The sequence below is a fragment of the Tyto alba genome, unplaced genomic scaffold, assembly GCF_018691265.1.
Source record: "Tyto alba isolate M040663 unplaced genomic scaffold, T.alba_DEE_v4.0 Super-Scaffold_22, whole genome shotgun sequence".
Classification (NCBI taxonomy): Eukaryota; Metazoa; Chordata; class Aves; order Strigiformes; family Tytonidae; genus Tyto; species Tyto alba.
In genome coordinates this window covers 29,802,203-29,946,381 of record NW_024881296.1, presented here as the reverse complement: position 1 = coordinate 29,946,381, position 144,179 = coordinate 29,802,203, and the positions used below count along the sequence as shown (strand labels likewise).

The window sequence follows — 144,179 nt, the reverse complement described above, 5'->3', positions numbered from 1 at the left end:
CACATGAGATCCAGGGTGGAATTTTAGCCTGGAATGGGCACCTGCCGATTCCCCGTAGGGAATGAGAGCAAAAGGCCTTTTTGCTTACTGCTTCTGATGGAGCCTTTGATCTGAGTCACCTACGTCTCGGGTGTGCAGCCCCACTGTCTGAAAGGCCATGGAGGACTGTCTCCTGTGAGAGGGGAACCACGCTGGAGCAGGAGAAGAATGCGAGGAGTCTTCCCCCTGAGGAGGAAGAAGCGGTGGGAGTGACTGCACCCCCCATTCCGTGCCCCCTGTGCCGCTGGGAGGGAATGGGGGAGCGAGCAGCTGCATGGTGCTCAGTTGCCCTCTGGGCTCAAACCACGACAGTGAGTTTGGTCTCTCGCTGCTTATAGACTATATCAAAAGGGCTCACATGGACCCTTATAAGGAGATTTTACTTTATCTTTGCTACACTTTGTATGCCAAAAACTGCATCTTGCCAAGCCTTATACATATGACCATAGGCACCCCTGAAAGCAGCTCACTCTCATGGCACCCATGAGGTTATTGGAAGGACTGCTGGCTCTGGGATCAGGACAGAAGAAATAAGGTGGCCATAAACTGACCAGCTAGCCAGTGGCCTCACAATTCAGAGTTTGGATTGGTTTAGATGACAGGGGATCTGCGTAATTAAAACTCCTGTGTTGTCATAACTATTTACCTGACCTTCGTACCAAAAGCCCGACAGGGTTTTGATATTGGTTCCCTTAAAGCTTACGATGCAGGAAAGTTCTGGTACAGATTTGGCCAGCAGGTTCCCATCCCGAGGTAGCTAAATTTCCCATGACTTCTGGCAAATCATGATCTTGGCTTCAATAGTTTCTTTTCAGGTTTTGAACACACTGTCTGAACAGACATGCTTTTACAAATTTACAGTGTCAGTATCTAGAAGTGTGACCATGTGAGAATCTGATCAGAACTGATCTGCTCTGCTCAGAAGCAAAACTTTACCTAGATCATTAAGTCACTGTTCCCTCAGTGCAGGACACAGTCAGGTGGTTTTAATGCTGTGAGACAGCAAATAAATTGGGATCATGTGCTTAGTTCAAAGTACTCCAGCTGACAGTGTCAGTCTTGCTTCCTCAACTAAATGCTGGAAGAAATGCTGCTGTATGGCTGCTGAGACAGCAAGCATGCTTTTAAAGCATGTTTTTTTTTTTTTCTTTAAACAAAGAACCATTTATTTATCTGCTAATAAATATTTATCTACTGATCATTCCAACAAAATCTGTTAACCTTCTAAGAAAAAAAAGACCTACGTTCTTTTGTGAAAGCCATATATATAGCCTTTTGTAGAGGCTTGTTGAGTACTTCAGGATAAACTTGCTAAGCAATAACCAAGAATTTGACGTCATTTATGATTTGCAGTGATTGCAGTTTCTGAACTCCCTTTGTGCTGCCCTATACCACACAGTTCTCACTTTCTGAATCCAAAAGTCAAAGTCTAGTGTGCCCTGTGTTGAGAAATAAAATTATTTTGGCATCAACTCTGGTACCTCCAGCTCTCAACTTTGCTGGGACTGGGAAACCAAAGAAATCTTATTTCCTCTTCTGTGAGGTCACCCTCAACCTAGAGTAATTGATTATGCAAATGTCTCCCCCCTCCCCAAACTATTTGACAGTATTTTCTTAGGAGCTTTTCCTAGGTCACTGAATTCTGGCCCTCCCAGGAAACTGTATGTAAAGTTCCTCTTATAAGCTGAGCATGCTCTGTGTTATAAATAATTTAGTTCTGATGAACGAGATCCTTCCTTGGGTCTTGTTAAGCTGAAGCCTAAATTAATTCATAAACAGTTCATACCCAGTTGTTCGGCACTGACATCATCGTTCACACTCCGTAGCTGTCCATTTTTACTCCCTAGTGTTGTCGTCCCTAACTTACTGGCAGAGAGTTGTTAACCCTTTTCAGCCCCTTTTTTGCTAGGCTAAACAGACCTATCTTTGGTGGACGTCTCCTGTGAGACTCTTCCTTCTCCTTTGCACCCCAGTCGTTCTTTGCACCTCTTCCAGCCCGAACGCTTGTTGAATATGGATAACTAGAACTGTGCACAATATTCCAATTTCCATTCACCTCCTGTCTGTAAGAGGTGAGTAACCTCAGGGGAGGTGAGGGATGGTGGTTTGAAACAGACAGAGCCTAGATTTCCAGTAAGTTATAAACTACAACAATCTTTAATGCTGGCTGTAAACTGCCACTGAAAGAAGTTCTAATAAGAAATGAAAGAGAGAATATCTTGTGTATAATAAAGATGCAATGTGTCCCATCAGTGTGTGAGCATCACTGAACTTTTTTACTTTTTTTTTTTTTTTTTAAATCAGACTTTTGGTGAAGGCTGCTTTGACTGCCCCGGGTCTAGTAGAGCTGCTCTTTCTCTCGCTTGGCAAGTTCCACCGGCACCAGTTTCTCCCTGCGCTGGCTCACCCAGCACAGGGGGGTCTTCACGTATTTCCTGGAGAGGCAGAAAGAAAAAAAAAAAAAAAAATAAAAAAAACCCAACAAAACAAAACAAAAAAAAAAAAAAAAAAAAAAAAAACAAACAAAAAAACAAACAAAACCACGAAGGTTTGCCACAGAACACAGCTGCCAGAGCTCCCTCCCCGCTACAGCCGCTGCCGCTGGGGGCACGGCTGCCCCCCGGGCCGGCTGAGTGCACCCCCGCTAAACCACCCAACACCCCGGGGGTGCCCCGGCGGCCCGCGGCGCTTCCCCGCCGGCCCGCGGGGGGGCGCCCCCGCCGCACGCTCCGACCGGGGCTCCCCCCCCCCCCCCTCCCCACGCAGCCCTGGCTACGGCTCACCCCCCGGTTCCAGTTTCCCCATCCCCAGCTCCGGCTCCCCCCTCCGACGCATCCCCAGCTCCGGCTCCCCCCATAGTCCAGCTCCTCCCCGCCCCCCCCATCCCCGGGTCCTGTTCCCCCCTCGCCAGATCCCCGGCTCCGGCTCCTCCCCACCCCGGCTCCGGTTCCCGCGTGGATTTATGTCTTTAAAGAGGCGGGAGGCGGGGGCAGCTCGGTCTGGACCGAACCCGCCGGTATCTCAGTCCGCGAAGCAGCGACCGCTGCGAGGGAGAGCCCGGGGGCTCCGGCAGCACGGTTAGCTCCGGGCTTTCTGCACTGGAATAATTGCTCTTAATTAGCCCATAAGCAATCTCCTTCAAGCCTGGATCAGTTGCAGCGTACCCTTTAGACAAAAATATTCTCTGGTAATACGGGATGACCCGTTGCACTGGGCTGTTCACACGTTAATTACTTCCGCTGCCAAAAAGTAGGTGTCTTATTTTCAGTCGGAATATTTCTACCTGTGCCTTCAAGCCTCTTCCTCCGGGTGCCATTTGCCTTGCCGGCAGCCCACAGGGAGAGACTGAAGGAGTCTGCCTCGCTCTGCCAAACCGGGGCTTGCGGATTAACTGGGGGTGCTGCCTCCCTGGAGCAGCTTGCACCAGCCGGGCTGAGGCCTGACTCTCACCCCAAGATCATCAGCCCTACAAGAATTCTGTCTGCTATATCGTTTCCCCTATAATTTTTTTTATCCTTTTATTCATTATGCTGATAACTTCTGAGATTAGTCCAAAAAAGCAAGTAGCTGCTGCAGAGCAGCTCTGAGCAGATCAGGAGAGTGCTGCATTTGAAAAAACAGGGCTGTTTAGTTTTTCCTATAATTTTCTATGACCTAAAACAACTGAAAAGAATGGGGCCAGTATCAAATTGATGGTGAAAATTGCCAGTTGATTTATGGTCAATGACACCTGCCTTTGGAGCCTGTAAGTAAACAGCATGTGTATCAACAGACTTTTTAATTCTGTTCTCCAAATTGATGTCCTACTTTTGTTGAACATACGTAATTTCAAGGGCCACTCTACCTCTGAGGGGTGAGAAAAGACAGGTAGAGTCAAAAGACACAAAACCAGTCAGAATGAAAGGAGCAGACACATGGCATTCACATCACCAACACTCTCTCTCCCTCTCATTGCTCTTCTACCCTCTTTACGTGGTGAGGTGGGGACACAAAACTCATGCTGGAAGAGCCTTTTCAGGGTATGAGCTCATAGAGTCTACAGAGGCACAGCACCAAAAAATGCCCATCTAGAGGAGCTATCAAAACTCACACGAAGCCCTGAAGTATTTGAGATAGGGGCTCTCTCTTTCCCTTTTTCTGCATGGAAGCCAAGACACACAGCTCTAAATGTGAGAATACATTTGCCCACCCCTCCAGGCACACGAGGCAGCAAAAGTGCTGGGGAGCCAGGCCTGGCTCCAGGCGTTCCTCACAGCAGTGCTGGAAACCAGCGTTCCTTTAGGGCCAGTCCTTCAGCACCAACAAAATGTTTGCTTGGCCACTGAGATCAACATGGACAAGCTCAAGCTTTGAGAGAATCTGATTTTTCCAGAAAAAAAAAAGCAGCATGGTTTCCTCTTTTTTTAGCATGCGACATTGAAAGGCTTTGTCCTGTGCGATGTGGTCATAGCCTTGCTCAGTACTTACTGTTTAGCTAGTTCCATGGATATTTGCTCCAAAGAGCATCCTTTCGTCTCTGGTATAAACACAATAACAAAAGCCAGGGCTGCTAGGCTCATTATTGTGTAAATGAAGCACACCCAGGACAAACCAATGAGCTCTACAAAGGAAAAAAAACATGTCTTTTAATTTTCAAATATTTTTTTTTTTTTCCTGTGGCTGCATTTTTCTAGGATACGTCCCCTATTGCACAGGAGATGTTAGAAAGAAGCTAAACTGTTATTCTTGGCTCATTTATTTATGCATGGCCATAATTTGAAAAAGAAGAGAGATTTTGCTTTTTCTGATACTCCTTATGAAAGAAAATTGATGAGCCCATACAGACGCATTTATCATGAGCCTACTGATTTACTATGTTTGTGGTCACTCTGGATGAAAACAGGGAGTAGCCACTGTTACTGGTTTGTGCATAGGCACCAGGGGTCACAAGTGCCTTGAATTTCCACCCATGCCTGGTTTTGTTGCATATTCTTTCATGGAGCAAAACCAAACATTTTTCACACTATTGCAGTTGTCTCCAGCTGATCCTCCCCACTTGCCAATTCCCAGCATTTACACTGCAGGTCATGGGTTCTGTGTCAGAAAGGGATCTAAGAGTGAACTCCTATTGGGGCCAGACAAGAATCACAGGATGGTTTGGGTTGTAAGGGACCTTAAAGACCATATATTTCCAACCCCCTTGCCAAGGGCAGGGACACCTTCCACTAGATCAGGTTACTCAAAGCCCCGTCCAACCTGGCCTTGAACCCTTCCAGGGAGGGGGCAGCCACAGCTGCTCTGGGCAACCTGCCCCAGTGTCTCACCACCCTCACAGAAAAGAATTTCTTCCGTATATCTAATCTAAATCTATCCACTGTCAGTTTAAAACCATTACCCCTCATCCTATCACTACACTCCCTGATAAAGAGTCCATCTTCATCTTTCCTGTAGCCCCCTTTATGTACTGGAAGGCCGCTGTAAGGTCTCCCCAGAGCCTCCTCTTCTCCAGGCTGAACAACCCCAACTCTCTCAGCCTGGCCTCATACGGGAGGTGCTCCAGCCCCCTGATCATCTTCCTGGCCTCCTCTGGGCTCTCTCCAACACTAGTGGTTTTCTGAGCCTACAGTCCAGGGGCAGGTAGGTCCCCAGGCTGACATGCACTCTGCAGCCCCTGGAAAATAAAACACCTACAAACCCAACAGGATGATGCAGCCCCCTTAGCCCTTTTCCCTGCTAAAACTAAGCCAAACAGTTGAGACGTTTACCAGTTGTGTCATGATCTAAAAATTGAAGCTGAAGCTGCTAATCCAGCTGGTATCTTCTGCATCAGACACCAAAGTGTAGGGGCTGCTGTCCACTGTGACTTCCACATGCATTCATGTGGAGTCAGAACTTCCAGTTCTGCCTTTTTGCCATAGACTAGGAACGCACATTTGCTTGTAGTTACACTTCCATAAATCCAGATTAGATCCAGCTAAACCAACAGAATAACTGCAGCTTTACGTACATTGATGAGACAAGAATAATGACTAGGTGTGCATTAACAAGTAATGCTGCCTGATAGGAGGGGACATTCAGGTGAAACAGTTGGTGCTGAGGACCTGAGATCTGCACTATTTATTTCTGGGGACATTTCCTTAGGAATAGCTCTAGTCTGGTCCAAGGACTGAGCAAATGTTGTCAGCTGGAGTGAGTTCACTGTGCATTTTCTAGTTTGGTGTTGTCCAAAAGCTTGTGTAGGTCAGGAGCACAGTTCTGCGTGAGTGGGTACAACTTGATGATATGCTTCTGAAGAAGACCCTTGATCTAACTAACGATCTAGTGTGGACACAATGAGTTTGACCTGCCATATATTTCCTAGTTTTAATCAAGATAATACTCAGGTGGTTTTCTCTCTCTCTATTTTTTTTTTTTTTAATAAAGAAAAGAAAACACCAGTGTGAAACCCATTTTAGACACAGATCACATTCATTTTACAATCTGTCTCAAAATGCATCTAACAAGATTAAAACCACCTCGACTTTTTGTGGTTGATTGCCTGCCTCCATTGGAGAGTAATGTAAAGTTAAAGGAAACTTAGAATTTCTGTTCCCTTATATATTTTGATTTTCAGCACATATTTTCCTCAGAATAAGACTGCAAACTAAAATTTGCAAAACTTCTTATGAAATTAAATTAGGAAAAAGCATTGGCCAATGCATGAATTTCAACATCAGCATTTAACATTTTCTGTTGTTTATCATCACATTGTAAGTTACTATATGGTAGTCTACTTTCTCACATTAAAACCTGAAACATTTTTGCCTTACAAAGACATCTTTTTCTAAAGGTAGTTTTCTCAAAGCTAAGATATTCCTGTGAAAAGGAATGACTTTGATGGGATTGTCTTTAAAATGTTTGATCAGAAAAGCTGTGGTCTGATCTAGAGCAGAACTTCCATTGACTTCAGAAGATGTGGGACTAAATACTAAATATTATGTATTTTCAACCACCTAAGACAATGGCGTTTTTAAGAACTAAGGTTCACAGCCTATGGAGTTGATGTGCAAGGTGCTCTGATGTCCAGCATCATGAGGCTGTAATTACTAGAACAAACTTAGAAAGATACAGTGGAAACAGGGAAGTTACACTAACAAACAACACCTAAAAAGACATCTGAATTTGGCTCCTGGAGCATCACGGCTACAATTTTATCAATATTGTTTGTATAGGAAAGATATATTTTGCCCAATAGAAGAAGAAGAATATCAACATGGAAGGACACAGAAATCTTACCAGTTACAGTCAAAAATGTCAAGGAGATGAGGAGATTTATACCCCAGTTCATGCTAGATGTCAAAGCCATGGCCCGTCCTCTGATCCCGCCAGGGAAAATTTCACTCAGGACCAGCCAGGACACTGAAATAGAAGAAGGAAAAAAAAAAAAAAAAAAAAAAAAAAAAAAAAGTTGTCTTCAAAAGGATGGCTTTCCATGCTGTAAATTTAGGTAGTCCATGAATTCAGGTGAGGCCACCTGAAAGAATAAAGTGATTTTCAGAGTTGTTAGGTTTGTGCAGGCCCAAACCCCAGAGGACCATCTGCACTCTGCAAGCAGCGTTGGCAGCAATCAGCACCACCCCGGGCATCCTCACTGCCCAGCGCCCGAGCGAGGGACCGGTGGCCCCAGTGGCCCCAGTGGGACTGGGGCAGCACCAGCACACATGGAACCAAGCGGGGAAGTGAGCTCTGACTGCACGTCTGTGTATGAAAGGAGCTCTGACTAAGTAACTCTCAAGTGACATAACACTAATAGAAGTGGGGCAGCAAACCAAAGTAATGCTCAGCCTCAGAGTGGCACTGTGTGTTTATGCCACCTTATAAATCAACATGCCACACTGATGCAGGTTTGCTATTCCAGCTCTCCACTCCACATAAGCAAGATTGCTGAGGTAATAATGAAGAGAGAGGGCCTGGTTTTTGGCGCCCTCATATCACACCACACCACAGGGGAACTAAACGCTGGTGTTGCTAGCCCACAAAAACAAATTCAAACATGAAGAGCTGTCTGTGTAACCACCTTGATAGCAAGAGATAAAAAAAAAAAAAAAAGACACCACATTTCTGTCTGTACTATTCCTGGTTATCAGAAAAACAAAAAACAAAACATAAAGAAAACCCTTCACCCTCCTTTTGTTCATAAGCAAGATGCATTAGCAAGAGGTTGCTGTGTGGAGAGGTTGTGGGATAGCAGACAACCAGCACACAAGCAGAGGGGTATACGTGGGTGGACTATGTCTTCAGATGTTTGGATATGGCCATTATAAATCACTCCTCTGTGATGTTGTTTCTGCAAAATGACAAATGAGAGTTTCCTCTCATTAACTTGCACTGGGCAGTCTTAAAGTTACATTTTAAAAATAGGCTCCTGGACGTGTTAGTGTGTGTCATGCTGCAATATCCCTTTGGATGCTTCTAGGATTCCTCTGTGACAGTACGGGTAAAGGTAGAAAAGAAAAAAGTGTTGTGGAAGGAGAATAGAAAGGACCAACTGAAAGGGGAGAGAAAAACCCTGAGCCTTGAGTCAACAGAGAAGATTCGAGCAAACTCTAGATTTATTTGTAACACAGATTTGAATTCAATAATGTTTTCTGGAGCTGGACCAGATATTTTTTTTTTGTAAGGAAAAATATAAAGAGCTTCAGTCCCACAGTGGAAGTGACTTGGCAGAGGGGTGGTTTTATTCTGGAGAATCAAGACCACACTGCATAACAACCTAACACTGTTGCACATAGTCAAGTGGCACACAGTCATAACACAGCCGCCATGCCTAACAGCAGCTGTAGAGGCTTTTTTCTTATTTCTCTGGCTTGGATCACAGCAAAGTTTAATACATTTGCTGCTGGCAAGACAAACATAGCTGGGAAAATAATTATACCCCAAGACTGGCACAGGGGATATTCATAGTCATGTTAAACAGGTGTGAATTCTTTCAAACCTGCTTTTTTGATGGGCATAAATCAACCTCCAGGAATAAACTTTTTCTGTGGGTACTTTGGTCTGTATTTGCTTCTTCTAGAATCTTCTTGTGTTCAGACAACTTGCAGTGGCTGCTCAGAGAAGCACTGAGCGAGGAGGATCGAGTCCCATGCGCTGACATGGCAGCCCCACCAGGCTGGGCCAGCCCTGAGCTAGATGCATTGATAGATACCATGCATTTTTCCAGGGACAGACTGGCCCTTTCAGGCTACCTAAAGTTTCTCTGAAGGTTTGAAACGTCTTGTTTTCCTGTTAAGAAACAAAAATACTCGAGGATCTGCATCAGCCACGACAGTGGTTAGCTGCTCTTATTTCAACCGGTTATTTAGTTCAGGCAGATCCCACCAACACACCAGATCTGTTTGTCATGTGTGCTAATAGTAGCTGCTTCCTCTGGCATGGCCCTGACCTCTGCTTAGCTGGAGAGGAGTGGATAGTCTTATTCCCCACTGAGAAAGAGCAGTTGTAGAAAGCTGACACTTATTACAGTCTGTTTATCCCTTTCCCCAAGCTGAGGCAGTGATAACGATCGATTCTTTGCTTTTAGCACCTCTCTGGGATTGTTTTTACTATTTGTACCTTTGCCAAAAAGCAGCAGCTGTTGTAGGTACTGAAGGGACATGGCTTTCTCTTGAGGAGCCAGTAACTAGGTTCAGGCTCCCATTCGTAATAACTGCTGCGACCTTGTGCGCTGTGTGCACGCAGCGCTGCAGAAATTTAACCTGCACGCTCCCAAAGTCACTGCAGAGTCAACTATGTGCTCAGTCTTCACCAGCCTAATCAGGGGCATTTTACAGGGGAAATCAGCCTATCCGTGAAAAGAGGATCCATATAACCCCCTCTTCCCCTCTCCATCTGCTGTGTCATCTAACATTATTTCAAAATAATGTTCTGATAGCTTTCAGTGTCTGCTCCAGCCACCCTTGGCTGGTGTTCATGGAACAGATGGGAAAAGAGCTGGAGCTCTGCAGGTCAGATGTGGGTAAGAGATGAGGCGAAGGGCTCGGCACGAGTCTCTGTGCTAGATTCAACAACTGAGGGATTTGTTCATGCAGGGGCTGCAGGTAATAACTCGCCTTTGCTGACCTGCAGTGCCTTATATGCTGACAGCAGTTAAGAAAAATTGTACAGTTGAATGGCCTTTTGTTATGGTGCAATCTAGAGAAAAGAACACCCATTTCAAATGCAGGAAAAAATAATGCATTGGATGAGGAAGCTTAACTGTTTCATTAAATATCACAGAAACTCAGTGCTCTGACATTCCTTGCCCAAGTACGAAGAGCAGAGAATTCAGGTATACAAACAACCCCTTGACCAGGATGGTGACATTCACCTCTAAACAAAGTCACAGGAGCTGTAAAGACAGAAAACAGAATAATAATGGAAGTTTTCAGCTGCTCCCACTAAGGCTGAATAAATTGCATAATGGAGCACAGTTCTGGGACTCCATTTTAGATACCATAGATGATGGTTTCTTTTAGCACTTTGCCTGATACTTAATGAGAGGAAAAAAAGCAAATCTTGCTTCAGTGCTGAGCAGGGGTAGTTCAAGATGTAACTGTCACAAAGATGCTCTGTTATACTGGCTATAGCATTTCAAATTCAATATTCTTGTAGAAATGGAAGAGCCAAGAGCCTACCGCATTTCATTTCAAAAGGAGAACAATATTAGAATAAGCCTTCTTTCTATAAAGAAATTAAAAGGACAGTAAGGGTAAATGCTTCAGTGTTATGAAGAATGTTTAAACTACCTGATTAGAGGCTTAAAATACATATACAGCCAAATAAAATAAAAATAAATAGTTCAGCACAGATGAACAACTGAATGAAGAAAGCTGCTAGAAATAGAAATATGCCTTCTGTAAACCTGTATGCTCTGTCCAAACAAAGAAAACACAGTATAATTGCTGAAAAGCTACTCACAATACCATCATCAGGCAGCCCAGTATTTTAAGAGTCTTCTGGCTGAGAAGACAAGAGGCCAGGGATGGAGGAGGTGACACATGCCAACGTTGAAGAAAATGTTCCATGGGGTTGCAGGAAGGGGTCACCCTGGTAAACTGCTGTCTGGAACTAGGGTAAAGCTAAACAATCTCAGCTGGAAGAAGGAAAGGAGGATAACTACAGTGTCTTGAGGAAAAGTTGTGTAGTTTTTGCTGAGGAAAGCCATGTCTCTTTGAAAGAGTGAACGAACATGGGGATTGAAACGAATGAGCTACTGTGCTTTTCAGTTTCAAAGAGCTTTGGTGAAGTGTCATGGGGTAGAAGAGAAGGTATTCATATAGATCAATAACTGTTTATAATTGGAAACAAAAATCAGGGTCTGTTTTCACAGTGGAAGGTGATTACTAGATCTGCTCAGTATACTTCCAGATCTCTCAGGAAAGGGAGGTGAACGGATGTGCAAAACTTACTGATGATACAAAATTATTCAAGGTAGTAAAAATGAAGAAGGATCATAAAGAATTGCAAAAGGATCTCTTTTGAAGTACTTTGAGTACTTTGAAAAAATGACCCATAAAATTCCTTATCAACACATGCAAAGTAACAGGGAGGGAGAAAACCAGCCACCAGCACCCACACCAGCATGCCAGCACTGCTCAGGGCAGAAGTGCTGGAGCCACCCTGGGCAGTTCAGGGACAGCATCAGCTCCCACGAGGCAGAGGTAGTGGATGCAAACAGAGGCTTGGCAATTATTAGGAAGGAAACACTGAATGTGCCACTGAGCATGTTGTTGTGCCTCGGCATTTGCCATGTTCCATGCAGGCTTGCTCAACTCAGAACTACGTGAGCCATGGAGAAAGGTGTGTAATGGGCTCTGCAAAGAACAAATAAACAGACGAGGACTCCAGCTCAGAGCTGAAGTGGAGATGAACAGATAAGAGGTTTTCTTTACATTTTTAAAGACACAAACCAAAACAACCCAAGTGAAATTACCAGAGACAGCAGTTAGGCAAGGCGAGAGGATGTGCTTTTTCAGACAATGTGTATTTCAGCTGTGGAAGTCACTTTCATAAGATGCTTCAGATGTGAAAAGTATTAGTGGGTTAAAATGATTAAATGCTGGGTGTTAAAACATTATTTCTCTGTATGTGTGGAAAAAGATCCATCAAGAACTATTGTGCACCATAGTACAAATAAATCCCCAACATTTTTCTTGAAGTTCCCTAAACTACAGATAGGCAGAAGGACACACTGTGCATGCTGCATGGGCCTTTTCTTATGTTTTTTTCCCTCAGCCTCTGCTACTGGCTATTGTTGGAGGCAGGGTAACAGATTGATCGAGTGGCCGTTTTGTTTGAAGCCACCTGGCCAACTTAATGAGCTTTATATTTGGGCCATAAGCAAAGAGATGTCTCAAACCCTCGTGTGATTACTTTCTTACTTTACAGCTATGCAGTAAATAAAAATAATTTTTAAAAAATTAACAGACTTACATCAGAGAAGCAGAAAAATCTGAGAATACCTGAGAAATACTATAAAATTGAGGGTACTGAACATTCAAGTGAGGTACATGAATGAAAAATGTCCTCGTTTTGACCTTATTCCTGCCAGGAGGCAGAAGTAAATTGGAAGCTGCTCAGCAGCTCTCATTAATGAAATATTAGATTCTCTTGGTATTCATTTTCTGCTTAGCATTTTTTCCTTTCCTATACCTGTATTGTGTGAGATCAAGTTCTTTACGGTGAGATTTAGAAAGCAGCCATTGCAATACTCAAAAGAATTCAAGTTTCTGAGGTATAAACTCTGGAAAGGGATTAAGTGGATTTACAGCTTAGGAGGGAAGTAGGCAGAAGTATGTAAGACTTTGAAAGGAAGGACTGGGTTGTTAGCAACACGAGGTCCAAGGGAAGATAAGAAAGGGATTATCCCACCAGTAATGCAGGCAGACCATCTAAGAACACATAACAAATGATCAGTGTTGGGAAAGGATGCAGGCAAACCACTGTAAAGCTGCCATGGGAGGAAGGAAGTCAAAGGACCTGGCTAATGACTAGCTTTGCCAAGACCATGTTTTTTTTCCAGGCTTATGACTCTCCACAGGTTTTTCATTTACCTGGTTTCTGGCTCTGCTGGGCTTTAACACAAATAACCAGACGGCCAAATACTTCTCACAAAAGGCCAGCTTCAGCACTGGTTTGCCTTGATTTCAAAGGACAAGTGACAGGGGATGGCACAAGCCTTGGTGGTGTGCACGGTGATGAGGTGTGTACCCGTGAGGGCACACCACACTGGGGCAGACCTGGGATTTGTGGCAGGGGGGACCTGCTGCTGTAATGCACCAGCACTGTCCTGGCACTGGTCCCAGCACCCACACAGTGCAATCCCCGCAGAGGCTTTCTCAGCAGCTCCTGTGAAGGAGATCGGGGGGGCTGGTAAAACTGAGGGATGCTTAGACTGGAAAGAAGAGAGGATGAGAAGGAGTTTGTCCTTTTCTAAAGCAGGTAGAAGAGATATGACGCATGAAAAGTGGACTGAAACTCTGTCCACAGTTTTGTGCAAGAGGCCAAAGCAGACAATCATCACTGGTGCTAAAAATCAATGACTCTGCTTAATGAGAGCCATTTGTCTCTCTGGCTATACCCCATATATGAGACTGAAGTGGCTGCTCACAATTAATAACTGATTATATTGCTTTGGAGAGTGTGTAAACTGCCAGCAGAGTGCCAACCTGCCAAGGGTCAAGTCAAACCCTGTATGCACACGTTAAAATGAGTGGAATTGTTCTATTGCTGAGAGATAGGGGAGTCAGGAGAAGCCTCAGCTAATCTCATGCCTCTGGCTGCATCCTGATCTCTGCGGGCAAAGGCAATATGTGTATCATTCTACTGTTTCTGACTCTCCGAGCAGCTTTATGACTACTGATTGCAAGATACCTGATAACCATTGAGGATCCAAAAGGAGCTGATGTGGTAAATCTTAAATTATTTTTCTTTTCTTCTGGTATACTACCTTTCTGTTTTTAATGGTTAATCCTTTAGGTCAACTCCTTGAAGTAACATATGTTAGGACAAGTGGGATTTAATCCTTTTATCTCTGAGGCTGTATCAGAGTACATAAAAATTTATGTTCAGTGTTTGTACTATTTGCATCACTATCTAATAGACAGGCTGAACACTCACGTGTGCTTTTTTAAGGAAGCTTGCCGTGGACCATGGAAATTGCTCTTCACTCACGTCTCCTCCAGTTTACGTTAGAGCAGCAGGAGGTTTTGGGGGGAAGAGACCAATGCATTACCTCCTTCCCCTGTTTTCTGGGCCGCTTGAGAAGGAGGGCAGTAAGATGTACTTCACCTCTGATTTTCCCCAGCCATCCTTCTTCCCCTAACTTTCTCACCACTGTGAGCCTGCATTTTAACACTTTTTTAATTTTTTCTACTATTGGGCTTTTCATGTCCATGAACTTGGGAAAAATTTAATGTCTGGGGTGGGTTTTCCCATTTCATGCAAGCTGTTCAATACATCCTTAAATCTATTTTCAGTGATCTTCAATTGCCATCCATTTTCATCTTGAAAGAATAGTCACAAACAAGAACAACTTTCTTACAGTGATTCCCATCTGAAGGATTATTGGGCAAGAAGTGATAGATGTATAAGGACCTAGGAATGGTAGAATTGTCTTGGTTAATGTGATTTGCGATCCGTCTTGCCCAGTAACAGTACCCAGCAGAAAATATATCAGTAGGATGCATTATAGCTTTACTATAGGCAGGTACATAATAGTCTGTACCTCTTTTCAGGTCCCCTAATAGAAGTTGCTTTGAACTGATGTATAAGATGACAATTCTGTTAGCAACTGGATTTCACAGCCACTGTCTCTCTCTCATCCTTTCTTATATCGACACTCAAACTGTCCAATCAAGACAGAACAACTTGCAGGGCAAGCAGAAAGGAAGGAAGAGAGAGAAAAAGAAAAAAATAAAACAAACTTTCAAGGGAGAATGTGCTTATTATAATAAATCACATACTGCCATCCAAAAAAAAAAGGCCTTTTAATTAAAACATTCAATGTGTATTCCTGTTTGTAGATGTTTATTTGTTCAGAATATTGAATCCAGGATAATCCTCTGAGGCATTTGCAGAGGAATGACTGCAGAAGCCAGAGGCTCTAATTCACGAGGAAGTTGTGTGTGAATTAGTTCAGATTATCACATATTTCACTTCTAGAAAGTATAGAAAGGAGAAATTACCCAGCTGGATGGAGTAAATGAACCCGTTTTTCCAGTATCCAAGGGCTAATGTTGGTCCTTGAGGGGGTGCACAAGAGAAAAGAGCTGTTCGGCACAGCAATTAGGGACAATTTAAGCCTTTGCTCTTGCAAAATAGAGATTTGTGCATATGCTTTACAAAACTCCCAGTGGAAAGGATAAGCAACCTTTTACAACAGTGACTTATGTAGTAAGAGGCCTTCAGTGATCCATTTTTTAAAGTCCCTCACTGGTGACTGCGGCTCATGCTTTGCTTCGGTTGCTGCTGGAGGGAGGCGGACAGGAGGAAGGTGTGAAGGCTCTGGGTCCACCAGCCACTAAGAGTCTTTTAGTTCTCCTTTCATAACAGTTTTCTGCTTTTAGGGTTGGTTTTCAAAGGCAACAGAAGCTGGGTGCCCTCCTGTGTCCCCTTTCTCTGATAACATCTTCCTGGCTTTCCTCCCAGAGCTCAGTGTGACACAGAAACCGAGATGCCATGGGGAGAAACAGCCTCCCGACTTCATGTCCTGCCTTGCCATCAGGCTGTGCTCTCTGCACTTTGGCTGCCAGTCTGCACCTTCCTCAGCAGTGCCAGTAAGTTATGTGATCACATATTTTTACCTTTCTGCAATAATTATTTTCTCATATTTTATAATACCTGTTTTAGTTTGGTGAGTGAAATAAAATCCTGGTTTTCCACTTAAAGCCCTAGTTTTTGCACAAAGCTGGCCCAAGATCAGCTTGCCTCTAAAAAATTACTCCCAGCTCTCTCTCCCAAAGGAAAATGACATATGCCCTATAAACTTTTTCACAGATTTCAGTGTTACAATGCTTTTTCTCTCCCAGAGCATGGTCAAGGAAGCGAATGTAAAATCTTCCATTGTTTTTCATATGATTATCAAAGGTCACTATTTACTGAATGCTTTAATGCAAGACTTGACCTACAAAGTAATAAGGGCAAATTTGACTAATGATAGACAGCCTTGATTATCATACGAAAGCTTGTAGGAGATGGAATGCTAGACTCACTTGACAATGCACCACTTTACCGAAGATAATGTCCCTGCGGAACAAAAGAGGATTGTTAGGCCCAATTACTAATTAGAATCACAGCAATATTCATTGTCTAGAATTTTTAATAAAGTCGGTCTGAAGGTAAAATACTTCATTTTGGCCAACGATTACTAACCTGAGTCAAACTTTAAAACTATGCCTAATTTTAAACACATACATTCCTCCTCAGCAGTGCCTTTGTGTCTATAGGTTTATTAACATACAACTATTAGTAGAGAGATATGTATATAATCCAGAGCACCAATATCAGAATATTGACTCAAATCACTGTTTAAGTGGAGCACAGTACACCAAAACATGGGTAGTCCCCTACCTTTTCTATGTAGTTCTTGGAGGGGCAAATTTTGTGCTCAGCAACAGCAGATTGACCCACCATCACTGCAGAGACACAGGGGCATGGTGGTGTCACTCCCTCTTTTCACAGTACCAAGGGCTCTGTCTTTCAGAAGGCAAAGCCCTTGGCCTGACCTGCCACAGCTTTCCCTCATTCACACACTTAAAAGTAAAGTTATGAACAGGAACACAGATGGCAGTGAAAATGTCATCCCGGATTTCAGGTGTGCACCTCAAAGTTCAGTCTTGGGGTTGAACAAGGCTATTCTGCTCTTTGCAGAATTGTGTCCTAACATAATTAAGGAGAAGCTCCCACTGACTGTCATGTCTCATTACTACAAAAGCATTTTTTTTCCATATTATGAGCTTTTTTACATCTAAAAAAGCCTCCTAAACTTGTAGGTTCTATCAAGTTAGATGGGATTAACCTGTTTGGCTGGTGTGTTAGTGAACATCTCCTGCAACTTGAAATCCTGTAATTCATCATCCAACTATCCATAAATACCTTAACTTGGCTTGCACTTCACTACTACCAGTCAGCCGGTGAGAAGGCAAACTGATTCCTGGGTTAGCTAACATGTTAACAAGGGGCTTCAGATAAAGCTCCTCTGGGGCAAGGAAGTAGGAAGAAGCAAGCAATTCACAATCCTTGATTTATTTTTCATTTTGGCACACCGTGTCTTTCTACTGCAGCTAGGTAGTATAGACACAGTGTGAAATAAAGGCCACAAGGCACCATCTTCATAGCACAGGAATAATGAACTTAGATAAATACTAGGAGTGTCATATTCAAACCGCATGGATGCATGCATTAAAAGATCATTCAGTACAAATGAACAGTGCTAGGAATCTTGTAATAAAATAAATAATCAAAGATAATTTTTTAATTAACTAAAATAAGACTTTCTGTACTGATCCTCAGTGCAACATGCACATTTCCAAGGTTTATTATCCTGGTTCAGATCCAACAAAGCATTTAAGCACTTGCTTATTTTTGAGCACTTGATTCAACCCCCACCACTAGCTCCTTTTCCAGAGTAAACCACAAAACAACATAAAATTGATGCTGCTCATTTCTGTGAAATTTAAGGCCAGGCCACAGCTGCTCTGCAAAATGTAGAAGCTCAAAAATAAAACATTGCAAACAAATGTCATGCAAGGCAATGGTGAGAATGAATGCCTGTTAACATCAAATTCATGTGCACTATAAATTAATGCAATAACCACGTTTTGTAAAAGCCTGAAATATTGCTCTAACATCAAAGATATTGATGTGAATTCTAGACACCCCTTCCTTTTAACAGTGTTTTTCAAGCTAGTGCAAGGCCATACAGTTTACAATATTTCAAAACACAGGAACAACCAATTAAATCCATGGAGGGTCAGAATTTCCACACTGACAGTGTTCTTTCCCACAAGATTTTCTGATTTTAGGTAGAGCACTTGGTGGCCAAGATTAAGTCCGAGAGCATTTTGGGGCAGAGAAAAAGCAGTCCTATGCAATCTGTACCATAAGGGTGGCGGGATGTATGACCTCCATAATTGAGTCACTGGGCTGCTTCAGTGTTATATGTGAAATCAGCTGTTCTGGGTTTTGTTACAGATGCATTTAGTGACTGAGGTAAAAGACCGAAAAGGTTCTGCATTTAACTGTGCTAATGAATCATGCTTTAACTCAGGTAGCCAGTTAATCTAAGAATCACAGAGGGAAAGTCAAGGAGATTAAATTTGTCTCCAGTGTAACTCTGGACTTTAGGAGAATGTTCCAGCTCTGAGCTTTGGCTTGCTTAATCCAATAAAATACAGACCAACCACCACAGATCACATAAGGCTGCATAAGAAGGACAGTGATGGATTAAAAAAGGGACTTACTTCCTTTCTCACCCCCATGGATTTCACTTTTCTTGTGAACCCTTGTGCTTTCTTCCATCCTCCTTGATCCTTCTTGCCTGATCCTGCTTCCATCTTCCCCACTGTCCCCAACATGGGTTTAAAACTGCATTTAAATTACTTCAACAACTCACAATAAGACTTAGACAAAACAAGTGGTTTTCTACATGGGAATGGAATGGAATGGAATGGAATGGAATGGAATGGAATAGAATAGAATAGAATAGAATAGAATAGAATAGAATAGAATAGAATAGAATAGAATAGAATAGAATAGAATAGAATAGAATAGAATAGAATAGAATAGAATAGAATAGAATAATAGTTCAGTTGGAAAGGACCTGCAGCAATCATATAGTCCTAAAGCATGTTATAAGTGGAATGTTATCACACAGTCTAATTTAGCTTCCTGATCACCCTAAAATCCCTCTATAGCTAGTGAGGAAAGGAGGGCTGCACCAAAGGAGAGGTCAGAGAGCAGGAGTCTGAATGCCACCCTTAGGTGGGGAGAATATTTCCCTTTGTGGATTATCTGAGGAATCTGGCTCTCACATCAGTTAAATTCCCAAACATGTTGAAGCATCTGTTCCATTTTAGGTATAAATTAACTCAGTTTTAAAGCATCCATTCAAACTGATATAAATTTAACTCCAATACAGTCAATATGGCAAATCTGCCCAGGTTTAAATTAAAAATGGACATGTCTCATCCCAAACTAATCTTTCATCTGTAAAAAATTGCTCCTAAGATTTGCCCTCACTAGGGACTTGTCTTCACTGACTTCCCTGTGTAGGTTTTGTTCCTCACAGGGCCGATGACCCACACAGAGAGATCCCACAGCAGAGAGATGGTGCATCGCAGCAGGGCTTGCTGGAGAGCGTAGTCACTGCCCCTTCTTGGAGGACCCAGGCTGGGGACACAAAGCTGCAATCCCAGGTCCCTCATGTGGGAGGAATTTCACCAGTGTGAAGCTAGTAACCCAAGGACAGTCTGAGAAGGCTTCCCATGGGTATTTAATTTCACTATTTAACAGGTTTTAATCAATGCCGAAGTACTGCCAGTCCTACAAGCACCCTCTCATTGGAACTGTGCAGCAGTGGGACTGTAACAGCTATTTGGAAAAAGCAAGATTTGCAGTAAGTTCTAAATATCTCCTCCAAGACCCTATTATTCACTTATTTGTTGACCACAAATATGTGTAAATCTTTTTTAGCTTTTTTATCTACATGGATGGCTATATGTGGTATTTTTTGTGCCAAGCCCTGAAACCCAGAAGACATTTCTCCAGCTGCAGACACTGATCTGCCTTGGGTGTGTTCTGGCCACAGCTATGTGCGTGCAAAGCAGGATCTGAGTGCTTGGGGCCAGGGCATCCCTGCGACTCTGAGAAGTCCCCTGGAAGAGGAGCCTGTGATGGCCTCCAAGAGAAGAGCTCCAAGAGTTTGGCTCTTGGCTTTGGAGAGCTGCACAAAGCTGTCACCTCTTCTAGGACATGCAGTAATAGAACATCTTCAGTCCCAGTTTGGCAGAGACATAAATACCTTTGAACTTTATGCATCTAAATGGTTTTGAGGATGGTTCATGTAATGAAACTGACTCTCAGTTCCACTTGTAGGTATTTTTGTTGATTTCCATCCATACACTCAGCAGGAACTGCTGTGACATCAGTGGAGTTGATGTGATTTGCACCAGCAGATTATGCTGATGTTCACTGGTCAACTGCCTAAATGCCTTTGCACTTATACAGAAACATGTTTAAAGAACTGACAGAGGAAGAAGAGATCTTTTGTTCAAGGCACCAATGCCTTACATGCAGTCCAAATGCACATATTCAACATCCCCCTCTCAAAAAGTGTTCCTCACTCCACAGCAAAATATCCCTGTTGATGTGCATGGATCCTCTTGAATCACACTCCCACAATATGTGTAAAAAGGTGCTGCCCAAGTCCTGTTTTGTTCACCTGCTTGTTATTGTCTAGAACAAATTTAGACTGGGAAAAGAGATGCTGTCAGGTCCAGACTGAATTTGCATTACTTGCTTCTCAGCCTAGGACTTGTTGGAGCCCCTCTGATTTTTGTCTGATAAAGAGGATTGCCTCCAGACCACACTGCATCCCTGTGTTAATGTGTATGGTGCTACTGTGTCTCAGCTACTTACTGGTGAGATCACCCAGTGAGACCTCCTCACTCAGGAGGTATATAAGACATGGAGGGAAGTTGTCCCTATTCAGTCTTTCATCCTAAGTGGTGCAAAAGGTGATGAGCAGAGCAGAGAAGCAGATCTTTAGTAATGGGTGCCATCTGACATCTGAATCTGAATGCTGTTCATCAGGTCCGTGAGGAAAGCAGCAGGGCTCTGGGCATCCCCTCTTTTTCAGAAAGGCTAGAGCTGCCCTATGATTGTTTACCAAGAGAACTCTCTTGCACATGCTCCATCCATCCCCAAGAGTTGCACATTTACAACCTTATTTTGGTAAATATGTCTGATATTCCAGGAGTTTGGCTTTCCTGGTTCCAGCATATCAACATGTTGTACCACACAACAGTGCTGAGTCAAGGAAGTGACACCACTTGATAAGAAAGGACCACTATTTTTTGCCCCTCAAGTGGTTTGAACAGATCATCTAGCAAATTAGATGCTCTGCAATTATTTCAGTTAACTCTGTGTCATTTAGTAAGTGGTCGTGCATGGTCATGGCCCTGACTAGAATTTCTCTGTGTGTCCTTTGTGTTAAATTAATTTCCAGGGTCACTCTGAGCTTCTAGCTGGGGTGACAAATTGGTGATCTACTTCCACACTGCACTCATTCATCTGCACTCCCTGCACAGCAGCATTTCTGAAAGGCTCAGATTTCTCCTGTCTCCCTTCTCCACGTACAGCAGGCTCGAATGCCTCTCCTTGCAAACATTAATTGAAAACAATTAAGAGCCCCTCTCTCACTCTTCATCCTTCATGTGGCAGCCAGAGAGAGTTTTCTCTTGGGATCTGCAGGCTTCTTTCCCTGGTGAGAACAGCTGATTCTCGTTTGACCTTTCTGACATACAGACAAAGGTAACTCAAAACAAGGATGGGTGTTAAGTAAGTCCCTTTAGCTAATAACTGCCTTGAAACGCCTCTGCAAACACCCCTGGAGAGACAGCATGGGCTGTTCTGCATCGTGATGCAACAGTGATTTGTTGCACCTACAAAACGTCCTCACAATTGTGTGAAATTGAGTGTGAAGAAGCAGTTGAATCGCAGTTCATCAAACATAATTAATCTGAAACAGCAGCAGAAATAGTCCTTTTATCTTGCCTAAAGGTTGATGATATAGATAGAGCACCCCAGAATCAAAAAAGTGACTAAGCAGATGCTTGCTACTCTGTGAATTCTTTTATAATGCAAAAATGGCTTTTATCTCTCAGTGTCTAGTTTTGAGTGCTAATCACTGTGCTGCCAGGGTGCTTTGATAAATGGCAATAAATATATTTAACATATGTTTAGTTTATTAAAAAAATCTATCTACTTCATGTAATTTGGAGACAAAAGAGAAAAAATACAACATTTATAAAGGTCTGTTATGCAAATTTGGACTGTAACTAGCTCTTTGATCAGAATCCCCAACAAGGAAGGGGAAAAAAAAAAGAAAAAAAAAAAAAAAAGGACAAAGAAACTTAAAAAAAAAAAAAAAAAAAAAAAAAAAAGATGATAGACCTTCAGGTTGCATGATCTGTGCTGTGAAGAGTGTCTCATTTTCCTAATGATGCTACATAGACTCTCCCTTATCCCCACAGAACTTGATGAAGCATGGGCTCAAAAAAGTGAGTAAAATACATAAAGGGAAACAGAGCAAGGGAAATAGAGCAAAATAAAGGGAAAAGAGCAAGATCCAGCAAACAGACACACCGCCAGCACCACCTTCACCTTAGCCAGCAGGATGGGCTGACATTGCGCAGAGTATGAGATTTTTGCATTGAAAATATAGTGGTGTGGGGGTTACAGTGCTTCTGTCCCCAGATGCCTGAGTATCACCTGGCCACAGCAGCCAGTGGGTGCAGCCTCGATGCCCCCTCCTGTTACAGAGTAGATAATGACTAATGGTCTGGTCCAGACCACAGAGCAGATTTAGAGATGAATAACATAAACATGTGAAAATTGCTTACTTTATATAACCAGAGGGGCTCGGGTATTTTCTTTACACTAAGAAAGACACACTGATGATAAGAAAGCTAGGCTTTTAAAATACATTCAAGGATTTGGACTCTAAGCAGCAGATGTTGAAGGCTGCATATGAGACACAAATCATAGCCTTGCGTCCCAACCCAGACTGTTTAACCACAATAGATCCTTTGCAGATTCCAACAGTCTTTTGATTCTCTGACCCTTGCATTTTCTATACACTGTCAATTTTAACTGAATAGTGTACTTTTAAAGGCATGGAAATGTCTGGAAAGTACCTGTAATCTCTCCTAGACCTGGCTTTCACTCGCTACACAAGTACATATGTCAATTTAAATTGCCTCACCATGGTTTTATCGTACATGATTGCAACATGAGGGAGTTGAGATGGCGCCTGTTCTTTCCATTTGCTGTTTGAGAACATTTGTGCTCTTAGTCAAGAAAGAGGTCAGAAAAAAAGCACAGGCCTCAAAAACTTCTCAAATTAGCCTGGCAAACACACCTCAGTTTCTGTAGCCCTCAAGTAGGTAGATGTCATTATCATTAACTTCACATTAGTCCAATTCAAATGACCACGAACCCATTTACAGCCAGGTCAACAGTAAAGCAGCTTTCAACAGGAGACCAAGATTGAATGTGTCCCCCTGCCTTGAGGATCATTAAATGTTTGTTTGAAACACTGAAGTAAAAGCTCAGGTAACATTTTCTTTTCAGGGCTTCACCCCTGGATTTGAAACTATGTCATCGAAAGCAGAATCCAGCCCCAAGATGATCTGCGAGGGAGGGAACAATGCTGCAATAACAGTCAAGCTCGCTGCCCTGGCAATGAATGCTTATCTCACACTGCTCTCCCAGTGAGTAATGTTTAAAATAAATAAATACTGCAGGGGAGTTGCTGTTAGTGCAATTGTTGGGTTGTATTCTCGTGGCAAGCTTTTTATCATAATAGTGCAGCAGGAGTACAGTGTGTTTGCAAGGCAAGTATGAGCCAGGGCACAAAAGCACATAGAGTCTGTTAATAAATAATGGACTCTGTGCATGAGGGCTTTACAGTGTGTCTTTAAAAAGTCAACCCCCTTCAAAGTACAATAATATGCAAGTGCTATTGAAAAAAAAAAAAAATCAAACCAAAACAAAATGGAGATATTTAATTCCTAGGCGCTGGGAATGGCAGACATCTCCTCTGGAGAGAGTGCAAACCATACAAGTGTGATGGCAGCTGCAGCAGTACCTCGGTTATACAGTGATGTGCCTTTGTGTTCCCCTATTTGTGCTCAGTTTGCTCATGAACTATGATACCTTGAAAGTCTTTCCTATATCTGAAGACTATTATATAGTCAGGGGCCTACTTCCTCAGCAGGACTCAGGCATGCTGGCATTTCATGGATTTGATGGTGTCATACCATACAGAGGTCTAAAACTTATCATTATCTTGGCTTTACGAGTTAGCAGAAGTAAATGCCTACATCTTAACCTTTCCAGTGTAAGGACACAACAGAGTAGGAAGAGGAAAGATAGCCAGGGGCCCCATAATTTTGCTGTACAAAGCTCACAGCAGTTCTTAACTTCACTGAAGAGGAACAGTTAATTTCACTGAATTGAAGGGAGATTAGGCCGTTGACTTTAATGGGTGGGACCTCTTTCTAAAATATACATCCCTGGCCCATCAGGACAATCTATGACAATATAAGCACATATTAGCAGAAAACACTGCTTTGCACAACTTGAGAACTGCCTGATACCAAGCTGGGCGTGTCAACCCAGCACTTAATCCACCTGTAAGTAAATCATTGCAAAGAGTAAGAAAAATTAAACACTTACTTGGTCCAAGACCTATGGAAAATGCAGCAACATAAACAAGCAGGCTGGCCAGCGAGAGCCATTTCAGGACAACAGGAACCTCCCCACTTTCCATGTGAGACCCTGTTGTGCTTTTGCCTCCTGCCAGGGCAGTCCCGTTCAGTTCTCCTGTCCTGACATCTGGGCTTTTCTGTGCACGAGAAGACAATCTTTCTGATGAAGCCATACTAGAAAAGAGGTCCTTGAGACTCCCATTAATGACACCAGTGAGGTTTCTCGGTCTCTGGAGAAAGAAATCCTCTGGAGATTGGCTTCTACAGACACTGGTGAGATTCATATGTATGTTACGGTTCACTAAGCCCATACTGACCAGCGATACTGCCATAACAGAAGAGCCAATACACAGAAAAGTTTTACTTCCAACTTGATCCACAAAAATCGTGGCTGGGACTGTGCTGACCACTTTAACCACTCCAACTCCAGTAGAAGCCAAGCTGGCAGCTTCATTGCTCTGGAACCCAACTGACTTCAGAACGGTTGATGCATAAAATAAAATGTTGGGTTGCCCAGTTGTTTGCACAAAAAAGACTAGGGTGAGTCCTACCAACATTCGGGCCCTCATGTTGTTTTTTGAACGAAACAGGTCCAAGAAATGATACTGATGTTCATCTTTCAGAGAAGACTTGATCACGGCAAGTTCTTTAGTAGCATCTGATGTTTCCCGTAGCTTCTCCAGTACCTTTCTTGCAGCTTCATCGTTATTTTTCATTACAAGAAACCGAGGACTTGGAGGAAGGAAATACATGGCAATAGCCTGCAAAGCACCTAAGGGAATCACAAGGCCAAACATGTACTTCCAGCCATGAGATATGCTGGCAAACGCATAATTTGAAATATAGGCTAAGAGAATGCCTATCACAATCATGAGTTCATTTAATGATACGAGGAGGCCTCTTCTGTGCTGTGGGGCAATCTCAGCAATATACACACATGTTGCAATTGATGATAATGAGATAGAAATACCTATGGCAATCCGTCCCACAATAAGTATCCCATATGATTCATAGGGCAGTAAAATCAGACTCCCCAACACAAGCAAAGAAGATGCAATAATAATAGCAAGTCTCCTTCCAAATCGGTCTATCAGGAATCCACCAGTAAGTGATGCAAATAAGGCCCCAAAAAGCAGGGAACTTACAATGATTTCTTGCTCCTTGCAAGACAGTGCTAATATGCTGCTCATCTGAAGAAGAGCTCCAGAGATAAGGCCCAACTCATAACCCATCAGAAGTCCACTTACAGCAGCAACAGCAGAAGATAGAAAAGTAAATGATCCACAGCCTGAAAAAAATAGAAGAAACACAAAAACTTGAAAGTGTGACTTCTGCAACATTCATAATAACTTTATTTGATATACCAGCCCAAAAAATCTTCTTGTAAATTTTAGGCAAAGCAGTTAGGTGCATACAAACCCAGCAGCAGTAGTAGGCTTTCAAAAAGCTAATTTTGAAAAGAAAAAAATAATTAAATATTGTAAAATTCATATAAAACCCTCTTTAATTTTAATGCTTTTGAGTTCATTATCTTCCTGATCAGAGGTCAATAAGATCTTGATTGTGCCCTAAATAATTAAACCTTTTGTCTCAGAATATTATTGCAAAAGGCCACACTGACAATACAACCTTCTGGTAAGAAAGCAATTTTTGCTTTGAGGCATTCTCAGTGTTTTTCCTGTACTACATTGAGGATCTTGTCCACCTAATTAAGGCATCATGGGCAAGGAAAGCAGCAATTTCCCAGCCAAATTGCTTTAACCTTGACTTGATTAAGTATCAAGTTAAGTTTTCCCTCACCAGTTACTAATTCCTTTGCTTCACCTGAGGATGCCATGAAGGCTGCTGGTACCAGTGTTTTTATTTTGCCAAATGGAAATTTACCCACTGAACACGAGGCTGCTCCAGATATCTGGGCTATTCTACAGAAACCACTCTTTGAGGTACAAATTCATGAACTTTCTGGGTTTTGCTCGTCACTAATCTCAGATTCTTCACAATATCATGATCAAATATTTCACATAGTTTATGACAGCCACAATGTCAGGAATAAAAAAGAGATGGTGAAAACATAAACCAAATGGAGATTATATGCCTTTGAATGTCCACTTTAAAACAAACTCATTTTATACAACTGCGATTCATTGTTTATTGTTACAAGATAGATTTGACTGATCCTATTCTGCTAACTGTGAAGCTTTTTGCACCCTAAACCTTGAGGAATATATCAGTTTGTTATTGTTGGTCTTGTTCTTTATCCCAGCACGATTTTCCTCTCATCATGATGTTGGCTGCCACACAACTAGGAAAAGAGTAAATTGACTTCTGATTTTCCAGTTAGTTGGACAGATAGGACGTGTCTGAGGAGAGGTAGTTTTTGCAACATAACGGAGTCCGTATTTCAGTTAATTCTCCTGGAACAAGTTCTTTCCAGCTTGGCTGGAAAGTGGTATATAGTCTAATTGAAAATGATACGTAGACTTTGTTTATTTTTAGCTTATTTTTCTAAAGCATTAAGGCTCTTTGATCACACTGACTGCCTGGAGTTCCTTGCCAGTAACTTTTGAGCATGTTGGCAAGGATGAGTCCCATTTTATGGAGAATATTACATTTCTAAAGCAAATCATGAGAAGCGAGAAGGAGAGCAGCCCTAACAGTATGTCTGCACTACTAAAATAAACATTGTCAGAGCCCAGTGTCCAGACCCTGACACATGACCATGTATCCTACTAAATTGCTGGCACGGTCCCTGGCATGGTCGTGCCCCGAGCCACTTTGTGCTCTCCTAACCATTCCCAGGGTCAGCTTGGTTCTTGGCCTGAGCCCACCATCACACCCTGCAGCCACTCCGCAAAGGCCGGCTTATTTTGAAGGGTAGCAGAGCATAACTGTGTGAACATAAGCTGTGCTTCCAGGGTCAGGGGAGATGTGTAAACCCGTTAAGTCTACTAGGAGAAGTACCGCCCGTCTGCTCTCCTACCTGGCTCTGGGTTCGCTGCCTTTGAGCCAAGCCGAAGCCAAGCGGCGGCAGCCCCCGGCTACTGAGTGCACCCAGCAGCTTCAGCCCACTCTGCCTCTGGGCTCGGGTGGCTGGAAAACCAGAGACAGACAAGAGATGGGCGAAAACCACATGGTTTTGTTATGATGGGCCGTAAGGCCATGGGGGAAACGGGGGTATTGTGAGAAGTGTTTCCGAAGGTGGGGGTGGATGGTATATTTATTGTGATGGAGGTGGGGCAGCTTGAAGAAAATCTCAGAAACAAATTTTTGAAATGCTCCTGTGAAGGAATGATTTTTTTTTAGATTGTTGTCATCCATGTCTGTATTATGTCTAAAGCTTTTACTTCCTTTATGTGTGTAGTATCCGAGATCATTGTACTTATTTTAAACTGAGGTTAGTGCAAGGGTTAGGGCAAGGACCTGCTGTACTTACTTCACACACTGAACATCGCTTCAGTGAAAGTATTACTAACTCCAGTTAAGCTGCTTTGTGCTACGTGTGCTCCATCCTCCAATGCATGCATACAATATACGTTTTATCATTGCAAAACCTAATTCCTCCCTGCCCTTTTTACTTTTGACTTGTCTGTTTGCTGTATAGATCTGGAAAATAGACCCATCCAATGAGTCCTGGATGGAAATCAGGACTGGTAACAACAGTGTTGTGCTGAATGAATGAGCTTGGGTATCAGAAGCTACACTGCTAATTTGATCACAGTACTCTGCCCAAACTAACGCTCAGTGCTGATATTTGTGCTTTCTTGGATATCTCTGTATTTTATGTCACTGAGCCATGTAGATTTAACCTAAGATTTTGCTTTAATTTTTATATTATGAAGCCAAAAGAGACCATTGTGGTCATCCAGTCTGATATTCATGAATATCACAACATAACCCTTCAGACATGTTTAAATGACATTTTATTTAAAATAGGCCATTTAAAATATTCGGCTTTGATTTAAAAATTGCTAGTGGTTGAAAGCCAATGACTTTAAGTCATAAATTGTCCCAGTGGTTAATTGCTTTCACTGAAAATTATTTCTGGACTTAATTTCTGCAACTTCAGATTCAGCCATCACATTTCTCCATTTGATTGCACATAGCTGTGTTCACTAAATACAAAATTATATCCTGTCATCGAGTCATCCCACAGACCTCTCCTTGATAAGCTACTTAGCCTGTGAAGCTTTGCAAGTTTACCAGTCCCTTAAGTATTCAAAGCCCTGCTCTCTGAACTGTATCCAGATTATCAACTTCTCCCATAAATTGTGAGCTGGACCTAGTGCTCCTGCAGTGCTTGCACAGTGGAATATAGGAACTTGATATAATTGTCCCACTCCTGGTGGACATTTTGCCTCTACTCATCTAAGGATTGTCACAGATGTGTACAAGAGCTCATCTTCTGCTGGTTATCCTCCAGGACAAGCAACTTCTTTTCTGACTGTGTTCTTTCCAAGTCACTGCATTTCCTTTAAATATGGCCTTCCTTCCTGCATCCTAGCTAGGAATGCAAACTTAAGATTTGTCTGTATTAAAACACATAGGATGGGTTCAACTTACCTAACTGAGAAATCTACAGCATCTCCAGATTTCTTCTGTAACCACTTGTGAAAAATAGGTACTTCTACATGTCTGAAGTAGGTCAGATGCCTATTTCTTTCCATTGCCTATAAAAGGAATCTGTGTGGCTTGCTCAGATGCAGATGTCTAAAGTTAGCTGAGAGGAACTCCAGACAGCACATTCACTCACAGTCAGCAGGCCAAGCTATCTGAATTGCATTCAGCCAGTGACATATTCCATTTATTAATCACCCATCACTTTTATCACCCACAAGTGATTCATTATTATCTTCTTCCAGGCAATTGAGACAAAAATGTTAAATAACAGAGGGACAAAATCTGAGTTTAAAGCTCTCCAACAGAAACTGAGCAGTGTAGGCACTGTCTCCTACTGATACTTTCAGGTCACTGTCCTGCATGGCTTTTAATTCTTTATATGTGTGACTGTCAGTTTTGTAAGGTTCCAGTTTCTGATTCAGAAATGACAGTACCAGGTCAAATATCTTGATGGAGTCCAGCATCAGCATTGTGCTTTACAATCCCAACTGTGCTCTCCTCAGCCTGTGGTCCTCAGATCAGAGCAACCGAGGTGATTATTTATTTTTAACTAGAGAGGCTGTACGGGCTGGGTGTGGAGCTTGGACACCTGGGAAGTTGCTAGGGAAGCACTCAAGCTCATATATTTATTGCTTTTTCAAGTACAGCAGCTTGATGGAAGTCTTAATGTTTCTTTGGTTTGTTTTTACTGGGTCAACTGGTATCCTCGTTCATGTGTCCAGTGACACATGCCCACAGTCATACAGAAATAGCGAAGGGCTGTAACTAAAGCAGACCCCTGAACGAAGAGCAGATTCTGATATGTTGCAGAGGGAGACACACTGCATTAGCAGCAGCAGACTCAGAAGTTAACTCGGTGCCTCTTGTCCCTCACAGGCACTATTCTGCTGAGAGACATCCTTATATCACTATAAGGTTTTGTTGTAACTGGTATACATAAGACTTGCCTGCTCAGAACTGCCTGCTGAGTTAAACCCTGAAATCTCTGCTCGGTTTTCCTTCATGGTCTTCCTCCCGATAAAATTCCCTCTGACTTCAGCATATGTTTTGCTTTAGCATATCCAGATAAAGCATGTTGCAGTAGTTGTACTGACAATCCTTTTAAGTGTCACTTTTAATGATGTTGCTGGCAGTTCTTAGGCATTCCTATTTTTATAAAAAGCTTCTCAAAATTTATATTCCTCTTATTTTTATGAGATGCCTGCAAAATACATGGCAGTGTGCAGCCCAGGGGAATAAAATATTTTAATGATGACTTCCAGAGAAATTTCTCCTGCCTGCAACAGGCACCATGGTTAACGAGTGTGTGGCTAGTATATGACAAGTGATTGGAAAGTCTATTCTCTATTTTCTCCATGTAAACAGAATGGTTTCTCACAACTGTTACTCAGGTCAAAAGCAGCACTGCTTGGAAAACAAACTTATCTTTAAGAACATTTACTGGAAATGTTTATGCTTGGTTCCTGAAAAGGAGACCAAACACAGTTGTAATATAGCACAGTGTACTGTTGATGAGGCTGGATGGGGCCAAGAAGTAAGGGTGTGCCCCTTTACTTAATTTCAAACACCTATTTGGGAAAATACAGTCCTTCCAAAGGCAAAATATTTGGTCTGTGCATGTATTTTATAGGTATTACAGATAAATGATCTGTGTCAAGAGGGATCTGCAAGCAGGCTGAGCTGGGAAACACCCTTCTTCCCCCTGCTTCATGTGTAGAAGAGGTCTGGGAAAGGTGCCTCAGAGCACCTTACAGTTCATCTTGGCAGTATCATGTTCCACATTAGTCCAGAGAGTGAGATTTCTGTGATGTAGTTTTTCTTTCCTTTCTCCCAAGAGAGCATGTGGTGCTCATACAGAAAACTAGTGGGATAGAGTGGAGGGGATTACTTCTTTATGTGACCTGTGCAAATACATCTATTTTGATAGGCTGGGACTTGACAGTCTCTTCCAACATGCTGCTTTCTTCTGTTGACTTTGATTTAATCTGAGGTGAGAAATATCTCAATTTAGGAGAGAAGGAATGTATTTTCCTGGAAGGTCAAATATCTGTTCTTCAAATCTTTGGGGATTCTTTGATCTATTTAGACATTTGGAAGGTAAAATCAAGCTCTGTAAACCCTTGGTTATTAATCACAGGTTAGAAAGTCATGATGAGTTGAGTGCACTGCTTAGATATGAATCCACAGCATGGGATCTCTTTTTCAATAGAACAAGGTATCTACTTTTATCCATGATAAATTTTAAAACTACAACATCTGTATCTGAAAATTTTAAGCTATCTGTAATAACACATTTCTTCTCCATCTGAGTGCTGCCTGACATACAAAAAGTTTGCCTTTACAGGGAAACAGTGTCTAAAATTCCCCAAATGGTCTTTAGATGGTCATTTTGCTAACGTGTGCGATGTGTAGATCACATGGTATTGTAGGATAAATATTTAATGATGTGTTGGGAATTGCGGCATAATTAAATAATGGGTTTGCTTCTTGTAAAAGGTGATTATCTCATTTTCATGCCATCATGATCTTTGCTGCACTGTCACAGTCACTTTCTCTGCTTTGACCAGTTGTCTGGTTGTCTGGTGTAAAGAGATATACGTTAACCTGTTGATCTATTGTAACACCTGAGGCTTCCTTAGATCCAGTAGCTGCTCAGTAGGTTCATTTTTCCTATTAGATAGGATACCTCTGATCTAACTCCATCTAGAAGTCTGGCATGGGATCTCAGTTACCCAACAAGACCCTATGGGATGAAACAAATGGTGGCTTTGGGACAAAGTTATGTTGCAAGCAGAGCTGGAAAATCTCAGAAAATAATAAATTTACTCAAAAACAGTGTCAGGGCCATGTGGAATCATGATCATTTGACAAATGTGACTCCTCCCACCCAAGCGTGAAAAGCAAAACTAAAACAAATGTTTTGTAAATTGAACTTTTGTAAATGAAAAGAAGGCAGAAGGAAGCTAAAGTATTGCACTTTTTCACAGAACTAAGTTCCTGTGATAGTGGAAAACATTGTATACTTTGTACAGCGTAAGCCTGATGAATGTATTGTGTGAGTAATGCTTGAATTTCACGAACACAATCCCCCTGGCACTGATGAAAACACAGGGAACACAGATCCTGGACAGACCCACCCTGGCCATCTCTCCAACTCTCTTAGTGCTCTGCCATGTATTTTCATTATGTCAACAGGCACCTTGGCCCTTCATTACATTAAATGGGATTCTTTTTTTTTTTTTCTTTTCAGTAAGAATCAACAAGTTCTTTTAATCCCTAGCTAGGTAATTATAAATTCCTCAGGTTACTGGTTTCATTTCCAAGGGTAAGGCCGAGTGTGTAATTTGCACATACTCTTCTAACCATAGACCTTGTGCTGCAGTAACTTTGCTGTCTATTATAACCGCTGTGCTTCCCTTTGATAACACTATCCTATAAGCATCTGCATTGCTCCCCCCATATCCTAAGGTAATGTTAAATATATCTGCACACCGACTGGCTTTCTGTTCTTGATTAACCTCTGCTTCCAGATATCAGTAGATGTTTCTGGACTGATCACTATTACACTCCAGCAAAGCATCTGTGCCAGTGGTGTCTGAACATTTACGAGTTAGTCAGTCCATTCATTTTTAAGTGAACAAAACCTGCTTGGGACATAGTAATTTCTGGCTTACAACCATGCTTTCCTGTTTGGGTACAGCTGTCTTGTGGGTGAGAAATGTCTTGATTGTGGGTCATTTTCCCCTTGATCTTATGACCACTGAAAGAGGCTTAAGACGAAAAAACATGCTGTAACTTAGAAAAACTGGCTGGGCAAGGCAGCAAAGGTGAAGAGCTATGAAATTCAGCTTTAGCACTCAAAAATCTTTTGCAGAAGAAATTCTGCAGTTGATTTATCAGAGCGTCAGCACAGAAACCCTGTTTGTCCTTGAAATGCTAGGGGAAAAAGGAGAGGAGGGAATCCCCGTCCCCTGACGCTGTAGGTTCGCCCTGCACGAGCAGGTGCGGTGCTTGCCTGGCCTCCCTCCACCCCAGCGAAGTGGGCTCAGTTGCTCCCAAGCATGCAAGGACCGGAGCACCGGTGTTATCTTAGACGGTAGCAGCTTCTCCAATTTTTCAGGTGACTGATCTTCATAAAGGAAAAGGATTTGCAGGACAGACAGCACATGCACAAACAGTAGGATCAAAGCCTTTTGAGAAAAGTATCACGTAAGCCTTCATTCAAAATCCAAGCCAGCATTTCCCTTCCTTGCTCCCATTTTCCCCTCTCGCACTTTTAGCAATTGAGACAGCGCGCCCTGAGAGCCCCTTGGCTTTGTGGGGCTGTTTTCCCCCAGCCCTGAGCATCAGCGATGCGGGCACGCTGCTGCGGGCTGAGCGCTGGCATTCTGCTCCTCCGTTTTACCTGCTGCAGCCGGGAGCTTGCGGAGGTGGCGGCGGCTGCTCCGGCTGCTCTCCTCATCCTCCCCTGCTCCCATCGTCGGGCTCTGCTGGCCGAGGTCCTCCGTGCTCTGCCCAGGTACCATTGCCACCCCCTTTGCACCTTGGGGCAGGAGCACTTCACAGGGCAGCGATCCTTCCCCAGCCGCCAAGGGCAGCGCAGGTCCTTTTCCTCATGGCAACAAGTCGCTGGAGCTGGCTGAAACCAAACGCAAACCACAAAGTGGTTTGTGAACAACTTTGTCACTATTTCAGAAGGCTTTGCCCTTTGCAGTGACACAGGCTGTTGCTATTCTTGGGAGCCTATTGCAGGCGAGGGGAGGGCCGTCTGTCGGAAGTATTGCTCTTGCCGTTTAACAAATAGTTGGAGACATCAGACATCCAGGCACAGCTCGATGCACATTCCTTACCCATTAGCTTAAAGGGTCTCTCTCTCCCTCTCTTTTCCTCCTCTCTCTGGTGCTCCTATGCACAGGTTTTTAACAGAGAAGGCACACTGAAGGGGAGGATTTGAAGTGTTTGCTGCGCCAGCTAAAGTTAGGGCACTGGGCACACACACATGGCATTGTTTCATTCTTGAAAATCATGAGCAAGTTGTGGTGAGAAATAGCGGAGAGGAAAAAAGTCTGTGATGGTAGGAGTCAGGATTTGTCACGGCATAGATGCGTGTGCTATTTCACAAGCAAATGAAAGGCAAACGACCCACTCTTTCATGACAATTATTTGTGGGAAAACTGGCTGTCTCAGTTGGGAGCTGCTAGGAGTCCACTCCATCCCTCCTAGCTTTGGTGGGAGCAGTGGCCAGAGGCTGGACCCCAGCAGCAGGGAAAGCTACAGCAGGTACAGGCGAGCTGCCCAGAGGGGCTGCCTTGTCCTGGTCCTGGTCCTGGTCCTGGTCCTGGTCCTGGTGTGGGAACCTCTGAATGCCCTCAGCAGACCCGCTGGCCTCAGTGAGGCAAGCTGTCTAAGCTATCCCCAGGGGGAATTGACATTCTGTAATTTGGCAGTGCTGCAGGCTTCTTGTTTGTGCTCTTTTTCTCTTTCATTACTTTCTGTTTTGTCTTGGTTGGTTTTGTTTTAATACACTAATGCCTGCAGATAGTGTAGGAGGGAAGGCAGAGGTGGAAAGTTGGTAGCTTTTGCAACATTTCCAGGAAGGAAAATTCCTAAACATTTTTTCCTGAAGTACAGCAGGCATGATACACCCTTTATTGGTGTTTGCTTGACAAGAAAATCTGACAAAAGACACTGTAACTACCCTGTCTGACAGCTGCCTCACAGTCAGCTTCAGAAGCTGGAGTGCCAGGGGCACCGGTTCCAGTGGGGAGTTTGGTTTTGGCAGTGCCTTTGGCGTGGAGTTAAGTAAGTCAGCCTAGCTCTGCTCTCATGTGTAACATATTTTCCATGTAAAATGTCTACCTGTCAGGCAGTACAGGACACTATCAGGGCTGTTAACAATTTGTTGCCACATCCCGAGAGGTGGTGTTTCCTCATGGGGTATGTGCAAAAAGTAATGTTGACTTTTAAAGAAATTATTCTGATATTTTGGGGAAAAAATGAGAGGATGTTTAGGCTGGGGAAGGAGAGGAAATTTTTTTAAATATTACACACAGCTGTGACAAGATTCCTCTGTTATAATGTGGTGTGTAACTGACCACCTCTAACAGCCCACACCTCAACTAACTCACAGCTCAGCTCAAGTGCCTGCCCTCTGGAAACTCAGCCAACTCCATAGCTGAACACTTGTTCCCACCTCCCCCGTGCTTTTATATGTAGTGTTCCTGGAGAAGTCAGAGAGCTGCTGAGATGCCTGTGGCATCTCACCGGGGAGCAAAGCTGTGTTCCCAGATGTGTGGCCCTTGAAGATGCTCTGGAGTTCGCTCCTCCTGCCCAGACCCGCTGCCTGTGGAGGGCTGACCCTAAGGCAGTGACCCCGCTGCCTGCTGAGGAGCCGAGAGAAAAAGAGAGTTCAGTCCAGTCTTCAGCTGAATAGCCGGTTCAGCTTCACAGAGAACTGACGAGAGGCTCTACGGGCTTGCGGCAAGGTCTGGCAGAAAGGGGAGATGTCTTTAAGGGGGAATTCCTGGCGGGAAGTGAGGCATCCTGAACAGCCCAAACTGATGATGGACTTCCTCCATCCTGTGCTGTCTTTGCACCAGGATTATTCATATATTCTCAATTGTTAAATTTGTACACGTGGAGTTACGGAACATTCCATTTAGAAAATCTGTCCCATCCTTAGGTGATCAGATATACAAGAATTGACTACTTAATTTTACTATTAGCTTTTACCATCCAGCTGACAGGAGGCTGCTTTGCTGAAATAGGGACTGCTGTGTGAAATTATCGAGACAAGCTTGCAGCACAGCACTGGTAGGACTGGAAGTAGCCATCACTCCTTCCTGCATTTGTGAAGAATTCATGCAGCCTTTCTTCATCCCCTCGTTCCACCAGTTCCACCCAAAACTGATTCTGCAAATCTCTATGGAGGCAGCCTGGGCAGGTGTCTCCACTCCTGTCACACTGGTAGAGTGTCCTTCTTCAGCTGTGAGCTGAATTGGACTCATCAGGTATAGGATATTACTAATTTTGATGGAAGTAAGAGTTGTAATGCAGCTGTAGCCCTTTCTGTTCAAAACCTCCCCTCTAAATGCAGTCCTCCAACTAAATACACTGATTATGTATACCTGCTGGCACTTGTATACTTTGGGAAGAACTTAAAAGCTTGTTAGGAGCTGCACCTTCCTCCAAACAAGAAGCATACTACCCCCAGGAGTAATAAAAAGAAAAAACTGTTTTCCATCGAGTTCCCACATCTTGCAATGAACAGATTTAAAGTGATAAACGTTAATCCAATACAACAGTGAATTTCAATCTTTTTTTGTAATTAGGAAAAATAAAAGATATTTTAGAAAAAGAGTGGGATTTCTTTTAACTGTTTTAAATGTAGAGTTCAGTGCTACCTACATTCCCCGCAGAAGCCAGAGCCTAGACTAATTTTTAAATGTTTACCTAGTTGTTTACTCAGAAATCCATCAGACTAATCTTCTGAAAATGAAGGTCAAAAAAATCCATTTTTCCTCCCTAGTTCTGCCTTTATTTCACAGTATCTATGCCAGCTCCAGCACAGCAATGGCATAACTTTGCACCCTGTGGTAACCTCAGGAGGAACCTAGCTTTCATAGATGGTAAAGCAGCCAGTACACAGCACAAACCATAATGGCCAGATAAAAAATGAAGGAATACATCGTTATTCTGGGGGTTTGTGTTCGGGCTGCCCAAAGGACAGTGCACCCTTCATGCGCTGGGCTGCGGGTGCTGCAGAGGTGCCAGGGTGCTTCCTGGGCTTCGAGCTGCTCCCTAAGTTACACCCCATGCCAAAAACACTGTATCAGGGTGATAAGGTCTTAGGGAAAAATGTTCCCAGTAAGTGGATATGTGAAGTATTTTATCCTGAGATCTGCTGCTTGGCATGGCATCAGTATGAGGAATGTTTTGCAGCACCATTGGTAGCCAGCTGATAGTGAAAAGCCGCAGCTCAGCAGGTGCAAGAATCAGTTTTCACAGTTGTGGCTGAAAACCTGAGGCACCAGTGTTATTGGTGTTAACTGGCATTAACTGGTGTCCCAGAAAAGCAAGAAACTGGGAAAAAAATGGTTCCAGCCAATGAAAGCAAACAGAGGGAGGGAAAGCAAACAGCCTGTGCTGGTTCTGCAGCCAAGGCAGTTGTAAAGGGATCTCATGAAACGCAGCGACTGTGAAACCCTTGCTGGTGGCCACAGGGTCCTGCTCCCACAGCCCTGTACCCGCTCCGTTTCCCAGAAAAAATAAACAGGGAAGCAAACAAGCAAAACTCCAGTACAACAGACAAGAACAGGATAAGGAGGAAGAAAAAGGAGTGTGCTTCACCACTTTTCCATGCTCTGTTCTTTTCTTCTTACTGCCTTGCCTGCGGATGCTGTTAACAACTTCTTGGCTCGAGCTGTGCACCCCAGAGCGAGGGGTGTCAGTCAGAGCAGGGGCAGGGGGGCTGCCGGGGGGTGCGAGGTGGGAAAGGATCGTGCCTGCTCTGAGGCTCGCACTGCCGCCTGGGAAAGGAGTCCCGCTGGAACCAGGGGGGTGGGGAGAAATGTTCCAGAAGGCAAAAAAATCCCAAGCGCCGGGGTAGACAAACAACTTAATGACGCTCTGAAGAGTATGAGCCCCAGCTCCACAACTGTGCCTTTTGAGGCTGAGTCACGTGCCTTAGGAGAAAGAAGAGTGGAAAAGATAAAAAAGCCAAAAGCAGGAGAGGGTCAGGAGACGAGCCAGGGGTATGAGTGTAACACTGTCATGAGATTCCTGTTGGTTTTGTCCATGTGCAGTTGGCAAGAAATCATCTCTTCTGATATTTTCCCCAATTCCTTGCTTTCAAAACTGACCAAACAGTTTATAATCATAGGTATGATTAAGCTAGAAAAAGAAGAGAAGATATTCACATTAAATTGCTGAGTAATCAGCCTGCAAAATCTGTGAGGCTGAGGTGGGCATTTCTTCTAAAATCTGATCATGATTGTATTTGTCTGCATTTCCAATGATCTAATAACTCAAATTATGGACTGTGGAGAGACAGGGAAGTTGGCATTAAGCCAATATGAATGAGTCAAGAGCTGAGGGGCTTTCTAAATCAGTTTTCTTAGGCCATTTTTATCAGGGTTGGAGTAAAGAAGGTGATCTTATTTCCCTGTAGATTTTATGGCTCTCAGAAAGAAGATAGTGGAAGTCTCCCAATTAATTTATTCTAAAATATGTAAATAAAGTTTTTCAGCGAAACTACGGAGAGGATTTTCTTGACATATCAGATGAAGTTAAGCTGCCTGCATCTGTGATCACTGAGCTTTGCCCTCAGAACTAACAGTTTGCCATTTGCAGAATAGGTTCATAAAATAGCCAGCACAGGACAACATGAGGGAGGCTGGGAGGATGACAGAAGGAAAGAAACATGGAAAGAAAAGAAAGAAATAGAGCAAAAAACCCCAGAAAAATGTACCATTTATTCCAGAAAAAAAGTACCAATCTAAAAAAGTGCGAGTAGCCTTTCCCATTAGTGTTGACGCATTGACACCCACACGCAAGGGGGAAAATGTGCCAAAATTCCAGTCACAGAGCAATGAAAACTAGATTAAAAAGAGAGAGCTGTCTCAAGGAAGTGAAATGATCCATCCTTGAGGAACTGTGAATATAAAGAAGATAATTGTTATTACTGCTGTGAAGCAAATGAATTGTAATTTCAGTCAGCTTTGCAAAGATGCTTTTTATAAATGTAAGCTAAATTTAATAAATGCAATATTTAGGATATGCCATTTGTATCTTTCTGTGAATGAATAAACTCTAAACACATCAATAAATGGATAGTACTAAGTAAATAAATAATATAGTCTGATGTCATGTAGCAAATTAGTGACAAAACTGAGAACACAAGTTTCTTCATTCTGAGTCCTGTGGTTTCTAAGTCATTCCCTTTGTGTTTTGCTGTTACTCTTTGAGAGGCACTGATTTATAGCAATGTGTTTTTATCTGACTTTAAAAAAAAAAGTCTTTTAGAAAAGTTCTTGACCTCTTTTGATAGAACAAATAATAGATACAGTCCAGAGCTCATCACACTTCACAAGTCCCTCCAGGGCCTGAAAAACACCTGCTGATTCACTGTACAACTATTTATTCCTACTGCTTTTTTGTTAGCATCTTCTTTAAAAGCACAGTGTGGCCAGGGTCAGCAACTTTAAGAGTTATGTTTTGGCAAAAACTTAAAATCAAACTGAAGGTAAGAATTGGAGGTTGGAAAGAACAATACAAAAAGAATTGAGCTGAGAAAACAAAACAAAAACTCTGTTTTACTTCAGGTTTCTACTTTCCTGGCAGTGTATCCTTTCCATCAAATAAAAGGAAAGGTCTTCCAGGTTCTGGGTAACCTGAAGGGCCACTTGTAATAGTTACTGAATAACATGACTGTGGCTTGTCATCACACACTTCTCTTTCCTGTTTGCTTCAGATATTTCTCACATACCTTTTTTTAACAAACCATATAAAAACAGCAGCCCTATATATTTGAAGGAAAGTTGTCCACCTGAAATAAAATTGGGAGATAGTGATAAATGAATGTCAGCAAGTTTAGTAAAAATGCCCGTACAAATTTTATCCATGAAATTATTTTGTGGGAAGTGGCAAACCAGTTTCTCTACTCAGTCTGAAATTTTATGGGCTTGGTTTCTTTCTTGCCTTCTTTTGATATAACATTCTGGAATCAGTGGAGAAAACCCAGTATGAAACAATGAGAGGTGTATCAGAGCTACATTTCAAATGTCTTTATTAGGATCCAGGACACTGCTTTGTGTGATCCAAGTTGTTTCAACCAGCTACTTCACTGGCAGAGGTTGAACTCAGAGGAAGCATCTCAGAAAGATGGAGGGGGGGGAACAGCGAGTGCGTGACCCTGATTTCCCTCCTTGCTTCCACCATATGTGTGTTGTCACCCCTATGGTGCAGCACCAGCCCCGGTGCAAGGTGAGCAGTCCCGGTGCAAGGGCTGGGCCTGGAACACCCCATTAGTAATGTCACCTACTGCCTGAAATCAGGAAGTTTTCAGGAATTTCCAGAGAAGGTGCCCTTTAGATCACTGTGCAGAGGAAAAGTGGGTTTGCTCTTTCCTCATATGGTGAACTGTTAAAAATGTGTAAGCTAAAATTCCCTTTGCCTGTTCCAATTAAGGAAAGGGATGTACATTGCTAAGGAAAATATGAGCTGCTGAAATGTATTTTTTGTTGTTGCTGGGATACATTTTGTCCTGCATGGAATATGTCAGTTACACAGGAAATGCAGTCATTTTCATGGTTTTAATTATTTCCACTGAGAAAGTGTTTTGTTTTCTCCTGAAAATCTTGTTGTTGCAAAAATAAACAACTAAATGTCATTAATGCTGTGCTTTGACTTCTTGGTGGTTTTTGACCACAGCTGGCAACCTGCAAGGAGTTTTACATGCATTCATTAATACCAAATGTCTGGGTAAGGCTTTCCAAAGCCCATCAAAATTTTCAAATTGTTGCAGGCAAGCAAGAAACAAAACCAGCCTCCAATATACTCGTCATTTCGTGTTCACCCGGTGGGCGTGAAGAAATCAGCAGTGTACAATCCTGCAATGTGATGGAAGCTTTAAGTCATCCATTCCCCAGAACGCTCCTCACCTAGGTTCATTAACAGGTAGCAAAGATGGTCTTCAATGGACAGTATACGTCCAAAAGTGTCCAGGGGAAATTCAGTTTAGGGCCGTCATTTCCCTTCACAGCAGGAGACAGTGAGAGCTCAGCAGGTGGAGTGACGAGTCTGGTACCACCCAGGACAACATAGGAGAGGCTGTTTGGAAGAAAGAGAGGATTTCTGCCCTAGAATCCTTCCCTGCCTCTGTACTCACCAAAATCCCATCTTTTGGAATACAGGTACTACGCTGGCAGTGCTTCGACAGCACGGTGCAGTGAGGTTTCCTTCTCCCACTGCATCACCCCCACCAGCCAGGTATGTATGTTGCTGGCAGAGAGGCTGAGGAGGAAACTGTTTGCTTCCCACTTTAAAAAAATGTTAGTTTCTCTCAGTCACTATGAGGAGGGAGCAAAGGGCATTTGGCCACCAGCTCTCTGGCTCCTTGCACCCTCTGGCGTAGCTCCCGAAAGCAGGCTGTGCCTGTGTGGGTAGTCACCACTTTGTTATCTGACACGGATCAGCTGGGTGTGCACCTGTGGGACCCTGGGGACCTCCTCAGGGAGCAAACCTCCGTGGGGCCGTGGCATCCGAGCAGATCCCTGCCATACACCCTCTGAAAGCACTTGGAGCTGGTTCCAGCCCGCTGTGGTTCAGGGGCTGGCATTTGCTCTTCAGTCGTTTGTGGTTTTATCTGTTTTTTTTAAAAGTCCAAGGGACATAACACCTCTGGCAAAGCTCACTTAGTGATCTCCAGGGTAGAAGCAAACTCTCTCCTGTAATTTTCTGTTTAGTTTACCAGCACGATTTTTAGAGGACTTCCCTGAGCCGCTGAGGACTGCAGCAGCCTGGGGGCTGATGCCACCTCCCTGCCCGCACGGGCGGACACAGCCCTGCGAGAAGGCAGCTGCCGCCTGTCACCAAGATCCCCGCCGTCCCAGTGAGGCTGCTTGGATGAGTTACCTCTGTGAAACAAGAGAACTTAGCATTAGGACTTGGACCGCTCCGAAGATTACAGAATTCCTGGTGCACTCAATTTGGCTTCTCCGTGGCGTGGGCTGCCAGCCTATGAGCAGCTCCATTCAGCAGACACCCTCCTCCCTCCCTTCTCATTCAGATTCAGACTCCGTACTGCTCGGTTTGGCTTAAGCCTCTCTGTTTCAGACTAATCACTGAAGCATTAGTTGTTTAAATTCACACTGATGAAATAGGCACTGGCAAAGGCCAAGGGGCTGCTGGTGGTGCAGCATGTGCTGTGCAGGAGACACACGGTGCCCTGAAGAGCCACTGCACTGCCTCTGAGCAGGAATGCCCCTGAGGAACGGATGCCTGAGGTTGGGTTCACAGCAAACAGGTTGCACACAATGCTTTAGCCTTCTAATACAGCTTCCAACTTCAGCAAGTCTTGTCAAAGTGTGGACAAAGCACAATTCCGTAGTTAGCCATCATAAAGTTTAGCTCTCAGTAAGGACTTTCCTACTTTGGATGTAGCACAAGAGAAAGCTTTTTGTGCATGTAGAGTCAATAGGCAGGAGTTACTGACTCTGCTGAAGGTTATTTTCATACCAGAAAAGTAATCAGAAACTCCAGAGCTGCACTAGGGTGGCTGCTTAGTTGCAGCTACTTTTATGAGAGCAAGGGAACTTCCTAGTTTCTTCCTGGCTTATTTGAGAAGGTGAAAGATCTGTTTTCCTTCTCCAGCCTCATCACAGACAGATCACACCAATCTCAATGTCTTTCAGGGAAGATGGTTAGGAGTTTTGGCACTGCTTTCACCTTCTCTGCCCTCCAGACAGGGAACTTCAAACAGTTACCTTATGCTCTACCTTCTTCTCTATATCTTTCCATTTCCTAGGTAGTGACCAATACGCACTTCACTACACAGAGAAAAATCTCTTCTTCACTGTCTGTGACTCTTCTGAATTGCACCTTGGCTTTTCGCAGTGGGTAACTGCCCTCTCCTGATGGACAGCCCTGAAATTTCAGTTGTATTCTGTGAACATGTCTTCACCCTCACCACCACATATACACTCATGTTTTCTTACTCCCAGCTCTCTGACTGTTTCTCTTCCTCTCCTTCAGTCAGGGTAGATGCAGCAATGAGGAGGGAAACTCAGACCTTCTGTTCCCTTCTGAATAAAGACCCAGTTAGTTGCAAGACATCTGACTTTGAAACAGCTCTCCCTGTGGTTTAGAGATTTTTGTGACTAAAAACATGTTTAGACATATATATCCATGTTTATCATTGTAGGGTTTGGCTCCCTTGCCAATTCTAAAAGTGAATACACTTGGGCCAGCTCTCTGGACACATGCCACTGAAATCAGAGGAAACACGTTAAAGCACCTAATTCTTGGAGTCTTATGATTATCACATCTACACAACCCATCCTCTCAGTTGTAAAAACTAGAAAGCCTGTGTTAGTTGAGCTTCATTCACAGAAATTCAAGAATGAGAATCTGAATGTAAATAACTCAGCATTTTTTATTTTTAAAAGCCATGCTTTTAAGCCAGTCTTTTGATTTTGATTTTCTGAAAGGCATATGAAGAGTTTAGCATTTCCTCTTCAGCTTGAACATACATGACATTAAAACTGAGAAGGAGAAGCAATTTTACAGATGGAAGACATTTAATCTTTCAGGATTATGACTGCAGGATAGTTGGAACAGTCCAGCCCTTGGAACTTTGACACAGATGGGGCGGTGATGGGCACATACCCCAGGGAAAGTGCTCAGGTGTGCAGAGCCTTTGAAACACACCCCAGAAAATCAGGTTTTCAATTTGCCAGTGAGAAGGGGGAGCCTGAGCACAGCCTGAAACCTCTTCATTCACCTGAAAACCTCCCTGCCAAATGACACCTGTTCCAGTGGCAAGCTAGAGCAGTGAGGGCTGGAGGACACCACTGCAATGGTGTTCCCCTGGGCTGATCTCCAGCCTGTGTCTGTTCGGAGGCGTTGGGAACTCAGGGCAAGAGCAGAGATACCTTCCTCATCAAAGTCTCAGCCCCTTCGTTGTCAGATCCTGCTTCCTCCCACATAATAGATGGCACAGAGCAAGTGGAATTTGGAGAAATCGGGGCTTCTTGGCCAAAAAGTAGAGGAGATACACTGCACTGCGTTGCTCTGCATAGTAACTGCAGCTGGCCAGGTGCAACGCGTGGGCTTGCACCCAATGCATGAGCTCTGCAGCCTGCAAGAGCTGCACGGGCTACAGTTTCAGCAGTACAGCAGTCGTTTACTCCCAGATTTGACAGGGCTGCTTTCAGACACCTCCTGTGTCATTCCATCCCTCTGCCTTCGTTTCCAAGTGACTGGTGGATCAAAGTGAGGTTTGATTGCTGTAGGTTGCCGTGAGCTCAGAGAGGAGAGACCCCTGGACACCTCACCAGGCCAGGGGCCCCCCTGAGTGCCCATGGATGTGGTTCCTGCCTGGGCTGCTGTTGTGGTTTAGGCCTGATTGACAGCCAACCACAATGCAGCACCTCTCTCTCCCTTCCCCTCCGGCAATGAGAAGGGACAGAGAGCCAGGCTTGGGGTTCAAGATAGGACTGGGATGGGGGAAAATCCCCCTTTTATGATCATGAGCAAAAGGCAGACTCGTTAGGGGAAGAAAAAAAGAACATACATTTATTACAGACACTAACAACATATAACAGAGTAGGACAGTGAGAAGCATTGCCACATCTTGAGAACACCTTCCCCCCACCCCTCCCTTCTTCCCGGGCTCAGCTCTGCTCCCGATATCTCTACCTCCTCCCCCAGTGGCGCAGGGGCAGGGAATGGGGGGTGCAGTCAGTGCTGCCACTTCTTCCATCTTCAGTGGGGGGAGTGTCTGAAACTTGTTACCCCCTGCTCCATCGTGGTCCCCCTCTCACAGGAGACAGTCCTCCACAAACTTTCTCTGACTTGAATTCCTCCCATGGGCCGCAGCGTTCCCCACACTGCTCCGTCATGGGTCACTAACTTCCTCCGACTGGATTCCCTCCCACGGCTGCAGCCCTTCCCGAGCTGCTCCGGCGTGGGACTCCCCCGCGTGCTGCAGTCCTCCCAGCACTGAATTACAGCAGCGGGGCTACCTTTTTCCATGAGACCCCGGCCTTCTTCGGGCACAGAACCCTGATCAGCCGAGCAGGAACAACAGGCTGTAAATCAGTGTCTGCTCCACCGTAGATCTTCATGGGTGGCAGGGGGGGCCGCCCTGCCGTCTCCCCACAGGATACAGGAGGGTCTCTGCTCCGGCACACCTCCCCCCTCCTTTCTTCCTCCGTTCCTCCACTGACCTTGGTGTTCACGCAGCTGCAGCGACTCCTCCTCACAAGTCCGACTGCCCGTCACCACGTCCCTTCTTAAATACGTTATCGCAGAGGCGCAGCTGATTGGCTCAAATTCTCAAACAGAAGTGGAGCTGACGTGGAGCTGGGGGAGCTTCGAGAAGCTTCTCACAGGGGGCCGCCCCGATAGCCCCCTCCCCTGCCACCAAAAAGCTCCACCACTCACTCAACCCAGGACAGCTGCACCCCTTTGGGAAAGAGGAAGGTGGGGAGCAACTCCCAGCTGTCTCAGCAACAGCTTGTGTTATGCACCCCACTTCACCCCCCTTAACTGAACAGGGAAAGGAGGAAAACAGCTGCTCCTGTTTAGGCAGAGTCTCCTCATGATAAGACAGATTTGTCTTGATGAATCTTATATATGTGTCCTTCACCTTTGAGTACCACAGAGGTTTATTTCATGCACAAAGGCACCTAGAAACACTATTACAAAAGGCAGTTGTGCAGAAGTTGGGAAATCCCAGAAATAGAGAATATTCATGCCTCTGTAACTCAGCTCTTTTGTGCATATGCACAATACATTGTTTAATATCTTTATTGCATACAGCTTCTTTCACACGCCCTCACCCTGTTCAGTACACAAAGCAGATAATGTTTAGTTAATAATCATTTGGAGGTCTGTGTTACATCAGAACTCAGACTGAAAAACCACAGCCATTGCTGCTGCCCTTACAACCTGCAGTGCTAGTCAGTATTTTGATTCGGTTTGGTTTGTTCCAGCCTAACCTTGGAAATGGAGATAATCCATCATGGAGATATGGTTAATGATTTCCCTATTAAATGCTAGATGGTACTGTAATATATAAAAATTTCATAAGACTGAATTAATCCATCTTCACAACATGCCAATCAGATGAGTGGATAGCATCTCTGCATGGGGGTTGAGGAACTGGAATGTATCATTTTAAGTCCAAAAACATCCCTTAGGTTTGGATGCCCAGTCTGAGAAACTTGGGATCTGTCCTTGTCATTTAGCATTAAACAAGTCTTAATACATATAAAGGCAGTTACCATTGACTTTGGTCACACTTGGGAGTCTTGAACACAGCTGAAAATAAACCTTCGGGAATCTCAGATCATACAAAGAGAAAAAATAAGTCTGACAGCATCCTGTGTAGGCCATCTAGTCTATCTTCCTGCCCTTAGCAAAGGACAGCTATATCAGTCCTTCCTGGGTATCCCTATTGCTAAATTATTCCTGTCCAACCTGTTCTTAAAAATCTTTAAAAACAGAGGTTTCACTGTCTTCTGAGGCAGCTCTCTTCCAGTGCCTAATTATGTGCCTTGTTATCCCACTGTTTAGACTAAACCCTCTGTATAACTAGTCCATCTTTCCTTGCTTTGTCCACAGAGGACATGAAGAACTGTATATTCCTCTGCTCTTTGAAAATGTTGAATATCTGCTGCTGGTCCCTGCAGTCCCCACCGGCTCACACCTCTCTTTGGGGAACACTGCCCAGAATGGGACACAGAACGCCAGCGGAGGCCTCCTGGGTGCTGAGTAAGGCAGAAAAATTTCTCTGTGCCTTTTATGCATCGATTTTCTGCTTGCATGTCCCACATGGGATCCTCACATTTCTTCACAATGGTGTCAACGTTATTGCTCATTAATAACTTGGGGTACACTACAACCCCAGTTCCTTTTCTGCAGAACTATTATCCATCCCACCAGGCCCCATTTCGTCATCAATTAGTCTTATTTAAATGTAGACTTTTGTGGTCTTCCTTACTGAATTATTTCCCACATCTTTTCAGCTCACTACACTAACCTGTTGGTCTTCTGCTCTTCCGTGTGCCTTCAGCTCCCCTCCCCAGACTGGTGGTGTTTGTGGTCTCCCACACAAATTTAATATGCACATCCACTAATGACATGAGTGATGGAGCAGAAAGCACAAAAGAGAAGCAGATGCAGGGCAGACCACTTTGGAAAAAGCAGTGGCTTTTTTTTTTTTTTCCATTTTAACAGTGATTTTTAAATAACTATTTAAGTAGAGTTCCCAGCATAATTATTTTCCAAGCATTTAAGAAACAAGGCATCTGCAAATTAACAAACTACCGTGGAAATTCTGGTCTAAGTGACTTCCCCAGCATCAGGAAGCAACTCTGTGTCACAGGCTGGGCTGGGAGCTCAGCTTTCATCTCCCTCCAGGACAGGGCACTTTTTGGGCCCCCCAGTTCAGAGCTGTCTGGGGTGACTGGCTGGGGGCAGCTCTCTCCTCCTAAGGAAAGGTCAAGGTGCTGCCTCTTGAGCACCGGGAGCTGGGAAGAAAGGACATGGTCACTGAGGATAGCACCTATGGAGACTTCAGCTTTTAAGCTCTACGTGTCCTAACTCCTGATTTAACCAAGCCTAAACAGGTTTTTGCAGGAAGAGGAAAGCATACATTCTTGGCACAAAGGGTAGTCTTGCTAAATATCAAGTGATTGTTACAAGGCAGAATAAGGGAGTAATTATGACAGTAAGGTTTTTGAAAGTAAATATATTTTTGAGCACTGGCAAGAGCAGATTTTTCTCCTAGCACTGTTTGTGTGCCGGGCTGGGTGAGCCGAGGACTCAGGCCAAGGAGGAAGAACGCAGCCAACTCAGTATGAGTGATAAAGCATGCTTCAATTTATTGATTTTCATTACAGCCTTTTATAATCCTTCTGCTTAATTATGCCTACTAGTCAATCATTGATTGGATAAAATACCAGCAAGCCATGCCAGGGCTTGTTGGCCCAAGCCCTGGGAAAGACCCAGATAAGTTAGTTTAGGAGAAACAAAGAATGATCATTTCTCCATCCTCCCCTGATTAAAGAAGAACAAGGAATGCTTCCCAACCTTGATGAGATAGAGAATGTTTCATCTCAGAACCTTAGTCAGTACTTTCCCACGGGATTCACTCTTGATGTTGTTCACTCTTGCTGACTGAGGCCTACTCATGCTAACTTAAAAGAGACTCTCGTCGCAAAGAGGATCTCTAGATCCATGTCCCTTTTCCCTTAGCCATTCTCCAACATTTGTGGAATGAACACTGTTTGCACTGAGCTTTGCTGCAAGAAGGTCTTAAATGCAGTGGAGCTGCTGATCACAATGGCTGTGACTGGAGTGAGGTTTTCAAAGCCAGGGCAAAGGGAGGTCAGGGACCGAATGATCCAGGTGCTGTACCAGGCTGCTGTTCTGTCCAGGAAACATGAATAGGACCTGGGCAGGCAACCAGAGAGCCCAGGCCAGGATGCTCAGCTAGAAGGAAAGATGGCAGGAATTAGTCCATGCTCAAAGTGTCTCCAAAAAAAAGGCACAGTTGTACAGTTACAAACTAGTAGCATTTTTTATAGCCATGGGCAACTACTGAGATTGCCTCATACATTTATGAATGGAGGGAAAAAGGCAATCCCTACCTCTTCTGTTAAGTATATTAATTGGGTTTGTACGTATTTAGTCATCAGGAGCCCTGCCTGTGGTCAGCTACAGCGTGGGTACTAGCAGCAGCTATTCACATTTGCCTCAGGACAGCTCTTCTTTTACTTTTTTTTCCCCTTAATTCCAACAAAAGCTGTTGGTTAGTAAGATGGTAAGTACCCCGAAACAAGGTACCTAGCACAAAGCAGTGGGAAACTTTATGAATTCCTAGTGTCACTTGCTGGGTGGCCCATTGAGGGTCTACCTTTGAGAGACCAACTGCCCTCATGTTCTCTACCCTCTGGTGACAGGGATGAACAACAGACCCAGGGTGGGATTCAGATAGATGTGGGGGGAATTACTCATGATGGGTTCTTCCCCTTCATTTGGACTCCATGGTTAAATGCACTACACCGATGTCACATGCATCCTTAATGTTAACAATGATATCATAATCTTCACCATAACAAATCCACGAGAACTATGAGCTCACAGAGGCAGGTTTTGTATTGTCGATTTGGGTTTCTTGCAAAATAAACTCCTATTTTATGGGGTTCGGACTAATACAGTGTTCTGGGGAAAAAAACCACTGCTTTTACTGAGGATTTTTTGGAGCTATTTTAAAAGAATAAACGATGTCTATTTTAATTCCACTAGAGGTCACCAGCACGACATTTTTACAAAGAAGACTAAAGGAAAGGATGGGATTATTTCAATTCAAATTCACTTAGGACTTAACTATGTGATGAATTTGGCCAGCTAATCATTCTGGAATAACTGTTTGTACCAAACTACTTTGGAGAACCTTCGCTCACAGATTTCTCCTTTGGGAGCTACGCATTTTTCTGAGAAAAAAAAAAAAATCGCTTTAATTCTGTATCATAGTGTTCATACCATAAAGCATAGCTTAGAAAAGTTAGATCATGCCAAAATAAGTAGACTGAGCAGCTCTTTTGAAGTGGTCAGGCCACAATTAAAAAGTGGAATATTCACTATAGGAGAGCAAATTAAAATGAGGATTTGAAATTAGATTCTGTGGTCCTTCTTTCCTGCGGCCAGCTCAGTAAATGAGGACCAGGGAGGATGTTTGTCACCAGATACATTAACCCAGACTTGGGGCTCTCCCTATGGCTACTCCAAAGACTGTAACGCTTGGCAGTACCCCTGCCTGTGGCACTTCTGCTGCCTCCACACAGCAGCCGTGTGGGAATCTAGTCTGTGGTCACAGCAACAGCTTAACTCATCAGGACAGAGCTTAACTCAGCCAGGCACCGCTTTTGCTGCAGTGCTGTGCCCTCGTTTACCCTGCCTCTTCTGTGGGGTTTGGAGGCTGTACACAGCAAGTGGTTGTCACATCTCAATTGCAAGTGGTATCACAGCTGGCTAATATCAAATTTGTTGTGACATGCTATGCAACATATAGATAATCAGAGCCAGGGGTGGCAGCAGCAGTTGTTAGATCAGCCCCATGCCTCTTACACATCTAGTGACAGAAGTATCCCAAAAGGGAACACTGAAACTGCCTTTCTCCTGCAGCAATTTGAGGCTTCTCACAGCTCCCCTCTTGCTTCCCCACGGCAATGGTGCAGCCCACTCCTCTTCCCCCAGAGCTGCACCATGCAGTTATCTCTCTCCATGTTGTTGCAGCAGTGTCAAGTTGAAGCCTTACTTAGCCCATTATCCTAAGGTCTTCACATGGCCTCCTCACCTTGACACCTCATCCTATGAAAGGATTGGGTCATATAGCAGAGCCACAGGCTATGTGTATCAGTACAGTTGCTGGAAGGCTGTATTTTTCCACGAATAATGTAATTGCAGGCCCCAGTGTGCTTTTCCAGAGGGGAATAGGGCCATCACACATCCTGCTGCTCCAGGAGATAAGGGCACACAAAAGCCCAGAGCTGCAGTGCACAGCCCCTAGCACACCACCAGCAACTTCACCTTTGCTGATGGACCAGGTCAAGGGCCAGGCAACAGGAAACAAAAAGAGTCTCTTCCCAGAAATTCGCACATTGCTCATGAATCACCTGATATCAATGGTAAATGCAGCTGCCAAACATTGTGCAGCTCTATGAGCGATGGCTTACATAAATCATTTAATGCATTCATATGTGCCTTTGCAGATATTTTCCTCTTCCATGTTCTGCCCCCAGCTCTTTACAAAGTGATCTCCTTGTTCTTCCATCCACTTTTGGGTTTACCCACCTTCCTAACCTCACCCCCTCTATGGGCATCACCTTGGCTGTGCTCCACCAAAGGAGGTCAGGAGACAAGGGGCCATCCACCTGCATGAAACTTGGAGCCACCGCAGTCCCCGTCGGCTATGGAGCAGTTCAGCTTCTGCCTGTGAGAGCAATTCATGATAGGCCACCAAACGTGCTGGCTATATTGTCACTGGTCAACCTGAGTGGCTTCCAAAATGCAACAGAAGTCACTCCTTGCAGCACCCAGCTGTGAGGGGAGCATGGCAGAGAGTTAGAGAAGGTGGCTGCAAAACTTCCAAATGTTTCTAGCAGCAAGGAGTGGTTTAGAGCTATCAGAGACAGCAAGACTCCCACCTGCTTAGCTGGGCCACTCACATTTGGGATGGCTGAAGCAGGAACTGCAGCAGACTCTTTCCAACACTCCACTACGCACCACAGTTTTGGAAGGAACAGCTAGGCCACTGTGTATGTGAAAAATTTTATTGCTCAAAACACTTGACAAGAATCAGTTGCCTTTAATCCATGTCAGCTAGTGCCTCCCAGCAGCATTACCACTGAGATGAAGTCTGTAGTTTAAGAAGAGCACAGTGCTCCTCCAGTTTTCCTCTTGGTCCTTGCCAACATCACTTTTGCCTTTTCCTGTTCAGGGTCAAAAAACAATGTGCACACCTTAAGTAATACTCTGGGATGGAATAAAATTGTCCTTTCACTAAATCGTTGAGGTTCACCCCCTTGGTAATTGCTTTTGCTCTCCTCTAGCTCACTTATATATCACAAGTGGCATGGAGAGGGTGAACAGGGATTGATCATTCGCTGTCCTCTTAATAAAATAATTCTAGGTCATCAAGGAGGAGAGAGATAGAAGAGAGATACATGAGAAGAGATAGTCCGTGGCGATAGTAAAGTGCCACTGCTGTCCTCCCAAAGCAGGAACTGACAGGCAAGACGTGACCTGTGCCGTATGCCCTGACACTTTTCTCTTGCATATCAGGAAAGGTGGGAAGTCTGTTGCCACCAGAAGGTGTGGTGAGGACAGGACAGGGAAATGCACTTGGTTGAAACTTAATCTGGAGAGCCTGAATACAAGCGGTAGTGAAGAAGGTTGCACATGTGGTTTCTGCACAGGCTCACCGCTGAAGTGAGCACCGTGTGTCCCCTGTGGGTCTGCTGAGCCCAGACTGAAAGCCCGGCTGTCATGTCTTTCTTGCTTTTGCTGTCAGAGTTAACTAGGAGAAGCATCGGTCAAGCTAATGATGCTCCTGCGGCAGAACTGAGTGCAGACTGTCAAACCCAGCTAAGAAGCGATCTGTATTTGACCAGTCAAGCTCCCTGCTCGCAGCCCCCCGCATAGGGCTGGGGATGTTCACATCAGCTCCTTCGGGAGAATGGCCTATAGGTACCTTATGTATGGTTCAAGTGCGCCTGTCCATTCATGCAGCATGCTCTGGTCACGAGGTGTACAGCCTCCCAGGGGCAGGTTCAAGCTACAGTTTAGGAAGCAGGATTTCTTACTTCTGGCATGCAATAGCATGCCTGCTCCTAAACTGGTAAGCATGGCAAACTGGTACTTCTGTCATGTGGTTTTGGATTAATCTAAATGGGAAGAGCTTCTTATATCACTTGCCTGGAGGGTAGAAAACCTATCTTATTGTGCTTTCGCTGCTGTTGAGGTAAAAAGACTGAAGACAGAAGTAGTATATGTAGAGTGAGAAAATATCAGGGTATACCTCTGCTAATTTCAAGATGCACCTGCTATTAGTGCTTGGGTTAGTGTGTCTACAAATTCTCTTTTGTTACATTCAGAGTGTAAATTAACTTGTCATTTAAGTCATTAAGGAGATGTCATTATTTAGTTTATTTTGGGAATATCAGTACAGAATATTTAAAACAAATAGAATTAAAATGCCTTTCTGATGAAGAATTTATAGGATGAAATATCTATAATCCTAGCTCTGAAATATATTGGCAAGCTGACAACATATTCAAACGAGGGAAGGGGAGTAGGCTTTGTGTTTTTTGTAATCAGCTAGCTTCTGAATTGACTCTTCATTTTAGTAACGGTGCTTTTCCAGCTGCCTTTTCAGAGTGTAGATTTCAATAATAATAATAATAAAAAAAAAGAACATTTATAGAGAATTAAGCTTCCTGGAAATACCACATTTGAACTCACAAGCTTCTTAACATCCTTTTTATGTCCTGATGGTGTAATCAGTGTATTTCTGTCCTTAGCCAACAAGTAATTTGGCATTAGCACTTCACCTGATTTAGGGCTGTTGCAAAGGACTCATGATTTATGGCGAACGTAAGAAGAGAATCTAAACCTGTAAAGACAGACAATCTAAATTTAGGAAAGGTAATGGAAAGCATTTTACTTAGAGATAAAAAAGAAAACTGATAGATCATGGTAATGGATAACTGTCAGGCTATTCAATTCTTTAGCAGGACTTGCCTCTTTAGTAGTAATAACCATGATGGCCAAATTTTGCTTTCAGTTTTAACTAAAAAAAAACACATGACTCCTTGGACTTACTGTAATTAAAAAAAATAAATAACAGCAGATTCCCCCCCCCCGCCTTTTTTTTTTTCATTATTTTATATTTTACCCTTTTTGAAACCTGTCTGATTTAAAAAGGACTGAAACAAAGTTTGTAGTCTTTCAAATAGGAATGAATTCCTGTTTGGATTTAGAGCCTCCAGGACTAACGTGGAACCTAATCATTCTGCAAGAAGTATCTTGTGTCTATGAATTAAAAATCTTGGTAGGATAAAAGCTTTCCTGGAAATGAAAATTGGACAATAAATGCAGGAAAAGCTGAGATGTGTAAGTCCTTACTTTTTAGATCTGGTAGCATATTGTTAGAGATGTCTACAGTTTAAAAAATTTTGGGTCAGACTGTTGGGACTTGCTGTGCCATGACCAGGGCAGAACCTGAATCAAAAGACTCAGAAACAAAGCTGCCAAAGGTGCACTTCCGTGCCTCATACAGGAAACTAAGGTACCATCTATGGCAGGAAAAGAGAAGACGTGAGATTTTCTGGTCACAGAGATAATATCCTTGCCTGAATCTGACAGGGACACAGAGACAGGGCTGTGACAAAGGGCAGACAAACAGAGAGGGTCACGGGCAGCAGGGGTGATGGGTTTTCAGCTGTCATCTTTGTGAAACCAAATTGCAGTTACAATTTGTTACTCAGTGATGGATAAATAAAGAGGTATAATAGATCCTGTTTTAAATAGATGGCTACATAGATAGCTGCTGGATTTTAAACTATAAGCAATGTGTATTTTATTTCCATGTGCAATAGGCTTGGGTACTGCATGTGCCTGTATGACTAATACAGTATACCTAAGCATCATCCATCAGCAATGAGCACTATGCCAGGAGTACAACAGCACTGAAAATTGAGTTCTTGAATTCTCATCCAGGGAAGGATATTGATCTCCATTTTTCAATGGTCTCTTCAAAAAGGCAATTCTGGGACTCATGCAGCATTTTTATTTTTTTACTTAAAGAGGACTTACAGGATGACATGATAATATAAAGGTATATTTGCTGCAGCACATGAAAGAGCTTAGCTGAAGAGACCATGCACATGGCTACACATGGGAAAAATATCCACTGCTTGGTTCATGTGCATCCATAAAATGCGAGAGGACAGATGCAAATAACCTGCTTGCAATTCCTCACACTTTGGAGATATTTGGGCTTTGTCTCATTTAGAACTGTCATATAAAACTGTCCTCAGCAGAAAAAGGTAAGCATATATGGTCAAAAATTATTCCCACTATAAAAACCTGCTTGTAATTTTAAAACAGTTGTGGGACTAATTTTTTTTTAATTGTACAGCAGCACCTCAGACTAATTACAGTGGAGTCAATCTTACTGTGCCATAATCAAACTGACAGAGAGGTCAGAATCAAGCTCACTCTGTTTTTTCTTTATTCACAATCAGTGATCTTTCCAAAATATTTTTAGTAAATTATATTTATGAAATTTATCAAGTTAAAATGCAAGAACTGCATTCAGACAGTTGAGCATTCCTGATTTTCCAAAGTGGCTGGAGATCTGACTACATAAAGGGAAGAAGAAAAACCCAGATACGTGAATATATTTAAGAGAAGATTATCTGGATTCAATTTATGATTATCTGGAAGGTGATACTGCTTCTCTCAGAGCCTTCATGTGAACACTATAGTCCAAACATAGGAACCTTTTAAAAATATGGCACAGTTCATGAACATCACAAGTACATGCTGGAATGTTGCTGTTGTGGTCCATAGCCCTGGCCCCTGATACATGGGGCTGTACACAGGCAAAACAGCAACAAAGGTCCTGTTGCCCACAGCTAACAACCCGCCTGCAGCCTCGAGTCACCACCCATAACCTCCAGTTACAATCACACGGCTCAAATGGATCGATTTTCCACAGCCCATCTGGGTGACCATCAGTGGCTCTGACATGTGCACGAGAGTACTGAGCCAAATTAAAGTCCCACTTTTGCCAAAATGGTAGGGTCCTGTTCCCCCTCGCAGCTTCCCGTCCCCACCTCTGTGCTGGACCCTTACTCTGTGCCAGCCCCAGGGCAGGACAGAAAGGAAGAGTTATGGGACCCTCCTGTTTTGATTAAATGAACTGCTATTTTAGCTCAGTGGTCTGTGAAAACACATCATCACTGTGGGCTTAACACAGCTGTGGAGTAAGACGGGCCTCAGGTAGCTTAACCCTGTCAATTTTACTTTTCATCCCCCAGCAGGGACAGAGGGCACCTCAGCTGAAAGGCGATGGCTCACTGTGGTGAGGGAACTCGCGAGCGTTGTTGCTGCTCTTTCTTACCAGGCTGCTTCAATCACGGTGACGTGAAAACCAACGGACATTGTATGTCTGGCCTGTCTGTTGCAACAGAAGTTGCATAGTTGGAGTGGAGTGAAGGAAAACAGTAAATCGCAAGAAAAAAATGCTCATCTGAATGCATCAGCAGGAGCTAGAGTACACGCAGTGGTAGGGCAGGTACTCCCCAGTGTTAACTTTTATTTGTGTAAGTAGTCCCACTGAAGCCAAAGAGAGAACTGGGGTGAGGATGCGGTGCGTGTTGTGTATTAGAAGGTTCTATAATCTAGCTCAGAGTGACTAACCACAGTATTTTAGCATGAACAGCTGGTGAATTATTTTTGACCAACATGGTAACAGGCCCCCATCAAATGTTTGGTTTGATTTGTGCTAGCTGAATAGCTCTGCTAACGATGCTCTTATGCTGTATGAAAAAATTATTTAAAAGTCTATGTGATTTAGCATAACTCTCTGTAGATTTTGGCACTGTTTCACACAAGAACTACTCTTCTGGAAATTATTTTCTAATGGAGTGTCCCAGTATCTTATCTATTTGCAGCTCTTTGCCATTACCTGTCACAATATTTTGAATGATGGCAACATGCCAAGAGATGAAATGTCATGTTAATAATTGTTAATATATCATGTATATTTCAGGGCAGATAGCCAAAGTGATAGATGCTTTAGAAATAATAAAACAAGATCTTTTTTTTTTTTCTCTCTCCATATTTCTTGTTCTCCATCACTTTTCATTTTATAGGCTGCTTGTTCTTCTCTCCTTGTTCTCAGTTGCTGAAATATTTCTTTTTAGTGACTACAAAATAAGGAGCAGTATATCACTGTTCATCTGTAAACCATAGTTTAAAAATCCTTGATTTGGAAGTATGTTAATCATCATATCTGATAAGGCTTCTACTGGTTTGCAGTGATGTTTTAAACAAATACAGTTTTTCTTTGCTAAATGTTTTTAATTGCTTGCAGGGCTTATCAGCATCTGCAGAGGTAAAATACTTTAAATCCCTAGTGAGCTGCATGACTTCCAGTTACTTCTACAGCCTTTTGATTTCAATCCCATGTGCTTATAATGTGATCTGCTAAATACACATCTACATTGAGCAAAATATGCACGTGCTGAATGATCACTTGGGGGGGTGAATCTGTTTTAATTGATTGCATTTACTAGTCAGTGAAAACTCCCATTATAGGCAATGGAAAGAAACCATCCCCTCCAGAGGGCACACCATCTCTGTTTAAGACAAGTGAGATCAGTTGCTCTCCCTGGTTACCAGTTTCTCTGTAAAGTCACTGTAAAGGGAGACTAGGTGGCTGGCTCAGGTCTGACCCATATTTATAAAGCAATATGATTTAATTAACTTAATCTATTTACTGATGTGTGACTCAGTGTATCTCAGTGAGATGATATTCTATATTCAGGGTTGAATAAAATAGGATCTGGATAATCACTTTTTAAGCAGAAATGGTTCTTACAAGGTTTAGTCCAAGTCTGCAAATTCATCATTGAAAACACAGCAATAAATTATAAATTATAACAAACCTGATGGCTGGAATTGCTTGTACCCACACCACCAACCTCTTTTTCTTGAGTTTAGCATCTAGCCGGGGCTATACATGTGATCCCAGCCCTGAAGCTGAGTGATCCTGGTGCACAAACTTCAGACTCAAAACTGGAAATTTAAGTCATATGTGAAAACCTCTTTACCATTAATCAACAAAGTATGTCCAACACCTTGTCGTGTGGTCATCCTTCAGAAAAAAAAATGGATTATTTTGTCCCTTTGGAAAAGCTGTATACCCACATATCATCACTATTTCTTATTTCAATGTACCTCAGCACAGTCAGTCATTAACTGCAGTTGTATGGCATATACTACTTCTGTTCAAATCCATACAAAGCCTATTTTTAGCATATATAACTGAATTGTTAACATCACAGTTGTCAGCAGGAGACTTCTTTGTATGGCATATACTTTGTACTTGAGGAGACTTTAGCTGCACAGCTATCTTCAGATAGTGTATGCATTTACCTGGACTAAGGAGTTGATTACCCTGGGAAGACCAAAAATGGTAACTAACTAACTGATAATATATTTTTTAAGCTATACAGGACTCTGTACTAGATCTCTACTCCACTCTCCAGTTTACTATAATGAAGACTACATCATTATAAAAGTAAAGATACATATATTTTCTATACAAGTACAGAAATTCTCAGTATCAAACCACCAGAGAACACTCTTAAGTGTAGACTTCAAGGTGCAGAAGGAAAGATGTTTATGAGTACTGACAAAGAAGGATAAAGTCTAAGAAGGCTTAGGCCTTATGCTATAAACCACTTATTTGTGTGCTTTATATGTTACAGTCAGAAGAGATGGCCTGAACTGTAGGATATCTTCTCTTCATCAACGTGTGAGAGACCATTCACAGCCTAACAAGTCCCTCACATCCTCCTGTGTGGTGGAAAGAGCTGATACAGCGAACAGACCATTATCGAATAAACAGGCCAAGGCTGTGGACCTTTCCTAAAGAGGTCAATCTCCCCAGATAAGGAACTACCGAAGGGGCCCGTGGGCACAGTGCAGTGCTCTTTGTGCCTGCTGCTGCTCAGCTGGTGCTGCTTATCCCTCCCTGATAGAGGACAGGGAGGGAGGCAGCAAGTAAACTTTGCTTTTTGTAGCAGTCAGCAATCTACGCACCAAAAAAAAATGGTGTGGAGGAAACTCTTGAGTTAGCTGGGTGCATCTGAAAGGCAGGTGGATGCAGCAAGGGGGGTTACAGAGGAGAATGAACCTGACGGAAGGAAGGCTTTGTATGGGCTGATGAAGGCCTGTACAGCTTCAGGAAAGAAAAAAACCTCTGTGGCTGGGAGGTGACGCCTGCATGGGAGAGGAACTGGAGCTGTGAGATCATTCCTGCCCCTCACTTAACAGCCACTTAAACCGGTTGCTGAGCCAGGTGTAGGAGGACAGCGTTTTCCAGGTGCACGAGCTCCCACGCCCTCCTATCTGTCAGTTTTTGGGCCTTTCCACACTCACCCACACCCCCAACCCCCCTGGGTGCCGCCTTCTCCGCGGCTGGAGGGTCTCGCCCCCCGGCCCGGGCTGGCACCCACCCCCTGGGGGTCCCCGCTGCCAAATCCAGGCGCTGCGGGTCACACAGCTCCAGGGCCCGGCAGCCTCCCCAAACCCCCCCACACCCCGCCACGCAGGGCAGTGCCTCCACCACGGCCCACGGCCCCAGAGCAGAGCCCAGCCCAGCCGTGCGGGGCCGCCCCCCCCCTCTCCGGCCCGCTGGCATTGGGGCGAGGGCCCTGCGTGGCCCTCGGGCTCCCTGTGCCTTACCCACCCCGTCCCACGCACAGAGGCCTCTGCTCTTTTTGCCCCCCCTCTTTTCTTTTATTCCAGCAGATGGAGCGGGACGAAACTCCCGAGTGAACAGCAGACCCCTGTGAACGTCCAAAGCTGGAAAACTCACTTCACACAACTGCAGGTGACCAAACAGAAACTCATGGTGATTATATACTGTTACTGTAGTGCCCGTACCTCTACAGAAAAGCCACAAACTACGGAATTTCAGTCTCTCAAAGAAGAGAACTTTCATTTAGTGCCTTACCTGACCCTAAAGTAATCCGCTAGCCAACTTGTCTCTGTTTCAAAATATAAATGCAAGATATATCTGTATTAATTTTTTAAAGTTGTTGTGGGTTTTGGGTTTTTTTTTTGTTTTGTTTTTGTTTGTTTTTTTTTTTTTTTCAAATAGCAAATTTTTTTTTTTTTTTTTTTTTTACTCCTCATTTTTTGGAAAGTAGTTTTGGAAGTATTTTTGCAGAAACTTTCCATGGACATTTCCATCCAGCATGGAAAATTTTATCCTGATCATTGTTGGTATGATAAGATCAACTATAAATGTGGGGAGTATCAGAAACCATCTTTACTATAAGCCATTTTACTAGCTCTTCTGGGGTAACTATAGCCACATGGTACCACACAAACATCTGTTGAGATAGTACTGCAGGTAAATAGGAGACTAATGTTGTAGAATGTTTCATTTCACTTCTTAGAAGAGTACAGATGGGCCAGGATTCATCTAACCAAAGTTTAAGTACCCCAGGGTAAGATGCCTACTTAGGACCACCACCCAAAGCTCTTTTCTGAGCAGTGTCCCTCAGTTTTTTCAGCTGTCTGTAGAAATGTTTCAATGGAGGTGCAAGGCTGTACAAGAGTCTTGGTTTTCTTCATACATTTCTACAGGCTTTTTATGAGATGTGTATGGAAGATGCACATAGACTACTTTTTGAAAACCTTTCAGGGGAGAAACACACTTCTGCTTAACTTGCTTAAGATGCAGGCTGCCCCCCAGAAGTAACTGCCTGTTGAGCACAGTGGGAGCACAAGAAAAATACTGTCACTAAGAAGCTTCTCTTATCTTCCTAAGGCTCATGAAACAGTACATGGCTTATGGGACACAGAGATAAGTAATACAGACTAAACCGCATGAAATACCCGAATGTATGTGTTTAAATGTTTATGTGTGTATTATCAATACATTCCATCCAAGGGGCATATGAGAGCCCAGGCATGCTCACCATACAAAATGCCACATAATGTTTGGTTTAAGCTTCATTGGGTCAACCGTTCTGATAAGTAAAACTACCCAAGATAGTGGCAGTTACAATACTGCCACCAGCAGAAGATTTGAATGCTTACTTCCATTTTACGAATGGGTGAAATTAAACCACAGATTCAGCTCTTAGTCAAAATAACCCATAATACCTATGTCAGCTGGGATTTCAGGAGTCCTAGCCCTTCGCTTCTCAGTCCAGAGACTTTTCTTTAAAGGGAATATAGACCTTAGAGGCAGGGAATTCTGTAAAACAAATACAACAACAATACTAACCTCAAAACCAGATGACTGTCATAGACTCCCTCCCTTTGGGCATGACTGTAATACATCAAATTCAGGGAGATTAAAAACATGGAGGAATTTTTCACCTTTTCTACACTAAAAAATCGAGGCAACGTTTTGAATATTCATTGCTAGCAGTCACAGGCTTTTGCACAAAGCAGCATCTGCATAATGAGCCTTAGCATGGTAAACAAGAATTTACAACAGTTAAAATTACAATCAGACATTTTTTTAAAAAGTAATACATTAAAATAATACCCTACATCTTGGCAAAGATGAAAGGCACCCAAGGTACACCTCTGAGTCACTGAAGTTCGGTATTTCTTCATTATTAATGGATCCAATGGCTTTTTCTTGAAAACTATAGTATTTAACGTTTTATTACACGACGGCTGCAGTTCTCTGCTAGCATATCTGCACGTAGCACCTTGCTAATGCCTGGGAAATGGGAGGCAAAGATAATGTGTATCAAAAAACTGTCACTTAGCAAGTGCAGTTTCATTTTCTATAGGAGCAAATTAGCACAACATATGTTAACATCTGTAGCGTACAAGTCATCAACACAAAAGATGTTTCAGGCACATTATAGCACTGGAAGACTTTGCAAGGCCTGTCAGGACACTACTCAAAGAGTTGTTGAACGCATGAATTTGGGATTGCTGGAGTTTGAGGGGGAGGTGGCTGCATCTCTTTCGTATACTAACATGATCTGAAAGGAGAAAAGTTTCTTGGCTGCTATTAGCATTTTCAGCTCTGAGTGTGGTCTCCCAGACACTTTGTAGCTCAAGCCATACAGGTTTTTTTGTTCCTATATCTGATGAATAATAAAAGATGGAAAGTTACTTCATGATCTCAGAAATACAATGAAGATAAATATCACCCCTATGAGAGCTTTGCTTATACTGCTGTTATGACAATGGCCTGATCAACAGTTGCCTCTGTCCAGGTTTTTCTCAGCAACGGCTCATTCTGATTCTCTGAATTGCTAAGACTGCCAACTGCAGTAAGCAGTGGATAATGGGAGCTGTAAATAAGGCGCAGACTCCCAGGCCCTTGTAGAAGGATGCCATCCATCACTGTGCAGAAGAAATTGAATGAGATCACCCCAGAAGTGGTTATCTTAATTCTTGCCTGCAAGGCCCTCTTGAAGGCCACCCAGCAGAACTCAGAATTAAAAGTCTGTGTTTAACAGCTCAGGTTCAGGTGAATAGCCAGTTTTACCCCATCCAGGTAAGCATACGATCACTTAGTGAAATCAATCTCCCCAATACAGATTTTGGCACACTGGTAAACTCAGGGTGCATTATGCTGCCCCAGGCCATAGCAGTGATGTCCGATGCTCCAGGACAGACTCCTGGGTAGTGAGCTTCTGTCAGTCTTACAACAACCTGGTTTTAGCATATGCCTGCAGCACAGTGCTAAAGCAGCTCAAGCCTTTGTTATACAATTGACCCAAGAATTTAATTCTTCAAGTGTAGTTATGCTTTGTCCACACCAGGGAGCAGTACCTTCACTTCATTAGAAGCAGAGAAACTCACTCGAAGGAAGTATCAACATTTGTACCAGGTAAGAACACCCTCATTCATACACACCCACTCGAACACCCACGGTTGGAAAAACCAAGTATTTTGCCAAGGTATATCCATAAGACTTGTATGAGTGCAGTTTGACAGAATAACCATCACACACCTAAGCAAAATTACACAGGTATCTTAGCTGAGTGGCAGTTCAGCTTTGTTCTTCATTTTTTCTTTATCTTAAAGCTGGCTAAAATTTTTCAGAGAGAATAACCTTTGTTTTAAAATAAAAAATGACAGAGTTTATGGAAGTATTTTTCAGGATTTTACTGCAAACCAATGGGTTTGGTCACAAAAAAATATGATACATATAACCATGTTAATTATATTACATTACAATGATGGTATACATTACAAGTAAGTCTGTAAGATTAAATATACATCTAGAGTTACAACTGAATGTACAGATCTTTTTTACAATACATACATCAGGAATGAAAAACCCCCAAACCATAAATAATGCCCATTTTACAGATGACATCTTTTAAACTAAAAAAGAAACAAAACAAAACAAAAAAAAAAAAAAAAAAAAAGAAAAACCAACAGCTTTGACCGACTGCAGCTGGGGCATTTTGGTCCATAAAAACCCTTTCTAAAAATAGAAATCTTTTTTCATAGCAGCAATGCTTTCTTCAAGCATTTGGATACAAGTAATCATGAGCCCATTTCAATAATTTTAGTTGACTGTATAGATTTACAAAAGAAATTTCAAAATTACACTTAATTTATCTTCCAAATATGGAAGAAACAAACAACGCCCCACATTGTGGTATCCTGCAAGTGTCACACTGATGCTTTAAACTAAGTCCATCTGTAGTACGCAGACCACACGCATACCATTTGTTCACATAGTAAACCCACAATAAATGAACTGAGAAACACACTCTGCAACAGGGAAAGCTTTGGAGCTCACAAGATCTCATCAGAAAAAGGCACATTTCATAAAATCCTTATCATGTTCAGATAGATCCTCAGGCAAGGCTTTTCGGATCACGATTTCAAAACAGCTTGTTCTTACTCCTACGATCTGCCATAGCAGTCTATGGCAGCAGTCACTCTTGTTTTGCTTTCCCAAGGAAACAGCACCACTTTGGGGGAAGAACAAATGGAAATGAAAAGCCTGTAAAGCTCATTTAGAGAATGATGTGCTCTTCAAAAAAGCTTCCAGCAAACAGTGTAGTTGAAATTAAGGCTGCAAAGCTGCCATGGTGGAAATGTGCAAATTCTCTTTCAAGATGACTGGTCAACTGGCAGTTCCACCAGAAGGCCAAACAAAAATAAAAATAATAGTTATTATTATTAAAAAAGAAAGAAAGAAAAACATTCACAAGAAAGAGTCCACAGGTGGGGCATATGAGAAGCCCAAAAAAGCCTCAGCGGCTTCTTTGACGCTGGCAGTGATGAGGATGCTGTCTGGGGACTGGCCGATGGAGTTGGGGACTGGCTCATCTGTGAACTCTGGGTCGAAGTGTCGCAGGTCACTGGGGCCACTCTGTGGAAGAGGCAGAAGAGGAAAGATGCAGCATTTAGACCCAAATGTTTTGCAAGTGCACAGTTCAATTCAAAACAGGGACAAGAACCCTTGTGCAGAGACTCACAGTGCTATCACCTCAGGCCCACTGTTTAACAGTCTTTGCCAGTTTTAGTCTTCCCTTTTTTGTACCCTGCTGCATATTATCTCACTACAAACAAGATGATTCAGTTTAATACACTACCCTCCAACTAAGCTCATGTAACAGAAGCCAAACGCAAGCACGCCACACTGCCATGAAGCTGCTTGCAGGGGAGGACTTTGATCTCTGTGCTAGTTATTAAATTTAGATTATAAAATGCTCAGAAAGTGAAAGAGAGAACAACCTCCACAACCAGATCCCTCTCTTCAGATGTTAGTATCTGACAAGCCAAATGTAACTCTGTCCTTGGGAAGCTACTTGCTTTCTACACCTTACCTTCTCCCCTTTGGTAAAACAGGGATGCTGGGGATTATTTTAAAATAGCCATGCAAATTAACCATGTGAGAGGCCAAAAATCCCAGCTAAATTTAGATTGTCCATCAGCAAAAAGCCAGCTACTGCTTATTTTTAACCTGGCTTGGACAGCCACGAGACAGGGGAAGGAAAAGCTGTGTTCCCCAAACACAGCCAACTGGCGAGCTCCCCCCAGCTCCTGGACACCCCACGAAGACAAGATGGGAAAAGACACTCTTCTTACATTCTGTAATTAGAAGTGATACATACCACATTTGGGTTAAAAGGGGGTGTAATCTTCTTATTAATGAGATCATCCCAGTTAATTGGGGAGAAGAAGATGTGATTCTTAATCTCCATCTGTTACGGAAAGAAAAATAGATTAATTCAGACCCAAGTTAACATAAGCAGCATGGCCTAGTCATCCCCCTGTGCTGCCTACAGGCACTGGCCAGTTTGCACTTACGAAGTCCTCCTTGGCACCCAGCCTCTTTGTCCTATCCTTCTGCAAGAGGCCTTCCAGGAGATGTCTAGCCGAGTTGGTAATATTTGGCTTTAGCTGCAAGGGTTTGTTCAAGATGTTGTCGTACATTTCTGCCGTGTTCCTGCTGTAGAAGGGCGGCTGTGGGAACAGGGAGGGAGAGGCTCGGGTTAGTGAGGCTGACAGGTGGGCATGGGGTTTCTTGTGGGGAAAGGATGAGTAAGCTGGTTTGATCTGTCACGAAGGATTTGGTGCTTACCAGGCCATAAAGCATCTCATACAGGACTGCTCCAAGGCACCACCAGTCCACAGTCCGGTCATAGGGCTGCTTATGAAGGACTTCAGGAGCAAGATACTGTGTAAGAGAAAGAAGAGAGCTGTGTTAGCCAAAGGGATCTTTACAGTTAGGAAAGCCTCACCACTCTTGAAATGAAAGCCGCTTACTGAATCCCAGCAATACCTAGGCTACCAGAAATCTACAAGCTCTTTATGAACAGGGAGACGGCTCAAGAGCTGTTCTCTCCTGCTCAACACGCTCTACATGTCCTACATGTCCTCACTGGCAGACTGATATTACAAGACCCATAATACCCGCTGCTTATCTTAACCAGCTGTAAATATACATGGGCGATGTCAGCTTTCACTGACGAGGACAGCACTTGCAGGCTAAGGGCTGGCCGTACCTCCGGTGTGCCGCAGAAGGTGGAGGTCGTGCCATTGTGCTCTATATTTTCTTTGCAGAGTCCAAAGTCAGTCAAGACAATGTGTCCCTGCGAATCGAGCAGGATATTCTCTGGCTTCAAGTCACTGTGGGAAAAGATGAAAGACAGCAAGTGTTCATTAGAGGATCTACAGCAAGAATATTTTAGGTGCAGTTGTTTACCGAACTTCACAACGTCACAAAAAAGTAAAAATATTAAAAGCAATTCTGAGATCACACTGAGGTCAAGTTTTCAATGCGTATTCAACAAAGCACGTGTTTTTTTCAGTCTGACAAACTGAAGAAGGTCGCTTACCGATAAACAATGTTCAGGGAGTGCAGGTAGCCCAGTGCACTGGCAATTTCAGCAGCGTAAAATCGGGCTCTCGGCTCCAGGAAGCAACGCTCCCTCTGGAGATGGTAGAACAACTACAGGAGATAGAGAGAACAGAGTTGTGTAAACGGCGCCAAAGCCTCTTAACAATGCCCTTAATTAGACTCAACATATATAGGGAGGGAGAACAATAGCAGGAAATGGCCTAACGATCCTTTGGTAGTTCAAAACTTGGCAGGCTGGAAACATTCAATCTAGTAACTTTTCCCCCCCTGACTTTTCCCCTTGCAACTCTTTTATATTTAAAAGGAAGGGTGAAAAAGTCTACCCTACCACCGTGCAGATGATAGGAAATACTATCTCATTTTCTTACTGCTTACCTCTCCACCATTGATGTAGTCTAGGACAAAATACAACTTGTCTGCAGTTTGGAAGGAAAAGTGAAGCCCGACCAGGAAGGGGTGTTTCACATTTTTCAGCAGGACATTGCGCTCTGACATAATGTGCTTCTCCTGAAAACATAAGAAATCATCGATGTTTAGTACACTTGCTTAGAAATAGCAGTAAAAGTATATTTGATGGACATCACAATGGCATTGTGAAGCAGCAGCTTACCTCCTTCTTCTTCAGGATTGCTTTTTTCTGCAGGACTTTAACAGCATAGAACTGCTCTTCTGCCTTATGCCGTGCAAGAAGAACCTGAAAGAGGATAAAATCCCAGAACTGAGCAACACAAATACAGAACAACATGTAAACATAACCAGTAACAAGCCTTTCTGTTAACTGCTGAGCACGGCTACATCCCTCTGGTGTGACGTGCAAGCCCTTTGCTGGAAATGCCTAACGCTATTACCACTCTGGCAGATTAATCTAGCCCCAGGTTTTTACATCTAATTTCTTCCCCTCGCAAAAGCAAAGTTTATATTCTTCCCAGCACCAGTGCACCACTCCCTGGCTCTTTTATGACTCTTTCAAACGCAGCTCCCTGTCCCCTCTCCCCACAGCTACACACGGAGCCAGGCGCTGGGCAGCAGGACATGCTCAGGTCTGGCTTAAATGACCAGCATTTACCAAAGCCAGTACAAACCCGACCCTCAGGCATTACATGTAAGAGCTGAAGAGTAAATAAATTACAACAAAAAGTTAAGTTTACCTTCCCAAAACTGCCTTTTCCAATCACTTTTAAGAAATGAAAGTCTGATGGTTTGGCATGTGGGTTGGATGATGGACCAAGATTGATCTGCTGTGAAGGACTGGGCTAGAAAAATAGAGAGAAACAACATTTATTAGAAGAGTTTGGTAGTGAGAGTCTCAGCATTGTATATTTTCTTAATATAAATAAAGTGACCCTGAAAATGAAGATTACCACTTTTCCCACCACTAAAAATTTAATACTGACTTCTACCAGATTATGTTAAACCATTAGGTGCTGCCTACGAAGAGTATAACAGCCACAGCTTACTTAAAAGTTCTTGTTGAGGTCTTAGCCACTCTCCATAATGAAGCGACAACTAAGAAAGCTTTTTAAAAATTTCTTCTCCATGTCAGGAAAGGAGAAGATTTGTCTAACTCAATTACTCTTTTTCCCAGTTACATCAGTGTGCTATGAGCTGAACTGAAGTAACACTCATGATGCTAATTTTGCCACACTTCTACTACCAGCTGATTTGATGTTCTAAAAATGCTTCACTGAGTAAAATCTACTTACCGGAGGAGAAGGATTAGCATTCATAAGTTCGGGCTCTTGAGGCTGAGAGATTTTCAAGATAGACTGAACTTCAGGGCTGCAAGGTTAAGAGCATGATGATTAGAAGAGTTACGAGAAGCATCAGCAGATCTTTCCACCAGAGGGCACACGCGTATCGCGAAAAATTAGGTTTGGGCTACTGCAGAGGGCAACTTAAATAAGCTATTAGATTTAAGGAGTAAAATTAATCCAGGGAAAGCAAGTTCCATCACACAAAGAAATGTATTTACACTGTAAATGCAGTTCGAAATAGAGACAGGTCACCAAAAATCCCATCCAACATATTTCACCCAAACCCAGCTCACGAAGATTGTTGCCAAGTGAGTAATGCCTCAAGAAGATCAATTAACTCTTCCGTAGCAGTCACGCCAGAGGCATTACAGTAAACAAAACTTTTTTTTTTTTTTCCTCTCTAACTACATCTCACACTGTGTAGTGATATTTGTTACTGAAATCCAGCTAAAATTACTGGTACTTACTGCTTGCATGCATAGGAGTTGGTGGCTATCTTCTGAATGAAGTCATTTAGTCCCATTCTTCTCTGCTTCATGAAAGCTATAAAGGACAAGGAAAGGAAAAAGAAAATCGTTAAGCTAAATCGTCCTGCTAGAAAAATCACAGCCCCCCTGAGGCATCCTCGAAGAAGCCCCCCGCTGCTCACCGATGAGGATGGCCACCATCCCCCTCATCTTCGAGTAGGTCAAGGTAGGACCAGACGCCTCGGCTGCTTTCACGGTCATTTTGGAGCGAGGCAGAGGACAAACCAACGAGCTTACGCTACCACCGGCTCCCAGCACCGCACTGCCTCGGCGCAGCACCCGCCGGCGCTTAAGTGGCGGCGGTGATGGGCGGGATCAGGGAGGGGCGGCGACGCTCCGTCCGTCCGTCCGTCCTTCCTCCCCACCCCGCCCGCCCCTCCCCCCCCACCCCCCCGACGTCCTCGGAGGCAGCCGAGGGGGTGGGGACGGACAGACGGACGGACAGCCAGCCGGGATCGCCGCCTTCGCCATCGCTCTACCTTGGGCGCAACCGCCCGGGGACGCCCCCACAGCATCCCCACCATGCAAAGCATCCATGGACAAACACATCTTTTTTTTTTTTTTTTTTTTTTTTTACATCAAACTCCCGCAGCCCCATCTCTCTCTGCCTTTTTTTTTTTTTTTTTTTTTTTGCGGTTAGATACAGTCGAAATGTTGAAATCTGGCTCTGTCCTGGACAAGCACCTCTTCCTAAAGTGTGTGTCCCGTCCCGTCCCCCCGCCGCCTCAACTCGCGTCGGCTCCCGGGCCCCGCCGCCCCGGGTGAGCGGCGATAAGGGACGCTGACGTTTCCTTGAAGGAGCCGCAGTGACTCAGGAGAACAAGATTTCCTGCCCGGTTTTCAATAAAACAAACAAATGTCCCTTTCTGTGCACTGCCCTGATCCCGGCTGGGATCTTAGTGAAAGGGAAAAGGAAAAAAAAAAAAAACACTAAAAAAGAAAAAAAACACTCACCACCAACGTCTTTTTTTAATGCCAAAAAGGGAAACAAGGGTAAGAAAAAAAAAAAAATCCCAGTGCCCTGAACTTGTAGGAGAGCGCAGAGATCTGCTTCTAGAAAAGGTGGGGAGATGACCGAGGACTAGACAAGTGCAGTAAGGGACAGAAAAAGAACAAACAACAACCACCAGCCCCGCTCCGCAGTTTTTGTTTCCCCTGTGGATGGCCATTTGGCACACGGGGTACCCGGGGCCTGACCGCTCCGCCGGTTCCGCGCGGGGGCTCCGGGGCCGCGCCAGGAGCGCTGCTGCGAGCCCCAAGCACCAGGTGAGCCGATGCTGCTGTCGGGGACCCCACCGAAAGCACCGGGCCCCCCCCCCCCCCCCGTGCCCCGGGGGCGCACCCTCGCAGTGGGCCGGCGCGGCCGTGGGGTGCGGGGCTGCTGCGCGCTACAGGCGCGTGGAACTTTCCACCCGACGGGGCGTTATTCATGCGGGTATTTCGCCTTGCTGCCTGAGCGGAGGGCGCTGGGCTGCGGCCAGCAGCTCCAGCTGCAACGTGCCCCCGTCCTCCCCCCGCCCGGAGACCTTTTTTTTTCCCCTTCGTTTTGTTCTTTTTTTTTTTTTTTTTTTTTTTTTTTTTTTCCCTGCACCAGCCGCTGCTGCCTCCCCCCGCAACCACTGCCTGCCGCTGGGCGGCATCCCTCAGCCTGTATCGTCTGCTTCGGGGGGAGGGTGGGGGGGTGATGGCAAGCACCCCATCACAGCAGCCGTCAAAGGCTGCAGCTCACCCCGAGAGGCAAGAAGGATGACCTGGAGCAGTGGGAAAACCCCCGCGAGGTGGTCACAGGTCTTAAAAAGCGCCGCAAAGGCTTTACGGCGAGAGAGCAAAGAGGGATGCTGGCCGGTCCCGCTCCTCTCTGCACCGAGCCGCCGGGGGTCCCTCCCTCCCCCCCCGGCGCGGAGCGGGGCCCGGCTCCGCCGCTGCGGTGCGGGGCAGCGCAAGGGAGCCGGTGCCGGGGAGAAGCAAGGAAAAGCTGGCGGCCGCTGGCGGGACACTTATCTTCTCCCACTTGTTGCTTCCCTCACTCTGTGGCAGAAACTGCCACTCTCATTAATGGAAGCGGAATAAAAAAAAAAAAACAAAAAAACAAACAATCAACCAACCAACCAACCAAAACAAAACAAAAAAAAAAACACCCAAACCCGTAAAAAAACTAAATAACCCCCCAAACCCGAAAACTTGATAGGTTGGAATATAAACAGCCAGTTTCCTCTGCCCGCTCCGGACTGCTTTCAGAGTGCTGCTGTTAAAAACGACTCGAGCCGCAGTTCCGAGGTTCACGGGAGCTCCCGTCCCCCGCTCGCTGCTCCCCTGGCATCTCCCCGCGGGCTCTGCGACGTGGCGCCCCGCAGCCGGGCACACCGCTTGCCGCCCTGCGCGGGGGGCAGGCGGCTCCCAGCCCCCGGCCAGGCTCCGCCACAGCCTCCCCCGCTCATTCCGCACAAGCTGCCGGGGGCTGCAACTCGCTTCCCCCCTCCCCGCTCCGCCGCGGCCCCCCCACGCTGCCCAAGTACCCACGGCGCAGCCCGAGCGCTCCCACGGCGCTGCCGCCGCTCCGGCCGGCTGCACCCCCACCCTCGCCCCCGCCTCGCATCGGTCTTTTGGCAAGGGCTCCGTCGCCCTCGCCAAGTCACCTGGCCCCTTTTTCCCTGCCAGACGCTGCCCTGGTTGTACCCCGCAGCCCCCCCCCCCCCCCACCTTCCCCGCCCCGTACCCCCGGCGCCCCGCCACGCCGCGGCCCCGCTACCGGCGGGGTTATTTCCCCCCGTGGGGAAGCGGTTTTCCTGCCGAGGGCAGAGCGGTGAACCCACCTTTCAGAGACGACTTCTCCTCCTTGCCCCTCATCTCGCTCCGGGCCGAGACCCCGGGCGCGGCGCGGCAGCGCTGGGGCTGTGTCGGGGCTCCCGGCCGCCGCCGTGATCCCAAATAATTCCCCTTCGCGGCCGGGCGGCCCGGAGGCAGGAGGGAGGCGGCGAGGGCGGCGAGGCCGGCCGTCGCTCCCGCTGACCCGTTTATGGACGCAATACCGAGGGCGGCTGACATGCAGGAGCGTTATAAAGTACACCACGGGCCGCCCCGCACACTCTGCCCCGTTGCAACATCGCCCTCAAAATTACTGTAATCAGCGCGCGCACACACACACACACACACACACACACACACTCACACACACGCACAGGCAGCGACGGGGGAGGGGAGGGGAAAAGGGGGGGGGGCCACTCCGGCCCGAACTGAACTGCCGGCAGCGGCTAACCCTGCCCCACGGAAGGAGGCGCTGCCCACGCTTCCCCACGCTCCCCCTCCCCCCCTCCGCCGCGGTGCGAGGGGCCGCACACCTACGGCGCGGGTCCTGCGTGTGTCGTGTGTGTGTGTGTGTGTGTGTGTGTGAGTGTCCCCCCCCCGCCAGTCACCGCGCCGGCGGGGCGGGGGGTGCCGCTGCCCGCGGGGGGCGGAGGGGCTGCGGCTGCCGGCCGGGCTTCCCCGCCGGCCGGATAGCGCCGGGGCGGGACCGGCGCCCCGCTCCGACCTGGCACCCAGCGCCTTCCGCCGGCAGCGCCCCGGCGGCGCCCCCCCCCGCCACCCCCCCACCCCGCTCCCCGCCGCTCCCCGCCGCCCGGCCCGGCGCCGCGCACCCCCGGCCGCGCCCCGCCGCGGGAAACCGGCGTCCGTCTGTCCGTCCGTCCCTCCGGCACCCACCTGCCGGCTCCCCGCGCCGACAGAGCCCTCGCCCCCTCCCCGCGCTTGGGGTGCCGCTCGACCCCCGGCCCGCACGTTTGTAATGTGAAAGGGAGGAATAATAATGATCATTCCTCCCAAGGGACGAATTATTATTATTTGCAATTCACGCCGCACTTTAAAGTAATGAACCGGGTTGTCAGAAGCCCGGGGTTTGGCTTAAAAGCCTGAGTGTCCTCAGGTTGCGTTTTGAAACTCTGCTCTAAAACGATAGCAGCAAACCTCTTCATGGTGGAAACGGGTGAGAGAACACAAGCAAGGACAAAATATCCAAAGATACCCTTATTCGAAAGCCAAGACTCAGAGAAAAGCATCAGGCACTATGAAAATCTCAATAAATTCCAACAGTTTGCATCAAAAATTTGTATAGTCAATGGGTTAGAAGTGTACAGCTAAAATGTAAGTACAAGAGAAGAATCAAAAAACTACAGTGATGTTTCACACTCATGTTACTTCTCTCCCTCAGGCTAAAATTTTGACAAATTGTCCTGAGCTTCTAAATAATTTTTCAAAGCAAAATGAATAAAAGTAAAGTACAGGGTGGACATTGGAAAGGAAAACTCCACACAGGGAATCTTAATAGAACTCCTTGCCCCAGGGTGTGTGCACACCAAAAGTCTGGATGGGTTCAAGAATGTCTGTACAAATCAATAGGAAACGAAAAAAAAAAAAAAATTGATTACAAAGGTGGTGTGTCTGACCTGGAATATTCCTGGACCACAAATTCCTGGGCCAGGGATGTTTGGGGGGCAAATCACTGAATAGTTTCCTGTTCCTGCCCTCTCCTTTAGCAGTGCACTGTTAGCTGGTGCTGGTAACCCTGACTGACCTACATGGACCTTGGGCTCATGCCTTCATTCTGATAGTCTTATGTTGCACTTCTGAGTGGCATGATACTGGCTTTTTAGTCACAGAGCTCACAAAACCCCAGGAACTGCTGCGTACTGGCAAGAAGAACTGATTTGGTTTGTAACCGAATGTAAAGCATTTGACTGACAAATAACTGTGTTCCATGTAAAAGCAGCACCAGGTAAACAGATGCTCATCAAGCTCTTCACCATGCTAGCACCCAAACCAGGGCCCCGCTGCCGGGCTGTGAGAGATGCAGAAAGACACAGACTCTGCAGGAACCGTGGGCGACCTAGGCATAATGGCAGAGCAGGCACAACGTGCTGCCTTACCGGTATGGGTAACCCCAGGGTGCTGCTGACACAGCGATTGGGACATGCCCAGTGTGAAGCCAGGAGGGATGTGATTCAATTTGGCTTAAAGAATGAGCACGCGCAGATCGCTAGCGTGGGCCTGTGTTGGCCAGTGCACTTCAAAGCACCTTCAGCAGTAGCTGGACTCCGGAAATTTGTCTCCCTAGAGAAGTCTCGCTGTTTGGAGGGTTTCTTCATCTGCAGTGGACAGACAGATGTTAGTCCTGTCTGACAGTGTTTACGAGGCACACAGAAACTTTTCCCTCTTGCCCTTCGAGAAGGTCAGAGGCTTCAGCAGCCCACGTGGTAACTGGAATTTGTGAGCTCTCTTCCTCTGATTCTGTCCTGGTCCTCATTGTCCGCTGCAGAGGAAGATTTATGAATGTAATTCAGTGCTTCCATCCTTCAGGAATTAGAATCTCTGATAGCTTCTGAACTTCAGTTTGGCAATGAATTCAATGCTGAATGAATTAATTCCTGCTTACTTATCTTGCTGAATCAAGACCTTAGGATGCAGCAGGTTGAACTGTTCCTACAATTACTTGGCTGACTCTGGAAGGAAGCCTCCCCAAATTCTGCAAATATTTTCAGCAGTATTTGGTTTTAGATGAATTAAACAGGATGGAATTCAAGCCTTGGACTGCAGGAGTGACATAGCCCCCAAATGCAAAGGGTGATGGCACTCCCTAACAGCATCTGTCTTCTGAAGCAAAATATCAAAAGCTTTTCTTTTCATCCTGTAAGTCCCCAACAAACAAATCCTTGTCTTTGACCTTGTAGTAAAGTTTCATGTGCAACAGACAAAACTTTTAGTCAAGACTTTCAAACTGCCCCCACAAATGATGTCTACAAGTAGCAGCAAGTAGATAAGGAACTGAGTAACAGCTTTAATAACAACCCCAACCGAGATTTTAAATCAGGAGCTTTTGAACGCTGTCAACAGGTCTGCTAGACATTGTTCTGACAGGAGGTTTATTGACTGAAGCCCCTATTGATCTGGAAACGTCTAATTGATTTCAGTGTCATATTTTGCCAAACACAAATTTGGAACATCTTTTATTTCCCTTTTCTGATGCTTATGGAGCAGGTTTACTGCATTGTCAATAAGAGGCTTTAATGCCAAGGGATTACGCTCACAGGATCAGAGTGTTGCAGGGCTGGACTGAGAAAAAAGTAATTCCCGTCCTTGTAGAAAGCAGTGGAAAATTACAGCATCCTTTAGATTCACTGACCTCTAGTTAAAATAGCTGATGAACAATGTCCTAACTTCCATTTTAATTCTAGCACACTGATTTGAGTCTAACGATTGGAATTGTCACCGTGACTTTATGAGGAAATGTTGCAGGTATTTCAGCCCATAGCGCTCAGGGAGGGGTGACTACGGGAGAAGCACATTTGTATGCCTTCCTCTGAGTGTGCCCCTCGCCCCAGATCCTTGCAATACTGTGTAGCGTCTCTATCTTAGAGACCCCATAAAACCAGGTTGAATGACTGATACCAGAATTTGTTATTCTTGTTATGAACTTAAAATAATGTGCTGTGACCGCACAGAGTGTGGTCTTGCCAGAACTGAATAATGCTAGTATGGTAAAGGGGGTGAAAACATAAGAGGGAAAAGTGTTTAAAAAAGGCTCGTGAGAAAAATGGAGATTCTTAGTGATGCTATGAATTCGGTCTGCTGGTCTAATTTGGTCACAAGGCAGCCTAATGTGAGGAGCTGGTACATGCTGCAGAATGAATAGTTAAAGCTTGCACGGTCTGCTGACTCTGGCACTCAGGTTTTCCTTGCAAAACCTTAGCTTTTGAAGGATAGTAGCAGAGATGGACTTAGGCATCTTCTATCAAGGACACAATCTGAACAAGTTTCCCTGTACCTCTCGATTGAACATATGTGCTAAAATACAAAGGACAGCTGATCTAACCTATCAGGGCATATCTCTTTCCCTTATCTCTTCATCTAGTGTTCCACGAGGTGTTTGCTACCATGATATCTCCATGCCTTTTATGTGTATACAACGCCCCTATCATCACTATTCTAGTTCATTATCTTAAAAGAAAGATCTCTTTAAGCCTGTAAGCCCTCCAGCAACCTTGGAGTTAAGGCACCAAATGCTGTAAATAGTGAGCAAATTAGTCAAAGAGAGGAATTTCTGCTAGAGAGAGGTTCAGCTGGCTGCTAACTCAAAACAGCAACTTGGATTCTCAGAGATGAATTGGATATGAAAACAGAGGCCAGCTAAAGGGAAGCTCACACTGTCCGGTCTTAATGCTTTTCCTCTTGGTGATACCACCATGTCTCTTGCCATTATGCTAACTGCTTTAATATTCCTTATTAGTTCTAGGAGGTTTTCTTTCAGGAAGTGTAAGAGGCTTCCTGGGCAGAAGGATGCAAAACATGCATGCTAAACAGGGTTTTATGCATAGGGATTTCTCTCTTGTGATCTACAATTTTAGGGCATATTTGCCACAGTTATCTGGGTCCATTGCTTTCAGTGGGGTTATTACAGTATTTCTGAGCATAGACTAATTAATCTAAGCTAGAGGGTGAGAGAAGAAGTAATAATGTTGCCCTAGGTAAATGGTCTAAAATTGAGCAAAAATATTTATACATTCATAATATATTTACCCTTCTGAAGTTTTGGCATTTGAGTTAGGCATACAGTCACCAAAGGTACCCTCCTTGGTCAGAAGAGACAAATAAGCAACCTGGAGGCAAGTCAGTGCATCTGTGGCCTGAATCAGGCAGTGTCTAATGTTTAGTTAAAGGAATTTGGGCCTGAAACCCACAGATAGGTAGAGGCTTTTTTGAATTATGGGTGATTTTTTTTTTTTCTTACTTCTTAAGGTTCACATGTAAAAGATGTGGAATGACTTTAGAGGATCATATTGTCAACACACCCTGAGAGAGATGGTAATTTTTTTCCTGGTTTATATATATTTAGATGAAAAGATAAAATCTTGGCAAGTTTAAATAGCATACATGATAGGCAGAGATTCCTGACCTGGCTCAGACCAGTCTAGCTATGGACAAGGAAGAAGACTTGTAACATTGGTGTAATGCTCCGTAGTGCTCGTCATGGGTGAATTATACATCTTGGCTTCCAGCTAGTATCCCTTCGTGGTTCTGTATTGTACTGGATAGACAAGACATACCAGCTTTCCTGAAATTAGTTGATGTTATCTTGCCTTGCACTGTGCCTGATATAATCTCAGAGAGATGTGAAAGTATTGGTTCTATTTTATAGAAGTGGGAGTTAAGCCACAGGGTAGACAATGTGTCTCATCTGAGAGAAGTCTGTGACAGAACCAAAAATTAAATGCAAAGTTAACTTTCTCCTATTCTAATAACTGGATTGAGATTACTGTACAGCAGTATTTATTCTGTATCTGCCAACCTCATTCACATAATTACATGAGTTGTAAACGGACAATTTAGAATGGCAAAAGCCAGAGCAGGTGCTGGAGGCATCTGCTGTACCTTGGTGGAATCCTACATAGATACCTGATATTACTATAGCCCTGGTTCCCTTCCCAGGAGGAGATAACAATCACAGTGAAAAACGTGGAACTTGGAAACACTGACCCCTAAAAGTTTGTGATTCAAGAAAGGACCTGAATCCGGATTTGTGGAGAAGGGAAGGAAGCATAACGGTATCCAGACTGTACTGGCAACTGGCAGTGTCACCTGCCACCATCCAACATGTTGGAAATGCCAGGAAAGTGCTTTTCCCGCAGCGCACAATCACCACAAAGAATATTACTGTGAGACAAAAAAGTCCCACAGCTGTTTCACAGGCAGACACAGAAAGAAAAAGCCACAAACATCTGCAGCATTAATTCATTTTTTTCACTTCCAGATGCTATTTTCAAACCTGTTCAGTCATTCACTGCACTGTGAATCTCTTTGTAGTATTCCAATTAGTCCAAATTTTTTTAACACCTTAAGCCCTAAAGTGAATTGGCAACCTTTGATATGGGGTTCACTTACTTTGATAGAAACTGCCTTTACTTTTTTGTAAATGTTCTGCATGATTCCACAGAGAACAGCTTAACTTCAGGCAGCCAAGCTCAAATGTTTTGGCCTTAGGTTTACTAGATCTCAGGACCAAAAGGAGCTGCTAGAACACCTAGCCTGGCTGGCTGTGTTACACAGACTTGCATTTGCTGCTATGTGTATCAGGTCCAACAGCTTTACCTCTGAGATTTCTTGTCTGTTAACTCAAGCTTGACTATTTCAAAGTTTTCATCCAACTCAAGGATAAGAATCATGAGGCTTTGACAAGCACAGACACCCGCCTATGCATAACCATGCAATAGACTACAGGTTGTGAATATATGACCTTTCCAACCTTCAGCAAGTGTCTGCAGCTGCTCACCAGCACCCATATGGTGGGTGCTACCCACCCGTGGATCAGCTGGCAGATCTCCCCGCGGGAGCTCCCACCAGCTCGCATTCATCAACCAAGTGATGAGCGCCTGGGCACAGCCTCTGCAGCTGGCACAGCTGAAGCTGGAGGCAGATGTCTGTCCCAGCCCACTTCGTCAGCATGCGGAGCAAACAGTAAGTGTGGTACCACCGATCCTACACGTTGGCCGCGCTGTCATCTTAACCTTGTAAAAAAAAGGGTACAGGTTCGGAAGTGTGCCACGCTCCAAGTAGCTGCCGATTCCTCTGTAAGGCTTCCCATCAGAACCTTGTAATGCTGTGCTTTCTTCCAGAAGATGTTTGCATACAGGAATGGGGAAGAGCAGGTCTAGCATATTGGATTTCTGGCGAATGCTGTGTGACTGGTGTGTAGTTCTCAGCGAGACACTAATCTTGCAGTGAGATGAACGTAACATCTCTGTTTAGCTGAATATCGTGCACTGATCTTTCATACCAGATGGGCTTAATAATGCTGTAGAATATTTTTTTTCAGGGGGAAAATAAAATAAAAAAATAATAATAAAAAAAAAAAAAGAATCAACTATCTCCATATACTTAAGGCATCAGAAAAATTAATTCCTGGAACTATGGCATGTTGTGAACACATCACAGCCTGATGCAATATAGGAAACATTACTAAGCAGTTCATATTTTGTTGACAGTGGAGTTCTTTAGACGTACAGATAAAGTTCCAGGTGAAGAAACTGAAGCATAAAGTGTTTAGGCAAAGTACTGTCCGGTGAGATAAAGGATTGGAAATGTCTTTTGGCCTTTGGTGTAGTATCACTTGTGTAGACAGACGAACTGCCGAGGGCAAATACACAGTTTAAATACAGAAAGGCTATTCACAATGTAGCTCCATTGGCAACTTTAGTCACTTGCAAAGCATAGCACTGAGGAATTCTCTACAGTTATAGGGAATTGTGTTACTAGTGCTATTAGTCATGATTTTCACTTAGCAATGATTCTCACTTATGCATGTTTTTATCCAGAGCTCTCTAAATCCTCACACAGGCAAATATTAAGTGACATTTTAAAGAATGAAGAGATGGGGAAGTTGGATGACTTGGGTCATTGTCATATGATGAGCCTGAAATAGAATAAATATTTTGTAGGGCTTGTGACTTTCAATCCCATGCTCAACTCATTGGACGTATAGCCCACCTCCTACAAGGCAAAACCTGACAACAGTTTTGTTCATTTAGTGATTGAGCCACACTGACTGAGACAAAACAGTGATTTAAATCACAGCTATTGGACTCTGAGTCAAAGTCAAATGCTGTCGTCTCCCAAGTTCCATGAGGCTTGCAAATAACACTCTGGTTTTGACCTGTTCCGCAATTGTGAGATTCTTAGCTCTTATTACAGGAATGACATATAGGCAGACAAGGAACAGAGAAAGGAAGGGAATTTCTCAGAAAAGAGGAAAGTCTGTTTTTGCCATTGTTTGAGATATGAAAGTATAAAGTACACAATGAGCTGCATATGCCAGATTCAGCTGAGTAACTCTGTATCTATGTAATCCTTTTTTGATTTCTCTATACCTGCTTCAAAATGGATAGTACCTGGTAGTAAAGTGTGCTCAGCTTTGTCTGGAGGTAGCACTCTGAAATATTTTTTACAGACCATGTTTTTCTCATATTTAGTATTATGTCTACATATATCTCTATCGTTGTGATTGTGTTTCTCATTTAATATATATTTATTCTATCTTGTTTAACTTTTCTAATTTGAACAGCATACACAGAATATACAACTCTTTCATCTAGTCTCAGGTCACACTGATGAAAGATCTGTGATCACTCAAGCCCCAGAGCATTCACCCTGGTTATTTTAAGTATATTTATCTTTAGGTGCTGCAACTGCAACTAGTAAACTTCCAAGTCACTTTGGCTGTGTGAGCTGAGTCATAGGATAATATAAAAGGACTTCTATTCATGCATTTGTGCTCACTGGAACATACTTATATGTACAGTAATGACTAATGAACTAGTGAACACATTTGTTAAAGACAGCTTAATAGGAAAAAGTGATTTGTTCCTGGGGGGAGAGGCTGTTATGACGTTAGAAACTGTGAGAACCAACATTAATTCATTAATATTTTTTCTTTATACACATTTTTATTCTCAGATGTGGTGTTTTTAAATATTCAACAATATTATAAGTGAGAGATCAGGTCCCACTGTTGTATAAACCTATCTGTGGCTGCAGGGATAGGAAATCTACTTCTAAGTATCTTGTGCCTTCCCCTTTAACAGTGTCTCTCAAATCCTGTTAATTCAGGTGTTGCTTAGGTTTCTGGAAAACTGTCCATGCACCACCTTGTACAACACAGCTAAAAGGTTTAAATTCACAGACAATTATAATGAAGCTAAGCTTTGAATGTTCACTCACTTGCGTTTTTCAATAATGTTTTGAGAATATTATTACTTTATTTCTGTGTTTCTTTTGCTCGACTAATTACTAAAAAAAAAAATTGTGACTTTCGGGTCACCACCTGATGTTTAATGGACTACCAGTACTGCCACAGGTTCAGAAACACCCCTGTGTAGTATCTATCTAATACTGACCATTACTGGAGATGATATCCTGGGCCACGTGGAAATTTGGTTGGACCAAAGTGGCAATTCAAATGCTCTTAAAGCAATTTAAGAATGCTAAACTGATTAAAAACTATTTTATCAATATATTACAGCTATTGACTTGTAAAAGGTCCTCTTTTATCACTCACTATAATTTTCCCAGAAGATCTTTAAATAGATTTTAAAATCATATTTTACTTAGAATTGGCTCCACAGGAAGAAAACCAGGCTTCCAGGCTGTACACCATCATTCAGGAGCATGGCTCAGCATCCTGACACTTCTGCAGGGCCAGTTTACAAGAAATGTGGAACCGCTGAGGTGCTGAATTATTTTCACAACACGAAATGTTTAGACTGTTAGGAAAGAAAAAAAAAAAAAGGGAACTGGTGTGGGAGTGTGTGGGGAACTCCTTATAGAAAGAGGAAGTATCATGTGACTGATCAGGAAATTGGTACAAAGCATCTGTTTTGGTAGTATTTTCACTTGTTTTGGGGGCATTTCCATAGCGAACTGGAATCTGGCCCTGTGTGTAGGTATTACTTCACTCCGGAGCCAAAGGCAGGCACTAATTTGGAGCGAAACACACCAGCTGTCAGCATGAGCACATAGCAACACGGCACAACAGCGGAAGGCAGGTTGCACACAACGCAACATCCCCCTGAAACTGCAGAGAGTTGTAGAGCCATTCTGGGCTGCAAGAGTCACAAACAATGCTCTGACTTCTATAAAAAGAGAGCTATTTTCCAGGCTGTCTTTTCTGACAGGAATTGGTTCTCTTTTGCTTCCAAAACCTCTGGGATACAGTCCCATCTGCACTACAAAAACTCCAGGGAAGTATTCAGGGCAGCAAGGTGTGAGCACGATGAAAGCCCCGCTCTGATCTGGCAAGGCACTTCTTTACCATGCACAGATTTCTCAGGAGAGAAGTTTACCCCTCATCTTTCCATAAACATAGGCTGGCCTGGAGTACACTGCCAACCCTCATGATGCCAGCGCTGTTTGCTCCTTTGGTTTTGTCATGTGATTAAAAATATTTCGTTGCCATAAGCCGAGTCCAAAAATGTGATAGTTTTTCTCGTGTAAAACAAAGTTCTGCTTATGCATGAGCTCTTGAGCAAGTTATTAGTCAGTTCTCTGAAGTTGTGGGGAGGGTAGTGTACTGCCCTCAATGCAATGAAGTCATTTTTAGAGGAAATCCTTGTATGGACAATGTTTTGTAAGACTTCAAATAGCATTTCCAGAAGGACCAATTAAAATTCCAGATTTTGTTCTCTTTATTCAATCATTCCTCAGTCATCTGGGAGGCAGAGGCAAGCCTGGGTGCTGTGAGTGGGCAGCATGGAAAGCTGAGACAAAATCCCTGTCAGAGGGTATTTTGGACCTTCCCTTCCAACAAAGAAATGTAAAGCTCCTACATATTTATAAGTGGAGTGAAATAAAAGAAAGATATATTTCAAGGACTGTCATGGTAAAGCTCCTGAGCAACATACTCAGTGAGATGTAGAGGAAGGCAATTACTTAGAGGACTCTTTTTGCCATTGACTTTCCCCTCTCCAGAGAATGAAACTTGTTAACTTAAATGATTTCAAACACGACCCATCCCCCTTTGCTAAGTAGTTCATATTAGTCTACATTTGTCCTGGATCACAGTGTAACAAAAGTGACAGGGCAGAATTTTCTGCACTGCTTCCTTGTTCTTTTTCAGCCTTGTTTCCTCTGTCTTCTTTCCATCCTTTCCACTGCTCCTTGGAGTGACCTTTTTTCCTTAGTCTGCTCCTGCATTTTTTCACTTTCTTTTCTCTCTCAGGCCTTTCTTCCTTCCTGGATGCTTCCAGTTGAAGCCAGCACTCTTGAAGCAACACCATCAGCTACAGTCACCTTCAGAGGAACATCAGGAGTTCAAAGTAATCTTCAAAATTATTTCAAGTGAAAGAGATCACTTTCCCCCATTTTTATTTCATAGGGTGGAGTCAAATGGAATATGGAAAACTGCACAGTTTTGGCCACCTGCTTCAAGAAGGATGTGAAGAAACTGGAGAGAGCCAGAGTGAAGAGCTACCAGGATGGTCAGGGATCTAGTGCACAGAACCACTGAGGAGAGGCTCAAGATCTGGTCTTGTATAATCTGATGAAAAGGAGCCCAAAGGCTGTTGAACAGCCACCTGATGAGGAGCTACGATGACTCAGTGGTAGCAGAAGGTGCAAGAGGGAGCAATGGCAGCAAGATGAGTGTTCAGCTTGGGCATTAGGAAACAAAATGCCAAGCAGAATGGCAGTGCAGCCTGGGAACAGGCTTCCTGGAGAGCTGGAGGAAGTCCCATCACTGGAGTTTTCCAAGCCTCAACCAGACAAAACCACACTGACCTCCTCTGGTGCCGGCCATAGCCTGACCTTGAGGTAGGAAGGGCTGAGCGACCCACAGGGCCCCTCTAAGCAGCACTATATCACTGAAAAATCATGTACTTGTCCTCTCAAAACACTTAGTGTAGAGTTCACCATGCTGACCCACAGTTAGCCAGTCCCTCCTGAACTGGAAGAGGGTGAATTTTTAATTTTTTTTTTTTTTTAAGGTAAGGATAATATAAATCAACCTGAACAGTTACGATAATTCTGGATAATTCATAAGTGAAATACTTGTGAGCACCTCTAACTCTTGCTTTAAACTGGAAGCATTTCATGTAGACAGCGTCCCTTCAGTTTTCACTGCCTTTCAAAACTCAACATTCTGGCGGGTGCTGAAGATATGCAGGCAGAGCACAATGCTGAGAGCCTAGCAAATGTGTGCCCAGCAGAGCAGAACCTGCTGTTTCTGTGGTTCAAACTGTGTTGTAATTCTGATACATCTGTCCTGTGACAACAGATGTAAGAGAGAAAAGTTTGTGTGGATGGCAAAGTATCTCAATCCCTCAGTGAGGCTGCTCCTGAGCTATATTCCAATTCTAAAGTAGTCCTGCAGACTATGTTATGTTTCATCTTAAAGGGTAAGTATAGACCTTAGAGCATGGCAGGTCACCCTGTATTAGATCATATACTCTCAGTTCTACAAACCAGTGTATTTATTTTTAGGTAGGCAAGAAGTCTTCTTAGTTTTAGTGTGATGATTCACATCCATGTGATGATGCATACGTGCGTTTATAGAATAAAAGTTATTTATTTGTTGTTTTAATATTTATGACTTTTTTCTGTGTTACTCTAATGAAATATTTGTTCAATGTTATTTTTTTTTTTCCCTGGGGCTGTACACGGACATCCAATGCTTTTGTGGGCAAGTGTTTCTTTTACATTTTCCAATTCCTTCTTATGAATAAATTCACTTATTTTTACTGTAATGCTTGAAATACTTCATAGGTTGTAAGTCAAAGTCTTGCATTTTCTACAATTACTTTTAACATATTTGAAAACTTTTTTTTTTTTTTTGTGTGCAGCTATATTAAAAGCAACAGCAATTTTCCATCTGTTTTAATTTGCAGTAAATGAGTTTATGCTGCTGTGTTTTAGGCAGACAAGAGCTTGTCTTCTTCAGTAATTATCTCCAGACAATGCTGTTTGAATGGTGTGATAGGCTAAATGAAAATGATAGCGTATCTCAGGTAAACTAAGTAATTTCATTCCAACATACTAAAGTCTGATTATAATAAAAGGTTTTGAACTAATTACCCTAACCACTGAACTGATATTCACAGATTGCCTTCTGAGATGTACAGTGACAAAGCAGATATAAGTCTGTCCTTGAAACTACAGAGGGTATCAAGGAATGGTATGATGGTTGACAACATTTAAAATTAATCCTTTTTCATACCAGTGGCTGGGATCACACCCCTTAATCCTCTGGTTCCTGAGAAGTGGGAAGGTTTTTGAGGTTTTAATACAGTCATACACATCAGTCATTGTTATATTTTACAAGAAAAAGTTTAAAACATAGTTTCCTCTCCACATGAACAGAAGCCTTCCATCTCCTGTGTAGGAGCTTGAAGAGCAGTAGGTTTCTTTGAGGAAGCTTTTCTGTCTTTACTAAGGCAGGCAGTCTGGGGACAGCCACCTCTCTGCCTAGGGCTGTGAAAGGTAATTAGGGAATAATGCACAGCAATCCTTAGTTAGCCCTTCTCTCTTCTAAAACACATTTACCTCAGAGTATTTACATTGGTGTGAAAAGAATAAAATGTCTCCTTGCTCAGGCTGTTCTGTTATGGGATCCATTTCTGCTGTGTGATGGTAAGGGCTGGTGAATCCCAATGTGCCGCTACGTGGTAGCCTACCTTGGTTAGGGTTCCCCCTTCCTAGACAAAGCTCGCCCTTTGAGAAGTGTGGTCACACAGATTTCTCATGCAAAATATATTAGAGAAAATATAATACAGAGAGACCTTGCACTACCTTTACAAAAGAAAAAAGATTGTCTTTTTTGTCTTTTTTTCTTGTAAGGAAGCAACATGGGCACATTCCCAATTTCAAGGTCACTTTTAGAAACAACAGCAAAAAATACAGAAAATTATAGCAACTGAGTATTTTCCTTTTTCTGTGGGGGCATCATTCAATATGGCCTTTTTAATTAGTTTGTTGTTTTTTTTTTTTTTTTTATAACCACTTCTTTAAATTTATTTAAATGCCTATAAAATACATAGCAATAGTTCTCCTTGGGCAGGAGCCAAGCAATCCAAACAGACAGCCAGGAGACTCCTGATACTCAGCTTCTCTTCTGTGCCACATTTTCCTCGAGCTTTTCTCTATTAATCTTGCAACAACCCATGCTTCTGTGTGATTTATAGCTTAGCTGCATAACTGCACAAAAAGGTTGTGGATGATGCCCCTTGTTTTGCTCTTCAAAAATATAACACTCGCCTGTAAGTCCTGGAGTTCTTTTCACTGGCAAGACTCCAGGTAAGAGGGCTTTCCATTGGCCTTGCCAGCCAAAATGTGGATCACTGCTCAGGAAACAGGACCTCAAACAGAATATAGCTGCAGTTTGGATACTGTCTGGAAAAAACATGGTGGTGAAGGAAATGTTAGAGAAAGAGAAAAGGTCAAATCTGGATATCCTTCTGGCACCAGGGAGAGTAAGGGATGTGGTGCCTCCTTACTCCTCTTCTGTTTTGTCTGGTGGCCTCTTTTCTATCCTCTTGCCCTCCCTTGCCTTCATCCCCCACCACTGCACCAGGGCAGCAGTCCCTCTAGAAATCTCATCTACCGCCACACTTGGGAAGAAAGCCCTCCAGGGGCCTGGCTTGGCTAATTTGGTGCTGGCCTCCTTCACCATATTCTGTCATATGTCAGGCACCAGATTTATAACTCAACAGAACAAGACTCTAATTTAAAAAAATTAAAAAAGGATTAAAAAATACAATTACTTAGCTCTGTGTTCTATCTGTCTGGGCTCCCCAAGACAATGGGACTCTAAGGACAATCACATAATGTAGGGCTTGAAACAAGGACAGAAAGGTATAGAGGGTATTGAGGAATCCCCACCACTGAAGGATTTTAGGAAGTTAAACCCAGCTCATCTGGCCTTCCTTTATAGTCAGTGGAGAGAAAAGGACACAGATAAGGACTGATGCTTTTCCTTAGACAGGAGTTCTTTTGTAGGTCAGGAAAATGGTGGCTGTTGCTCCACTCATTGCCACAAAAACCAGTGTGACAACCTGTGATACCAGCACCCCCTTTGCAGAGGTCTCAAGTCAGGTGAGATTATGGTTTTGGTTTGTATTTAAGAAAAATTCTTCAGAGCTATGACTACTGGGAATGCAATTTTTCACCACAGATCTTCCAAATTGCAGCATCCGAGCCACCACGGAGCCCTGCTTGCTGCCTGGCACTGATGGCTGCAGATGGACACGAGGCTGTCCTGCAGGTAAATATGCAATGACTTCACATGCCTTCAACCTAGACTGTTACATTTCCTTTTTAGTGTAAGTTCAGTATGACACATAGAGAGACATTAGCTGCAATTAAGCTCTATTAGACCTTTGATCTGCTACTATGTTGTAGTGTATAAATGAATACATTAAAAGAAAAATAAAACGTGAAATAATTATCTTCTGTAAGATGCAAAGCTGAATTTCAAGCTGTGCCTTTGGAGCAGTTTCATCACATTTTTAATTGAGCTAGCTTTTGTGTCAGGAAAAAGAGCTTTATGGGAAAAGTAGAACAAAAGCTGATGTTTCATTAAACTGAGAAATGCCATCAGTTTGAAATTGTAATCTTTAAAACTTGTGTATTAGGAAATCAAATTACCAAATTGTTAGGTTTGGGGAAGTAAAAGCTTAGTTTTTTCAAAAAGACACACACTGGCAAAAGAAGTACCAAGGCTGGTTTGGAGATCAATTTTATATAATGATGTGTTGAAGGGACAGAATTAGCCAAGTAGGATGGTCAGCTGATACGTAAAAGTGAGAAAAAAATGACCATCCTGGTAATCAGTCTGAAAAACAAACTCCTGTTTTCCACAGCCAGCTGAATCAGATTGGCAGTTTCCTTGCAGAGGGGCACTGGCTGACTCCTCTGCTCTGTACCCAACGCAGAGGTGGATGGCAGAGCAGGGGGAGCGGGGAGAGCAGGGCTGAGGGCAAGGGCTGGCTCAATGGGGCGATTCTCCCACTCCAGCGAAGTCACCCCAAGGAGCTTTGTATGGGGAGCAGGCAATGCTGTGCTTCTGCATTTTGAACAAGGGTATGGTTAGGAATTATGTTTCTGCTTCCAGTCCTCACAGATGGCAAAGAGCACTGAATCTAGGGCTGTCTGCTCCCAAACAGGGGGGGCACATGTCCAGTTTTTTTCAGTGTGAACTCCGCAGGTACAGAGTAAAGCTTTCTGGCACTCCTAAACAAGAGTATCCATCCATACAGGACTTCAGAGGATTCTTCCTGGGCTCAAAATTTACACTGAACTGTGAAATAGCGTGGTGCCAGCCAAGTAAGCAACAGGTCTCAAGGAGGCTCTTCTTTTCTTAAGGAGGAGAAAGGAGAAAGAATGGCTTTTATTGTCCCTTCAGGATTTTGTACATAAACAAAATGCCTTACATCTACAGTGTGAGATTTCTGTTGTTTTGTTATTGTTGTCGTTGCTTTGTTTTGCTTTGGTTTTTAGGGGGTTTGTTTTGTTTTGTTTTGTTTTGTTTTTTTACAGTGTGCTCTTTGGCTATACAGACATATCATGGTTTGCAGTGCAATCTGCAGAAATGTATAAAAAGGAGCTGCAAGATGAGGTGCAACACCTAGGGAAAATCTCCAGAAAATGCCCCAATTATTACATTTCTGTCTCTCTGGCTGCTGTTTCCTTGAGACACCATATATTCTCATGTAGAAGGGGACAATCTCACTGCAAAAGGAGATCTCCCCATGAATATGCTCTGCAGGTAAACTGTCAAAAAATGAAATTATGCCTTAGCGTTCTACTCTTCTCTCCTCACTATGTTCAAGGGGCCTTTAACTTCAAAGTGTAGTTGAGGACATTAAATTATCAATGTTATCAAGTGCATTGAGCCTGGAAAATCAACAGACTGATTATCTGTTGCTTTTCTTCTTGGGTAACCACTGATATCTGCCAGAGTGGATACCATGGTAGGTGCAAAATGATATAAAATCTTTGCAGAAGCATTGTGCAGAGATTTGGGCTAGGTAGCAGGTGCAAATACATGAAAAAGGTAATTTTTTCTTCAATTTTTTCTTTAATTTAATTTCTTTTTCTTTCTTTCTTTCTTTCTTTCTTTCTTTCTTTCTTTCTTTCTTTCTTTCTTTCTTTCTTTCTTTCTTTCTTTCTTTCTTTCTTTCTTTCTTTCTTTCTTTCTTTCTTTCTTTCTTTCTTTCTTTCTTTCTTTCTTTCTTTCTTTCTTCTTTCTTTCTTTCTTCTTTCTTTCTTTCTTTCTTTCTTTCTTTCTTTCTTTCTTTCTTTCTTTCTTTCTTTCTTTCTTTCTTTCTTTTTCTTTCTTTCTTTCTTTCTTTCTCTCTTTCTCTTTCTCTCTCTCTTTCTCTCTTTCTCTCTTTCTCTCTTTCTCTCTTTCTTTCTCTCTTTCTTTCTCTCTTTCTTTCTCTCTTTCTTTTCTTTTCTTTTCTTTTCTTTTCTTTTCTTTTCTTTTCTTTTCTTTTCTTTTCTTTTCTTTTCTTTTCTTTTCTTTTCTTTTCTTTTCTTTTCTTTTCTTTTCTTTCTTTTCTTTTCTTTTCTTTTCTTTTCTTTTCTTTTCTTTTCTTTTCTTTTCTTTTCTTTTCTTTTCTTTTCTTTTCTTTTCTTTTCTTTTCTTTTCTTTTCTTTTCTTTTCTTTTCTTTTCTTTTCTTTTCTTTTCTTTTCTTTTCTTTTCTTTTCTTTTCTTTCTTTTCTTTTCTTTCTTAGTACTGAGTTTCTACCCCTCATGGTGAAATATGATCCAAACTCTAAAGCCTCAAAATAAAAAATCCACCATGTAAAAGTGTGGGGAGGAAGACAGAGAAAGGAGAGGGCACATTACCTCATCAGTGTTGAATGTCTGAGATGATAGTAATACTATGTCTAATGTTGAAATGCTGGTTTGAATGAGTGCTATAGGTGTAACAATGAGAAATAATATTTTGGAAGCAGACAAGGTTTAGGAAAACACTCTGTTTCGTACCCTGCAGACAAAATGACTGAGAAGGATCTCAAATAACTTTGGTAAAACTGGTTGAGTAAATACTGTAGGTTTCATTATCAGTGATGAAAATCATTAATATAGAACTTTTCTGTATGAAGGTCAAAAATCACACAGAGCTGAGCTCTTGAACTGCAATATTTGGGGCCAGAGACAGCTGCTTTCCTCCTGGTGTGAGCAGTATGTTGCACAAGTGCTCACTGCTCAGACCACAGTAATTCTGTGCTGGATAGGCAAGTGGCACTACCAGCTCAGTTGCGAGATGCTGTAGTGAAATGAACTGAGTAGACAAGAACAGAGGACTGAAAATGAAATGGCTGCTAATGTGAACAATGTGGCAAACCTAAATCATTCCAAAATTATGAATCCAGACAATGTCCCCAAGTTACAAAATTTGTTTACACACCATTTTAAAGTGAAAATAATCAATGGTAAATTTGTCTTTCTTGCTCTCTGGTTTCAGAGCTTCCAGGTGCTAATCACAATTTCACATTTTATCTTCAGCCACAAAGATTAAGTATTTAAACACTCATTGCAGTCTCTTAGGTCAAGCAGGTAGGGATATGTAAAGCAAACTTGAAATATCATGAGACTCATCATCAAGTGGCAAGAATTGGCAAGACTGCTATAAGCCTGGCACTGCAAACAAAAGGCTTTAAGTATCACACGGTTTTGAGTTTTATTTATTAGGCACTTCAGATCCAAATTATTCAAAATTTGAGATAAACAGTGTAGAAAAGTAAGAGCTGCTTCTTGTTAACAATGTATCTTTGAGCTCAATTAATGTGTGGAAATGCAAAGCATTGTAGGGATGGTTTCCCAGCTTCTGTGATTTGCCTGTTGCATTGGCACACTGGTGCAGGGAGAATATTTCCCTGTGTGGTTTAAGAGCTGATGGAGCTCTGATGAAGGCAGTGCTGTATGTGAAGAATGGATAGCAATGTCCTTTTTGATGTGACACTGTTTAATGTTATACGCAGTAATTCCAGATAATCCAGTGGTAGAAACCATAGATGGTGGAGCTTTGCTTTTGTTTCCATTTACTTTTCAAACCCAAGAGATACATTATATGTATTTATATAAGATACATAATGGGATAATTCTGTAAAAGTTAGCCATGGTTTGAGTCTGTAGACAGTTCACATACTTCTTTCAAAGGTCACAGGCAGCTTCAGACAACTGATCCTTCATTAAGACAGACAGATCTTTGATAAAGCTTCTAAAGATAGTTTGGAGAAATTATTTTAAAAGTTCTTTCTCATGGTGATATCCTGCCTCTTCTTGCTTCTCATCCTCTGACCTAGGAGTTATTTTGCCTGTTGCAACCATCCCCAAGGACACCCAATTTTGTCATGTAAGCACAGCACAAAATGGCTGAGTCACAAGACTCACTCTGTAGCCCAAAGCAATGCAAGAGGTCAAGCTTTTCCTTCAAAGCAGTTTAAGTCCTCTGGTGTATTCAAGAACCAGTGTGTAACTAGAATACAAATATACTACTTTAGTCCTGATTGACGGGATTATGCAGGTACCAAATAGGATTAACTCTGATTGCTGTTGTAGAAACCTGGAAAGAAACATTGCTTTAGCCCTCTAATGGCATTTTTACAGATGCCTAAGAATTGGCTACCCAGTTCCTTATGGTGAAGCAGTTAGGGTTTAATCAAGCTCAATTAACTGATACGGTGAAGTACTTGTTAAATGCTTCTTAGGTAGAACCACTGGAAAACATATGAAAATCAAAGGTGATTTAAGATGTTATCCTAAATGTCCATGCTCAGCCAGTCACTGCAGTCTCACACCAAGGGAAGCATTTAGGGCAGTTGTGTCATGTCAGAAGAGCCCTAAAACTTCATCTACCCTGGGACTAGGTCTCAGATTAGTAAAGCATGAACACTTTTTTTGCTTTAACTGAAATTAGCCTGGATACCTAATCAACCCACATAAGAAAAAACAGCATACCCATCCCATCACCACCAACAAGAAATGGATGCTAAATACTGTATTTTTGACCGGGTCATTCCTCATATCTGGTTTCATATGTAGCCAGCTCTGGATATAGCTGAGAGGCCAATTACTTCTGGTAGAGAAGAGAGGGCAGGAACAAGCAGGAGGGACATTTAGAGCCCTCGCACTGCTTGTGCAGCTGGTAGAGGGGTAAAGCAGATCACTGGCCTATTGCACTTCAGGCAGAAGAAAGCACTGCTCCGATTAGTTAAACCAGTGGAGATACCCTGTGTGGACTCCTACATTTTAGAAAAAAGTGTATGATGGCTATAGCTAACATTGCTTAGGAATCAGCATAACCTGCAACGTTCACACACCACAGTGAGATCTCACAAAGGAGTGAGAATGTTTAGTTAATTAAATGTATTTCTAAACTTGTTTCATAAAAGTTTATCATCTAGATCAGCATTTAACCTCTACGCGTAGAAGCCAAGACTGGTTATAGGTCAGGTGAATTAACCAGGAGCATTAAGCATTCAAAATCAAAGCAAGGAAGTGAAAGATTTCCGCCTAATGGGGACAGAGGCTTCTGGGATGTTTCCCAGGGGGACAGCTGCAAAATGGCAAAGAGAGCAGGAAGAGAATCCCCAAACCATTCAAGTGAAATCTGCCTCAGGATCTGACAGCTACTTGTCATGCTAGAAGCCATTTGTGTTTACTGGGACATTTGCGCTGTGTAGCCACAGCATTTTGGGGGGCATTTTTTTTCTTGGCTTAAATGCAGTTCTGACATGTCATCCAACCACAGCACCAACAGTCTAAACTAATCTGGTACACTTTTCATTTGTAAAAAAGATCTCAGTTTATGATAAATCCAAGAGAAGTAAAGACAAACAAAGCACAAACCACCACCACCCCCCTTCAAAAAGCAAAATCCCAAGACAGAAAGGAGACAGTAAGAAGAACGTGCATGAACTCAACATACTCAGTTTATTCTATCTACGCTAAAAATAATGAGGCTTCTCATGTGCACAGCAGTTGTGTCCTGGGTTCTCCTGTGTACAGACCAGGGGTCACTGAGTGGCCCTTGAACTTACTCACAGGACCCTTGGTGGTAGCTAACAAGAGCTCTGCTCACATAGCAGATCAATGCCAAAATGTGGCTGACAGCTTATTAAACAGATCTGCTATAATACGTTTGTTTCTCCTCATTATGCCACGGCATAATTCCTCAGGAGCCTTTGTGCAGCACACTGTGCACTGCAGCCGTCCTGCACGCCAGTGAGTTGTTGTTGCTGTTGTTGCTGTTGTTGTCGCCCAGCAAACACTCGGTGGGTGAGAGCCTACGTCTCGTTTTGACATGAAAAACATCCTTCAGTTGAGCTTGGCGTTGGGACAAAGCACTTCAGCCCCGAATAAAGGCGCATCAGAAGCCGAGAGCTCTGCCCGCTCGGCCCCCGCGCCGCCCCGGCCCGCCGCGCGCTGCCCGTACCTGCCTCCTCGCCGCCCCAGAGGGGCCTGGGCTCGGGCTTGGGCAGTGACTCTCCTTTGCTGTGGGGCTCCTTCGTCTGAAAAACAGAGGGAACACATCAGGTCATGAGAGCTTTCTATTGTGCTGGGTTATTGCTTTACAACACTTAAGACCAAAATAATTTTCCATCCCAAGAAAATGTGCCGGGCGGCAGTGCAAGGCCCCTCTCCAGCTGTTGCTATAATCAGGGGCAAACTTATGAGGTGCCAGATACTACGATCTTCCAGAAAATAAAAGGTCTCTGTGATTCACTCTGCTTTGAATTGCATTTTTCCATTCAAAGTGTGTGTGTTGATTCTACACCCGTGGACCGGATGGTCAGACCTGTTCTCCTCCCTGGCCCTGCTGAGGTAGGGGAAGGGAAAGGAAATGGCAGGCAAGGTCCCAGTGGTGCTGTCCTCTGATGTGGGCCTGTTTGCAGAGAGCCACTTTGCCCACTCTTTCACCCAGGGCAGGGACAGCCTTAGTGGGGATAGGATTTGAGGTATGGCATGCACAGGTGTAATCCCTCCACATATCCTTCTGTATCAGCAATGGGGGAGCTATTGACCCCTATTCACCTCCCTGATTAACACTTTATCCTCATCACTGCTATTACAGTGCATCTAACTGCTTGCCCTCTGGACCCCTCTTACTCACCCAAGAGGCTTGGACCAGAGCTGAGCAAGAATTTGGGAGAACTGGGAGTGTGACTGTCCTTTGGCACCACTTTCATAAGGGTGCTAGCTGCTGGTATCAGTGGTGCTGCTTCTGGGTGACTGAGTGTGAGGGTGAAGTCAGTCAGCAGGGTAACACATTTACTAACCCTGTCTATCCTGAAGTTCTTCCCAGGGTTTCCATCCCCCTGAAATGCTACATCCTGCATCAGGATGGGAAGTAGCAGCCAAATGGCAAATAAGGTGCTGCAGAAGAACAAGGTAAAGGATCCCCACTAGAATCACTGCACAGGCTTTTGGCAAAAAGTTTTGGTGTCCAAAGACGGGACAAATTTTCTTGCTAATATCAAAACTTAAGTGCTGCTTCATACAAATGCATTGTTCTCAAAGTCTGCAGTCCTGAAGGATTAAAGAGTTTATCAGCATGAGTCTGGGGCTCTGGTGAGTCACTGGAGTAGAATTTTCAGCTCTGATGTTCTTTGTGTTTTCAGTTTAAGAAATGCTTTCATTCAAAAGATTCCCAACTCAAATGGCAACTTCATCCACTGTTACACACATTCCAAAGAGGTGTGAAGCTGGCTGGAGGATGCACAAGGCTGCAAATCATTGAAAAGGTGGCTCACTTTTCTGATGGGATATTTCTGACTACCTTTAATCAGGAGATTAAGCACATGAAGAATAACAAGAAGGGAATAGGCATTCAGGACAGCCACTGTGAAGCTCTGTGATTAAAGAGCTGGAGGAACTGTAGGAAAACAGCAGCATGGGAATAGAAAGTAAGTGTGGGATGAAGGGGGGGAAGGAGAGAAAGTGCTTAGTTTGATGCATTCCAGGCAGAACTGTGATTATGCCCAGAAGAATACAAGCTCAGAAAACACAGGGAAAAGCATTTAAGAAAAAGCACACACTAGACATGGATCTGTCCCTACAGAAAAGCACATCTTTATGTATGTGCAAAACAGTATATGACAGAGCTACTGAGTCAAGGACGGAAGTGTAATGTCCACAATATCCATGAGCAATAAAAGGTTGAATGTCAAAAGCTGCAAACCCTTAACTCTGTTCCTTAATGGAGTCCAGTAAAAAGGGAAACTCTCAACCACCCTGCCATGAAACAAGAGGCATCGCAGCCAAAGTTCTGCAAAGGTAAAGGTCTGGGAAGTTGTACAGATGGGCCACATGCAACAAATCCCAAGGAAGCAAATTTATACTAAACAGGTACTAGAGAGGAACAGAGCAGAAGGGAGGCTACTGTTACTAAAACCAGTGACTCCCAGGAGGATCATACGCATGGCCCTCCCTCACCTCATGCACACACAGTGTCGTGCGTGTACAACTAAGGTCAATGAAGGCTTTCATCAAGGGGCCTGAAACAACATCTTATCCATCAACTGATAGTTGCTCTGGGTCAGAGTTGAGGTGCACATTTGTACCCGCCAACAGAAGGAGGGCTCACAGCAGAAGCCTGGGTTTGCACTGACACTGCAGCAGCATCACCCTTGTGTGTCTCATCCCAGGTTAATGCCAGCAAGTCTCAGAGCTGAGAACAAGCTCACTGCACCCCAGAGCGTGCCAGTCTTCAGGGCCACAGCTGGTAACACTTCTGTATCTTGCAGCAGTGGTGGGAAGGTAAAAGCATTAAAACTTGTGAAACACAGAGAATACCAGTGACAGAAGTCACATAAACAGGTAGGAAATGTGGTTTAAAACAGCTGGTGGATCTCCTATGGCCCTAAGCATGCCCACATTTATTGTATATGATATTGTTAACAAATACATCCATTCCAATAATTTTGCTTCTCTGTCTTTTTTCTCCTTTAATTGCTTCACAATTATCTGTGTTTACAGTGGCACTTTAGTCATGCATTCCATTTTTATGTCTATGCTGCTGTTTCAATTGAGGTTATCAAAAAGTGAGGCATCCTTAAGGAGAACCCACTTGTGTGCAGGATGTTTCTTTTGTATGTCTTCCTGGATTATTTTCACATATTACCAATTCAACTGAATAATCCATTATCTGAATATGGGATTTTCACATGAAGTATAGGTGTTGTTGATTTTCATGTCTGAACGTGAGAAAAAGTACAAGGCCACCATATATACAGAATAAAAAGTGTTTTGCAGGTTCTTCTTTTTTAAGTTATTTTCCCCCTTTCTAATAGTTGCACTGAAAGAGTTTTGCTTTTTGTTTGTGAGAGTGAATAAGCTTATCATGATGCTTGTAAAATGCTGGATTAAGTCTGTTTCCTAGCTAACATTGCTCAAGCCTAAAGTTCAATGAGAAGAAAGAAGACAAATAGTTTAATGGTAGTGGCCAAGTCTTTGTGCTAGCTGAGTACACTTAAGCCACAGCAGATAAGACCTCAGCAGGTCAAATATTTTAAAACAGTATCGATACACTAGTGACTCAGTGTAGAAAACAGCACATTCTTTCATCTGATGAAGCAGTTTCTCCCTTCCCACGTTTCTTGTACGCCAATAATGTGACCCCAAAAGGCCAGCCACCGTGGTGAGTGGGACTGCTCCCTCTAAACCTTGCCCTAGGAGTCAGCTGTGGAAAAATACAGGCTCCAATTTGCAAGAGGTAAACCATGTTAGAGTGTCTATCTCCAAAGCAGAGGTTAAAGGCACTAAACTATGTTTTGGGATTACTCGAATCTCAGTGCCACTGGGAAAAGATAAAGGGAAGTAGAAGTCAGAAGTTCATATGTCAGGGCAAGCAACATTTGACTTGAAATACTGATTTTTGCTAAAATTAAGTGCTTTATAAATTTTATACGAGCATGATGTTAATTGCATGATCCTGCTTTTTGTTTTAGAAACAGCAAAAAGACAAGAGCCTTCATAAATGCTTAATAAAGTAGCAGCTACTTCACTTCCTTCTCTACTTTTGACCTAGGCACACGGTTCTCTTCAGCTGCAGCACCTCTTGATGTCCTCACCCTGGAGGCTGCTCTTAAAAGACTGGAAAAAGAGACAAGGTAGGCAGATTGGCTGCCTGTTCTTGCAAAGGCTAGTGTAGGCCAGGGAATGGGAAAGGATGTTGAGGTTCAATTATCTGATGAGATACTCTGAAAAAGCTCATCTTACTCATGTCATCCAGCATGGGGACCATTGAGGATATCCAGACATTTATACAAGTGCCTCTGTCCCATTGTGAGAGCTCCAGATGAGCTGGGACCTGGAGGAATTGTTTTCTTCATTGCTGTAATGTGGGCTCCTCGTTGCTCCACTGAATGCAGCAAGGTGCCGTGGAGGGACCCCCCCACCAAAAAGAGAGAAAGGAAGAAGCATAAAGAAGACCTAATGGGACTGCTGCTATGCTTAGCATTTAGCCAGTCCTCACCTGCTCTGCTAAACCAAGAGCCAGAGAAATGTGATTTGCCTCATTCATTGCAAAGGCAATTTAAACTCTGAAGCCTAATTTACACATCAACATTGTTAATTATTTCATTGCTGAACATCTTAACAGAAAGAGCTCATTAATGGCTGCATATTCTGTTCACTTGAAAGGACATCAATACCAGCAGTGGAAGCAGAATACATTATCTAGACTAAATACTACTGCCACTTTGTATTAAACAGAAAAGATGTTGCTCACAGATAGAAAATGATACTCATTTATTAACATTATTTGCCTTCACTGCTGTTTTGTCAAGTCCTATAGAGGATCTGCCTTATTCAGCAAGACACAGCCTTGGGATCCAGTATATTTTTGTTACTGGGATGACAGTGAGTATCCTGTTTTCACTTATGTTCTCAATTATCCAAATAAGTCACTGAATTCTTTATAACACTTAACATATTCAATTTTACAGTTTTGTTCCTGTAGACAATCTCTTCCAATGAAGACAATATCAGGATGTGGCAGGGCTGAGTATACATTAGCTCTGTGTATTGTGTTTGTGAAATGCTCACCTAAAGTGAAGAGAATCATAAAGCTGATGATGTTAAAATGTCTATATTCAGGCTTTAAAGCTAATTATCCATTGCAATGAATGGGATCCATCCACCTTTCTCTTGGAGCAACTGTTTCAGCACTGCTGGTCTCAGCAGTGTTAGCTGAGCCAAGGTCCTAGGCAGCTGCCAAAAGACTAGCACCATGCCTAGTGCTCAGGAAGGGCTTCCACCACTTCTAGTGACCACAGTCATCTGCAGATTCTGAAATTAGAGGAGACTGGACTGCCCTGTGCTGGTCTTCAAAGCAGAAACCCCAGGTGACTCTGAAATAGGAAGATGCCTAGACCAGGACATGGCTATTGTAGTTTCTTACTGGCAGGTTCTCCCAGGCTGGCTGTGAAAGAATATTCAGAGGTTTACATAGGTGGAGCTCTAAAAAATGTGAGGACTCCAAGCTCTGCCTATGGATGGAAGAAGCACTGATACAGATTTCTGTAAAACCACCACAACTTGCAGTGGGTTTGGTTACGCTGCAACCAAGTCAACTTGAAGTACCATAATTAAGTGATATGCAAAGTGGAGAGAAGGCCATTGTCTGCATTTCGTGTGCTGCAATACTGTTTCTTCAGCAGGACTCTGCATCCTTGCACATCATCTCTGCAAGGGGCCCGAGCCCTAGGCACAACGGACTGCAGAATCTCATAGCTGCAAGCACAGCTCTCTAGATTATTACTACTATAAACACACAACATGTGCTATTTAAGATGCCTGTCTACATTTTTGTTCTTTTCTGGGCCTCAGAAGTATTCAGCCTACACAAAGTCCCATGTTTGAGTTATAAGGGTCAAAAACTATATGCTTTATAGACAGGCATCTCCTGGTATCCTAGCAGAAGTCATCATAATTTCTGAAGAGATTTGCATCCAGGATGACTCCAGCTATAAGCCTCACTGGCCCCAACACTGTTCCATGGGTGAAAAGAGCATGCATTTATTATTTCCACTTATTTTGGTCAATAATTTTAATCTTATTCCCTCACCCTTCAACTTCTCTCCTGATGCACTGCTTTGCAGATGGGCTGATCTTCCTTTTGTGGGAGATGTAAGTTTTCAAGGCCTGGAGATAAAACTGCATGCATCTGTATGAAAAAGGTCTCCCTTAGTAAGATGGGAAGAAGTCTGGACTAGAGCAGCATAGGCAGGAGGTGGCTTTCTTTATATCTCAGAAGAGGGTTGTCTAGCTTTGCAAAATACTTTTTTCTCCAGAACAGCCACAATATAGATACCTCAGTGGGATCTGAAGGATTCTCTTCTGAGGAAAAACTCTAAGAATGACAAGAATAATGTTCTTCAACTTCATTACTGATTTATTCAAATAATTTCCTATAACATTTTTGCTATATAACAAAAAAGCATTTGTCATAGGTGCTTGTTATTGTCCTCCATTCATAAAAGGACTCTTTTATTCAGGCTACAACTTAAATTTTCAATAAATAGCATGGCTTTGCCTTGGCAGCAGTCAAATTGTGGGAGACCTTATTATTTGTGACAATGTTTTGTACTGCTAAGATTATCAAGGAAGGGAGAATCAGATATTATTGCTGTCCTAAAAACTCAGTTAAAACAGAGCACAAAAGGCTGGCTTTGGATCTAATAGGTTTTGCATAAGATTTTGTGAAACCTGCAGCTGATCAGTACAGGTCCAAACTATTTGTGAATGGCTCCCGTCTAACCTGAAAAAAACATAACCCTCTTCCAGAGCTTCCTTGACCATTGCCAAATGACAGAAAATGCATCTGTCATCAGAAGGACAGACTGGGTTAACTGTGGTTCCCATGTGTTTTTGAACCAAGTGGACCATATCCCAGACCAAAGCCAAGCTCAGGGACATAACTGAACAACACTTTGTGTATCACAGCTTTTGTGATTCATTGCCTTCAACAGTGCAGGCCGGAGTTGTATTTAGTGATGCTGGGAAACAGATCTGTCTGAATGGGACAGGCTGATGTAACATGCTAAAGGACTGTGTGGTGGCTGGAAGGACAGGCACCCAGGGACAATGAAACTGCAAACTGTGTGGTTACTGAAAAAGTCCTTCCTCTTGAATAAAAAAAGTCATGGGGGAACAGCAGTGAAAATCAGCACTCTTCTTCCCTACACTTACATGAAATTTCACCTGTGCTTTATCTACAATAGAACTGCACCAGTACAAACAATGCATATAAATGTTATTTGTGCAGGAAAGGCCTTTTGGATTGATCATTATAAAGCAGTCAACAGCTTTTGTTATGCTCAAGTGGTGGAAATAAAAGAGCACTGAATAGCAAATAAAAAGAAACCCACATTTTTCTCTGGTAAATTCCTAGTTTAAAAATTAATTAAAGACAGAATATTAGATCCACGGCTTCTTACCTCAGATCTTGAAAGAGTTTGAATTAGGATTCAGATTCATACCTGTATTTTACTCCATTCAGCTAAATAGAAATCCAGAGGCCAAACCATGCTGAATGCAGATGAAATTCTGGTGCATGTGTGAATTCAGAGTTACAGTCACAATGTAGAGTCAGAATTAGCTGGTACAATGATCTTGTCTGATATTCTGCATAATGTGGCTACAGAATCTTGACAGATTTATGGCTACCTCACCCCCCTCACCTCTGGCATCATTTCATATCTGGTTTTGTGTTCAGGATTTCCAGTGATAGAAAACTCAACCTTTCTTGTATGAGTTATTTGTTCAACATTTTTATTCACTTTTTTTCTTATTGATTGCTCAGTCACAGGATACTTTCAAGTCTTTTCTTTGAAGAACTTTGTGTTACAAGTGCTCCTCCATCAGGGAGATATTTGTAGGCTATGGTCAAGTTGCCTCTCAAACTCATTTTTGATGAAGTCATCATAGCCCTTTCACTGAAGGTTAAGCAGTCTTGTATTTGGCACACGGAAAAAACACACAGAGTTAATACAAAGTAGCAAATAGAGCTATAAATTTGAGCCCTTGCAGTTGCCTCACAATAATTTATACCTATATCCTAAATCAAGTTCAGAAAAAAAAAAATCCTTTAATAACATTAGCTGTCTTTTGCAAAATAAGGCAAAGTGTTACAGAAACTGAGCTTGTGTCTAAACTATCAAAACCAGGATTTATTGTCATTTTCCTCTTTGTATGTAGATTTTAGTGGAACAATATAAAGACTACAATTTAACTATCACAAACAAACCAATGCATTATATCCTATAATAAAAGTGATGAACTGTTCCTGAAATAATTTTGAGTGTGAAGTTTAACTGTTTTAAGTGGCACAGTTGGAGTAAAAAAGTAGCTGTATGCAGAGCTGACTCAGCACTCACAATGAACAAGGTATGTTGATTAGAGAGGATAGAGCTTCCACATGTTCACAGGGTTCCCTGAAGCTGTGGATATCTTCCAAAACTCATAATATGCTTCCCTTTTTTCCAGGAATCAGTCTTAAAGTGTCATAGGACTGGACTTCCTGGTCCTTGCTGGCTCTAACCAGAGCAGAGTCATTCGGTTGTACATTATCTCACTCTCATCCACAAAAAAAGTCAGTGCAGGAAAATGAATGTTAACTGAATATACTTCAGGTTTCTTTTAAGATTTGGGCAAAGGTTGGGGTCAGTTCTCACTTTGCCTGAACTAGTTCTCTGCCCTGGGTGTTAAAGCCTCACAAATAATCAGTGACCCTTGCGTGCTCCCAGCTTGCTTTGAACTGCTTTTGGCCTGAGCAAGGAGCTTTTCTCCATGGATGAGCAAGTGTGATGTCTCAGCAACAAGCAGGTACCTACAGTGGCAGTTGTTCTCTGCCCATTTAGTCACATTGCACATATTTCCAGGGAGAAGATGCTACTGGATTTTGCTTTAGATACTAAGTACACTTACTGTGCAGGCAGTTTACTGACCCTCTAGACTATATCCTCACTCTGTCCTAGGCACTAGTATAGAAACCTAGTTGCAATATTGTATTGTTCTCTATTTTTCTGTATGTGGGAAGAAATAAAATCAGTGAACACCCGTGAAGTGATGGATGCCTTCCACAAGACAGAGACAATTGATAATATGTGGCATCTTGAAGTACTGTGCCTAAGGATTAATTGGATAATTATTATCTCCATTTTACAGATGGAGAATCTAAATAACAAAGAGTTTGAAGACTTGTTCAAACTTAAATCTCAGTTCAAAGAATCTGGAATAGTCTTTAGTTCCCAATCACCCAATTAATTTTCATGATGAAATGATATCCCCTAATACATTCTTACATAATTGTGACAATCAGTTTACACATACAGTGAGTTTTATACCAATGCAGAAGCCCTTTTTTCTGCATATTTTCTTGATGCTCATTAAGCACTTGGGGATCCTTTTTTCAAGGCTTGTAGTTCTGCCATGTATTCAGATATGAAGAGACTGAACTCAGTTAAGAGAGACAGTGGATCTCAAATCCCATCAAAAGAACTAACAAGCCATTGAAACTTCATGTATATGTGGTTTGCTCAGAAACAGGGGTAAATTACCCAGGGGCAGGGCTAAATTTGCTTCTGAATGATTACTTCTGTTGCAGCTTGATGCGAGGAGGTGAAGGGTAACAACTCCAATTGTGTGACTCCAGTTGTGTGCAGGGCCCATGCTGAGCCAGCTGTGATTCACAGCCATTGAGAGAAACAGGAGCAAGTTATCTGAGGGGTGCTGTGAATCCTATAGGTCTTCCTTGGACTGGTAGTGGTGAGGTTTCCAGTTCCAGCCCCAAATGTCACCACATCCTAACACCTTTTACAGTCCCTGTCCCTGGGCAGTGTCTACACCAGCAGTGATGGGGAGCTCTCTACAGACATCTCAATCCCTGTGTACAAGGGCGCTGGCTGGCACATCGTTTAATCTCTGAAACACAAACGTATTTATACAGAAAGAGGAGCAGATGTGCTTGACTGAAGAACAGAAGGTGAGGATGGTGGAGGAGCAGACAAGTATCTTGCCCCACCAGTAGCAAGTGTGGTGCACCCATCAACTGTCCTGCTGCATGGAGACTTCCATTTACATTGCCTGAGATGTACATACCCCGAGGAAGCCAAACAGCCTTTGCTATATGGACAACTTTGATGTCCTGCTGACTTTGAAGCATTGATATTTTTGTAATACTGCATTTCAGTGTCATGACAGCAAGGTCAAGCACATATTTTTATAAGAAAATATTATCTATTGTGCATGAATTAATATGCTATGCTTAGGTTTGATCCTTTTTTTTTTAATAGTACATGATTGTTCTCCCTTTCATTTTCCCTGCTAAGGAATCATTTGACCTGAAAATAAAAAGGAAATGAGGCTGGTCAGAAGCAAACAGTTTTTGGAGAGTCACTGTCTACCTGTTCTATACTTTAAATCATATTTCCATTAATTTCTGACAGCTCAATGACATAGCAAGGAACTGATCCTGTTCTCTGTTTAAGGCAACAGAAAATTTCATTCTGTTCACCTCTTGGGGAAAAGAAAAATGAAAGGACACATTCTAGCAGGCACAAGCAATAGTTTCATTCACAGAGAATGTGAAAAATGAATTGACATTTTAGCTGCCTGACCTCTGTTACAAACATCTGCAGGAAAAGAAAGAAAATTAACAAAATGTGTCCTTTTTTACTTAGGTTCATTTAAGGTTGCAATGTTAGTTGCATGCGTATTCAGAGAAAGAAATGAAGCAAATCTTTATTTCTGTCATTACTGTTGAGCTGTATAGGGGATATAAATGGATGTCTGCATAATGCCATCACTGTCTGGGCTGCATGTGCAAAACTTGAAATGGAATTGTATGCAACTATTACAAGCCCATGTTACTCTAAACCCACATTTTGCAAGAGGTGGTGGAGGTGGAGTGATACTGGCCTGATAAAGAGGGCAGTGATTGTTGTTAGCCATTTAGAAACAGGATTAGAAACTGAAACAACTAGAACAAATAGGCTATGGCTACATCGGGGGCATGATTAGCTCTTATCAGTGGGTTTCTTCTGGCTCTTGTGACAGGAGCCAGAAGTGGCTGAGTCGCTCATGTAGGTTAGATGAACTCTGTACGCAGCATATGTCCACTGCATCAAAACCAGTCAAGGAGATACCCCCCATCTGCCTAAAAATGGCTCGGTCCCGAGGAAGCTCCCAGCACTGGGGAGCGCAATGGGGTGGTGTACTCTCAGCACTGTGCCAGAAAATCTCTCATGATGTGGCCACAAAAGCACTTGTGACATCCTTTGAGTGACTTCAGTATGGGCTCACCCAATGTTAGCTATACTGGGATCATTTTCCAACACTTTTCTGAGTTGGCTAGCTAGGAAGCATAGGTACCCAGCATCCTATCCCTCCCTGCCCTTGTGGTCAGCCAACCTGGTTCCAACACAACACACACATATGTTAGTATAAACATATGTACATGTTGTCATTAAGACATGACTTGGGGATATTGCTGGTGTAGATAAACTAAAACTTCATTCTACCCAAGAAAAAAAATGAGGGACTTACTTAAGCTATAAAGTTCTATACAAACTTAGTTCTTATCTGGATTGATGTTGTTTACACTGGTCAGCCATGCAGCAATATCCAGTTTGGCTGGAACCTTGTTTAAATCAGATTTAAATCTAGTTACTTTGCTCCAGTTTCTACCCACAAGACAGGCTTAAAGGGAGGAATATATAGGGCCTGTGTGGTCCTTGCAGTCTGGCTTTGCATTTGCTAGAGGTCTTATCTCTGAACATTTCACAGTTTGATATTAGATGATGTGATTATTAACAAGACTTGATCTTTCACAACATGGCTGGCACATGGTGTCCAAAGGTTCAACGTAAAGGTTCAGTACTCCTTAATATGCAACTGCTTGCATGTCTGCTGAGCATATATGTTGCTCCATAGCCTGCCATGAGTCTTGAGGACTAAGGGAAGAACAAGGGGCATTTCAGAGTTTATTGAAAATCATGAAAGTACCAAAACAGGTATTTTGGATGTGTTTATACTTTCTCTTCCAAGTCACTTTATCTCTAGTCACAGTACCAAGAAAACTGGAAAATAATTAACACACTACTAAGTGTAAACAGTCATTGCAACTCTGGAAGGCATTTGCTCCCTTTTTCACAGTACAAGCATTCACTTGCATTCAGTTACCTGATCAGATGTGAGAATGCTGGTTGGTTATGCGCACTTTCATAGCTATGTGTCTCCCTGATGAAAGTTCCCAGTTGTGCTTAGAGAGTCAGAGATTCAGTTTTTCCATTCCTTCAAAAGATATGCACAGCATGCAGGTGGTCTTCTTTCCAGCTGTCCACAAAACTTTAAAGCAGATGTAGCATAACCAGTCTTCCATCATTATCACCGAGACCGTCAGCAGGATTAATTGATTTATGAATTGTGGCTTTGGTCCAAGAAGAGCCTATGTTTCTCCCCCAAAGCAACTGAAACAGCATTCTTAGTGAAATGATAGAATATGATCCTAACCCACCCAAATTTGGCAACAATCAAGTTGGAGCCAAGCAGATTTTGAGGTTGTGACAGAATTGAACAAGTCTGTTACCATCAGTCTCACCACAAGGCTGCTGCCAAGACACAGAAGATTCAAAGCTAAGTATACACAGGAGTTTCATTGAAATAAAAAAAAAATATTGACAAATGTTCTATGAAGGCATTGGCACATTTTTGTCCCCTAAAGTTCTTTGCAAAACTTAGAAAGGGACAACATCGTCTAAAGATCTGCTGACAGTTGGTTAAGGAAACTGGTATAGACTTCTGTATCTACACATATTACTATAGGCTTTATTTCCACTCTTTTCAGTGTTGCTGGAATGAAATGTGAGGAAGAATCAGGCTGCTAATGGGATACATGGCACTGATACAATCTGAGTTTTGCAGCAAGAGACTTGGAGAGTGTCCAAATTGCTTTTTTCCTGTGCTCCTCCAGCTATAGTCTGGGGCAATTGCTAGGTTCAGCACAGTCTTCAGCATATGCTAATGTGGTAAAAACACAGATTCACAACCTACAGCAGCAGTCCCATAGCTGTAAGATGACAAAGGGGCCAGAATTTGCCACCACAAGCAAGCCTAGGAGGACAAGAAAGAGTCAGATCTGTTGGTAAAGTATCTTCTGAATTGGGTGTGAAACATCCCTCCAAATGCAGAGGCAAAGGCCTGCACTGAAACCATGGGCGTGGGCGGTAACTAGCTCTGGAAATGGCCAGTTTGCAGTTGGGTTTCATGTCCCAGCTGTGCCTGTAATGCAGGATCCTACAAGAGGCACATTGTGAAGGAGGAACTAACTACCTGAGCATAACAATCTTTTATGGTGTATCCATGTCTTCCAGGGATTAATTCCCAGTTACTTATTTTCAAAGAGTCCTCTCAAAACTGTAAAGTGTGGAAAGCATTAAGTAGCTCTTATCAGGGTGGAAAGTTACTCTGCAGTTCATATGTGAAGGGATATCCTGAATGTGCAATGTGTCAACAGCCATATAACCTGTGGTAAGAACTTTGCTTGCTGCACTGTTATGTCAGCCCCATTTCGCAGGGCTTTCAGAAGTGGATATGGTAACAAAACTCTGGTCTTCTTGCATGTGGAGTATGCATGCAGTTTCTGCTCTGGAGATCACATTGATTGACACAGTATTGGCAGAAATTATTTTCAATTTCCTCTTCAGGACTAAATTGCATTGGTCAAAGTCACTGATTTTGAAATTCTCCCTCCCCCCTCCTGCCCCCTGCCCAGTCCCCACCCATACAGTTGCTATATTTATCTGACAGGAATATGAACCAAAAGAAGGCAGTGAAAACTAGGTATAACTAAATAACTTCACTGTAGAAGGGATGCTCCCTTTTCATAGTATTGCCTTGTGCACTCCTAGAGAAGGGATGATACAGAGAGAGTATTTCATTTTAAAATTTGTCATCCCTGAAGGTCACTGCTGACTAGCTTCAGTTCCATCTTTTAAAAAGTGGCTATTATGAGACTTAATGAGCAAGAGTTCCTAGAGGCACTACCAGCTCCGACTGCTCCAGTTTCTGAGATCCTGGCTTGAGGTCCTACACAGCTCCTGGGCACAAGGGGTGTTTCTTACCTTTTACAATGTTTTTAAAGAGTAGCTTGGGGTGTCCAAAAGCTGCAGTGCTGGTCACTTCTGACACTTAGCCAGTATCAATGTACACAATCAAACCAAATATTTATATAAAATGTTACTTTGACACATTAGGAACATAATGAGGATAGTTTACTGACACACTGAGTTTAAAAAAGAAAGCCATTTTCAGAGACAGCGGGATCTGAAAACCTTGTAGCATTTCGGTGATGTATGGCAATATGAAAGCAAGGCTAACCAGAAAAACTCCTGACTTTCAATTCTGACAAAAACAACTAGTGATTGAAGTAAGGTACACAGATTTCTGAAATTCTTCCAGTTATAGTAATCGGATTTTAAAGATACTTTTCAGATATATGATATTTATCTTGACAGAGTCTTACTCAACCATTTCATTGTTTCATGCATTTCCCTTTGGTGCTTTGAAAAGAAAGCAAGTTTGTTCTTTTCATCTGTAGCCATTCCCTCAGTAGCTGTCATTTATTATGTAGAAAAAAGGATTGTGTTGTACTTCTGTATGCATTTGGCTTTGCGTGCAGCTATATTTTTCTTTCAGTAGATGTATCTTGGGGCTTGGGGAATTGTTTTGATGAAAGGGCTGCTTTTTAAGCCAAAATATCTTTATCTCTCAAAGAGCCTCAGTTCCTGTGGGCTAGATTTAAAAAAAAAAAAAAAAAAAAAAAAAAGAAAACCTTAAGAAACTAAATGTCATTATATTAATAATGCCAGCTTTTAGACATCTGTTTTCTAGGGTACAACTTGTAACTGTAGGTATATAGGTACCTCCACAAGTACCTCTTTAGCAGCTCTAGATGCTTCATCCTTACTGACAATAGAGGGGGAAATCTGTTATCGTTAGCTATCTAACTCCTTCCTTTTAACAGTGGATTTTGAAAAGCATCTCAAGGGTATCAATCCCTGTTTTTATCTAATAGCTCAGGCCTGACAACAAATGCTCCAGTTGTGACAGGTCTTGTTTTAATGCCTTTCCAACCTAGAGAAATCAAATCTGTTTCTCCTGCTTTACATGAGGCTGCCTGAAATAGAGTTGCATACCTGATGGTAAAACTTGGCCACTCAAGAATCAGAGGCAGATCAGAACTGGGAAGCAGAAAGGAGCTGTAGGTTTCCTTCTCAGCTGTAACAGTATGTCATCCAGCAACTCCTTAACACAGAGATAAACCTTGCAGCAGTGAACAGAGCCCAGGAATCATCTAACCTGGAAGGCTGTTCAGGCAGGCTACCCAGGGTTTAGGCAGGTTACTGGGCTTTGTGTGTGCTCTTACAGAGAGATGCAGCTGCAAAAGAAACATTCACAGTATGCTCCAATTTCACCTAAACAAGCTTATTACTGAGTAGTAGTTAGAAGATGATTTAGGAGTGGGGAGGTGTTTGGTTTCCTCACCTGCCAGATTTGAAAAGCTATTTAAATTTCAGTCTCTGCTTTCCTCAGAATTCCACTTCAGGCTTTCAGCAATAATACCGAAAGATACCCACGTTTAGCAGATCGTTTTATTATCTTTCAAGGGCAAGAGTGGATCCTGTGGCATTTTCTTGAAGACAATTGTTGCATGCTAATCCTTCTTCATAGTTTAGAGAAACACATCTGGCCCCTCTTTGTGTTTTCTACTTGCTTGCTCAGCAGTATTCTGTAGCACCTAATTCTGTATCTACAAAGTACAAGACTTAAGTATTTAACTGTAGGCAGTGGATTCTGCTCCAGAAGGCAAGCATTGTCATCAGGTAGTATCACACCCCTCTTAAAATGTTTACTGGTTTTATCACATTTGTAGTTTGTTTGTTACTGTTTGTTTTTTTTGTTGACTTTTTAGGTTTCTTTTCTTTTTTTTTTTTTTTTTTTTTTTTTTTTTTCATTTGCAAAGAGAAAAAAGTTCTTTGTTGCATAGAAAAGCAAAACCCACATGGTTTCACATGACAGCTCACTGCTAAGGATTTCTTAATTAGAAGAGTTTGGATTAATTTTCAGTTCCTTAAAACTGATCATTCATAATCTATAGAAGTCCCATGGTCCTGACTCCCCCTTCTTCAAGACTTTATAGATGTCAGATGGGATTACTCTTCCACCTAAAGTCCTCTATCACGAAAATGTGATACTTTTTTTCCTCCGAAATGAATTCCCCAATTTATGCAAAACTAGCAAGGGATGTTAAAACCAGTGCTGCCTTTGCTAGTAAGGCTCCAAAATAGTTTTAAAAGAGTGTAACTGTTATGAGTTGGTTTTTCTGGTTTTAATGTTAATATGATGTGTTACAATATAGGCCATAGAAACTCTGTGCAGCTGCACTGCTACTTTGGAAATAATTATCTTTCCATTAATGCAAATGGTCAAAAAAAGTTGACTTATCATGCATCTCAAATCCAGAGAGTGCATTACAGAAACTCTTTTAGAACATCCTGTGCTGACTGTTCAGAGGGGGAAAAAGATTTCACAAAATGGATAGACTATAACTGGATACAGAGCAAGTACACTGTATTAAGATAGGAGACACTGAGGGGTGCTGGGATCTGGGAATTGCATTAAATTACCTTAAATGAGCAGCATGCACTATATTAACTAATATAATAGGATTTACAGAGTGCATTACTTTATTATGGAGTTCTTAGGCAATTATAACCTCTTTGTGCAAATAAGAAGATTCTACATAAAAGGTTATCTGGAAGTTCTAGGCAGAAAAATAGTGATACTTATTTATAAACTGCAAAGGAATGTGATAGCTATAACACTACCACTAAGATGAGAACAAAATTACTCACTGTGTTATTTGTACTGACCAAGACACTTGGGATGTCTTGTGATATCTGTGGCTTCTTGGGATGGACAGACTGGTGTATATAGACTACCCAGAGGACAAAACAAGTTTTTCTTTATGGATCATGTTTTTGGGTCAGAAATGCATTTCTTTAGAGAGAAATGACAAGACTTCTGCTGATCCTCAAAAGCACAGTCTAGACAGACCATGAAATGACCCTTGATGGAAAGGAGGGGACACAAATTGCCCAGGAGAGGAACTCGTTGGAGGGTCAAGTCAAGGATGCTTCAGCTCACCCCTCTGCTCCAAGCAGTCCTGCTGGTGGCATGGCCCTGGCCCCAGCCAGGTGGCAGAGGTGGCCCTTCAGCTGCCCCTGCCTTCTGCACCCCCCTTGTTTTTGTGCAACCCTGGAACCCCTGACCTTGTTATAGCATGACTTATTGCTCCCTTGGTGGATGGGCTTGATTTGATTTTGAGTCATATTCAATTATTTTACAGACCTAGTCTTTAGCGGTCTGCATGTGGTCCTATGCATGCATTTGTGAGTTGTTTTATCTTCAGTGCTGTTACTCTTTAAGAGAGGAGTATTAATTGCCTGTCAGATTGTTTTTATGACCTTGTCACACAATGCAACAGACTCCTTTATTTATCTACTATGAAGCACTGAATTATCTTCAAAATGAGCTGAAGCAATGATTACAAGATGGACAATAAACAGATTAAAATCAAACTCCAATAGAGGAGAGCAACTCCAGTTGTCCCTGTTAAATATAACCTTTGAAGACCACATCGATGTAGCACAGTGTTAGGCTGCAAAAAGTGTGTTCTTTTCAAACAAAGTGCTTTTTGACTGGTTTCGTTCACCTTCTTCTTTGGCACCAGGTACTAAATATTACCAGAAGAAGGATTCTGGAGAAACAGGCAACATTGTTCCATTCTAGTAAGCAAATCTCTTGACCTTATGTATCTGACCACTTGCTAGTCAGAAAAGAGCCTTGTCTGTCCTGCATGGCAGGACAAAACTAAACAGAAATTTAGTCTACTGTGTCTGGTTCAAATTCCTCACACTCACTGTACTGCATACTTGCTGTTTATTACCACCAGTGGAGAAATGAATACTTTTCTCTGATCTTTATGACTGTCAGCAAAGTCATTTGGATCTCTGAGTGGAAAAGGTGCTAGATAAACACCATATGAAAAACATTTTTTTTTTTTTTTTTTTTTAAAAAAGAGAGAGAGAAAGAGATGTCATTTCCAGCCCAGGTATTACGGAAATCCTGTGGAAAGTACAATAAATCATTTTCCAGCTGCAGATGTCCTCAGGGAATACCCTTGACAATTAGTTTCTTTAAAATAGGAGATATTTTAATTATTTTCAGTAGTGCTGTGCCAGTATTCAAAAAGGAGGAGAGCATAGGTTTAGTTTTTGATATTGACTTGTCCAATTAATTTACTAAATGTATGGCACTTGAACAGGCCTGTGATGGATGTACAAATGACTGAGTGCCTCACTACATATTTGTAAAGCAGATGATTGATGTATCACATCATTTCTTTGAGTCATGGAACTGATTTATATGCTCTGTGCTATATAGACATTCACTTTGTCAGTTGGTACCGTAAAAACCCCCACAGGCAATTGTCTGCTATTCAGTCTTTGCCATTCACTGAAATTACACATAATTTTAGCCTGTGCATTTGCAAACTGTGCTTTGCCATTTCCATTTGAAAACGCTTTTGTGTTAAACATTTTTGACTCGTCTAAATAAATATTATCCATAATAACCCTATATCAATCCATTATAAAACCATGAAAGTACGTACTGCATTTAGATTTAATCCCTGAAACAAAGCCTGCTCCCACCTCACTCGCATGTTGCTTTCACAGCTGATTCTCACAGCTGCTGAGAAATCTGAGCAACAGAGAAATCTAAGATTGCTTTTCATCTTGCTAAAGCTATAGGATCTGCAATAAAATCACATTTGAGTCACTGGTCTTTGGATATACACACGATCAAATTCCTAAAGTACAGACACCTACTGGCAGACACAGAAACCTGTGCTTATGGGTGGAGATACATATTCAAATATGCTCAATTCTAAATTCCATCAAAAACCCATTAGTGACACATTTATACCAATAGCTAAAAGAGCTTTAGTGCAGTCAGCTAGAAACAACTATTTAGGAAATAGCTGTAAGCTATGCTGGTGAAAGTGAGTTTTCCATTTGAGACTGTCAGCATGAAGGATTAAGCTACAACTTTGACTTCTGACAATCCAGAAAATATAGACTCTGCATCCAGAAGTTGCTGAATTGAGAGAAATACAAAATACCTTCTTTACTCTTATAATTGCTCATATTGAACTACTTGCTTCTCTAAAACTCTCTTTCTTTTTCAGACAGTGCTATAATACATTTCTGGAGCAGAATATGATGACTAGGTTTAATTGTATTTGAAAAATAGTCAAACAGAAGCTATGGAGTTCCAGTGGTTGTGGATTCTCAAGTTAAATTACATGTAGTATACAAATATTTTCTTTACTAGTTTTAACATCTTTTTCCTTTGGATTATGTTGGAAGTATCCTTTTCAATACAATTTGGAGCATTGAAAACAGCATTGCCCAACAGAATATCTCTCTGTATGTCACTCTCACAGTTTCCAAACTCGGTGGGATAAACCCCTATTCTCCAGTCTTAGGAGGCGTAGAAAAATATACTCTGAAATCTGGAGTAACCAAGTGTAAAGGCAAGAACATCCTACACATGAATATATGAAGCTGTAAATAAGTTTGACTCTTCTGTTTTGACAGACAGTTCCAGATCTCTGTAACTCTTATGTTTAAAGTCTGCTTATAATGTTCAGTCTTTTATACCATATACAAGATTTTCTTATTATATCGATGCTATATGTTAGCTTAAATGGAAACTTTAGAATTGTTTTACATTTTTGCTCTCCAGACCTATCCCTACTATTTCATTGTTGCAAGGAAGCTGGCAAATAAAGGGCCGTATTTTTTCTGTAATGGGTTTAAGAATATGATTATTTTCTTACTAGCAGTTTTTCCTTGTTGCAAGAAGGGACAGAAGGGAAACCAAAACTCATTGAGATGACCTTCTTAAATGTGTCCTGAATCCCCGTATGGGGAGATTCCAGCATGCACAAGATTACAAGGTTTCTCACACCAAATGTCAACCTGAGCTGTAGGCTCATTTGACCACTGGCCTCTTTGTCCTTTGCTCCTTGGTGATCTCTTCTCAAAGGATCCTATTTATAGGGACTCTACCAGCCACTTCAAAGTGGATCTCATTATATAGAGGAAGGGAAAGAATAATACAGATTGGCCTGCAAGGCCTTTCCCAAGCATTTGTTGCCCTCATATTGCTGGTCTGTCCTCCTCCACACTAGATATATTTATTTTGCTTCCCTCCCCATATGCCTCCATAGGGGAAGAAATAAATTCAGTGAATGCAGGGCCATAGTCCTCAAAAGAGACTATGTAGAGGGTCTGCTTTGCTGGTTGTGGGATTGACCTCCTGAGCTACCCTGAGCTGAGGTCTTCAGTAAACTACTCTCTGTGGCACCCAAGGCTGCCTTCTGGAATAATCACAGTTAATTTAAGACCTTGCAGTGTGTACTGAGCAGTTTTAATTATTCCATCAGAGTGTATTACTGTGTTTCTGTCTTTATCAAGTGTAATGTGCCATCAAGTTGTTAATTTGCCTAGGTTTATTAGAGGCTCTCACAGTCCTCTCCAGATTAGATTTCACTGAACAATTCTGTTACCCAAGCTTCTTTGTTTTCACCTGCTTTTCTTTTCCAGATTATGTTTTATTGCAGCACTTTTCCTATATATTGGTTCCAGAAGTAATTGTCCCATACTGGGATTTCAGGACTTTCATGTCCTCTATTGTGTGTGTGCATATGTTTGTGTATTAACATATGTGGATCATTATATGTAGGATGGATTTTTATCTAAAATGTGAGAAAAGCATCTTTCCCTAAAAGTCTCAATCATATCTGTCACTGAACTCTAGAGAAAGCTAGTCAAATATTTATTTTCTTGTCTCCACATGTTCCTCATCCTTTAAAAGGCATTTATTTTTATGATGCCTCTTTGCACAACATATTTCACCTGAAACATATTCTTGCCCCATTTCAAATGCAGGTTTTTAGAACCTGTACGCTATTTATAGGAGACATTCATAAGTAGAACTATCTCAAATAATTACAAAACTTTTGGCTTGGGTACATTTTTTTTCAGCATTCCTCATCTCTGAAGTAAGACTTGAAACATGATAAAGTGCTGAAATCTGACTGAAATCAAGAGCTCTCTTATACACAGGGGCTTTGAATGGTTTTTAATAGCAAAATAAATTAATGCTATTGATCTAATAGCATGAACAAAAAGTGGTTTTGAGAGTAATTTACTTCCAATAAGCTGCAAAGGACCTGTCCAAAAAGGTGGCAACACTGAATTCCCTGCAGCCCTAAGCAAGACTTTCCTGATGCTCCTTCACAATAAAGACCAGGCATGGAGGTACCCGGGCAGGTGGAGGAAGACGGGACAACTCCCTCAGCAGCCTTCATCTCTTTTCCACCACCAGCCCCACAGCAGTTCCAAGAGAGGATGAAGAGACCAGAACCTTCTGCCAGGACCACCATATCACACCTGATGTGGAGACAGACCCCTCCTGAGGCTGGTGGGGCTCAGCACCCTTGAGCCCCCCTGTCATGCAGTGGTGGCTGCGCCTGACACACAGAGATGCTCCCGGCAACTTAAAGTCCTGTTGCTCAAGTGGGATAAACACATTAGTTTGCTCTTTCTCTCCTCTTGTCCCTTAGCTAGGGACAGTGTGGGGGTTTTGTTTAGCTTTGGAAAGAAAAGGCAGCTCTAAACATTCAGGGCTTTGGTCTACTAGATAGACATGTGTCCACAGTGCCTCAGGACAAACGCCAGCTGATAGATAGGACAGCAGGAGCTTTTTTAGACAAAGAGGAAAGAACAGAACAAGCCTTGAACCTAGCTGTTGGCTCTGTTTGAAAAAAAAAAAAAAAAAAAAAGATATTTTGAACTCACTAACACGGTCTGTTATCCTTTGCTTATTTAGATAAAGGTCTGAAACAAGGGCATAACAATGCAGTGTAAGTGGCATATACAGATCATGAAGAGTATGAAGGATTTTGTGTGTGAACATGAGTATGATTTACCTCTTAGCTTGGTAAACCCTCACCTCAGAGATTTAAATCACACCCAGTTTTCACCATGTTCCCCTTTCCCTATTCAGTAGACTGCTAAGCAGCTCTAAAAGGTGGTTTGTCCGCTCGTTCAAAACCAGCTTATTTACACAGGGTATTCATTGTACAGCGCAGTAATTTATTTTGAAAGGAATTTTACCCTTCTCATCAAGCCGGTAAGTTTTACGCAACCCAAAGTATGTAGACAGACATGGAAAAGTGAGGAATGGTTATTGTAAATCATTAACCTGGCAGTGGTCCGAAGCCCTTGGGGCTTCAGCTGTTACACTGGTAGAGCAGATATAAGCTTCCATAGAACTAATCCATGTTGGTTACAAAACCCATTAATATACATATGCAAGTCAGTCTTGTGAAAATTAGCATGGTTTTCTGGCAATGCTTGAAAATTATCTAGCCCACTATATACAATGTGGAAAAATGTCATAAAAATAGAGAAATAATACACTACCATGCAAATAATAGAAGAGACTTAGTAGGGGTTACATCAGTAATCATTTATAAACTCCAACTGACACATGCCTTAATAGAAAAACGTTGGAGGAGGAAATGAAAGCATATAATAAGAAAAAAATCTTATTATTTAAAATACTTTCAGTTTCAATATAATCTTATTTATGTTAGTCAATTTTTGAAGACTCCACTACATAATTACCATCACAGTAAACAAGCAGTAATGATTTTTCCCCCTGGTTTTGTGTTGGAAATAAGAAAAGAAATACAGACACACATTCCCTTGGGTGATGTGGTTTAATCAGGTTGGTTTTTATAAGGCCTTTTTCAAAGTGATCAGAATAGCCTCAAACATGTCAGAGAAAGCTTGTTGCCTAGAACAAGCCTTTAATAATATTTCACAGATGATTTCTTTGTGAATTAATTTGCCCTTGAGCAAAAGGACAGGGTCAGTAGGACCCTTGTACATGTTGGTGTTGGGCATAGCAGAAAGGAACTATAATCACTGAACCAGTACCTGGTCACAGGATTGAAATCAACAGAGAAGGAAGAGTAATGGGAAAAAGAGACAAGAATTAGCCAGGAGAGACAACTGGCACATCTCAAGATCCCTGCTAGCTTAATAGAGACCATGTTCTCTTCTCCTTGAAATATGGACTGTCTCTGTTCAAGTTCATTGGTTTAAAGTGAAGGGAGTTATTTCACATTTATGCAGCTTGTGCCATTTGTGACCCCTGAACAGAATCTCACCCAGCAACTCTCTTTAAACCTGGAAAAGGTCAGACATGGAACTCCTTCAGCCTTTATTATTAAAAGCTTCCTGCCTGGTCTTACTGTAGAGAAAGAGGCAATGACCTTACATTTAATCACATCAAAGAGTCTGTGCTTTAACTTACTTAAAAGACTCCTTATGCAGGATAGCTTTATCCAAGGAGTCTTTCGCCAGACGACATTATTTTTAAAGCACCGTGCAAAATATCCCTTTTTGCTGCAGACTCTAGCTGCTGAGTGAGCAGCCTCTCCATTGCCTGCAGTAAGGAGACTGAGAGAGGTCTGGAGGAATCTGCACTCAGCCAAATCTATCCCATATGCATGTAAAACCTAATGGAAATCAGTCGTGAGGCCCTACAGCTGTATAGGAGGAGTACATGTGATTTAAGGCAAGGCAAAGGATTTGCAGAATCCTCCATCTTCGGTACTTTAATTTTTTAATTCTTCAGCCTGAGCAAAGTTAATCTTCTTAATGAAGCAAAATGGAGGAGTAATTAGCTCCTCTGCTTGTGCATATGTTTCACTAAAATGCCTTTACTGAGTTTCTGGAGTGCATAGGACTTGCATTTTTACCTGCTGCTTGAATTTCCCTGTTTAAAACTGCAGCAGATGTAGCATGAAAAAATGTTTCTGCTGTGAGCTGCGTGCTAAGTGTCTGATAAATGCCTTGTCACATTTGCTCTGCTTTGTACTTGGAAAGATTCTTATTTGTTTGCTTTTATGTTTCTACAACTCTCTCCTTTTCCTTGTGCACCGTTTCCAGGCAGGGATGGTTCTGTCAGGGATGATGGGCTCTGAGCAAAACTTGCTGTTCAGCGTTTGGCTTTTCTCCGCAGGGATTAGGTGGAGCTGAATGATGAATGAAAGGTCTGAAGTCTGCCTCAGAAAAGCCCCTTCTTGACCATTTTGTCTCAGCCCTTACAGCTTTGCCACTTTCACATCTGCATGCAACTGCCCAGCACTGCACTCAGAATGATATTGTCATTTATAATATACCAGCTTGACTCGAGGCAAACCAGAGTTTGCCTTTGCCTTCCCCTTAAAAGACCCACTGAATTGTTCACCTCCTGATTGGAAAAACTCCCTGAGCTGAATTCTTATTTGTAAAGAGAAAGATTGATATGATGGGAAGGCAGGAAAGGGGGAGGGAAGAAGGGTGGTTTTGTAATTGTGAGACAGAAGGGAAAAAATTGACAAGTGCTGATCCTTTTCATTATTTTGGAAGGATAACGTCACCTCTCTGTACCTCAGTTTCTGTAAAACAGGGAAATACTACTTAGTGTTACTACTAATCTGTTAAAATATTGAGAGACTACATCAAAGCACTTTTATGAAGAAGCCTTTGTTTCTCATGCTGACTGTGGGTATCAAAGTTCAAGGTAGAAAGCAGAGCCCAGATGTGCACAACAGCCTTGGTCAGCAGAGTTTCAGATTTCGGAGAATCCTCTCTCTCCGAGGGAAGGACAATCTCCTAAATACAGACCTGTTGTCAGTGTGAAACATGTAAACAAAGTTTGGGGGGAGGAAAGAGTGGCTTACTTTGCTGCTTCTCTGGCTCTCCCAGGAGCAGGACTCGGCCTCCTGAGGAGCGATCCCTCGCTGGAAAGGGTGGTCACTCAGGCAGGTCTGGCACAGTGGAGGCTCAAGCTCCGAATCCCCTGGAGGTAAATGCATCACAGTGGACCCCGGGTATTTGAGGCTGGCATGTGGGTGCTTTTCAACACTGACCATCGGGCTCTTAATCCACCTTCGTACCTGTCAACATAGAAAGAGGTTATGGACTCTCTTTTCTTTGTGGCAGCAGCTGGGATGACACAGCAGGGTTTCTGATGCTGATAAAGGCACAGATTGCGGAAAATAATCAGATACCATACAGGGTCAGGATCAATTTTCTATAGGAGAAAGTACAAGGCCATGTCAGGGTGCATGTCTGAACACACACCATAGCCAGGCTCTTTATGTTGAGAATCATTTGCTGCTTTGTTCAGGTCTGCCATAAGTTTATCTACAATATAAAGTTTTCAGGTTTTATAAAGATATTAAAATATACGGTAGACTGCTAAGAAGAGAAAGACAATTACCCAAAGCAAGTACTCCTAGCCTAGAGAGCTCAATTCCCCCTGTGGAGAGAAAGCAGGCTGTTTTTGCAGGTATACAGCTGTAATAATGTAAGCTTTCTGCAGTCTTTTTTCAGCAGCAGTATCTTTTGTTTCATCTCTGACTTCATATACTACCTCAGCCTTTCGAGTGCCTCCTGTCACTACATTCAGGAGTCAGTTTCTCATGTTGACCTGCCCCGAATTTTGACCCTGACTCCTCTAATCTGCCTTTCCCTGCCTTCTCCTTGTCTCTACAGCTCCCTGGCTAGGACCTGCTGCACTACAGCAGGAAGGACACTATTTACAAGCCTGATATGCTGTGCTGGCAGGGCACGATGTCTGCCTTGTGCACTCTGTTTGCTCTTCCTTTCAATTTGTGTCTGTTTTCTGCCATGTGAATCAAAAGGATTGGATTTTCTAACACAGTAAGTGAGGAGTCAGAGACCTTTCTGAGCTCTTTTTCCAAGTCATTTTGTACCGTGAAAGCAAAAGATACCACTATATAAGCTGTGCTATATTTGCACTCAATCTGATCAAAACTGTCTCATTTGAATGTGAAGGATAGATAGGGACATACCAAGATATGTTTTACCAGCACAGAGGGGGAAGGCTGAGACAGCCGGAGCTGACAGCCCAACCAGCCTCAAATTGACAGGAGGCAACCTCGGGAGCACAGCGCTCATCTCCCCCCGCTTCTGCAGAGGGAAGCCAGAAAAAGCACTTGGCCTCAGCATCGCCATGCTTCATTAAGAGATGATATCTGCCATTAGAGGATGCTTTACATCAGGAAAACAAACATTTTATGTTATATTAGTCATGAGCACAATGCCAAGTGTTTGATTAGCAGTGGCAGTCTATATCGCAGCAACTGGTTACCAGGATCACTTATGATAAACAAACAGAATGAAACATATCTAACCAGCCTGCTGCTGGTGACTCCTCTGTGAGCGATACACCCACAGTTGCCCTGCTGTGCTGACCTACCGGAAATCTCAAGGTTAGGAAAATTTCTCTTTCCTCTCTATGGAAACCAAGCAAATAGATGTCCTTCTGTGGGCAAATGAGCCACTTCCCACAGCATTCCTCATTTGCATTTTTTAGCAACATCGGTTTGTGTGGATGATATTATCCCCTACTTCCATGTTCTGGAGCATCCCTACAGCATCATGGATGCAGTAGCTGTCAGGTGCCATGTCTGCATGCTTTTGTAGCAAATTTTGCAGAATTGAAATCCAAGTGCTTCAAGTTCTGTGGAATCATTTTTCCAGCATGTTAAAACCAATGTATGGCTTTTATTGAACTTCTCTGGTTTTATAATTCATAAACTCCCTACTAGTGCAGAGAGATTGTTGGCTCACCACTTTCCTTATCCAGATCTTTTTAGCTTCAGGTTGGTGGGTTGAAGTTGTAGGGGGAGGGATTATTTTTTTCAGATTTAATTTCAATAAACATATTTTGAAACTGATCTTTTGAATCTGGCAGATTTTAAGCAAAGTTTTTGCCAAGCATAATTGGTTCTATGATTGTTAAGCACATCATTAAATATATTACTCTCCCCAAGTAAATTCATGGTTGTGTGTCTTGATCTAATTCCAGAACTTGGTATGTTGAAAAGAATAATTATATTCCTGGTCAAAAAACCATGCTTGATTTTCCAGTGTAGCTTTATTATGGGAAGCATACAAAGTATTTAATGTGTTTCTGAGAGGAGTAGATGACTGTTCATTCCGTCCTTTTTAAGTTAAGGGTGGTGATCAGTTAAGTGTTTTCTGATCTGGTTCTGCCTTTCTTCCTTGACGTCCTGAATCTTCAGTCATATCTTTATGGGTGGACATGGTGTGCAGGAGTGTGAAGGAAAGCAGAGAGGGGCCTGGGCTGCAGAGAGCTGCAGGTTGAGTTTTTCTTAAAAATTCAAGGGACATGGCCAAGTCTTTTGCTCTAGTCTGCTTGACTGCATACAGCATCAACTCAGGCAGGAATTCATATGAAAATCTGGGTTTGAGGTTTCATTAAGACCCAATGATGTTTGGTTTTATGATTTCAAATTCAGGGCACTTGCAGTGACACAGTTAATCAATAATTTCTATTGTAGCTTAACCTGTTGTTTCACTGTCTTGTGATTCCATTTACAGATCTCTAGCCTGCCTGTGTATTAAGAAGCATTCAAAATGTGACCTGGATACTCCTGATACAGCAAAATCTGTCTGTATCAAATGATCTTGTAGCTGTACCTTTTAATGGCAATGAAATATACATTCAGCAGCATCATGATCACAAATTAAAAATGACCCACCAGTGCTTTAACTTGTGTGAATGGTAATGATGAGATAAAATAACAGGGCGTGCATTTTAAGAAGCTGCACACACCCAAGTGTTGGTGGCACCTCCTGGCTCTAGCATCAGCAGGTGGTCCCTGAGTTCAGGGTGAATCCTAAAAAAATTTTCTTACTACTGTTTATTCCAGGCTGACTCCTGGTTTTAACTCAGATACACACCTTTTTCTCTGATTTAGTTTTTCACTGCTTAAATATGTTGGATTAAGCTGATTTGTTCACATGATGGGTCCATATTATTTATACATTACAGTGTGTACTGAGAGATGAAAAAGAAGTGTGATTATGAACATCGGTCTGATCATATTATTGTTCTGTTTAATGCAACGTGGTTTTTAGGAAACTAAGGTGGGAAAATTTCAGGAGCATCCAGCTTTCACATTGAATGGATTAGCAGGATTTTTTTTTTTTTTTTAAATGGTTGGAGCCAGTTCAAATAGGTTAGCACACCCATGGTTCCAATGTACTGGCAGAGAAGGTTTAAAGCAATTCTAGTTTTCCTTCGTTGGATAGGACAAAGTTCAGGTTCATGTGCAATCCAGCCACGTCTGCTCAATCCAGGATGCCGTGCTGACTCAGTGAAATACACATAACATTTCAATAAACTTAACTGAGTCACTCTGAAAAGTAATATATAATCTACAAGCGTTAATAGAAACCTGAGACCTGCATAGCTAAGCCCAGGGAAGTTGTTTTTCTTCCCTCGGAAGCCTTCGCCCCTGAGCGAGGCGCCGGGCCAGGGCTGGGTGCCGCCTGCCCGCGCCCAGGGCTGCCCGGCGGCCGCTCGAGGGCAGCCAGGCAGGCCTGCCACCGCCACGCGTGCCGGCGCGCCGCGCCGGGAGACGGCGTGCCTCGGCTCTTCGGAACCTGCCTACACGGGTGTGTTAATGTCCGCTGGCCCGAGCACGAATTAGGGAAGTACACAGTCAACCCTTGTGTGGACCGCTTGGTTCAGAACTAAGACGGGCTTAATTCGTTCTGTAGCCACTTCCTTCATTTAACGAAGTTTAAATTTCAGGCTTTATTCTGAATTGAAAGGTCCACGAGGACTTTGAACTCATGTAACTAATCTCCTTCAATTTCACATCTTCAGCTATCTCAAACTAATGTCCCTCAGTATCCTCCTTCAGACAAACTCTACATTTGCCTTCTGAAATTCGTACATAATGCAGAGTAACATGCACAGAGGAGTGTGGTGATTGTTGCCAATAATCTGAGTGGAAAATGAAATTCTTCACCACTGACTTTCAACATGTATGCCTATCTAAAAGCATTGAAAATATTGATTTGAAACTGGAAGAATGAATTGGCAGCACCTTCATAGCAGTGAGGCCCAGAGCCGACTTCTGAAGAAAAACAGTTTCTCTGGGTTTAGCTATGCAGGTCTCAGGTTTCTATTGACGTTTGTAGATTATATATTACTTTTCAGAGTGACTCAGTTAAGTTTATTGAAATGTTATGTGTATATATTAGTCATTGAATTGTGAGTCTACACTATAAGTTTTTGTCCAGCTTTAACCTTAATAGACTTCAAAGATTTTTGCGCGTTTAATATTTACATTTATGCTAGACAAATGCCTTAGATCTATAGCTCTGTTTGACTTGGGCTATCTTAAATGTCACTAAAGATTTCAAAGTGCAAAGTTTCATTTCTTTTAAATTCACTTCCAGTAAAAAAACCTCCCACACTGCATTACAAAAAAAAAAAAAAAGAAAAACAATTTTGAAGAAATGCCTCACAGTTTCTTCCCTGACTGACAAAGACACATTAACAAGAAGCAGATGATAGTTTGTTATTTAAGGCATCGTATGATGCTCAAATACCACAGTGCTAGGTGCATTATTCTTCATTGCAATGTAAGGAGTATTTGATTATTCAAATACATTATTTTTTTATTCTTACCATGATATCCATCTACTAGTAAATAAACTACTGCCTTGTCCTAGTTGCGGGAAGCAATTCTGTTCTGAACTGCTTCTGAAGATTTCTGTACTTTCATTTCCAAAGCAAGGCTCTTTAAGGTTCCCAGGCAACTTTGCCCACTGTCACAGAATATAAACAGCTGACTCTTTAAGTGTATCTGAAGTTATCCAAATAAGACTAAGCAGAACAGAAAGAGCTCTCAATTTCTCTTGCCCCATCATGATTATAGTTTATAGTTTCTTTTTCTCATCAACTCACATTCGCTAGAAATTGCTTCTATCACATGCCTGTTGTGGAGCGCCCAACAGTTTCCGGTTAAGCTCTAACTGCATTTATGAGATTCACTGTTCCCACACTAATTCTTTGAAGGTGCAACCTCGTGGGCCAGTGGTGGTGGACTTGAGTCTGCTTGGCTGGTGGTGTGAGCTGAGCAGCTGCCTGTCAGACGTGAGGAAGTAGCTGCACGTCAGCATCCCGCCATGCTCAGTGTCTCTTGTTGCTGTCTATGCCATCTGTCCATGCAGATAGGCTTGAGATTTGTCAGATACTGCCTTGCTGCTATTAGCTAGAAGTTGATTCAAAATGTTTCAGGGAACCCTTGCCTTGTCTTTGGAGAGAAAAAGATTCAGAGCCAGAAAAAGATAGTTTACCAAAATTATCTGTGAAACATGATCAGCTTTAATATATCTACTAACCTGAATAATTTCTGAAAAGAAAGAGTTTTGAAGATGTCAAAACAACTCATTTCAACTTTTCCAAATACAAAAGTTTCACATTTTCAAGTCAAATGACGTGTTATTTTTTTTGGCCTTAAGATAGAACAATTTGTTTGGAACAAATGCAGTCAACTTCACATTCACAGACTTTCATAGCTGGGAATAAACTTAAGTATATCTCTCTGCTCTGTCTTATTTTAGAATGTTTTTGTACTTTTGGTTTTTTTGGACCACCAAAGGACCTTTGCAGCTAGTCAAAGTTGTTTGGTATTTCTTCTATTTCTTGCAGTGACTACAAAAAAATGTGATTAAAATTTTCCTCTTTCTTTCAAGGTAAGTGAGTTCGAAGGAGTGTTGTACACCCTTCTAGAATGTAGCCATCTGTCACTAATCCTAAACTAAATTGAAATGTGACTGTTCTTAGAGAACAACTTTAAAGACCCTTTTCCCAAGCATGGCCTATAATATTGCTGAAAGGTGCACAAGTATTTTTTTTTTTAAAGGCTCTTTATTTTCTGTCTCTTGTTTGTTCTACTTTCTTTGTTTGCTTTATTTTCTAAAAACATGATATCCAACAGTGATAATCACTCAGAGTAGAAAATTGCCAGATGTGATTAAATGAGATTTGCCAAGTTCCAGGGTTTTTTTCCACTCCTGGCTTTCCCTCTTATGTAATAACAAACAGATACAGCTTTTCATTTCATATGGCTCAGTTGTCAATGGCATCAGTCGACTCAGCATATTTTATACTTTAATCAGGTATTCATAAGCCAGTCCCCATCACTGCAATCATGAGCAACATTTTCCATGAGAGAAACACCAGTCTGTTGTCTGGGGCCGCTACTGAAGCAGATGTGGCTTTTGCTGGGGGAAGCAGGTGCCAATGGCACCAGTGACCACCCTGCAGTGTCCTCTCTGGCTTTGGAGACTCTGGAATGCCCAGTACTTCTCAGGTCACCGACAAGGTTGTTTGCTGGCTTCCCAGCTGAAGGCTTGATTCTCAAGAGTGCTGAATACACTGGAAAGGAAAAAGCACCTTATGCAGGGACTGAACATCTTGCAGGATTAGGTCCTTTGTGGATGTGAGAGTCACTTTACTGCACTACGTCCCAGCGCCTGGTGCAGACTATTGGTTTTAGTAGGATTTAGCAATACAGGACGAAGATACATATTCTGGAGCAGTAAATATTAATGTGGAGGAAGGGGGGGCATAAGTTTGTAGACAAATTTGAAAGGCCACTTTGTAGTAAAATTGCAAACATTTGCTGAGGACCGAGTGTAACCGGAATGCTGGGATGGCTTAAGGAAATCTGCTTGGAGGTCCAGTATTGTCAGCCCGTTCTCAGTGAAACATCATACCCATCAGCAAAACAGTATTGAATTTAATCTGACAGTCTGTTCAACTATATGCTCTGTATGGCGGCATTTTCTTCCTCAGAAACTTTGGACAGGCTTTTTTCCTATTTTTGTAGGGGATTGCAATATACCACTCTGTGTGCCTGAACTCTTCTGTACTTAAATTTCCATTCTTCATGAATGTTCCTGTTTGCATCAGTTCATGGGTTTTTACGGTTGTCAGTCAGCTCCTATTTACTCTACATGTTGCACTGCAAAGTCTCTGGATATTCATTTCTCTACCAGACGGTATCAAATGCCTTGACTGTGATCTAGGTCAGTACGTGTGCATGTGTTTTAGTTCTGCCTCCCAGTGATATCATATGTACTTTTCTCCTTCTCTGATTGCAGTTCATCCGATCCCTTCTTTCCTTTTCCTGGTGTTATCCAATTGCAGCTCGGACCAGGATTTGAATTTTCATCCATTATGTAAACCCTAGGTGGACACGGAGCTCTTGGAAGCATGTCCCCCGAAACCTTGAGGGCGACTGTCAGGAAACCTATTTAAATTACAATTAGGGAGATTACGGAATGAAAAGCTCCATTGTTCAAACTGTATACAGTCATCTACTTAAATGGAAAGTGGTAAATGAGAGACAGGCTGATTAATGCCCAGACTGAGATATATCACTACTCTCTAGCTGGCTTCGACATTTAATTTGTCATGTCCCATGGGAAGTGCAGCACAGCAAAAGAATCAGTTTGTCAAATCACCTCAAGCTATTTTTTTCCTCTCCAGAGCCCCAAGACACATCATTTTGTTGATTAATAATCACATTTTATTTTAAAAAGGAAAGTGAAGGACACCTCACTGCTTAGTCATCATTTGCTGCTTTCTCTGCAAGCTGAGAAGCTGCTTACTAAAAAGCAGGCTGAGGCCAAGTAACAGAGCACATTGTTTCCACCCAAACCTAGATGAATGTGGCCTGGATTCACAGAGTTCAGCCCTCCAGATATGCAAGGTTGCCTGCATGTGAGGGAGATCTGGGGAAGGATGAAGCTGGGGGTGGAGTGGTACAGGGAATGATTATGTTGTTTACAGGACACCCAGTACACTTCAGTCATGGTCATCAGGTATTGCAAGACGAGGAAATGCAATTCTGTCTGTAACATGACTCGGGAAAGTGGTGCCAGTTCTCTGGGGTTTGGTTTGTCCTCCCATCTTTTGCTGTTTCACCATAAATTCTTTAACAAATCTTTGAGGAGAACTCCACGTTTGTGGTTGCCTGTGAGTGTGACTTTAATAACACCACAAAGAATAGCACGTGAGGATGTATGTGATGGTCTTAACCTGATGCCTTTCATGGTATTCCTGGCATCTAGCAATTGCTGGAACCATAAGGGCTGGATTAGAGGACTGATCTATTAATTTTCAGTTTGGTTTTGTTTATTTATTTATTTATGTGGAATGTGCAATAATTTTCTACAATCTCCATCTGCCTCCAGCTAGATGGATTTATACCATACGACCATTGGATAAACTGATCTGTTGTGAATGTCCATCATTCTACCAAACTCAACACATGCTTCCCTTTCCTCCCATGGAAACCAGTGCACTGGGAGGAGGATGCAGTTGTCCCAACATGACAAGGGCTGGGGCATGCATCTGAGTCTGAGGGCTGGGAAGTGTTTGTGGGTCCCCCAGACCCAAGTACACCCCCGGTACATGTTGAGGATTTCACCTGTTCTGTGCCACACCTCTGCTCGGGTTCATTGTGTTGTGGTGAGCATCTCAGGGCTTTTGTCAAGGTTTTTAATCAGTACCTATTGCTATTTGCAGACACATGCTTTGCTACACCGAAGTATTTCACTCGCCATAACAGCATCTGGCAGAAATCAAAAGCATCTAGGAAGAAACATAAGAAATGCTTCTGTATTTGTTGTTGTCATCCATTGCAGTGTTAACACCTGAAGTAAATAAGGCAGATTTTTATGATCTTAAGCGTGAATGACATGTCTCCAGGCCACAGCAGCAAATCAGCAAAGTAGAGATTCTTAAAAAATATGTCAGCATGTGACCATAGTCAGGCATCAATCCCAAAAGATAATGAGTACTAAAATGACTTGAGGAATTTGGGATCCTCTAAACATGTGTTTAAATATTCTTGCTGAATAAGTTGCATCCATGTAAGTCAAGGCATGAAGAGCAGAAGAAAACCTAGGCACAGCTGTAATGCCAATAATGAGCGTTAATGAGCACAAAGAAAACTGCCTGGCTGATTTTCCTATTCCACTCAATGGGAAAGCTCTTGCCAACTCCAGTGGTGCAGGAGAAAGTCTATAAAATCCACGTCTCACATGGATATCTAAATTAGCTTTTGCTGTGTCATCTTATTGACTGGCTGATTTGTTTGAAATGTGGCACCGAAAATTCTAAACAACTGAACAGGCACCACTTAGGGTTTGCCTCTCTTCCTTCCTCATATGTTGTCTTGATAACAATTGTTAGTCTCATGGGGTTCTTTTCTCTGTGAATAAATAAATAACTGATGTGTTGGAATCAGGTAAGAGCTCTTGGATCAATTGTAAGCACTGATGACACTTGTTTCTACAGGAGATGATACAATAGATTCATTGTCCAAGCTGGCATATAAACACCCTCTCTCTGCGTATTATGTCAAAGAGGAAAACAAAACAAAATGGGTTTTATTGTGTATGTGCGAGTCTAATCTTTCCAGGCTACCAAGTTAAAAATGCTTTTCATCTAGATCAAATAAAACCAACATGAACAATACCATGTCAAATCCTATCCAAATAGTCTGAGGCTGCTCACTCATACCTTCTCTGTCCTCTATTTTGTGTGAGCAAAGCTAATTGTCAGTAAACCTAGGCAATGTTTATTTTAACTCTTGCTCTGATAAACACCACATCCCACATCTATCAGTCAAAGCCTGAAAGCAGTCTGCAGGATACTATGAGCTTCTGAGACAGATACAGGAGACAGAGAATACAGGTTCAGATATGGATGGGCTGCAAAGGTAGCTGGATGAAAAAAAGTCCAAGCAAAACAAAGATACCTCACTGTACTTTTTCTCTCTTAAATATATCCTTCCCGTTTTCTGATGCAATAATTATTTTGCATCCTTCAGTAGTCTGAGCTGAAATACCTCAGCATTATAAAGGTTTACTGCAGTACAAGAATAATGGCTGCAGTGGCAGAACACAATGGATGGCTGGATATAGCACCAAAGTCCCGTTCAGTAGTCATCCTTAGCTATTCAGTCAAAAGCTTCAGTTCCAAGCAGTGAAGCACATCCTGCACAGCCTGAAATTAATAACTTTCTTACTCCTAATTTGATCCTGATACTGCACTTCACTAATCTCCTTTTGATTTGGCAGAAGGTGATCCCTGTAATTTGTTATAAGATGTTGCACAGCATCTGAAATTTTTATCGACCTTTAAGGCAGCCAGGACTATTAGATGAGCTGATTCAAGGTGCCCACTCCTTCTGGCCCTGAAAGACAGACATGCCAAAGCATTCACAGAGCTGCAGGACAGACCACGTACCGCAGAAATATTCCTGGAACAGCTCCAGGTGGGAGCTGACAGTGGTTTTCCACAGGTCAGCTCCTCTGCAAGGTGAGGCTGGGCTGGGACCTGGCAGCAGGGATTTGGGCAGCCCGTGTGGGCCCACTTGCAGTGTGGCATGTCAGTGCTGGGGGGAGGCGGGCACAGCCCGGGCAGGAGCCCTGCTCGAGCGCTCAGGATGCTCTGGGGTGCTCCTCTCACTCAGCAGACCTCTGGGTAACACAGACAAGGGAAATGCCTTTGTTCTTCCACTCCCAAGTCAAAGGAGACATGCGTGCTCAAAGGCACGTCTTCCAGGAAAATATCTGCCATTTCCCTTCATAGCTTTTTCTAGTCGCCAATTTGCCTTTGCTGTTGAGTTGCTGAGAATACAGTTTGAGGGGAAACAGAAAGTCTCAACCACTCAGATTAGCCGTAATTTAAATGGCATCCCAGCTGAGACGCTGTGCATAGCAGTGTGCAAGGCACCAATACATTTTAATCAAGTTTTAAAAGATTATTTTATTCTGAGCCACACAAGAACTTATGTCTTAAACCACAAGCTTCAGTGGGGATTTAGAATAGGAGAAGGTTCTATAGTTCAAGTACTTTGACAAATTAATCCAGTGCCAAATGTGACCAATTCTTTTAAGATCTTTCATTGATTTTTCATCTTAATTTTTCCCAGCAAGTATGATAAAAATGAACTTATGGGGAGCGGCACCACTTGGTACCTACCCTGCAAGTATAGGAAAACATATAGTCCTAAATAATTGAAAAGAAAACATTCATCTTCCTGTAGCAATTGCACAGAGTGAAAGTAAAACTCCTTAATACAAGAGACTCTTATGAGGATAACATTTGTCTGTTAATGACTCAAAACTTTCTGTGCATTATATTCTTTTTAGACACGTAATGAAAACTAGCTCAGTCTATCTGAAAGGTGGACCTAACATTTATATCATTTAGTGATTCCAAAGCTCCAAGCGACATTTATTTATAGTCCCATGAGGAGAAAACTATTATTTTCTAGTTACATTTCAGTCTACTCTGAAATTTATTTGAATTTTGACCAAGCTTCCCCTCACTCTGTGGAGACTAGATGCCTCATCCACTTGAGGAATAGCTCTTAGCGTCCTCCTTGGAGAGCGGGAAATGACTCAATGCTTCAAAAACAAAACAGCAAACACAAGATGAACTAACAAAAGTGAAACCCCATCCCACTGCAATTTCATCACCTATAAAACTGCAGCTGTTTCAATTTGTGAAACCAAGCAATTTTTCCTGCACCTGTCAAACCTGCTTGGCATTTCAATAAATTGTTCCATGTGTTGGTTTTGCTCATGTTTTAACATAGCTTGAGACATATGGTCTTAAAAAGGGATAAGTACAGACAAAAAGTAGAGTTAATCAGAGTAAAGTCACATTTTCAAACTGCCACTCATAAACAGTCATTCATATGTATAAAAGAAATAAAAGTTCTTCAGAGAAAAATGTAGTAACAGATGCAAACCAGACACACTCAAGAAGTATGAAACAAGGGAGGCTTTCTTTCTGCCATTTACATTATTTCCCTTTTTAGCTTAGTATTTTTCCAGGGGCACGCTCACACACACAAGAAACTTATTGCCCAGCACTTTTATTCCTTGTGGTCTTCACTTTATTACAAGACGACAGCAATAAAGATCTTTGTTTTAGAAACACAGGCTTAAGTGTAAGTCACCAATACTGACTTTATCAGCTTGAGGGCTGGAGTCTCCCACATATGTGAAGGTTGTTGGTTTTGGGAAGCCTATGACTGAAGCAGCTTGTTTTGAGTCTCTTATTCCACATGCTTGGTTGTGTGTGGGTTTTCTTTTGCCTAATTCTTGCCAAAAAAAAATATTCTGAAGTCATTTCGGGTAAAAGCCATTGGAAGCTAACACATTTTTCCTCTGAGCAAGCCAACAAATTTTGAGGGTTCGAGGCTGATCTGGTTAAACAGTAACTATGACATCAGAGAAAAGTATCTACAGTTGAAAAAAATACCCTGCAGGTAGGAGGATCTACATGGTTTCAGTTTGATGTGTAAATCCTTTTACAGGGCTCCTACTCACTGATGTAAATTACTGTGTCAAAGAGTAAGTAAAATAGAGAAAGAGGTACCACCTTTCTTAAAGAGTTAGATTAATTTAAAGCAAACAGAAATTGAAGAAGGGAAGTAAAAGGAGGAAATGACTGAGACAGACAAGTTAGCCAGGTTTTTAAATGGACTGAATAGTTTTTCTAGTAATGTGACCATGAAATAAGGGAAATCAGACCACAGCTTAACGTTGTGGACTTGGCTAGGGACTCCTTTGCTAAAGACAACATTTTCAGAAGCAGCAAATGCACCAGACTCTTGCTTCCTTCCAGTCCCTGCACCACGCTCCACTCACTGGCTGTGTGGACAGCCTGGGTGCACGGCACACCTTGCCTTCAGTTAACCTGCTGGGGCAAGGGGGCTAATTTTAAGGTGGCATACCTACACTGGAGAAACCCAACATGGGTGTCTGGAACCCATATTAATGCACAGATATGCAAAGATATTTGGGTGCTGTTGGGGTTTTCCAAAGCTCACACAAGTTCCTCCAAGAGCTTCATAAATTGCAATTCTAGGCTGGACTCTAGCTTGCGATGAAGAAGAAGCAATCTCTCCCTTCATCTCTGTATGGGCCTATTCATTGCACAGGCTACTAAATGGGGAAGTGGGTTAGGCCTTGGAGAGAAAAAGGAGAGAAGTATCATGAGCAGAAGAAATTTGGTGAAAAGAAGAAGATTTATTTATATATTTAACTTATGGAGCACTGCCAGCGTGCTTGGAACTATACAGAAAGAGAACCTCATAAGGCTTTTCTCATATCTAATTACAGCTCTTTCAGGCTTAGTATATACTGAATAATTGGGGGATGGAATGAACAATCTCAGAGTAGCTCTGACCTTCTTTACCCTTCAGCATTGCATAATTAATCTTAAATAGAGAAGGAAAGAATTCATTTAGTCCAGGCAAGATACCCCAGAGCAGTCACCTTTGCTCCCTCAGCACTGTACTCAGAAATGCAGCACAAAAGAGGAGCCACAAAAATAAACTTTTGAATCTGAAATGAGACCTGTTCCTCTCACAGGGGGCTGGTGGAGGGTGTATGCATGGAAACCACGGTCTTAGGAAGGAATGGGCCCTAATGGAAACTTCTGACAATGTGAATCAAATCCCACAACCCCCTTATCAAAACCATAAATCTCCCATTTCCTCCAAGTGCATTGTAACTCCTGACGTTATGCACTGGGGAAACACTGTCAAACTGAAATGTAGGAGCTAAAAGAGAAGTGTCAGGGCCAGGGTAATGAGTGGAGACTCTAGGTCCCCTCATGAGGACTGTGTTGCTTCTTGCCTGTCCATCTCTCCAAGGGGCTTGGTGGTGTCAGAGGCCTTGAACTAAGAGATGATTTTGTCTGACATGCTGCATGAAATATTACACCTATAACAACCATTTAAAAAAGAATTTTAAGAGGGTTTTATGCATCCCTTTTTCTTTTAGTCATGTAGTGATGTAGCACAGGACTTGTCTGTCTGCAGCATCTTGTGTGGGGATATGGGTTTGTTCAAATAAAAATAAAGATCTGGTATAGAAATGCTTATGTGTGGCATCAAAACTCACCCTGCTTCATGGAGCAGGAAGATAAGTGATGATAAAACAATGTATGCCTATATACATATACATATATATATATGTATGTATGCTGTGTGTTAACATGCATGTACATATACAGTTATGTATAGACATTGGGCCCATTTGGAAAATTCAGTGAGCTGTTTTTTTGTCTGGAAATATTTTGGAAAGTGAAGAAAAAAAATCTTCAAGACTAATTAGGAAACTTCAGTAGAACAACACTAAGGATAACACTCAGTTGCTGTGACGGGACCTTAAAGAGGAGTCTACACCAAATCTAGCAGACCTGTTCCCAGTCTTCTCATATACTTTGACTGAACTGTAGGTCAGTTCATGGGGATTTATAATGGTGCCTGTCCTTTTTTAAAAATGACACATGCATAAATTCCACTTTCACTGCATTATTGTTCTAAAGTGGAGAAAACTCTTGGCCAAGGATGAATGGAGGAGCAGGTACTGTGCATTCTCTATACACACTTATGCAAGTGATAGCCACAGATGCTGCACCTAACATCACTCAATGCAGTCAAGGATTTGGTTGCTGCGATAACAGGTAGAGGAGACATCCAGGTATTTCCCTGGTGACAGGACTGCAGGAGGGTATTTTCTGCCCAATTACATGGAGATGTGTTCTTCAAAATCCATTTGTCTGAGGAACCTGATTGTTTAATTTGAAACAGAGCCAGGAAGAATGAACCAGAACAGGAATAATGAACTTGACAGAGAAGTGACTGTAGAAATGTGAGATATGGATAGATCAAAAGCCCTGGTTTTAGAGAGGCAATGGGAATACTGCCATTGTTTTGTTCTCTGAAAACTCCAAGCATTTAAAGCACCACAGACAATGCTGGCCCAACCACATGCCCACTGTGCCTTACTCAATGTGGAAGGAATACAACTACTCCATGTCAGATCTTGTGAGCCTGGAAACCAATAAACACTTCTGCTTGAAGGCTGAACCTCTAGGATGCACATGCGCAGAGCTGCTGAGCACTGAGAAGCATTTATTTTTTGAGAGTTCAAGATCAGCCCCGGATAGCAGTCCTAAATAAAAAGACTTGGTTATTAGATTTGTCTACTGATTTCCTAGACAAACAAGAAATCAGGCTGAAGTCAGCAATATCACTGTAGAAAGGGGCAGGGTGTCCACAGAGCAAGAGAGATGACAACATGGAGCCACGATGCAAACTGAGCACATGGCTTGGGGGCACAGCAGATGTGCTTTTCGTCATACCTCCAGCCTGTTGGCATAAGAAGAAAAGGCCATGCTATTGGGCTAAAGATTGATTTGATTTGATGCCCTGGGGTTGAATATGAACTGAAATACCTGAACAGATCTCTGAAGGTACTTCTGGCAGAGGGATTAGATAATGCCTATGCTTCCCTCTGTTCCATGTGTACCCTGAACTATTTGGTACTTTGGAATAATTAGTTCTGTATCACAGCTGAGCTTTCTCAACAAAACCAGTTCAGACCAAGATAATTGTACTTGGGCATTTTAGGCACATAAATAGAAATGTCTGGCTTCTTTCTCACTTGCCATATAATAAGGTGAGATCCTAATTACCTGGACAGGCAGCAGCAAGTTTGATATAATGTAACACAATGAAGGATTGTGAGTTTAAAAAAATAGCTAGGAAAACATTTCAACATTTCTGCTTGATCACAATGTATGGGTAATAATCCTAGACATCTGATCAGAAGATAAATATCCTGAGAATCTGATACATTTTTGTTGATTTCACAAACCGTTTTTCCAGTAACACATCTCAACTTCTTTGAGTGAACATATATACTTGCATATCACAGAGATATCACTTTGAGGGGCAGAAAAGACATTTTGAGCACTGTAATCTGAATTATTATCACCATAATTGCATTTATTATTAAAATAGTCTACGTAACCTTTGATTTAAAGGATTCTTCCAGGGGAACAATAGAAGGCAATTTTACAAGAGTTCAAACAAGAAATGAATCACAGTTTGTAATCATTAGCTGCAGGTTGTAAGTTTCTAATACTGGGCATTCTCCCAACTGCATAGCTTCAGCAGCAGCAGAGCCGTTAACATTATTATAGGTTTTTATATCACAGGCTGTCCTCCTCCAACATTACTTTCCATTATCTTTTCTTCAGATGCCTTTCTATAGCTCTTCCTTGCGTCACAGCCTAGCAGTTATTCAGAAAGGTTTTACATAGAGGATTCCCACAGTGATTTTGTTCCTATAGCATAGATGTTTAGTCCAACACTAGTCGATGTTACAATGGCTGTTCTTGTAAGGAGCAATCCTCTAAGCTGACCTTTTAGGAATGAGGGGTCCAAAGTTTTGCATGAATCAGAGTGTGTGAAACAATGACAATGTGCTTCAAAATGTCATTAATTTTAAAGCAAGAAATAAATTATCATTAATCAAAATCCAGCCTACTTACAGTTAAGCTGTTGAAGTTCAACAGTCTTTCATTAGATAAATGTAGGGGTATTTTAGGAAAACAAAAGTTACTGAAAGAGCTATATATTTTTTCACTAATCTGTAATTACTTAAAATGGAAAGAATTTCAAGCTATTTTAGTGACCTATTCTTGGATGAAAGTTTTTGCAATACATCTACAAATTTAATTGTTCATCTGCAGTTCAAGCATTTGGCTTAATAACCTTTTTTACTTATTTCCGCTATGCACCTCAAGACCTTTAACTGCCTCAGTAAAAAGCACACATAGGAACCGACTTAAGCAAGACAGTCTAGCAAATATTTAATAAAAACAGAACAGGAAATAAAATAAAAGATATCTTTCCCATATGTAGTTGCAGAAACCCCAACTCTCACCCAATCAGCCATATAAAGACCAATTTTTATAGCAACTACATTATTTGTTTCATGAAGTCTCAACTGAGATTTGAACCTGACTAGTTTAGGTGGTGTAGAAAGTCTATTTTTCTCTACTCCGAAGAGCTTTCCACTGAGACAGTTGGTCAAAGGATGCCTGTTAGGATAGCTGAGGTGGCTTTCCATAGTCAAACACTACAGCAAAGTCAGAGTTACAATGAGAAGTCTATTCTCCTGAGTACTCCCATTGCACAGAGTATTGGTGCAAGGTAGCTCCTTAAAATGCCACCTGACAAGGTACCAGCCCACTGGAATGCTGGAAGAGTGCTGCTGTGGATAGGTGAGAGTGGAGCCTTTTCATCATGTGGACCCCAGGGCCATGTTCCAGCCCCATATCACATCTGCAGGCAGCTGGCAGTGGGGCAGCAGATGCAGGGTTCTACTTTTTGAGTAGACTTTGAATGTTCTGAGGAAAGCCCTGATATGTACTGCCTAACTGGCAGATGTTGTCACAATGTGTAGCCCTCCGGATCTTTTCAGAAGACAACTGAACCCTCACGGCCTGCTTTGTAGAGTGTTAAAAAAATATGGCTGTGAAAAACACAAACAAGTAGGATGCTGGCATCTGAACAAGTAGCCCCTTGGCTACTGAGCTGCAGCATTTGACTGAATGCCTGGCTCCTCCTTCAATGGATCTGGGAAGTAAAATAGGCTACCATTGGTGGCAGTGCAAGTCAAGTGAATGTCTGCCCATATCTAGAGTAAAAAGAGGCAGCCCTTGCCCGGTGCACAGCTCACCATATGTGCTTCTGATGTTATGCATAAGTTTGCATATTTGGGGTGTTGCCTGTGGGAGACACAGGAGCAGTGAAATAAGCACTGGGTTACAGAGCACAGTGGGATCCTGTCTCAGGCTGTCACCTCTTCAGCTGTTTCCTGATGTGTCGCCATATGGGAACAGGCTTTGGCCATGCTAGAAGACACTTATAATACAAACATGCCCCTTGGCACTGTTGACTTTGTAGGACAGGCAGAATCTCTATTTGCCACGCTTTTTCCTTCAGCAATTTCTTAATGAGCTGAGTAGACTGGAAATAGTAGCTTTTCAATCTTAACACAGTATCTAGCATCTTCTGGTGCCACTGCCATGTAAGCAAGACTGTAACAGGCACTTTTTCTGACCATTTGGAAAAAAAAATATTTTGCTGCTTGTGTCACTAAGCTGCTTAAAACTCCTGAATAACTTCCAGGCACAGCACACCCTACCAGATGCTTGCTGCTGCTGTTTCAAGAAAAGGAAATGTCTTCTATTTTTTTTTTAGTGAGGAAAAGTTACAGTAAGAGTCAGGAAAAAAGAGTAACTTCCGTCTTGTATAATAACTTGTCTAACTGACTTAGTTACCTGTTTTCTCTCTGTCCACTTATCTGTGAAATGGCAATAATTTTTCTACCTCAGCAGGACATTTTGAGATTTGGTTAATTGCTTGTAAGCTGATTTGGAAATCTGTCAGTGCAGAGTCTTCAATAAGCATTAAAATTTATTGCTCTCAGAGCTATTCATTGTTTTCTTACTCTCAATATTTAATCATCTTGCTGTAAAAGCAACTGTTGTAAATAACAACCACTAACAATTATTTCGTGATAACATGCTATTTCAAAAAACCATTCTGTGTTACTGATTTGATTTTGCAAGTCTCTTGTGGTTTTAGATCTTGCTTTGTTTTCCATTGCTTTATCATCTCTATTTTCATGTTTCTCTGCAGAGATGGGTGCTGTCCTTCAGTTTTCTCCTTCTCTACATCAGCCAACTTGTTAGATGGATATAAGCTTTCTCCTTGCTTTCAAATCTCTGATTCCTTTTTCCATGGACACAGCCCTTGACCTCCCCTGATCTTGTAACCCTCATCAAAACCATATCTTTAATTAGTAGATAGGGTAACATATACACTGCGTTGCTCCAAATTCTTAGTCCTTCCCAGGCCCTGCAGATCATACTTATCACTCTCCCTATTAGGCAGAGGAATCACACTGATTTTTCAGCAGACACAGCTGTCTGCTTTCTTAGTATCTCAGTTTGCATCACCTCTTCCCACACAGCCAAGGGTGTCCAAAACCCTTTGCGCTGTTCTTCTTGCTGGCAGTTTCTTGCATCATGATGTTTTTCAGACAATTTGTACGTTCAGACTGAGCTCAAATGATACTGGGGCCGCTGAACCGAGTTATGATAGCAGTGACATCATGTTCGGGGAAGGACTGCTCTAAGAATTCAACTCCAAACTCTGTGGCCTTTAAAACAGTGTTAATATGCACTTGGCAGAAGACTCAAGAGATCTCGTGGCTGGCCCTTGCCCAAACAGAAGCCATGCTCAACTCTGAAGGCATGTAATGAAGAGAGACCAAAGCACTATTCAGGCTAAAGCAATATCTAATCTGATCTTGAAAGGAATGAGACAGAGCAGGCAGGCTCTCAAAGGAACTTCCCCCCCCCCATTGCTGTTTCAATTAGTGATGGTGGATAAAGAGGACCTGAAAGTGGTAGAACAGCTGTGAGTGGGTCTGGAAAAATCCAGTCAGATTCTAAAATTTAAAAAAAAAAAAAAAAAAGAGGAAAAAAGAAGTCTGTTCCTCAGAAGGATTGAGCTGAGATAAAAAGTAAATCATAAGATGAATACCGTGGTCTGAGTTTTCCAGGAGGAGAGTGATGTACAGCATGGGAGAAAATGCCTTATGGGACTATGTGTACAGAAACAAAACTTACCACATCTGAAGAGAGAACAAATTTTAGAGTTCAATAGAAAATGAGATAGCATGCAACATGAATTTACCGTAAGCCGAACTTGCCTGATGTCTTCCTTTGATGAGGCAAATGTGGATAATCTAATCCACATGATGTTTGGTTATTTGGTAAAACAACGATAACATATAGGAATTATTTAGTTAAAATGGAAAATAAAAGTACACTTAAAAAAATAATTATGGGAGAAAGGAGCTAGCTAAAAGTGTATTGACAAGAGGAAGGTTAGTGCTGGAGTTGGGTTTGATACAGAACCTAGGCTTGTGCTCATCAGTTGGCCAGTGACACACAGGAGGCCTGTTCAACAAAAGAGGACCAGAGTGGGAGGAGAGGAGTAAGATGGAGGTTAAGTATGAAGTGGACTCCATGAGAAAGAACAGTGAAAGAGGAATATATAGATGCTTTGATAATCCCGAAAAGATCTCCAGGCCAGCAAATGGGACAGCTGCCTTTGTCTCCTAGGGTGATTGAGGAATGGAAAGTCTATCCTAAAAGAAGAGTCTAAAAGAAGTTGGCTTATTTAGCCTAACCAAATACAGCTGAGAGAAGAAAAGACAGCTCTCTATAAATACACCAGTGGTTGTACATATGAGGGAAGGGCAAGAGCTATTTACGTTGTTGCTTTATGTTGATACAAGAGCAAATGGTAATAAATTGGTCACGTGTAAAATTAGGCTCAAAATGGGCAGAAGATTTCTAAATTTTAAAGCAGGGTGATTTTCTCAAAAGTGAAAGAGACCGAGGCAATTTCAAGCAGCAGATTAACAAATTTGTGGTAGGAATTATGAGGCTTGTTTAGGAAAACAGACCAAGCTTAAAGAGTCTGGACATGCCTTCTAGTCATACATTTCTATGAAAGAGGAATGAAGTGGATAGGGAAGGAAGAAAGGAATAAGAAGACTTTCCTCTTTCTAGTTCTTTCTTTCTAGTTCTTTCTTTCTTTTCTTTTCTTTCTTTCTTTCTTTCTTTCTTTCTTTCTTTCTTTCTTTCTTTCTTTCTTTCTTTCTTTCTTTCTTTCTTTCTTTCTTTCTTTCTTTCTTTCTTTCTTTCTTTCTTTCTTTCTTTCTTTCTTTCTTTCTTTCTTTCTTTCTTTCTTTCTTTCTTTCTTTCTTTCTTTCTTTCTTTCTTTCTTTCTTTCTTTCTTTCTTTCTTTCTTTCTTTCTTTCTTTCTTTCTTTCTTTCTTTCTTTCTTTCTTTCTTTCTTTCTTTCTTTCTTTCTTTCTTTCTTTCTTTCTTTCTTTCTTTCTTTCTTTCTTTCTTTCTTTCTTTCTTTCTTTCTTTCTTTCTTTCTTTCTTTCTTTCTTTCTTTCTTTCTTTCTTTCTTTCTTTCTTTCTTTCTTTCTTTCTTTCTTTCTTTCTTTCTTTCTTTCTTTCTTTCTTTCTTTCTTTCTTTCTTTCTTTCTTTCTTTCTTTCTTTCTTTCTTTCTTTCTTTCTTTCTTTCTTTCTTTCTTTCTTTCTTTCTTTCTTTCTTTCTTTCTTTCTTTCTTTCTTTCTTTCTTTCTTTCTTTCTTTCTTTCTTTCTTTCTTTCTTTCTTTCTTTCTTTCTTTCTTTCTTTCTTTCCTCTTTCTTTCTTTCCCTCTTTCCCTCTTTCCCTCTTTCCCTCTTTCCCTCTTTCCCTCTTTCCCTCTTTCCCTCTTTCTCTCTTTCCCTCTTTCTTTCTTTCTCTCTTTCTTTCTCTCTTTCTCTCATTCTCTCTTTCATTCTCTCTTTCTCTTTCTTTCTCTTTCTTTCTCTCTTTCTTTCTCTATTTCTTTCTCTATTTCTTTTTCTCTTTCTTTCTCTATTTCTTTCCCTCTCATTCTGCTGTCATTCCTTCATCCTTCCTTATTTATTTTCTTTTTTATTCTTTTTATTCCAAGCTCTTCTCTTATACTTAATTTTTAACAACGCTCTCATATTTTAGGTTTGAACAAGGGACTCACAGATATTTTCTTGTCTACACATCACCAGTTTTGCCTCATGAATCTTCTTCTGTATGCTAGCTGAGAAGCAAAATATTAGCAGTGATCCCAACTCAAAGCACACCTGGGTTTAATGGGAAGACAGATGATTTTCTTTATGGAAAACCAGTACTTGGGCCTTACACAATTTCTCATCAGCTCTCATGTTTCATTCCTTGTGTGTAATTAATAGGCTTTTTTGGAAAGGGATTGATAGATGGAAGGTGAGAAAATTATTGGTCAGTTCAATGAGTGTCTGTAGCACATTTGGAGCCTGATTGAGATATAGGGCCACCTTCACCTTAGTTACCTTACATCCCCATGACAGTTGTGGTCTGCAACACTCAAGTTATAGTCTGATAAAGGCATTTGGGGTTGTGCTAGGCAATGTTGACTGTTTACAGCTTTGGCTGATGCCAAGAAGAACCATGGATGCTCAGCACCTCTTCACACAGAAGTGGGATGGGAAAGAAATCTCTGCTGCAGCAAAATTGTCTCAGTTTTGGTCAGCCAGGATCCCTGTCTCTGGAAATAAATTTTAAAATATATGTACTTTTGTGACGTTGGCCCAAACAGCTAAGAAAAGCAGTGGTCATCCCATATAAAGCTGGCATTTTCCTAAGGTACAGTCAGCTTCATCTCTCACTTATTTGCTTCTTGGTAAGCTCCCAATTACCCTATAAAAAAGGTAGCTCCAGTCCTGAGATGGACTTCTAGACCTGTAAAAGTGACAGAGCTGAGAGCAACTCCCCCTGCAGCACAATTTACCAGAGGGAACATAATCTGTAGGAAGTCAGCTGGAAGTACTGATTTCAAGGGTTTTCTGTATCACTAATTTACTGTAATCCTAAAAGTGGCATTCAGGTAATTCTGCCCTCCCCTCAGATGCTCATTGCCTTCAGCTCTAATGCAGGCTGAGCTGTCATCTTCATGCATGATGATGTTTATGAGTTAGCCTCTTCAGCTTGTATATGGAGAAAACTGCTGGTGTGTAGTGCCATAAAATATCAACCTAGAAAGGAAAAGGGCATGGTTTCCACAAACTACATATTTGAAAAAACTGCATAGAAGCAAAGATAGGGATTTTCTCTTCCTTCTTGCACATTCACTTTAGCTTGACCTAAATTGCTAATTAATGTAAATTTTTTCAGAGAAAAAGGATTACGGATATTCTTTCCCTTATCAGGCTTCAGACTAGCAAATCCTTAATCCCTGCAATAAACTTCTTCTCTAAAACATGCTCTGTTTTTGTTTTTTTTTTTTTTTGTTTGTTTGTTTGTTTTTTTTTTCGTTTTATGGAAGACAGCTATTTCTTTTCTCATTTATCAGTCACTTATCTTCTTCACATTCTGAATAAATTTGTATTTGGTCTTGGTCCATACCTAAGAGGATAATGAATTTCCATGTTCACTGAGGCTACCATATCATCAGCCAGTGTTTGAGTGGCACAGGTAGTTCATCATTTGTCCTGCTTTAACCATGTTGATTGTGTGTGTTATATGACATGGTATGTTATTTCAAGATGAGGGAGGCCATATAATGCAAAATATTGTTCAAAAGTCTTTATAAGGGAAGAAAATGCCAGAGAAGAAGGCGGTGCAAATACCACAGACCCCCACTTCCCAAAACCATCTGGCAGGGATGGCAGTAGGTGGCCATGAAAGGCCCCTCTGCACTGAGATATCCTGTTGGCTGAACAGCAATAGCATATTTGCAGGTTTACCACATTCAGTGATCTTTTGAATCGTTACGGTCCAGTTCTGTGGGTAATCCTGCACAGCTCTGAAGGATGAGACCTGTGAGCCCCTCACAACAGAGGGATGTGACTTCTGCCAATTAACAAAACCTTTTAATTGAACTTTGGGAAAGTAAAAATGCTGCTACTAGATGAAAAAGAGAGATTTTCCTGCCATTTGTAGCCAAACCTAGTCAGCAGGCTATTGATACTAGTATGCAGTATGCAACATCAGTGGACAGGGAAAGGGATGGTAACAAAAATGAAGAGAATTATGTACTATGAGACATTAATGTCTTTTAATCTCCCAGACTTGTCAGAAGATGATCCTTTTATGCTATGACCTAAGATTATGTGAACAATGGTTTTTATAATTTATCGTAATTGGAGAAAATTCAGATTCCTTCCTTGTGCCTATATATGTCCCATCTTGTTTCCTGTTCTCTTTTTAGATTTGTGTCATCATTAATTAAAAAAAAAAAATTATTAAAATAACATCCTGATCCTAGACACAATTAGATATTACACCTCTCGCAACAGAAAAAGACAGGCATTGGAAATAATTTGGTTTTCTTCCAAAAGGTGCAGGTTTTAAGTGGATGAAGTCCCTATCTGTTCCAACCCTGCCAGCAGTGAGTACTACAGGGTATTCTGCAAAACCAATAGTTTCTGTTTTCCCTTTTATTTCAATTAAGTGTGCTGCCTTTTAATTTCAGCCTTTCCTTCCTGTTCTGTGACCTCCGGACATGATTAGCCCATACCCTGAATCATCTGACACAGCATGCAGTATCCCAGAGGGTCAGTGCTTTGTCATCAGAGAATAAGCCAGGCTTAAAAAAAATCTGGTCCTCAAATTCAAGTCAATGATTGAATGCACTTTCAGCCTAGTCTAAATCCACAGAGCTCTGCCAGTCCTTTCTGCATTCTTGGCCAGAGCAACAAAGAGGGCTGCAATTTAATGAAAACATAAGGCTCAATGGAAAATGGAAACAATGAAGATACATTGGGTATTTTCTTCCAGAAAAAGATCTAGAAAAGTGAGCTTTTTGAGAAGACAGACCCAGTGATTTTAAACTGGAGAGATGGGAGTCCCATCCCTTGTTTCATCATAGACCCTGCCGGTGATTTGGGAGAAGCTTATGCAGTACCCAGGCAACAAATCTCCTTCTCTGTGTTTCAGTCACCTGTCAGTGAAGTGGGGATAGCAATACCTCACCCTGCAGTCAGGTCTGCTAGGCTGTGCAGGGCAGGACCTGCCTCTAACTATGAATGTAGGATGCATCCAGTAGGTTGCTGGTGTCGGTTGTGGTGTGCTGGTGCTGTGGTGATGCAAGCTGTCAAACAACAAGACTCACATGCTAGACTCCAATCAAGAAACCTAGCAGTTATGCTTCTGTACACACAGGATTTTAGTGGTTGTTTGGCCAGAGTCTCTGGAGCATTGTTAGGGAACCAAATCAACTGTCTTTAACCACAGCTCACCGTCCTCCCAGTAGTTGAATGCAGTATGTCACGGGTCCAGCAAATGCAAGATTTGCTGGGAGCCAGCAACACATTACGAATATGTAGCTTTTCTTGTTTGCACATGTTTCAAGCACTGATGTAGGAACAATTTGGTTAATGTTTGAATGCAGAGGATTTTCTGGAAGGAAGATAACGGGGGTAAGAGAAACGTCAATGAATACATATATCTATTGACAGAAATATATAGGGAGGGAATTTCCTTCCTTTTGTGTCCCTAAATTGGTTTTACTGATTTCATCTATCTTCACCACAATAACAAAAAGGCACATCTGATAAAATGAAAACCCTCAGAAACTAAAAATGGCTATTTGTCCTGATCCACTGACCAGGGTTGTATCACAATGTGAATTTCTACAAATATGACTACAATTAACAATCTTTTCTAGCAACAAATTAACTGATCATCAGTATAGCTCTGAAAAAACCCCAGTTTTCCCTGCTTCGAGAACAAAATAATGTAGAGGCTTCCAGTGATAACTTGTCTTAGCTCTAAACAGAGATAGAAGACAATTGCCAATAATTAACATCTTTCAGGAACTGCAAGCTATTTTGTTTCCTCTTTAAGGATATATTTATAATAAAACCTTCAAGTAATTTTGAAAAACAGATAAACTCTTCTGGTGAGCTGAGTATCAAACATATATGTGCCAACAGTAATATATTTAAATGAGAAACAACTTGGAATGGGAACCATTTTTATCAGCTCAGTTTATGTAGTGTTTGGGCTATCTTTCTGAGGCTTCCACAAACCACCCTGGAAACAACAAATGTCAGCAAACACTTCACCTTTTTCCTCTGAGTGACCCTGCTAGTATTTTCCAGGTCTCCCCTTAAATCTGGCATCTTGGTGCCCAAAAGGGTTTGACCCTGGCTTTTAAGTTAGTAGCTGGTGTAGGCTTCACTTTCTTAGCCTGAAGGGTTAAATGGACTGACCATGTTCTTGGCATAACACAGAGAGAGAATGAATGGAGATGAATGAATGAATGAACTAACGAGTGAATGGAGCAGCTTATCTGCTCCTACTCCAGTCTGTTTAAAGAGAGGGTTGTCGTTTTAATCATTCAGGAAATCCTTTCCATAGGGGAGTCCCTGCTACCAATCTCATTCTGATGCTTTGCTTCTCCTGTTTGGGTCTACTCAGAGATACTCAGAATACCTGTCCTCCTGCCACACGGAGATGACTTTCTTACTCAAGTTAAATAAAGAGTGTGCAGCACCGTCACTATAAAAGAGTCAAAGAAACAGAAGGGACTTAACTGAAGTGATGAGGTAGAGCACTACGCTTACTCACTTATGGAAATCAGCAGTCAAATATAATACATAGCAGATCTTTTCTAAATCCTGACATATCTGCCTCAGTTAAAGAATATAAAGGAAATCCAAATCCAGGTGTACCTCAGGCTTATTCTTTTATCCCCACAGTAATTGTGATTACAGGCAAATTATAAGATGTGAAATATTTTGCCGAGCTCACAAACACCTCTTTGTTCTCCTTTTTTTCCCATCTGCGAGGTGATGAATGGAGGTGGGTAATGCCACACTTCAGACAACTGAATGAAAGGTGTGGAGGGAGTCATACCCCTAGGTGGATGTGGAGGAGGGAGTCAGAGACAAGCTGCAACAGCCCTGCACTCTGCTTTGGAGTGTATTATCCCAGTCTGAATCTCTGGTTGTATTGCGTCAAGCCCTGTGGTCAGCTGTGATTGAGATATACATTCCACAGCAAAGTCTGCTGATGTAATGGATTTTTGTCCCCCCATCCCCGTCCCCCCTCCCCAGCTCCCCTTCACCTACAGTGCTATTGCCCTTGGCGTTCGGTAGAACTGCCCATGCCACTGGCTTGTTACAGTAGGAGACTGGTATTAAACACCTTCCTTCTTCAATGACTTTGTCTCTGCTGCTCTAGCACATTGACACATACAGCAACAGCAAAAAAAAGAAAGTGAAAAGAAAGAATTAAAGGAAAGCCTTACCCTCTTTTTAAAGAACTGAAAGGCTGAGCACTTCTTGACTGGAAATCCATTCATGTCTTTGTTGACCATTTTCCACAGTGAAGGGTACACAGTGATAGATCCAGTGTGGCACTTGTTTAGTGCATCTGTGTTCTTCTGTATCCCTTCAGTTAATGAAGACAGAGCAGAACAGGAGACTCACCGGCACGGCTCGGGCAGCTGTCCTTTACACATTCATCCTGCTGCACCAGCTACTGCAGCAGCAGCAGCAGCAAGCAGCAGCCTTTTCCAGTTTTCAGATGCAGCACGCTATTAGCTTCTTAAAAACATCCCCTAAATTCATACAGTCCTATAAAACCCTGTGAGAGCTTTCAGATCACAGGCAGCAGATCTCAGGCTAAGGGGGGTCTCACATAAACCCAGGTCCTTCCATCCTGTGGGTGCTACTGGTACCTCACGCTACATAAGCAACGAGGCTACTGTGCTCAATGTGCTATTCTTCTTCAGGTGGTGTGATTCACTGCTGTTTGAGATGAGAGCTGGTTTTGATTGTGCAAATTCCAGTGGGAGCTGCAGTTCAGCATCAGCACAGAGAGAGAGAGAGAGAGAGACAGAGGGAGAGCGAGAGAGAGAGATGCACAGGCAGAGCAGCCGAACACAAATAACCATACAAAGGATAGGAGGAAGGCTCAGGGAAAGAAGTGCTGAAAGGCAATATGTTTCCCTTGGGAGAGTGACAGGGATAGCTCTCGTTTTATGTGTGGACAGTCTTTGAGTGAAAGAAAGGAGACACAGGTCAATTTAAAAAATGTTTTTCTTATGTTCCTCTCCTTGCAATGATTTAGACAGTGGTACTTTGGAAAAAAGCCCATCCGATGATCAATGCAACACTGCGTTATGTGACAGGACATGTTGTAGGCAGAGAGGCACTGGAGCTTCATTGTGAAGTCCAATGAGCTTAAAGGAAACCAGCAGTTCCTAGTAA

At 42.5% G+C, this 144,179-nt stretch overlaps 2 protein-coding genes across 4 annotated transcripts; both read right to left on the bottom strand.

Annotated features, from left to right (window-relative positions):
* Positions 1-363: 363 nt before the first annotated feature.
* Positions 364-33,841, bottom strand: SLC2A12 (solute carrier family 2 member 12). Its single transcript, XM_032983264.2, has 5 exons — positions 33,553-33,841; positions 24,499-25,818; positions 7,294-7,416; positions 4,507-4,639; positions 364-2,474 (listed from the first exon to the last, which is right to left on the bottom strand). The coding sequence occupies exons 1-5, from the start codon at positions 33,671-33,673 to the stop codon at positions 2,378-2,380; spliced, it is 1,794 nt and encodes a 597-aa protein (XP_032839155.2). The 5' UTR covers positions 33,674-33,841; the 3' UTR covers positions 364-2,377.
* Positions 33,842-62,309: 28,468 nt separating this feature from the next.
* Positions 62,310-143,310, bottom strand: SGK1 (serum/glucocorticoid regulated kinase 1). Of its 3 annotated transcripts, XM_032983194.2 has the most exons (14): positions 143,216-143,310; positions 116,300-116,515; positions 91,802-91,877; positions 67,766-67,841; positions 67,248-67,323; positions 66,693-66,797; positions 66,155-66,238; positions 65,920-66,051; positions 65,522-65,634; positions 65,189-65,312; positions 64,765-64,860; positions 64,491-64,646; positions 64,295-64,384; positions 62,310-63,549 (listed from the first exon to the last, which is right to left on the bottom strand). In XM_032983194.2, exons 1-14 carry the CDS (start codon positions 143,282-143,284, stop codon positions 63,382-63,384), a joined length of 1,581 nt encoding a protein of 526 aa, XP_032839085.1. In that variant the 5' UTR covers positions 143,285-143,310; the 3' UTR covers positions 62,310-63,381. The 3 variants fall into 3 exon arrangements, with proteins under 3 accessions (XP_032839085.1, XP_032839083.1, XP_032839084.1); XM_032983192.2 differs by lacking the exons at positions 91,802-91,877; positions 116,300-116,515; positions 143,216-143,310 and adding an exon at positions 70,639-71,018; XM_032983193.2 differs by lacking the exons at positions 91,802-91,877; positions 116,300-116,515; positions 143,216-143,310 and adding an exon at positions 67,948-68,136.
* Positions 143,311-144,179: the final 869 nt, after the last annotated feature.

Bases quoted from the DNA above. Each gene is read 5' to 3' on its own strand.
- SLC2A12 (XM_032983264.2), bottom strand. From the start codon at position 33,673: ATGGTACCTGGGCAGAGCACGGAGGACCTCGGCCAGCAGAGCCCGACG. The intron at 25,819-33,552 runs GTAAAACGGAGG...TATTTTTTTCAG, and splicing joins CAAGCTCCCGGCTGCAGCAG to GCTGTGGATCATTTACTTTT. The intron at 4,640-7,293 runs GTAAGATTTCTG...TTTCCTTTGTAG, and splicing joins GACATTTTTGACTGTAACTG to AGCTCATTGGTTTGTCCTGG.
- SGK1 (XM_032983194.2), bottom strand. From the start codon at position 143,284: ATGGTCAACAAAGACATGAATGGATTTCCAGTCAAGAAGTGCTCAGCC. The intron at 65,313-65,521 runs GTAAGCGACCTT...CTTTTCCCACAG, and splicing joins TCCCTGAACATTGTTTATCG to TGACTTGAAGCCAGAGAATA. The intron at 64,385-64,490 runs GTAAGTGCAAAC...TTTCCGTAACAG, and splicing joins TGGGTGCCAAGGAGGACTTC to ATGGAGATTAAGAATCACAT.